At 43.8% G+C, this 129,546-nt stretch overlaps 3 protein-coding genes across 3 annotated transcripts; 2 read left to right on the forward strand and 1 right to left on the reverse strand.

The window, feature by feature from the left end:
• Positions 1-6,218: 6,218 nt before the first annotated feature.
• On the forward strand, positions 6,219-108,051 carry LOC127696778 (ankyrin repeat domain-containing protein 26-like). Its single transcript, XM_052199712.1, is given in 29 exon segments — positions 6,219-6,424; positions 7,372-7,486; positions 8,015-8,188; positions 11,038-11,144; positions 13,967-14,104; positions 17,039-17,108; positions 21,529-21,614; positions 37,070-37,136; positions 44,226-44,348; positions 44,443-44,546; positions 46,930-46,987; positions 52,190-52,296; positions 53,226-53,284; positions 56,438-56,474; positions 58,017-58,089; positions 66,611-67,705; positions 68,661-68,757; positions 71,948-72,018; positions 74,626-74,991; positions 78,326-78,373; positions 78,458-78,492; positions 82,817-82,987; positions 83,997-84,030; positions 86,009-86,081; positions 91,770-91,980; positions 93,260-93,434; positions 105,582-105,773; positions 107,778-107,909; positions 107,911-108,051. Coding segments are annotated over 29 exon segments (4,365 nt in total).
• A 12,785-nt stretch (positions 108,052-120,836) lies between these two features.
• Mrps24 (mitochondrial ribosomal protein S24) lies at positions 120,837-124,766 on the reverse strand. The gene is made up of 4 exons (XM_052198264.1): positions 124,675-124,766; positions 124,538-124,606; positions 124,350-124,461; positions 120,837-121,246 (listed from the first exon to the last, which is right to left on the reverse strand). The coding sequence occupies exons 1-4, from the start codon at positions 124,711-124,713 to the stop codon at positions 120,963-120,965; spliced, it is 504 nt and encodes a 167-aa protein (XP_052054224.1). The 5' UTR covers positions 124,714-124,766; the 3' UTR covers positions 120,837-120,962.
• Positions 122,206-122,542, forward strand: LOC127695942 (40S ribosomal protein S27-like). Its single transcript, XM_052198265.1, has one exon. It carries the CDS (start codon positions 122,233-122,235, stop codon positions 122,485-122,487), a length of 255 nt encoding a protein of 84 aa, XP_052054225.1. The 5' UTR covers positions 122,206-122,232; the 3' UTR covers positions 122,488-122,542.
• Positions 124,767-129,546: the final 4,780 nt, after the last annotated feature.

The following is a 129,546-nucleotide window of genomic DNA, read 5'->3' on the forward strand; positions in this document are numbered from 1 at the left end:
AAACCATGGCACAACATCAGACATGGAAATGCAAAATCCAGTGTTTGAAATATGTGTATGTATGTATGTATATGTGTGTGTGTGTAATGCAGATATAGACATTATATGGTGGAAATATGTGATTTTGATTTTATAAAAGTATGCAGTTAAGAAATTGCATAGTCTCAGTAAAGACTTTTTTTTTAAAGATTTATTTATTTATTATGTGAGTACACTGTAGCTGTCTTCAGACACTCCAAAAGAGGGAGTCAGATCTCATTACAGATGGTTGTGAGCCACCATGTGTTTGCTGGGATTTGAACTCAGGACTTTCAGGAGAGCAGTCAGTGCTCTTAACCACTGAGCCATCTCTCCAGCCCTAGACTTTTGATTTTTAAACAGTGTTGAGATTATTTAAGACTATGGAGACTTTTGAAGTCTGACTGAATGCTCTTGAACTGGGGGTCAGGGAGTGGAATGTGATGATTTGAATGAGAATGGTTCCTATTGGTTTCTCTATTTGAGTGCTTAGTTACCAATTAGTGGTACTTGGAATGCTTAGGAGGTGGGGTTTTTTGGGGGTAGTTGTGATCTTGTTGGAAGAGGTGCGTGTGTCACTGGGAATGGGCTTTGTGGTTTCAAGAGATCAACGTCAGACCTGGCGTCTCTTTCTCTGCCTGTTGCCTGTAGATCAGGATGTGAGCTCAGCACCACGCCTGTCTGCTGCCTGCCTTGATGATCATGGACTAACCCTTCTACCTGTAAGCAAGGCCCCAGTCAAATGCTCTCCGTGATAACTTTCCTTGGCCATGGTGTCTCTTCATAGCACTCATGTTGTACTCACTCAAATATTTGTCCTAATCACTTTGAAAGCAGTGCTGACTAGTTTTATGTCAACCTGATACAAGCTAGAGTCATCTGGAAAAGGGAACTTCAAATGAGAAAAATCTCCCCATAGGGTAGCCTCTCCATAGGCAAGTCTCTGCAATTTTTTTTTTATTAATGACTGATATGGAAGAGCCCACTGTGGGTATTGACACCCCTGGGCAAGAGGTCCTGGGTTTCATAAGAAAGAAAACTGCCAGATGTGGTGATGCATGCCTTTAATGTCATCACTGGAAAGGCAGAGGCAGGTGAATCTCTGAGTTTGAAGCCGGCTTGGTCTCTACTTAGCACGTTCTAAAACATTCAGGATTGCATAGAGAGACCCTGTTAAAGAAAACAACAAGAACAACAACAAAAAGAGGCGAACTAAGCAGGCCAGCTGGGAGCGTTTCATAGTCTTCAGTTTCTGTCTCCAGGTTCCTGTCTTGTTTGAGTTTCTGCCTTAACTTCTCTCAGTGACAGATTGTAATCAAGACATATAATCCAAAATAAACCCTCCCTCCCCAAGCTGCCCTGTTCATAGTATTTAGTACAACAGTAGGAAGCTAATTAGGACGATAACTCCAATACCTGGGTTGAACAGATCAATTATTACTACCTGAAGAATAGTACTTCACTGAAGCAAGTACTGCCTTCACATAGACAGAATGTTAAACTGCAGAACCCGCCTGCATGTTTGGCATGGATTTTCTTTTTCTTTTTCTTTTTCTTTTTTTTTTTTTCAAAGATTTATTTATTATATGTAAGTACACTGTAGCTGTCTTCAGACACCAGAAGAGGGAGTCAGGACTCATTACGGACTGTTGTGAGCCACCATGGGGTTGCTGGGAATTGAACTTATGACCTCTGGAAGAGCAGTCAGTGCTCTTAACCGCTGAGCCAGCTCTCCAGCCCCCTGCATGGATTTTCTTATGAGCTCCCGTTTCTGGCAGAGAGGGAACTTCCTTTGCCAGATAATAATTATGAGCAAAGAACAAGAGAGAGTTCCATGCACAATCTCAGTATGGACTTTCAGGGAACTCTGAATCTACCGGAAGGAGCTGCGCATGCGCCAAGGGAGCTCTTGGCTGGAAACTAGTGATCTGAGGGAAACAATTAGACGAAAAGGAGAACCTAGGCCTTGATGTGGTGGTGTGCAATTTAGCATGCTTTCTTCTTAATTTTTGTTTGTGTAGGTGCACGTTGGTGTGTTTTCGTGACATTGTCACTCTCTGAAACCTCAGGGTCTCTTTTCAGGCCAGGCTGCCTGGCCACTGAGGTCCAGGTATCTTTTTTTTTGGCGGGGGGGGGGGGGGGGGGGGGGGTGAAACAGGGTTTCTCTGTGTAGCCCTGGCTGTCCTGGAACTCATTCTGTAGACCAGGCTGGCCTCGAACTCAGAAATCCGCCTGCCTCTGCCTCCCAGAGTGCTGGGATTACAGGCATGTGTCACCATCACACGGCTGAGGTCCAGGTATCTTAGTGTCTCATTCCACAGCACCGAGATTAGAAGCACACATCACCATGGCTGACTTCCTTTGCGTGCGTTCCAGGGGTCAGACTCATGTTCTCATGCTTCTGGGGCAAGCTCCGTGCCCTGAGCCGTCTTTCCAGCCACCATCTGTTGCTTTCAGACCCATCTAAGAAGTTTAACCTCCTTTCCAAACTCCCTTCTCTTATGTATTTGTAGAATTTTAGAATATATTCTATTATCAGTGGTCCTCACCCTTCCTAATGCTGTGTTTCCTTAAGACATTTCCTCATGCTGTGGTGACCCCCAATTATAAAATTATTTTTGTTTCTACTATAACTATACAGTAGATATAGCTATATAATTATAACTATAATTTTACTCTAGTAAAATTATAATGTAAATTTCTGATATTCAGGGTGATCTTAGGTGCCCCCTATGAAGCAGTAGTTTGATGCCCCCTGTGATGGTTTGCATATACTTGGCCCAGGCAGTGGCACTATTAGAAGATGTGGCCCTGTGGGAGTAGGTGTGTTGTTGTGGGTGTGGGCTTTACGACCCTCCACCTAGCTGCCTGGAAGCCAGTCTTCTCTTAGTGACCTTCAGATGAAGTTGTAGAACTCCTAGCTCCTCATGCACCATGCCTGCCTGGATGCTGCCGTGCCCCCACCTTGATGATACTGGACTGAATCTCTGAACCTGTCAGCCAGCCCCAATTAAATGTGTTCGTATAAGAGTTGCCTTGGTCATGGTATCTGTTCATAGCAGTAAACCCTAAGATACCGCCCCCCAAAGGAGTTTCCACCCACAGTTTGAGAACCACTGTTCTAGAGGACATAGACTTCCTTCCTTGTGTGTTTATGATACGTGATATACATGTATCACGATATATGTTTTCACACTTAAAATGTATGAAATGGAAATAATCATTTTCTTGCTTTTAATGTTAAAAAATTAAAACATTTTCAACCTTCAGGGATGTTTATTTCATACATAACTACAACACAATACTTCTACAGTTGTACAGGATGAAGGGTGAGGCAGGGGGAGTCACAGAACATGCCCACTGTCCTGGGTGTAGAGGGTGCAGGGTCCACACTTTGGGATGAAGGAATAAAGGTGCTGTGGCCCACGTGACTCTCTGGCAAGGGGCTGGGCTTGGTGCTGGTCAGAGGAGTGCTGGTTAGAAACCTGTGCTCCTTTGTTCTTATCAGTTTTGCATAGTTACTATTGGAGTATAAGATTTTATTGTGGGCTTTGGTACATATATAACATTATAACATCTTTTGCCCCATTCCTGTTCCTAAATAATCATCCTTCTGGATTCATGTCACATCCATTGCCTTCTCTTGTTCCAAATGATCTCCCTATTCTGCCTAGCAACCTCATCCCAGTGTTTCCAGAGAAACTGACAGCATTTTACACAGTCCCACCAACTGAAACTGCTTGATGTAACATGAGACGACCACCATTGGTCGTCTGAAGGCCACCTTCCTCAGTCTGAAGGCAGACAGTGCTCTGGAGGTGTGATACTGAAGGCTTCTTGACCTGGGTGGGTTGGGGATTGACCTGAATGGGGTGACAGAGAATGAAGAGATGACACAATACCGAAAAGCTAGGATTGGGGAGTCTGCAGTCTCTGAGAGAGATGCACTAGCAACATGGAAATTCAGTGTGGTGGTTTGAATGGGAATGGCTCCCATAGGCTCATAAATTGAATGCTTAGTCAGCAGGGAGTGGAACTGTTTCAGAGGGATTAGGAGGTGTGGCCTTGTTGGAGGAGGTGTGGCCTTGTTGGAGGAGGTGTGGCCTTGTTGGAGGAGGTGTGGCCTTGGAGGAGGTGTGTCACTAGGAGTGAGCTTTAAGGTTTCATAAGTCCACACCAAGCCCAGTCTTCTCCTGCTCTTCTCTCTGCCTGTTGGCTGAGGATCAGGATGTAAAGCTCTCAGCTACTGCTCTAGCACCATGCCTGCCTGCTTCCTGCCACTGATACTCGTGGACTAACCCTCTAGAATTGTAAGCAAGCTCCCAATTAATTGCTTTAAATTAAAAGTTTCCTTGGTCATGGTGTCTCTTCACAGCAATATAATGGTGACTCAGACCCTCAACATATTTATTACATATAGCTGAACAAGGGTTAGTTAATCTAGGTTGGGGAGTCTTTGTTGGGGAGCCATCTCAGCTGCTGTCTTCTGGAAGGAGGAAGCTGTGGTTTATATTTCCTGTACACACTGTCAACATTCACTCTTGAACCAGGGGAAGGCCTGGACAGTCTCATGGATCGGAGGCCTTTGGCAGATTTGGCATGACCATGGTGCTCATGTTGAGAATGCTTGTTCATACAGGGGTACACCCTCTCCTCACATGGAGGGGGCTGATGGCGAGGTCTGGGTCTCTTCCTCTGAGATTCTTCCACAGTGTTAATGCAGGCCACCTCCCCATTGCTTATCTCTTGGCATTTCTTTGTGAAGCGGGGCAGATGCAGAGCATGGTGGCCGTTATCCTCTCTACCTTGACCCTCCCGGACACTGTTGATTTTTGGGTAACAGCATGGATGGTCATCAGCAAGGGCTGGAGCTAGGGGTAGCAGTGAATTTGCGTCCTGCTTCCGTAGTCAATGGCACCTAGGAAGTGTGAGACAGGACCCAGGCAGACGATGGGACATGGAAGGGAGATTGGAAAGGGAAGGCAAATTCAAAGTAAGGAATAAAGAACGTGGAGAAGACACTGGCCAAAAACTAGGGCAGAGAATTAGAGATTCAGTCAAATCCTGGCTGGAAACTGCTACTTACCAGTTGTTTACATGAGGAGTTGGTGTGTGGTGGCCAGAAAGATGGAGGAAATGTTGAACCAGGAGGGGGAGAGGGAGAGGGAAGAGGGAAGAGGAGGGGGGGAAGAGGGAGAGGAGGGGGAGAAGAGAGAGGGGAAGGAACAGGACAATGGAGCAAGGCTGTGATACCAGGATTCAGCTGCTTAAAATGGCATTCTAACATAAATCGAAAGAGATTTCTGAGACAACAGTCAATTAAAGGGCAAACTTTTAAACCAAATAAACCCTGAAGAATTAAAGAGGGGATAAAAAAAATGTGAGCAGAGACCATACTCCTGTGGACCAAATGAGTGGGGTGAGAGGCAGCAGAAGCGTGATCTCATTTTATCTGTGCATTTTCTTCCCCACCAGCTTGCACAACCCCACACATATTGCCACGGTCTGCTAAATCACTAATGCAGCGTTCTGTTACCGCAATTGCCAGTGTCTGGGATGGGGGCGGGGTCGGGGTCGGGGTCGGGGGTGTAAACAGTCCGTACAGAGATTCTGAGATGTCTTCGCTTGCTTGCTTGTTAGGAAAGGGTCTCATTATGGTCACCCAAGCTGGCTGGGCATGCATGCAAGATGATGCTGGCCTCAAGTTCGAATTCTGAGGAAGTTTTTCTTGGAGACTAGACTAGCGGCCTGAAGATCCGTCTTAAGGGAGTTATGTTCTAAGACTGTGAGTAGGACTTGGGCATCGGGACCACCCACCTAGTGATGCATGTATTTGATGCTTGAAGGCACAGTTGCTCACGAGTTTGGCATGCGCGCCCAGCACTATTGGTTGCGTGCTTTGATTGGTTGCCAGGGGTCTCTGGAGCACGTGCTCACGGTGTTGCTGGGCAACGACAGTCCTGCCAACTGCCTAAGAGGTGGAGGGATGCTAAACCTTGGGGCTCTTCTGTGGGCGCATCCTGGCGAGATTCCGAGACTTGGTTGGCTCTATTTTGGGACTGGCTGGCAGTGGCTAAGACTGGGGGACCTGAAAGAACTGGGTTACTGTGAGCACTGAGGTTGTTACTGGGAGGGAGTAAGGCACTATAAACACTGCGTTCTGGAGGGGTAGAGCTAGGTGAAGGGCTACAGTCTGAGCCATGAAGAAGATCTTCAAGGGCCATTCGCCCTGGGGCTTTCTGAGCTTTAGACAACATTCTGAGAACCAAGAACCTCCCTGGTATCTCACCGGGTACACGCCTGTGAAAAAGATCCACAAGGCCGCAAGCATTGGGGACATACCCCAAGTGCAGAAGATGCTCGAATTTGGGGATATTGACGTGAACATTACAGACCGGAAGAAAAGGTGAGAGGGTGCGGGGTGGGCATGGGAGGGGGCCCGGAGAGTGGTAGCAGGCCTTAAGGAGAGGAAACGGATGTGTGGGGAAGGGAGTCTAAGGCCTGCTTTAATGGGAGGTGCTAGCCTTTCTTCCTACCACAAGCTCCTCAGCACCTGAAACCCTGCATGGGCCCAGAGCCCAGGCATTCTTCATGAGAAGCAAATCAAAAGCTAAACTTGTTTAGTTGGCTTCCAAGCCCCATATAATTCTGTTTTCAGAGGACTCTAATGACAGTTTAAATGGGATTTCTCTTGCAAAGTTGAGAATACGTAGCATTTTCTATAAATGTGCACACGAAAGAAGTTAGTAATGCGATGGGTCCTAGGGCAAGAAGTTCATTCAATAAAATTCCATATTCATTTTATTTCACGGTAACAGAGGACTACATGGTATTTCCTGAAGGACTTTACACGGAGGCTGAAGTGTGCAGAGGGCTTTGCCTCCAGTTATTCAGGGTGGCCATCTTCATATACCAAAGTGCTGACTCAGCCATTAGTTCCCACCTGGAGTGGGATAGTTGGATTAGCATCCGTCTTCATTACATAGTATGCGAAGCTCCGAAGTTCCCACAGGTGCTTCAATGGTTTCCTTGATGCAGAAGCAACTGGTCCACTGGGGCCTTCACATCTTTGAGACCATCAAAGCCATGGCGCTTGTCAATGTGGTCCCTAGTTCAGGACGACCACAGTCAACAACACGTTCCCAACCTTCCTTTGCAAATTTGTCCGGTGTCTCCTGCAATGCCCTGCCCTTTGGGGTCCTCCATGTTTAACTGCTCTTTCTCAGCACTGCTAAATAGAAAAGGAATGTCAAAATAAGGCTGTTCTGCTTCAGAAAAGTGCGAGCCGTTCCCACCCAGCTATCTCCTCCTCACACTGCACAGTAGCCCTCAGGCGCATGCTCTCTCTCCCAGGACCGCTCTGCACTATGCCAGTGCTCACGGCCAGTCGGAAATGGTGAGCCTGTTGGTGTGGTACGACTGCAACATCGAAGCCCGGGACCGAGACGAAAGTACAGCTCTGATCAAGGTAAGCAACAAGCAGGGCAGAAGATGAACTAGTACTGAGGTGTGGGGGCGGCTGGACCACGTCACGTGGGAGGCAGATGCGGAGCCTGTATCCTGCCTTACTGGAGGCAGGGGCAGGCAGGAACACTGTGACTCCCCACAAGCCCTGAATGTGCGGGTCATGAAAACACATTCTCAAAACTTAAAAAAAGAGCTGGGCAGTGGTGGCGCATCCCAGCACTTGGGAGGTAGAGGCAGGCAGATTTCTGAGTTCGAGGCCAGCCTGGTCTACAGAGTGAGTTCCAGGACAGCCAGGGCTATACAGAGAAATCCTGTCTTGAAAAAAACCAAAAACTGAAAACAAAAACAAAAAAAAAAAAAAACAAACAAAAACAAAAACAACCAAAAAACCCAAATCCTTAAAAAATAAAATTTGAATAAAAACAAATTTCTGACACGTAAGTGTAACCATTCTGAGAAATCCATGGATGGATTATAATTCTCGACTTTCTTGAACTGAGAGTCTGTTTCCTTGGGACAATCCCCACAGGCCACACAGCGCCAGCATGAGGACTGTGTGAGGATCCTTCTGGAAAATGGCGCCGATTCCAATGCCATCGATGCTCATCAAAACACTGCCCTCCACTACGCTGTCTACAACAACGACACCGCCATAGCCACCAAGCTCCTGGCATTCAATACAGATACCGAAATTAAGACAAAGGTAACACACAGCTTTATATCCCAAATACTTAAAAAGGCATTTGCCTGAACAGTGTGGAGGACCATTTCCACATATAGAAGCTGAAAGCGAGGATTCTTTGGTTAAAAATGGTTTGGAATAAGTTAATTGACAAAGGAAGTTTCAGAGCACATGGTTTTATTTTATGTATCCATAAAAATATTTGAGAAACCAAAGATTTCTTTTCAAATATAGTTAAAAAGAATTTTTTACCAGTTTTTCCTAATGAGAGTAAAATGAGACATGAAAACAAAATTTCTCTCAGAGTTTGGCCAGGGGTGGTGGCTTACACCTTTAGTCCCGCCACTGGGAAGGCTGAGGCAGGGAGATCTCTGTGAGTTTGAGGCCAGCCTGTACTGGTGAGCCCCAGTCTCGGTCTAATATCAGACTTGACCCAAAAACTCAAACAAAAGCATTTCATGGTAAATGAAAAGTCCTATTGCTATTGACACTTGAAAGTGACTTCTCTCTGAGGTGAGGCTGTGTCAGAAAAATGGTCAGGTGATGATCTTAAATGTGCAGGACAAATTGGAATGGAGGATCCTCAGGCAAAGGCAAGGGCAGTCCTGTGGTTTATTTCTGCCCTGTTCCTATGTTTGGAAAACTGTGCCCTTCATTCTTACCCTAGAAGGTCATGGTTGAGCTCCACGAATGTTCAAATGGACTCAGAGTCAAATGCAAGGAGAGGGCATAGCTGTGGTTATGGGTCAAACCAGGGGGAAGACCATTTAATTTGGGGAATATTTTCCCTACTTCTGTCATTAAGTACCATTTAGTTAAGACTTTAGACTCTGCTCTCAAGTCTGCATGTCTTACTGACAGATGAACAATACATTACATTTTTTGTTTTTGTTATTGGTGTTTGTTTGTTTGTTTTTAGCATAGGCAGAGGGTCCAGGTTCAGGTCCCCCCACACACAGTGCCTCACAACGTCTGATAACTGCAGTTACCCAGAGAATTAGTCGCCCTCTTCTGACTTCCACAGGCACTGCATGCAGGCGGCACACATGTGCAAAACACCCATAGCTGGCGGTGGTGGCACACGCACGCCTGTAATCCCAGCACTCTGGGAGGCAGAGGCAGGCGGATTTCTGAGTTCGAGGCCAGCCTGGTCTACAGAGTGAGTTCCAGGACAGCCAGGGCTATACAGAGAAACCCTGTCTCAAAAAAACCAAATCCAAAAAACAAAACAAAACAAAACCCCCAAAAACAAAAAAACAAAGCAAAACACCCATGCACATAAAATAAACAAACAAAAGATCTTTAAAAGTATTAAAAATATCTCATTGAGCTTCTGAGTTGACAAAAAGTGGTTTTAAAGAAAGGAAAACATTGGCAAAAACTCCTTTTAGCCAATAATTGTTGTGGTGGCTTGAATAGGAATGACCCTCAGCGACTCCTGTATTTGAATGCTTGGCCCACAGGGAGTGACCCTATTAGGAGGAGTGTTCCTATTGGAGGAAGTGGGTCACTGTGGAGACAGGCTTTGAAGCTTCATGTGTTCAGTTCTGGCCAGTGACACACAGCCTCCTTGCTGCCTGTGGATCAAGATGTTGCACTCTGCTCCTTCTCTAGCACCACGTCTGCCTGCCTGCTGTCATGTTTGCCGCCATGACAATAATGGACTGAACCTCTGAACTGCAAGCCAGTCTCGGTTAAATGTTTTCCTTTATAAGAGTTGCTGTGGTCATGGTGTCTCTACTTTACAATGGAAACCCCAAGTACTTAGACTCAGCCACAGCAGAGAGTAACTCATGGGCTGGAGTCAAGGTGATCCAAAAACAGTTGTCTGCCTCTAAACTGTAGGAGGTGTCTGCAGAGGCTTCTTAAGTAACTGAATCCCCCTTCCTGTGAGCTTTACCTATAAACAAGTCACCACTTATACAAAAGGCTATAAACAGGTCACCACTTATACAAAAGGCTGGCGTCTTCTCCAGATTGCTAGAGATACACTTGGGCATTCCCTCAGTCACCAAATGTTCCTCTGTAGTTACTAACGTTCACATCTTCTATTTGTAATGTAGTGTTAACAAGATTTCATGACCTCTAACATTGTTTCTACAATGGGTAAAGATAATGTATATATCTATATTTCCTTTTTTTTTTTTTTTTTTTTTTGGATTTGGTTTTTTTGAAACAGGATTTCTCTGTATAGCCCTGGCTGTCCTGGAACTCACTCTGTAGACCAGGCTGGACTTGAACTCAGAAATCCGCCTGCCTCTGCCTCCCAAGTGCTAGGATTACAGGCATGTGCCACCAACGCCGCCTGGCTTAGCCTGTAAATTTTAATATAGATCTTTAGTGGCCCAATGTTGGAGCAGCATCACATGACTTTGGAATTATCAAATGTGTCTCTCTCATGACTTGATGGAAACGTGTTATTGGAACCCTCTAAACAATATGTTGGTTTCTTCAAAGCAAATGTCCCTACAGAAAGAGAGGAGACAATAGGAATTATTCAAAATGCGGGGGTCTCTTCCTCGACCGTCTGTAACACACACACAGCCTTGCAGCGGTCTCCAGACACAATCACCATGTTCTCTTCCAGGTCAGATAATCTTAACCCGGTCAGGAAAAGCGCTTCGATCCTTCACCGCTCCCGACTTGCTTGGCTCAGCCTTTTATGGCGGCGGCATCCAGAATGCTGGTGGGAGCTGAGTTCTTGGAATCAGAGCGTGCTGGGCTGAGTTTGGGGAACACTGGCCAGAGTCGTGTATGCCTGCCTGGTCAGCTCCGGAGAGGGGTGGTTCCCTTAGCAGGGTCTTAGTAGATTTGTAGCTGCCTGAGAAGCACTTCACTTGTGAGTTGGAAATTGCTTTTCGTTTCCACAGAACGGCTACACGCCGCTTATACTTGCGGTGCTAGAAAACAAACAGGACATGGTGGAGCTCTTACTGCAGGCTTCAGCAGACATAAACGCCCTGGACAACTGCAAGAGGTATCTGTGTGAACTCTTAAATCCTTGTAACCTTCTAGAGTGGCTACGGCCACGTAAAGCATCAATATGAAAGTCATAAGAATTTAACTTATGTTTATGGGAAACACGTTAAAACAAATTGAACAGGTAGATAGAAATTAACTGCTCAATGTAGTCTCTTAGCATATAGCACGGCTCACATCTCTTTTTAATATCAACTATTATTTCGAGTCAATTTCCTTTTAGTCTTAGGATTTTATATCAGATAAAATAGTTTCATATTTGTCTTATTGTTGGAAGTGAAGATTTCTAGTTTAAGATTCCAATGAATTTTTAAAAACCATTTTTCAGTATTTCCTATCTCTGTCTTTTATACATTTTTCTTGTTTCTCTTTTTATTTTTATTTTTTCTTCTTTTTTGGGTTTTTGTTTTTGAGACAGGACTTCTCTGTGTAGCCCTGGCTGTCCTGGAACTCACTTTGTAGACCAGGCTGGCCTTGAACTCAGAAATCAAGCTGCCTCTGCCTCCCAAGTGCTGGGATTAAAGGTGTGCGCCACTGTGCCAGCTCTACATTTCTTTTAAAAGGCTGTGCTTATGAGAAATATTTTTGAAAATCGCTTTGCATCTTTGATGACTCTTTGCTCTAGGTTGCTTTGTTTGAAGAATTTTGGGGTTAGTTTATCTCTAATGACTATGTATCATTACATGTTCCTCAGTCTCCCCCATCCTTCCACAGTTCATATTGATGTGTTCAGGTATTTATAAGTCTGAACAAAGGCATAAAAGAAACTATTTAGTGGAGGGAAGATCTATTTTGCTTCACAGTTTCACAGGCACCAGTCCACAGTGACAGGAGTCAGAGGCTGAGGAGGACCTCACCTCAAAGACATGGTGCAGAAAAACAAGGTTCCCAGGACAAGGGTGGCCCTTCAAAAGACCACCCCTGGTGACCCAGGTCCTCTCCTCAGGACACACATCCTAATAGACAAGTTATCCCTGATCTCACAAATGAGCTAATGCAGGGATGAAGTCTGAGCCCCCGTGATCCCGTCACCTCTGTGGCACAGCCAGCACAAGCCCAGACTCAGTGTTTGTCTTCAGCTCATATTAAAATCATAACAGGGCTGCCATGGACAGAGGAACTAATCTACCCTTATTTAGATAAACTTCCAGGATTGAAAATATGCTATAGGTGATTGATAAAGATGAGCCCCGCCTCCCTTCACACAAGGTTTAGCTGTGCCTCAGGAATATTATCGCCAAATATATTTCCTGATATTAAAACTATTTATCTTATTTATATGTATGAATATTTTGCTCGCATGTACGTATATGGTATATGCACCAATTAATCTGTCTGGTGCTCACAGAGATAAAAACAGGGCATCTGCTCCCCTGGAATTGGAGTCAGACAGCTGTGAGCCAGCTGACATGGGTGCCAGAAACTGAAACTGGGTCTTCTCTACAAAAGCATTACGTTTTTTAACCTCTGCATCAAGCTTTAAGCATTAAACTTTTAACCACCCAGCTGTCTCTCTAGTCTGCCACAGAAAGGATGATATTCTTGAAGAGTGGTTTTCAGAGTCCATATATAATATTTATATCAGCACCTAGCAAAGGTAGTCAGCCTCATTAACTAAAATTACTGTTACTGTTATCTTTAATTTTTAAAGATTTATTTATTTATTTCATCTTTTAAGATTATGTATACAGTGTTTTGTTTGCATATATGCCTGCACACCAGAAAAGGGCAGCAGATCTTATTACAGATGATTGTGAGCCACCATGTGGTTGCTGGGAATTGAACTTAGGTCCTCTGGAAGAGTAGCCAGTGCTCTTAACCTCTGAGCCATCTCTCCAGCCCTTTATTTTATTTTTTATGAATGTGAAAGTTTTATCTTCTTGTATGTCTGAGCACCACTTATGTCTGGTGTCTGAGGAAGTCAGAAGAGGGTGTCAGATCCTCTAGAGCTCGAGTTATAGATTATAAGCCATCACATGGGTGCTGAGAACTGGTCCCATATCCTCTGCAAGAACAAATACTCTTTTACTCTTTTTTTTTTTTTTTTTTTTTTTTTTGTTTTTTCAAGACAGGGTTTCTCTATGTAGCGCTGCCTTGGAACTCACTCTGTAGACCAGGCTGGCCTTGAACTTAGAAATCTGCCTGCCTCTGCCTCCCAAGTGCTGGGATTAAAGGTATGCACCACCATTGCCCAGCCCAGAACAAATACTCTTAACTGTTGAGTTATTTCTCCAACCTGCTATTATCTTCACTGCTAATTTTTTTACATTAATAGCTTATAAAAATACAAACATTTTTCCTCATTTGGCCTGTTGCTGATTATGAATTCTGGCATATCACATCAGGCTAGGGCAGCAATGGAAATTTCGTCATTTAATTTCACGCACTCCAGGTAAATTATCTAGGTATAGCAATGACCATCGGGAGGCATGGAACACTACTGGGAAGTACAGGGGCAGCTCAGGGAGTCTTGGTTCTTCCCTTTCAGCACTGGAGATGACAAAGGTCAGTGAACGACTTTCTCACAATATTTCTCTCTGCTCTTAATTACTAATGGCCAGCCTGAGACAGGCAAGATAGGAACTTGGAGAGACATAGCTGGATAGTTGTTTGTATGATTTCATTAGCATGTGTCTGGAAGCCTGGTGTGGTGGCACTTGCCTGGTCTTCAAGGTGATTCCCAGATCAGCCAGGGCTGCGTAGAGAGACCCTGTCTCAAAAACAAAACAAAACAAAACAAAACAAAAAACAAAAAACAAGCAATAACAACAAACAAAGTAAGGTAAGTGCGTCTGGGTGACATTCCCTTTGCTCTTTTAGGTCCGCCCTTATACATGCTGTGAGAACTCAGTCTAAAAACATGATTGGCCTTCTTCTCCAGCAAGGCGCCAATGCATCTTTGGTGGACATCTATGGAGCCACTGCGCAAAGTTATGCTGTTTTTGAAACCTTTCAAGTGTAAGTGTTTCTATTATAATACATGATAACTTCAAGGAAATATTTTTAATAGTTATAAACATCCATAGTTAAATATCTGATGAAACTTCACAGTTCATTCTGGGGAATTTTGGCATGGCTGAGTTAGTGGACTTTATCTATTAGAAACTAAGTAAAAAGCTAGACTCGGTTGGGGTGGCAAAGGGTGCAGAGCTCTCGGAGGATCTTGACTTTGGCAGGGCTGGGAACTGAACTGGGATTCACATATGCTAGGTCTGTTCTACCACCAAGCTGTATGCCCTGCTCCTCTCTCAGACTGGAACTCTTTCATTACAATTAAAAACTTACATGGGGATATAGTGTCCCATCTTTTAAAAAATTAAGATTTATTTATTTTATCTATATGAGTACACGGTAGCTGCTTTCAGACACACACCAGGAGAGGGCATCAGATCCCATTACAGATGGTTGTTAGCCACCATGTGGTTGCTGGGAATTGAACTCAGGACCTTTGGAAGAGCAGTCAGTGCTCTTAACCACTGAGCCATCTCTCCAGCCCTAGTGTCCCATCTTTAAATTGTCTAATTATCTGTTTGGTCTTTTAATATAAAATTTAGCAGAAAATGTGGTTATTTGCTCTTGTGAGTTGTCTCCCTCAATACCATCCCTTAACATTTTTTTAAAAATTATTTTTACTTTTTTTTTGCCTGCTGTGTTGACTGACTCCTGTAGAGGCCAGAAGAGGGTGTCTGATCTTCTGGAACTGGAGGTGCCATGCGAGTGTCAGGAAGGTGCTCTGCCAGAGACGTCAGTGCTCTTAGCCACTGGACCGGCTCTCTAGACCCTGGTCTCACAGTGTTTAATGTCTGAATCTTTCTTTCTGGGAAGAGATGCCTAATAACAATGTACAGATGTTTCTTTGGCTTTTCTACATCAAACTTCTTGTTAACTGACAAAAGCCATCTAAGAAAGGCTGGAGCTGGTGAGCAAGTTGTCTGGAGATGGCCCGTTGTTTTGCATGGCCATAGTGGGTGTCCTCTGAGATGCAAGGTCATCAGAGACTTCATCTCAGGATTGCTTCTTGCTGCCGATAAGCCTTTTCTGTCACTATTACATAGCCTAATGATTGCTGGGCCCCAGCCCACCCTATTAGATACATTTCCTGCAGCTCAATATGAAGATGTACTCTCATGTAGGAATGCTGAATAGATGAATTAATTATTTCACAATTCCTCATTATAATTTTATAGCACTCTTAAATTGATACGAGTAATCCTCAAACCCTTATAGAATGAAGATACAAATAGAGCTCTGTAAGCTTCCTGTGTCATGAGCCAATTGCAATAGGATAAGAATGCAGGCTCGAGACAACAATTTGTGATCAAGGAAAAACATTCATTTTAGGCTAAATCCAAGGATGAAGCCACAGGTTTGCACTGAAACTGTTGCTTTGAACTTATACTAAGCTTATGGAATGAAACACTGCTTTGAACTTACTATCCACATCCTTCTATAACTCCCCTCTTGTGTAACATTTCATCTATGAGGTATTTTAGAAAGAACTTTTGTTTTAAAAGGTATAAAAAGGCCAGAGAGAAGAAATAAAGTTAAACTCAGCCCCATCCAACAAATGTATATATGAATATGTCTGTCTATATGAATATACATACAGACATGTGTAGGTATCTGTGTGTGTGTACATATGCATGAACACCTGTGGAATTGTTGAAACAGGGTCCAGCCAGTCAAAATATGTGTCTGTGTGTCTCTGTGTCTGTGTGTCTCTGTGTGTCTATGTATGTGCTTGAAATCTCCATTTTTTATTTCTTTTCTCTCTGGCTCACAAAAAGTTAACAAACTCTAAGCCTATAACCTGGCCAGTGAGGGGGCCCTTGAGCCAGAGAGAAATTAAGCCTTTTTTCTAATTCTCCTGCTGCTATCAGCTTGAGTCAATTTACCAGAAGTAAGCAGCTTTTAGACATGGATTGGCAAGAGAGAGCTAAATTTCCAGAGGTCATCAGCTTCTGACCCCCAAACAGTGAGAGAGTCACAAGGGCAGAGATTGGCCTCAGTCTTCTTCCCACACTATGGCCACATCCCACTTCCCTAACTGATCTCGTCCAGGGCTGGTCCTCGGCAATTAACAGTTCCAAGGGGTTTCTCAACTGAGTCCCTTCAGGTAGCAAAAGGTACGAGAACCTGGCACCTCAGTTCATTGTTAGAGACGAAATCTGTGCACACAAATTTTCTCCAGGCCCTGACAGTGGCTGGTTGTCACCCTTGGCTGTAGGGCCTGGAGACACTGCTCCTTGAGTGCTTTCTTAGGTTGAGAGAAGTAGAAGCAGAAAGCAGAAACTGCAAACTTGATTGTTTCAGAAGTCAGCTTGAAGACAACTATAAAATGCCACATACCAAATGTGGTGGCACACGCCTTTACAGTCCCAGCACTGGGATTGGCAGAGGCAGGTGGATCTCTGTGAATCTGAGGCTAGTCTGGTCCACATGGTGAGTTCCAGGCCAGCCAGTGATATATAGTCAGACTCCATTTCAAAAAAGAAAGAAACAAACAAAACCCCAAAAAGCCAAAACAAAACAAAACCAAAAAAAAAAAAAAAAAAAAAAAAAGGAAAGAAAAAAAGAAAGGGAAAGAAAAAAAAGAAAAAGAAAAAGAATCTGAGGTGGTTTAGCAGTTGAGAGGAGAGCGTACTGCTCTCCAGGAGGAGCCATCTGTTCAGTTGAGGGCTGCACCCCAGGTAGCTCACAATTCCCTGTAACTCCAGCCCCAGGGGCTCCAATGCCCCTGTCTGGCCTCTGTGGGCACTTAACACTCATATATATATATATATTCCCCTGCAACGTAACTTGAAGATAAAATGTAAAAGTCTTTAAACCCCATGTACACCTGGACGGCTCGCCCTTCTTAGGGTCTCCTCTCATGTCGTCTTTCCTCTCCAGGCTCTCCCAAGCCCCCGGTCCCAGCTGTCCTGAGATTACTACAGAGGACAGACACAGCTTTGAAGCCAAGGTAAAAGCTCATTTGCGACACTGACATTTCTTGCCACGGGGGTTCAGGGACTTAGCTCAGTGGCTGAGTGCTTTCCTTACTATCACAAGTGCTGGGTTCAGGCCTCAGCTCTGAGTGGGGGAAATTTGCTGAAAATTTGATTTTGTTGTACTCTAACAAAGTTGGAGTTAAGCAAAGGCTTCAACACAGACTTTATGCTCAAGCACTAAGGCCAAGAGGGGCTCAGTGAGGAGGACGACAGTAATCTGAAAACAAGGCCAAGAGGGGCTCAGTGAGGAGGACGACAGTAATCTGAAAACATGGGGTGGGCTTCTCGATGAAGTCATGCTTGTTAGTGTCATAAACAGCCCTGGCGGGCTTCTGGGGTTACATTGCTCAGGGGTTTGTGGTCCTTGCTGGGTTTTGTTAAGTTGACGCAAACCTAGACACATCTGGGAAGAGGGAATTCTAACTAAGAAAATGCCTCCATAAGATGGCCTGAAGGCAGGGTGCTGGAGAGATGGCTCAGCTGTTAAGAGCACTGACTGCTCTTCCGAAGGTCCTGAGTTCAATTCCCAGCAACCACATGGTGGCTCACAACCATCCATAATGAGATCTGACGCCCTCTTCTGGGGTGTCTGAAGACAGCTACAGTGTTCTTATAAATTTATTATAAATAAATCTTAAAATAAAAAAAAAAGGTGGCCTGAAGGCAAGTCTGTGGGGCATTTTCTTGACTGACAACTGATTGGGACAATCCAGCCTATTGTGGGTAGTGCCGCACCCTCTGCCCCGCCCCCCCCCCCCCCCCCCAGCACCTGAGGTGTATAAGAAAGCAATTGGAGCAAGCTGGTAAGCAGCACTCAGTCCCCCATGGACTTGGCCTCAGTTCCTGCCTCTAGGTTCCTGCTCTGGCTTTCCTGGAAGCTGTTAAGATGAAATTGAACTTTTCTCTCCAAGTTGCTTTTGGTCTTGATGTTTTTTTTTATAGCAAAAGAAATCCTAAGACAGTTGGTAAGGAAACAGTTTCCATCTTTTGTAAATAAGATCTTACAGTGAATGGTTCCTGGGTGTGAACTGGGCAGAATTAGAGGCTGATGAGAAAACACCCTTAAGTCACAAGGTCAAAGAAATCCCTGCTGTACTAGGTCATAGGGAATGGAGAAATGTACTTTGACTGTAGATGAAGTTTATAAAACTAGGAGGTTTCCAGAGTTGCCTGTTAACAGCTGGGATCAGTAACTGGAAACTCACATGTGTTAAGGTCTAAGCTTGGTTCAGTGCTATTGTAAGACTGTTATTTGACTCTCTATAGAGTCTTCATACTGAATCTGACTGAGTTGTGTTGGGCGGCCTGGGTCCTCTGACTGCTCTCTCAGCAAATTCTAGATCAGGGCTCTCTTAGTCTTTGTATCCTGCCTTAATTACCCGTTCAGAGGCTTGCTATCTTAGGATTGTATATAGTGGCTGACAACCTGTTTTCTAAGGCTAGCTCACTGCTGAGTAGGGATGCGACCATGTCCACTCACAGACTGAAAAATCTTGATCTTGCTGATCTAGCAGAACAGCGGTTCTCAAATGACCTTTTCACAGGGTTCACATATCAAACATCAGCATATCACATATTTACAGTACGATTCATAAGAGTAGCAAACTTACAGTTCTGATGTATGGAAAATAATTTTGCGCTTGGGGGTCACCACAACATGAGGAACTGTGGTTGCAGCACTAGAGGGCTGAGAACCTCTGCTCTGGAGCCTCATGAAGGTTGAGGATCTGGAGGGAGGATGTTCTTATTCAGGACCTCAGAGGATGTCATGCCTGGTCCCAAGATCAACACTAAAGGCCTTTTAGTATGAGGTGCCTGGTTTCCATGAAGGTTTGATAGAAATTATTAGTATGTACACAGCAATCTAGATTTACTTTGGGTGTGTAGATCACAGAGGTCCAAGGATGTATTGCCCAGGTTGTCAGGAACATTAGTGCAGCCCACTTGCACACAGACAATCAAATAATGGCACAAGTTTTCTTCTGTACTTTTGTTAGACTCTCAAGGACCTTCTGGATTTGCAATGTGGCAATCTTTTTCATCTTAGGATTTTAAGAAAGAGATACTATGAGCTATGAAAATAAATATTAGTGTATAAATAAACTAATAAAAAGTTCAAGAAGTAATCTAGCATTAGAACAGATTAAAATGAAACTACGGTGAAGTTGTAATCACTGCGTCTGGTCATAGTCCAAGTGCCTAAAAGAAAACTATTGAACAATTTAAACCATAGTGAGGTCATAACTGCAGACGGAGTTAGAGCTGGAGATGGCTTTGGGCTTGAGGTCTTCTCTCGTTTTTAGAGAGCTTTGCAATCTCATTGCTCTTGATGGTAACTGGCTTTGCCCTTAAGCTGTTCTTGAGGCTCTGGGGTCTCATAGGTGACAGGCTTTATTCTAGAATAAGGCTACACTAAGTTCCTGAGTTCTTTCAGTCTGGGGAGAGTGGGCCACTGTGTACCCTAAAGGTGCCAGCTGCTATGTCTACTCTTGGCATGGATTCGGGTGAGTGTGGACGCTTGCTTCACACACCGGGCCCTGGCAGAGACGGAGCAGTGGGTTCACATAAGCTTTTTTCCTCTTGATGTCATGAATGAGAGGGATTGCTAAAGTTCTCAGGCAGTGTGAATCCTGGATGCCTTGCTTCTCCATTGGTCTTCGTGGGGCGGCAGGATCTCCTGTCTCTCTTGAGTCCCTCTGCCATGTGGGGTCAGATCACCTGTGTCTTTGGGTGGCCCATTCACTGTCTGCTTCTGCATTAGACATGATGACAGGTAATTGTAGCCAGAGGTATCAGAGCCATTTCTCTGTATCTTCATCTATGTGTCTAGGAGTGGCCCCTAACTTAGGAGAGATTCCAGATGTTGAGACTTACCATTCGGTCACATCTGTGCAATTCCCAAAGCTGAGGCTGACATCATTAATTCCATTAGTTTTTGGGATTCCCAACAACATAAGTTTCTACACAAGTAATAGCTGTGCAGTACATGTTTGATTTCTGAAATGTTTGGTATTGTAGACCTGTAGTGCCCACTCTGTGATGGCCAGAATTGAACCCTTGGATCATTGTCTGGCACTTGGAATGCTGGACGACTCCCTCCTTTGTCGCGCTGCCACTTTGCCTGCAGCTTCCCTGTGCTTCAGTGTGCTTGAGTTTAAGGTCCCCATGTTTGTGCGACCAAGAACCCGGAGGACACTTTTGTGTGTTAGAATCATTTGAATATTTTTAAATGTGAATCGATGAATTGCCAATTAGATTTCCATAATGTAGATTTGAAAGTAATATGCTGTGGATTATTCTAGTAATTATGCATCAAAATTTGAAAAATATTCTTAATGTTAAAGTTGTGATTTCAGATGATTTATTTTGAGGTCCTATGTGATAAATAAATAGGTGAGAAACTAAGGAAATACTATCAATAGGTAGGAAGGCTTGAACAGGACTCCTCGTGAGCGTCAACTCTCGTCTTAGGCTAGGAACTTAGATGAGCATTTCCTACATTTTCTAAGCCGTGCATTCTGCTCATTAAATGCCCCTTTTCACACTGCGTGTCACTTTCTAGAATTTTGATTGACATTTTTTTTGTCCAAGTGGAATTCGGAAGTCCTGTTCTTTTTCCAATTTATGTTCCTATCTATTAGAAATGTCACTGTTTTCTGATAATCATAGTTAGCTTTGACTGGGTAACAGAATTACTTCTTTATAGCACCAAAATGAATGTTTTTACTCTGTGTTAATTACAAAAAGATTAATTAAGGCATAAAGAAAAGTATTATTAGCTATATATTAACCAAGGTAAGATATCATTGAAAGACAAACTTCTAGATTTTTCTTGAAAAGAAACTCATGTAAATTTGAACCATGCAAACACATTAAAACATCTAATAAGCAGACACTTTAAATTTTCCAGTGTCGCACTGGGAGCATGAGTGCCAGGTGATGGCACCAGGGGCCCCAACACCTTAAATACAACTAAACTAAATGAATATTTTCCATAACCTCTAGAGAATGTTGGCACCATTGGATAGTTTTTCTCAGTGCGTATCTCTGAAACTTGACTTCCTTAATGCAAGACATTTGCCACAAAACACTGGGCAGAAGAGACAGGGAGTCTGGAGGTGTGAGCAGGGATGGTAGGTGCTTTGGACCCTTAGGAACTGCAGACGTCCTTGGAGCAGCTATTGGCTGGCTTCTTTGAAAGACAGCACATTGAGGCGCATGGGCCAACATGGGTCGGAATACAGCCCTTCACAGCAGGGGCAGCTTCTGGAGGGAAGAGAGACTGCTATTTGCCCTGTGTTCCACTGCAGTCACAAGTCCATTCATAAGATGCCAGTGCAATTGAGAAATGTGTAATTTAGTGAGTTCTTGGATTTGTTTCTTTTCTAACAGGATGGCTGCAGACCATGTTCACAGTCCACCATGGAAGACAACCGAAGGATGGAGGAAAACATGGATGCAGCTGACAAGCTGGGGAGGTACAGCTGCTTCTACATTCCTTTAGTTAAAGCGAGCTGCCGTGGGGTGTTATGGGATGGCTACGGTAGCTGAGGAATATGAAACCAGGAAGAAGAAACTCATTTGCAAATATTGGTAGTTACTGAAAGCCACACCTCCAAAGCATGAGTTAATCGTAACAGCAATTATTCAGAGTGGGAAAGATGACCACGTATGATGATTTATGTTCCCCTTTAAAACTGTCTGATATTTGCCGCCTGACTTTTGTCAGAAGAGCTTAGGCCAGTGAAAAGGGTTTCCAAGAGTTACGCTGATTGTTAAGAACAGCCTTGAACTAACGGATCCAGCTCTGTGTTCCAGTCCTCAGCCTTTCTCAGGCATGTCCACCTACAAACTGGAGATGCAATGATTTGGAATGTTTATGGGATGTCTATGCTTGAAGTTTTTGTTTTTAAGAATGTTGATGCTGTGTTGTTCATGAGTGGCTATTTATTGAGATCATTCAATTATGTCAGATTTTTCTTTACTTTTCCATCTGAGAAGTATATTTGTGGGAAGAAAGTTTTTTGATTGATATAAAAGTCATAGGTACCATAAAAGAAAGGATTTGAATTTAGTTCCTTCCTTTCCTATTTGCTGGACATGTGACTTGGTACCATCAATAACTTCCACTGTCTTCCTGACACAGGGCGGGTGGCGCATGCTCTCAGGAGGCTGCAGGAAGGCATTGCTTCCTTCAGCGCTGACTTCCGGCTTATCAGCATCATTCCTCCACTTAGCTACTCTGTCACTGTACTTAGTGGAAAATGCTTTCACTTCTCTGACCTTTACCTGAGCCCCAGAACATTCCATCACTCTCAGAGAGTAATGAGGAACTTTCCATCGCAGCACTGGTCCATATCCTCACACCCATGAACTGTGGGTAGAACTTGTCCATTATCATCAAGGCAGGAGCATGGCAGCGTTCGGGCAGGCACAGCACTGGAGGAGCTAGGAGCTCTACATCTTGCTCTAAAGTTGAAGACTGGCGTCCTCCTGCAGCGAGGAGGAAGCTCTCTAAGCCCAGTCTCACAGTGACACACTTTCTCCAACAAGGCCATGCTTACTCCAACAAGGCCACACCTCCTAATGGGTCCAAGCATATTCAAACCACCACAAATGCCTTTGGCAAAATCTAACACCCCTTCCTGATGAAAGTCTGGAGAGACTAAAGATGCAGGAGAAATAACTCAACATAATAAAGACAATTTACAGCAAGCTAAATAGAGAAACTCAAAGCATTTCCAGTAAAATCAGGAACAAAGCAAGATCCTTTTCTCTCTCCATACCTATTCAGTATAGTACTTGAAGTCTTAGCTACAATTTTAAGACAATTGACAGTCCCATAACCCCTAAAGAAATAGAAGGGGTCATAGAAAGCCTTCCAACCAAAAAAAGCCCAGGACCAGATGGCTTCAGTGCAGAATTCTACCAGACCTTCAAAGAAGAGTTAACACCAATACTCTTCAAACTATTCCACAAAATAGAAACAGAAGGAACACTACCCAATTCCTTCTATGAAGCCACAATTACGCTGATATCAAAACCACACAAAGATCCAACAAAGAAAGAGAACTTCAGACCAATTTTCCTTATGAACATCGATGCAAAAATACTCAATAAAATTCTTGCCAACCAAATCTAAGAACACATAAAAACGATCATCCACCATGATCAAGTAGGCTTTATCCCAGGGATGCAGGGTTGGTTCAATATATGGAAATCCATCAATGTAATCCACTACATAAACAAACTCAAAGAAAAAAACCACATGGTCATTTCATTGGATGCTGAAAAAGCATTTGACAAAATTCAGCATCCTTTCATGCTTAAAGTCTTGGAAAGAACAGGAATTCAAGGCCCATACCTAAACATAGTAAAAGCAATATACAGCAAACCGGTAGCCAACATCAAACTAAATGGAGAGAAACTTGAAGCAATCCCACTAAAATCAGGGACTAGACAGGGCTGCCCACTTTCTCCTTATCTTTTCAATATTGTACTTGAGGTACTAGCTCGGGCAATTAGACAACATAAGGAGGTCGAAGGGATACAAATTGGAAAGGAAGAAGTCAAACTATCATTATTTACAGATGATATGATAGTCTACCTAAGTGACCCAAAAAACTCCACTAGAGAACTCCTACAGCTGATAAACAACTTCAGCAAAGTGGCAGGTTATAAAATCAACTCAAGCAAATCAGTAGCCTTCCTATACTCAAAGGATAAGCAGGCTGAGAAAGAAATTAGGGAAATGACACCCTTCACAATAGCCACAAACAGTATAAAGTACCTTGGGGTGACTCTTACCAAACATGTGAAAGATCTATATGACAAGAACTTCAAGACTCTGAAGAAGGAAATAGAGGAAGACCTCAAAGAATGGAAAAACCTCCCATGCTCATGGATCGGCAGGATTAATATAGTTAAAATGGCCATTTTCGCCAAAAGCAATATACAGATTCAACGCAATACCCATCAAAATCCCAACTCAATTCTTCATAGAGTTAGAAAGAGCAATTCTCAAATTCATCTGGAATAACAAAAAAGCCAGGATAGCTAAAACTATTCTGAACAACAAAAGAAATTCTGGGGGAATCAGTATTCCTGACCTCAAGCAATATTACCGAGCAATAGTGTTAAAAACTGCATGGTATTGGTACAGTGACAGGCAGGCGGATCAATGGAACAGGATTGAAGATTCAGAAATGAACCCACACACCTATGGCCACTTGATCCTGGACAAAGGGGCTGAAAACATCCAATGGAAAAAAGATAGCCTTTTCAACAAATGGTGCTGGTTCAACTGGAGGTCAGCATGCAGAAGAATGCGAATTGATCCATCTCTGTCTCCTTGTACTAAGCTCAACTCCAAATGGATTAAGGACCTCCATATAAAGCCAGACACTCTGAAGCTAATAGAAAAGAAACTGGGGAAGACCCTTGAGGACATCAGTACAGGAGGAAAGTTCCTGAACAGAACACCAATAGCTTATGCTCTAAGATCAAGAATTGACAAATGGTACCTCATAAAATTACAAAGTTTCTGTAAAGCAAAGGACACCAGCAAAAGGACAAATCAGCAACCAACAAATTGGGAAAAGATCTTCACCAACCCTACATCAGATAGAGAGCTAATATCCAATATATACAAAGAACTCAAGAAGTTAGACCCCAGAAAACCAAATAACCCTATTAAAAATGGGGTACAGAGTTAAACAAAGAATTCTCACCTGAAGAACTTCGGATGGCGGAGAAACATCTTAAAAAATGCTCAACTTCACCAGTCATCAGGGAAATGCAAACCAAAACAACCCTGAGATTTTACCTTACACCAGATTTCACCTTACACCAGTCAGAATGGCTAAGATTAAAAACTCAGGAGACAGCAGATGTTGGTGAGGATGTGGAGAAAGAGGAACACTCCTCCACTGCTGGTGGGGTTGCAAATTAGTACAACCACTCTGGAAATCAGTCTGGCAGTCCCTCAGAAAACTGGGCATGTCACTTCCGAAAGATCCTGCTATACCACTCCTGGCCATATACCCAGAGGATTCCCCAGCATGTAATAAGGATACATGTTCCACTATGTTCATAGCAGCCCTATTTATAATAGCCAGAAGCTGGAAAGAACACATGTATCCCTCAACAGAAAAATGGATGCAAAAAATGTGGTATATCTACACAATGGAGTACTATTCAGCCATTAGAAACAATGAATTCATGAAATTCTTAGGCAAATGGATGGAGCTGGAGAACATCATACTAAGTGAGGTAACCCAGTCTCAAAAGATCAACCATGGTATGCACTCACTAATAAGTGGATATTAGCTTGGAAAACTGGAATATGCAAAACATAATCCACACTTCAAATGAGGTACAAGAAGAACAGAGGAGTGGCCCCTAGTTCTGGAAAGACCCAGTGTAGCAGTATAAAACAAAACCAGAACAGGGAAGTGGGAAGGGATGGGTGGGAAAACAGAGGGAGGGAAGGGGGCTTATGTGACTTTCGGGGAGTGGGGAACCAGAAAAGGGGAAATCATTTGAAATGTAAATAAAAATATATCGAATAAAATGTAAAAAAAAAGACAATTGACAGAGCTCAAGGGGATACAAATAGGAAATAAAGGAGTTAAAGTTGTTTGTAGGTAATGTGACTTTATAGGTAAAAGACCCTAAACATTCCACTAGGAAATTTCTACAGCTAACAAACACTTTCTATATAATAGGATACAAAACTAGCACACACACACACACAATCAGTAGCCTTTAGGGTTTCTATCACTGCGATAAAACACCATGACCAAAAAAGCAAATTAGAGAAGAAAAGGTTTATTTGGCTTACACTTCCATATTGCTGTGAGGGCAGGGACTCAAGCAGGGCTGGAGCCTGGAGGCGGAGCGGATGCAGAGGCTGTGGAGGGAGCTGCTTTATTCATCAAGGATGCTCAGTCTACTTTCTTAGAGAACCCAGGACCATCAGCTCAGGCATGGCCCCGCCCACAAAGGGCTGAGCCCTCCCACACTGATCACCAATTGAGAAAATGCCTTATAGCTAGATCTCATGGAGGCATTTTCTCAATTGAGGTTTCTTCCCTTGGGATAAGTTTGGTTTGTATCAAGTTGACACAAGAGCAGGCAGCACAACAAATGACAAATGGACTGAGAAAAAAAAAATCAGGGAAAAATACCTTGAATAGTAGCCTCAAAATTATCTTGAGGCAACTCTAACCAGACAAGTGAAAGACTTGTATAACAAAAATGTAAGACACTGAAGAAAGAAATTGAAAAAGACACCAGAAGATGGAAAGACCTCCCATGTTCATGGTTTGGTAAAAATTAATATAGTGAAAATGGTCACCCTACCAAAAGCGATTTTCAGATTCAACACAGTCTCCATCAAAATTCCAACACAGTTCTTCACAGAAACTTGAAAAAAAAAGGTTTATATGAAAACACACACATGTGTGAGCACACACACACACACACACACACACACCAAGATAACTAAAACAGTCTTCTATAATAAAGGAACTGCTGGAGGTGTCGCCATTCCAGATGTCAAGCTGTACTACAGAGATATAGTAAATAAAAACAGCATTACATTTGCATAAAACAGCCATGTTGACCAGTGAAGTGGAATCTAGGAATCAGACATAAAAAACTTAAAACTCACCTGAGTTTTAAGACAGCATCTTCAACAAATGATGCTGGTCAAACTGGGTGGCCACATGGAGAATAATGCAACTAGACACTTATCACCCTGCAGGAAATTCAACTTCAAATGAATCAAGGACCTCGACCTAAGACCTGATAGGAGGGAAATGGGAGAACTTTCCTGAACCCACTGGCCAGGAAAAGGCTTCCTGCAGAACACCGCGTGGACATTAAGAACAACAGTTGATGTGTGGGACCTCATGAGACAGAAGAGCTGCTGGGTGGCAAATAACAATGTCCAGGCAAAGTGGTAGGCTACAGAATGGGGATAATAATAATAATAATAAATTAAAATAATAAAAATAATCCAACTAAAAAAATGGGATACAGAACAAAGCAGAATTCTCAAAAGATGAAACCCAAAGAGCTGAGAAATATGTTCTAAAATGTTCAGCATCCATAGTTATCAGGGAAATACAAACTAAAACTATTTTGAGGTTTCATCTGGCATCCATCGGAATGGCTAAGATCAGTAAAACAAATGACAGCTCATGTTGGCAAGGGCGCAGGGGAAGGGGACACTCACTGCTGGTAGGGGTGCAAGCATGTACAGCCACTATGACAATTAGTGTGGCAGTTCCTAGGGAAGCTGGGAACAATCTGCCTCAAGATCCAGATACACCACCCAGCCTTGGGCATCTGCCCAGGGGACTCAACATGCTGCTCCCCAGATACTTGTTTAGCCATGGTCATTGCTGTTATGTTCACAATAGCTGGGAAATGGAAACCAACTAAATGTCCTTTAACCAACAGTGGACAATGAAAATGTGGACATACACAGTACAGAATATCATTTAGCTGTAAAGAAAAATGAAAGCATCAACTTGTCAGGTAAATGGATGGTACTAGGAAAGATCACATTGAGTGAAGTAGTCTAGCCTTAGAAAGATAAATGTCATGTTCTCTCTCATTGGAGGCTCCTGGCCCCAAGTCTTCAGATCTGAGTGTGTAGCCTGTAGCTAAAAGAGGATCATTGCCAGGAAGGGGGTTTGAGGAGCAGTAGGGGAGGAATAATAGGATTCAAGTGATCTGACAGGGGAAATGGAATGAAAGGAATGAGGGGAAGCAATACATAGAGAAGAAGAGAGAGCGTAAAATAGCAGTGAGTGTGTCTGAGAAGGCACCGGACCCATTCTACAACACACACAATTTGTTGTACAAGGATGCATCTGGAGTTTAATGAACTTTCTCATCTCAGTTGATGATGTGCCCTCTAAGAGCCAAAGTCTGCCAACCAAAAACTCCAATAGCAGACATGAGAAACCCTCTTTTGAGTCGTTGGCCAGGTCTGTCCCAAGAAATTCCCCAAGCATAGTCTATTGCTGTTGCCCTTCGCTGTTTCCCCAGGGGTGGAAGCTAAGTCTCTATCGCTGAAAACACCATGCACTTCAGAATCAGAACCAGAGACCCCTGAGCTAGAGCTGAAAGCTCTTCCCTGAGCCTTTACAGAACCAGAAGGCACCATGCAAGCTTCCAAAAGAGGAAGAAAACCACCAGTCCTACCCAGCTATGCAGCCAGTGAATCATCAGTTATCATGACGACCTTAGAGATGCAATAGTTGCTCTGTCTGGACTTAGTCTCTAATTAGACTTAAGAGCTACTCAACAAGAGTACTGGACTACTCAACAAACCATGCCTGGTACTGGAAACCTAGCCAACTACTTAGTGCTAGGGAAGTCGTAGATCCCGGAAGAGAATCTACAACCCCACTATCTTACTAAACCAGCACAACTCCTAACAACAATCTGTAAACATTTGTCCTTATGCAACAGATAAACATAGTCTTCATCCTTCATTAAGAAAATGTCCCCTTGCAATGGATGGAAATAACTACAGAAGAGTACAGTCAATCAAAATGCAGAGTTGTAGAGCTCAATCTTTATGGATGCATCTATAAACAAGCCCCACACAAGACTCTTAAAGCTTGATTAACCAATCGGATTTCTGTATAAATATTATAATTTTCAAGATGTCAGTACAATAATTTTAGAGCCAATTGATAATGATAAAAGCTTTATCCCAACATTTCTAACCTTTTGAAAACATAGCTATTTGTTGCTAGTAAATGCCACGCAGGGACACGTCTGAAGCCATCTTGGTTCTCGTCCCTTCTCCTCAGACCTCTGTCTCGAACTCCTAGTTCCGCCTCCCTTTTCCTGTTCAATCACAGTCCTGTCCTTCCATAGTGATTGGACAGGAGAAATCCTGCAACATAATCTCAAAAACTAAAAAAATAAGAAAAGAAAAATTGTGAGCGCTAAGTTGCTCCTGCTACCATTCCTCCACTCCAGCTGTCATGAACTCTAACCCTCTGAATCCATAAATCCCATTAGACACTTTTTTAAAAAATAAGTTGCCTTCACCATGGTGTTTATCACAGCAACAGAAAAGACCAGGAGCCGCACTCTGAGCAGCTGACTCGGTCTCGCAGATGTAGCCACACACAGCACACAGATTCATTGTTCTCTTTACCCTAAACTTTATGCCCCTTATCCTGTGCATCCATGCTGACAGTCTGAGGGGTTCCATTGCCTTCCCATTGTCTGTGAGGTCTCAGTGGGATGCCCCACTGTGCTCTTCTCCTGAGTGGTTGCCATATCTGGTCCCTCAAGTGATCTGTGGGCGATGGTAACGCATCTCTCCCAGGGAACTTGCTGTTCTTCCCCAGTTGTCATGGAGACTAAGTATCATTCTGTGGGTGATATGCCATGTGTTCATATGTGTGTGTCAAGAATTTGCTCAAAGGCCTGGAATGGCAGTGTATGCCTGTAATCCCAGCACTCAGAAGGCCAAGGTAGGCAGGTGTGAGCGCCAGGGCACCCAGACTACAAAGTGAGACTCTCTCAAAATAACTGAGCAGCCAATAAACAAGCAGTGTGGCCAAGTATGAAGAACGGTGGCAATCTGTTGCTGCCAGCAGCTACCGCGAACTGGGTCCCTGGAAGAGAAGCTGGGAATAGATGAGGGAAGGGGGCGGCGAGAAAGAAATGACATCAGGACAACATTGCTATTCCAGATGTAATGTTTTATCGGGTATCACAATATATATGGCTTTTAAAGGCAAGTCTCTTCCCCAAAACTCTGTGGGTGTTGGCTTCAATGTTTCACACTGCTCAATTCAGCCTGCTTAATTCAGGAAACAGTAGGTCTGGCAGATCAAAAAGACTTCTACACTCTGCCATGGGCTACCTCAGGTGTAGCTAGCTCAGGTAAAATAAACCCAAGGCTGTGTGTGTGTGTTGTTCTAAAAAGAACAAAGGGTCAGGAACTTCAAAGGCTGAGAACTAGTGGTTAGTGCTGAGGTTGGAAAGCCCAACTCAAACACTGAGGGGGAAGCAGTCATCCCTCTAACCCGGTCATTGCTTTTACTATTTTTCCATGCACAGTTGTGGTTCATTAGTGGTATAATCACTGCCAATCATGTTAAGGTAATGAGAATTTATAGTTACAAATAATTATCTCTTCTGAATCACACATCATAAAAATAAAACAGGTAATAATCTAATTTAAGACATTTCTGGTAAGTGCAGACATTGATTTTTTTGTTTTTTTGCTTTTGTTTTTAGATTTATTTACTTATGTACATGAGTACACCATAGCTGTCTTCAGACACATCAGGAGAGAGCATCAGATCCCATTACAGATGGTTGTGAGCCATCTGGAAATTGGGTTGTGAGCCAATGGGTGCTGGGAATTGAACTCAGGATCTCTGGTAGAGCAGTCAGTGCTCTTAACTGCTGAGCCATCTCTCCAGCTCCAGAGCTTGTTGTTTGAACATGTGATATGACACATTTTTGGGATTCTAAAGAAGTTCAGTCTTAGAGAACAAAGTATACTGTTAAACTATTATTTCTCTGTTCATATTTTTTAACATCTCGAGTCTTGAACATCCCATGATAATGGAAGCCAATAAAATATTTATCTTTTAGAAGAACTTGCATATAAGAACAGAAACTTGTCTGTTTGGGAAACAGTCTTGGGCACTTTCTAAGATGTCACACTGGTCCAGTTTCTGTATTACTTCTGATTCATGTCCATTTCATCTACATTTTTACATTTTATTCTTTGATTGAAAACGTAGTAAGGAACTTTTGTTGCTTGACCTTATAATATTCATTCTCATAATTTATAAAATAAGTCTTCAATTGTTTAATATCATTGTTTAATACTTTTCATATAACTACTAAAATATTAATCTTGCTCATTACTTTTTACTCATTGTAAAAGCCAAACTGCTTCAAAACACAAAGAGAAGGAACTTGGAATTTGTGAAGATTGCAATTCAGGTATGTCCTCCGATTAACTTAAATCCACCTGCCCTTGATGAAGTGGGAGTCAGAAAGACTGATCAGGAAAATAACATTTATGACATCAATGTACAGATTGAGTTTGTGTTTGTGTGCAAGTGTTCATGTGTGTGTGTGTGTGTGTGCCTGTGTCTCTGTGTTACTCTACTGTTGTTCTGAATCTGTAACCTTATTTTTATAAGTATATTTTCTGTTGTGGGGAAATACTAGATTCCCACCATTTGTTTTCTCGGAAGTAAAGTTATGGGGAAAGGTCTCTGATCATAGTGATCTCACTTCATTTCCTGTTGTTATGATTAAAAATACCCTGGAAAAACTCCTTAGAGGAGAAGGGCATTATCTTTGTTTACCAGTCCAGAGCTGGTGGCAGCCAGGGCTTGAGGTAACTGGTTACATACGTCTGGCCAGAAGAAGAGAGGAGTAGATGCACACATGCTTGTGTGTAGCTTTTCTCTCCACTGTTCAGGATCTGTTGCACAGGGAATTGTGCCGCCCACAGTAGTAGGGTCTTCTCACCTTAGTTAACAAAGCAAAGGTTATCCCCACAGATTGGCCATAGGGCGACATATCTAGACAAGCCCTCACTGAGATACCCTGGTGTCAAATAGACTGCATCAAGTTGACAATTAAAAGCTACCATCACAGCTGGGCGTGGTGGCACACGCCTGTAATCTCAGCACTTGGGAGGCAGAGGCAGGCGGATTTCTGCGTTCAAGGCCTGCCTGGTCTACAGAGTGAGTTCCAGGACAGCCAGGGCTATACAGAGAAACCCTTGTCTCGAAAAAACCAAATCCAAAAAAAAAAAAAAAAAAAGCTACCATCACTCGATTATTGCCCCATTCTGGAAGCTTGAGCAAGTTAATAGGTATTTTTTATTCAAACTTATTTTAATTTAATGTGTTTGGGTGCCTTGTCCATGCCTGTGCACCATGTGTGCACCATGTGCCCTCAGAGGCTAGAAGGGGGATCAGATTCCTTGGAATTGGAGTTACAGATGGTTGTAAGCTGCTATGTGGGTTCTGGGAATTGAACTCAGGTCCTCTGGAGGAGCAGTCAATGCTCTCAACTGCCGAGCTGTCCTTCCACCTCCAATAATTTTATTTCTATATTTTTCTTATCAGATACTAAATTTCTTGTATCTTTTTAGGCTGCTGTCTGTTGATTATCATTAAGAGTGGATAAACATATAAAAGGTGTTCTTCCCATGAGATCTTTCCATTGGAAGCAAAATGGAAGCAGCTATTAGCATCTATTAGCCACAGACTCGAAAGCAAGCCTCCCTAGCCACGCTGCACAGTGACCACAGACTGATCTTACACAGCACAGTTTTGAATGAAAACCTAGAAAAGTAGTGTTTTGTAATAACAAAGTAAGAACAGAATTGTCCCTAGTGTCATTGGTCCAGAAAACCAGAGCCATTTGGCAGTTTCAGCACTGCCTTTGCTGACAGCACAGTTTGCTGCCAGTCTGACAGGCTTCCATCGTGACTGTGAGGCCGTCCAGAGGCATTTAACTGTCATGGATTACATTTCAAAACATTTTGTTTTCCCACCTTGTATTTGAAATACATAAAAAGTTAAATTAAGTTAAAAGTTAAATTAAGACTTCCAGTGTACTAACCGCCACCAATGCTGGTCTAATTGGTCTTCCTGGTGGAACACTCGCCAGCTACAGTTCTAAGGAGAATCACGCTATAAAGGATGCCCGGGCCATGTAATGTAAAGATTATACTTCCCTGTTTTCTTCATTTTCTATTCATTTTGTTGATTTAAAATGTAGTCTTTCTTTATCTTTAGAAGCAGATACAGGTCCTGAATACTACTCTAAAACAAGGTAAGATTTGATTAATTGCTTAAGGCCTTCTTTAGTGAATGTAGAGAAAAGAAACTAGTTTTTGTTGTGTTTGCTCTGGGCTAGTTCCACACGATGTACATAGCACTTGCCATCTCAGAGCAATCACAGAAGGTACGTGAAGTGCTCGGATAAAGCTTACTTCTCATGCTAGGTGGCAAAGGCGCAGGCCTTAATCCCAGCACTCCAGAGGCAGAGGCAGGCAGATCTGTGAGTTTGAGGCCAGCCTGGTCTACAGAGTGAGTTCCAGGACAGCCAGGGCTACACATTGAAACCCTGTCTCACACATCAACAACAACAACAACAACAACAAAAAAGCCAAATAAGGACCAACCAACCAAAAACAACCTATACCACCAACAAGGAAAGATCACACTTGTCCCCATGATTGGCCACTGTCATCTGAAGGAAGCTCGATTGGCTCACCATCCTGTCAGTGACAAGTGTCTGACCTACGATCTGACTGTCTGCCAGCAGAACTCAATGACACTGTCTCTTCTTCCTCTGTGACAGCGCCCACGCCAGCACAGTACCGAGTATTGGGCATAGGCCTGGCCTGGAGATTGACAGAAAACACAGACATGCGTCATTCTGTAAGGAGAATGCCAAAGCTCTACTGAGGGACCCGCAATATATACTAGAGGCTGGGTGAAAAACAACAGGAAAAAACAATTATAGCCATAGGTCAGACACCTGGGAGGTCTCTACCACACCGGGCGGGCGGGAAGGCAGGAATCAAGCAGAGCCGCGGGATGTTTTGCACTCAGGAAACCTGTGCAAACAGCTCAGCGGTGGGTGTTGAGCCAAGCTCGCTGCTTCCCAACACCTCTGCATGGATTAAAAGGACATAAATACAGGTCTATGTAATACCAATTCAGAAAGTCAAATTTAGACTCCGTGTTGAATTTTTTCTTCCTTGCGTCAGCATAATCTAGTAATTTATCATAACACTGTATTGGCTTGTTTTAGGGAAGTTCTCACAAACATGTGGTCAGACTACATAACATTGATATATAATTATTCTACTAGAAGTGAAGAACATTTTCATGTGTAAATAATAACTGAAAATCTCATTGGGGGATATTTTCATTGACTATTCTGCTTATCGACATGAGCTCCCATATCTGTCTGTCTTCTAGTCTATCTTCCTTTCCAATGACTATACTTATTTTAAGAATGATTATTCCTTCAGCTTCTCTCTCATTATTTTTAAAATCTGAGTGCTTAAATGTTCCTTTGCATGTTCAGTTTCATGACTTTGGGGGACGCGGGAGACTGAATGTGTGTTTAGAATTCTTCCCCACTTGGCTGTTCTGTCAGAGAGCTTGGGACTAAAAAAAAACTCTGAAATGTCTCTCTTGGCCACACCAAGAGGTGGTAATGAGACTCATGACCCTTACGTTTATAACCACTGGTGACACACACACACCATTAGATTAGTGTTTTAGTAACATCATGGTGGGTGGATATAGAGCAGCCTAGGGGAGAGGATAAAGATGGGACGAGTAAATGCAACTCATTCCAGAATCAACAGCCAGGGTCTGCACAGGGACAACAACAGCCAGGGTCTGCCCAGGGACAACAACAGCCAGGGTCTGCCCAGGGACAACAACAGCCAGGGTCTGCGCAGGGACAACAGCCAGGGTCTGCACAGGGACAACAACAGCCAGGGTCTGCCCAGGGACAACAACAGCCAGGGTCTGCCCAGGGACAACAACAGCCAGGGTCTGCACGGGGACAACAACAGCCAGGGTCTGCACAGGGACAACAACAGCCAAGGTCTGCACAGGGACAACAACAGCCAGGGTCTGCCCAGGGACAACAACAGCCAGGGTCTGCACGGGGACAACAACAGCCAGGGTCTGCACAGGGACAACAACAGCCAGGGTCTGCCCGGGGACAACAACAGCCAGGGTCTGTGCAGGGACAACAACAGCCAGGGTCTGCGCAGGGACAACAACAGCCAGGGTCTGCCCAGGGACAACAACAGCCAGGGTCTGCGCAGGGACAACAACAGCCAGGGTCTGCGCAGGGACAACAACAGCCAGGGTCTGCGCAGGGACAACAACAGCCAGGGTCTGCGCAGGGACAACAACAGCCAGGGTCTGCGCAGGGACAACAACAGCCAGGGTCTGCGCAGGGACAACAACAGCCAGGGTCTGCGCAGGGACAACAACAGCCAGGGTCTGCGCAGGGACAACAACAGCCAGGATCTGTGCAGGGACAACAACAGCAGCCAGGGTCTGCGCAGGGACAACAGCCAGGGTCTGCGCAGGGACAACAATAGCCAGGGTCTGCGCAGGGACAACAACAGCCAGGGTCTGTGCAGGGACAACAACAGCCAGGGTCTGCGCAGGGACAACAACAGCCAGGGTCTGCCCGGGGACAACAACTGCTGGTGCTCACAAATTTAGAAAGGGGATGAGCACTTTGAGGATTGCAGCATATGTGATAAAGGTAATTTGGAAATCCTTAGCACAGAATCTAGAAGAGCATATAGAATAAAGAAGTCAGTGTGAGCGGGGGAGGGGCTGGGAGGAGAGGAGGAGGAGAATCTTCGATAAGGATGTAACATGTGAGAGAAGAATAAATAACAAATGAAAAAGAAATAAAAAAGTTCTGGACAAAATTCAAGACTTCTGTTCAACGGGCTAAAATAACTTGAGCTAGTTAAAGCAGATGTCTCATCCACTCCAGTGTTAATTCATACACGGTCACCTAGGAGAGCGCCAGCTGAATCTGTGGCCTAGAAAAGTCCTCCTAAGCCCAGCTGAGGCCAGGGTGCTGACTGCACACAGGTGTTCCCGGCTGGAGAAACAGGGCTGTAATGCTAATCGTTTGAGTTTATCTGATTTTTCCTCGGGAATCCATGCTTTCACGGGATCGAGGTTTATGGTCAGAGAAAGTGTGGATTAAATGCATTAGGGAATGGCTCCAAGTTGTCAGTCATGCATTAATATCTCACTGAGGAAAGAAATAAAAGCATTTCCCTTAGGAGTCATTTAACCAAGAACAAGTCCAGGTTTGAATTCTTTACATCTGGGCCAGGGCAGGGGTGTGTCTATAACTTGAGATTATAACTATGCATCAGCATAGGTTATAAAAGTTGATTACATGGGAAATCTAAGCCAAGGAATGGTGATTGTCATGTGGCTCTCTTAAAATCAGGTGAAACAGGCTGAGGACATAGCAGGATTGCAGTCTTAAGTGACCAAAAAGTGTATTATTAACTCTGGCCATGAGGTCCAGCAAATCAGTCTTTCAGAATGTGAGAGATATTTTTATGGTACCTCATTGCCACAGGAGAACATGGTTGAACCCCGAAGGAGGGGGATGGGGGAGTGGAGTGCATAGGAGGGAAGATATTCCTGGGGCATTAGATGCTCCACCACCAGGCCCACATTCCCTCTCTGGGGTGTGGATGAGCCCAGGAGGGATTTTTATTATTTGCTGATTTGTGAAGATCTGAAAATGAAGGATATTTGAAAAAAATAGGTTTATTTAAAAATCATTTTTAATGTTTTAATCTCTCTTAAGAGAATATGGTCAGTAATAATGTAGACATGTGATTGTACTGTCCCCCACTTCTGGGGGAGATGCTGTGCTGTTTATAGGCAACACAACATCCCAGCATCTTTCGGTCTGTGGTTTGAAATATGACAAATGAAGCTGTCTAATCCTGAATGAACTGCAGTTGTTAACCAGGGCGAGACAGCAAAGAGGGAACACTAAGTATTTGAGCCTTGTTTTGTATTTTTTTTTACAATTCAGGCAGAAAAACTATGTGTGAGCCAATAGCTGGGTTTTCATTTCATCCTGCAAGAAAGGAGATTTGTGAAGATAGTTATTTGGGCTGTGCCAGTGTATGGAGTACCATTCTTTGTCATGGATATGTGAAGGATCCACCTCGAAGTAAGGGGTAGAGAGTTGAGACAGAAAGGGGTGGGAATTGCTTGTTTCTTTGTTTTAAACAGAGATCAACTTTAAATATCTCATAAAGAAATGGCACAGATAATTGATAACCAAATCTCCCCTCCTCTTGTCTATTTTTATTCTTAAGCTTTGCCCACAGACCTAGTAACTCCGAGCCCACAGAAGTAGAAGATGAACCTAACTTGAGTACCAAGGTAAGATGCCCCTCTATGAAATTAGTTTTCTCTTTCTGAAATTTTTTTACTATATATTTTTACACCCAGCAATGGTCTGTTGTCATTGCATCTGAAAAGCCAACCAGAAAGAAGCGTTTATGTAACTAAGAGCAGCCGGGCTTCTTGTTGCCCGGTTTCACTGTGAGTCGTGGCAGATGCGGTGGCTGCGCTGTGTCATGAGGTGTGGTTTTCACAATAGAGAAAATCTGAAATTTGAGCCAGGAACTTTGGGATAAATATACATTATTGTGGTTTAATTTTTTAACTGGGGGCTGGAGAGCTGGCTCAGTGTGAAGAGCACCTGTTGCCCTTGCAGAGGACCCAGATTCGGTTCCCAACATGGTGGTTCGCAACCATCTGTAACTCCAGTACTCCAGAATCTGAGGACTTCTTCTGACCTCCACAGGCATCGTGCACGCACGGTGTGCACATACGTACATGCAGGCAAACACTCATACATACAAAATAAATAATGGAAAAAGATTTAAAAAAACAGTTTACTTGTGTGACTTTCATTATATTCATGTTTCAAAGTTGTAAGGAAACTGAAAATTTATGTCACAGCTGATGGATCTGCCTTTGGTTTCAACATGTCCACCAGTGGTGGTTCTATGGGACTCCTCACAGCGGGAGCAGGTGTGTCTCTGGCGTGTTTGCCTGCTCCTAGAACTCTTCTTCTCCTGTTGGATTGCCTTGTCCAGCCTCACTGTAAGGATTTTTTCCCAATCTTAATATTCCTTGTTTTGTCCTGCTTGGCTGTTGTCTCTGGGAGGCCTGCTGAAGGGGAGTGGAGGGAGAGTGGATCTGGAAGAGGGGAGGGTGGGGTGCTGGGGTAAGTGAGGGAGGGGAAACTGTGGCCAGGATGTAGTGTACGAAGAAGAATCTATTTTCAATTTAAAAAATAATAAAAAAAAATCAATACAACCAAATAATTCAATTTTTGCCCAAATAGTTACAAACTAGTACAAGCAGAAGTTCAAAAACCATGATATAAAAATTTAATTCCTGAAGTTTTGTTCTTGGTTTTTAATATCAGCTCACATTCTTAGTTTCATATTCCAATGGTTTAGATTTTAGAAGGCTTTTACTTACTCATTTAAATTCTCATCGTAAGTCTTCTGCACATTACAAGCTAGGGGAGGCCCAGAAACCTGTGAGCAGGTCACCTTTAGTTTCTAGAATAGAGTTTCACGTGAAAATAGAATTTTAATATATTTCAGTGTGAAGAAACAAACAGAAAAATACTAGCAAGCAACAATATTGAACATGTTAAATGTGCCCTAATTTCATTCTCCTTTCTGATGTTTGGGGGGCACCCTCTGGGGGATTTGCTCTAAGGAGCTGTGTCACAGTGAGAAGGGAGAACTTAGGAAGGGCCATGAGAGCAAAGACTTAGAGTATCCTCAGAGTCCTTGGACCCTCGGCTGGGGGCTTCGATGGGCGGTTCTCGTGCTTTTCAGCTGTTGTGTTTTGACTAAATGTGTGTTTTCATATTGCACGCGACTGTCTCTTACTCTAAGAGCTGTTCATTTCTCCCAATTAAAAGACAAAGCAAGACATCTTTTTCCAGCTTGTCTTGCTCTGTGTTAGAAATGGTTTGGTTTCTTTCTGGAGTAGATGACATGCTCTTATGTTGGTGTCTGTCAACCCAGTACAGCATGTTTGTCACAAGTCACCTCCACCTCAGTAGCAGCCCTTAGCCCTTAGTGAGAAGATTTTTAATCTGTGTTACAAAACCAAGAAAATAGATCATGAGACACGGCGTTATTTAAAATGTTCCCCGTGGCAGCTCTGAGTTAGTCTCTGACATCCATGCCAGTGTGAGATGGACGCACAGAGGGAAACATCAGTGCCAACTCAGCTTTGGCTGTTTTCTGGGAGCCGTGACCCTGCTACGCAACAGCAGGATTTCCTGCTGATTCGTCCCTCTAGTGAAGCCACTTTGAATGACTCTGGGAATTTTTAAATTGTAAAAAGCCATTTGAATCCAGGGCCAAGTGATGTAAGGCGGGGCCTGAACACTCTGTGGCTGACCTCCCACCCCCGGAGCTGGAAAACTCAGTCCCCTTGATGAGATCCCCTGCACCCCCAACACACACACTCACACACACACACACACACACACACACACACAGACCTACCTATTCCCTCTCAGGATGGCTACTGAATCCAAATTGCTAAGGATTTGGAAAGTATGTGAAAACTAACAATCATGCTATTTCAATGGTGGCAAATATGTGCTATGTGCTAGATCATTTGTCCAGGTTTTACCCACATTTACACATCGTGGCCCGATTAGGAAATAAGATCCATTGGTATCTGAGGCTTCGACATAGGAAAGCCAGGTTGGCTGATTTTAAAATAAGGTTTTGTTTTTCCTTATGATGTCATAATGGCACTTAAAAAGTTTGATTGAACCAACACACACGTTTATATTTTAAAAGTGTCTTGAGGTCAATTCTCAATGTGTTGCTTATATTTCCTGAGACTGTGCAGCTCAGGGCTGGAGAGTTGGCCCAGTGGTCCCTTCTCAACACCAGGTGGCAGCTCCCACTGTAACTCCAGTTTCAAGGGATCCAGTGCCCTGTTCTGGCCTCTACTGGCATCAGACACGATGCAATGTGCATATATATACACGCAGGCAAAACGTTCATTCACATAAATAACTTTTTTTTTTAAATTAAAAAACACATTTGGCTCAGGTGACCTTCTTTCCTGGCCTGAAGGCTAGAAGAACATTGACAGTCCTGCCTCACTGTGCAAACACTTAGAAATCGTTTTCAAAGGAGCCGCCTTGTAATATTTTCTTTTAAAAGAAATTCTGTGGTTCTGTAATATTTTCAATTCTTGTTTTATAGTGAGATATTTTCATTACGTATAACGGTGCACATTCATATGAGAGAAATTACTTGTGTATGTTATTGTAAGTATACATTTTCTGTCCTCAATGCTAAGATATGTTGTAAAATATATAATCAGATGACTGAAAACCTTGTCTTTTCCTACCTCCTCATTTTCATTTTTAAAGTTAGTTTTATGCAGGTCTGTGTTATTTAATTTTTTCAGTTTAGTGTATTTTACAAGCTAGGGTTCTTATACCCATATGCTTTTCAAGTAATTTCATTTCCTCTTCCTAGTAGAAGTATTCACACTTGTGGACATTCTGAGTTGTCTGGGTGCTTCAAATGTTATACCACACAGAAATGGAAACCCTGAGCTTAGCATTTCCTGGCCCTCCGCAACTTTGTGTCATTTTCCTTTGCTGTCCTGTTCCCCCATCCCAATAAGAACAAAAGCATCCAGTAAACAACATGGAAAAAAGCCAAAGCTAGGAAAACCCTGGGCTCCTCTACCCCTCCTCTACAAAAGACCTGGCCTCTCCTGCCTGTCTCCTTTGAGAACAGATAGATTCCGGTGATCCAAAGGGCTAAGAGAATGAGGCTCTAGAGTATGAGACCTGTGTGGTTAGGAGTGAGCAAAAGCGTTCTCAGTTATTTCAGCTCAGGAACATTAATAGATATCAACCACCTGTTAGTGCCAAGTGCTACGCATTAGAGCTTCATTACAGCGGGCCACGCGCCCAAGACGTCAGGCATGGTTGATTTTTTTTCTTTCTTCCCCTTCCCTTAGAAAATGATTTGCCACTGGTCTCATTTTCTTTTTCTTATAAAAATGATTTTAGTATCTTTTGGTCCATCTTTGTGTCAAATCTTTGCTTATTTAGTTACAACGTTTTGTTCGATAACTTTTATGTAACTTTGTTCATTGACTTTTGTCCCAGTGGTATTGTTGCCTTCTGTCTCTTTGAGAAAGAGAGGAACTCCTGTAACTTTAATACACCGAGAAGCAACATCCTCTGTACATCACATGTTTATAGGCACAATAAGATTTTTGTTTTTTTATATTAATATATAATCCAATGCATTTTTATTTAATTAGTATATAAGTCAATGAATTTTCTTAAAGGATTGTCATGTGTTCTTTTGTATTAGTTTTTGTTGGCTATGGTAAGACACCATGGCCAAGGCAACTGAAGGAACATTAATAGATATCAACCACCTGTTAGTGCCAATTGCTACGCATTAGAGCTTCATTACAGCGGGCCACGCGCCCAAGACGTCAGGGATGGTTGATTTTTTTTCTTTCTTCCCCTTCCCTGGTCTCAAAGCTCAGCTCGGTGATACTCTTCCTCCAGCAAGAGTGTTTTGTGTGGGTGTGGACAGGCCAGTCAGTGTCATCAGAAACTGGAGAAGGCTGAACTACAGCAGGAGGTGTAATCCAAATGGCTTATGAACCAATTAAAATGAAGAGACTATCCCATTACCTACCTATCAGGTTATCCCATGGTTTCAATGGCTGGGCAGTGGTAATATGTCTTTGGGGTCCTAGAGAGCAGTGAGCCTTTTGCTGTCAGACCTGGTCTGAAAGATTTCTTGGAAGAGGACATGGAGAAATTGACCTTCCTTTGACTAGGCAGAGTAGGGCAATCAATCCAAAAGCATTTAGTTTTGGGTAGAACCCTGGCTGCGGCGAGGCATGGGGCTGGTTTTCCCAGTGGTTAGCCTTACCATAATTCGGGAGGGGTTGTGTCCTATCTATTTTGAAGATCATATGGTTTTCATCAAGAGATGGCGTGTGTCTATAATGGGAAGTTTAAATATTTTAAATGCCACGCTTGGCAGACCTCTGAAGAGTTTGAGGGTCATCTCTGTAGTGTGTCTGATTTTAGCCTTAACCCTAACAGTTTATAAGTTAGAGGATTTTTAAGAATTGAAATTGGAGATGAGAGACCTTTGGAAGTGTAGAACAGGGCAAGCTATGGAAGATTTGGGAATTACTTGTCTGTGTAAGCTGCAGGAGGAGGAGCTCCACCAGAGGAAAAGACAGCAGGCAGCTCCACGGAGGGAGAGAGAACCTTTGGAGTAAGCTGAGGTCAGAAGCAGGCTGGGTAGACTGCAGGCGAGATCAGAGAGAGAGAGCATAGTTCACCGGCAAGGCGGGGCTGCAGGACCTAGGGAGATGGGAAAGGGTTAAATTAGGAAATGGATATTAGCTATATTCTTTATTTACATTTCAAATGTTATCCCCCTTTTCTGGTACCCCCAACTCAAAAATCCCATAAGCCATCTCCCCAGTCAAGGGAGGTGGAAGATGGGGTTTGAAAAGGCCAAGATTGAGATCAGCTGGGGATGTAAGGCAGGGCTAATCAAAGGTGGAGAGTCTGGCTTCAGGTCTGGAAGAGGAGAGAGGGAGATGCATGCAGAACAGGCTAAGGCAGCAGGCTTTGGCACTGGGCAGCAGGGACAGAAGTGACAGGTGGTGGTGGTGATGGTGGTAGTGGTGGTGGTGGTGGTGGTGGTGGTGGTGTGTGTGTCTGTCTGTCTGTGTCTGTCTGTGTCTATCTGTGTCTGTGTCTGTGCAGTGTGTTGAAGTGCTATAGCTACCACAGCTGTAGCAGGCTCCTAGAGCTGTGTGGCCAAGGCAGCAGGAGCTGTGGTATTGCATGGGGAGACATTGGAGCAACCATGACTGGCCAAGGCGGTGGAGCCTGAGCACTGGTCCATCGGGTGGTTATGGAGGTTTGGGTGGCCAAAAATTGTACACAAGAAGGGAAACAGAGGGTGGAAGGGAAAGCTTGGAGCAGGATAGAAGCTGTCAGAGAAGCACATGGAGTCAGACAATTTTTAGAGGGGATGGAGGGGCGTCCTATCTGTCTGAGAGCTCACAAAACTGCAAGGCTGCCATTTTGTTCAGTATCTAGGAAGCATAGAGACCTTGAATGCTAAGATGCACCAGTAATGTTGGCTGTGAGTTCGAGTCTTTAGGAGACATCTCCTGATGCCCTGGGAATGCTTAGGTGACTGGTAAGGAGAACCTCACTAACTGGCTGCTGCGGGATGAGGGGAGCAGAAATGGGAAGTGTGAGAACTGGACTGGGGGTCACGTAGGCCCTCCGAGTCATGGCAGCAATGTAGGCGGCCGTGGAGTTGGCACAGAGCACACCCAGACACCAAGTTCTCAGCACAGAGGAGAGTAATTACCCCAGAGGGACAAGCAGGGGTTTGGGGGTGTTGAGGGGGAGGGGTACTGCCAATGAACTGGAGAAAGGCTACTGCAGGTGTCTCTGCAGGAGTGGGTTTTAAGGAGAAAAGGGGGAGTCTGTGTGAGGAGGAGTTGGTAAGTCCTGATTGGACAGGTTAACCAGTGTAGCCAAATAATGAGTTTTGAGTGACGGACCTTGGTGTTTAATCTCAGGAATGAGTTGGTGGCCAGATAAAGGAATGGACCTTCAGCGCTAGCATTACAAATGTAATCTAATGCTGTAGCAAGGGAGTGGAAATGGAAAGGCAGAACCTGCTGGCACCATGTTTGCCGCGTCAGACCTGTTAGCGAGCCCTTTGTTTCTTTTGCAGAGGACCTCGATTCCGTTCCCAGGGCCTGTATGGTACCCTGCAACCATCCATACCGCCAGTCCCCGGGGATGCAATGCCCGCTTGTGACCTCTATGGATACCAGATATGCACCGAGTATACAGACATATATATACAAGCAAAACACTCATAAACATAAATAAATCATTAAAACACCGCGTGAAACAAAGTCCAAATGTATAAATTCTGAAATATTAAAGTAGAAAAGAGTGAAATAAAAATACGCAATCACATTTAAATGTGCTGTTATGCCTACATCAGCGTTTGTCCCAGGGAAGGCCGTCTTCCTCCTTCCTCTGCGTTTGTTTCCAGATGCCACAGGTGGGGGTGTGGCCTGATCACAAGTGTGTGTGCCCTCCCAGTTGAGAAAGAGTTCCGGGACCAACGTGTTCCTCCTTCTGGATGTCCCAGGTCTAATGCAGGCCTGCACACCAGACATTTGTCTTTGTTGTCTTTCTGCCTGATGCTCTCTGAGACTGTGGTTCTAGGTGGCGTGGAAGGCTCGTTCTCAGGTGCCCAGCGCCGCCAGTTGTGGAGTGCACTTCCCGTGTTGCTCCTCCAAGCAGTGATGTGGATGACAAGCGGACATGAGGGTGTGGATTCTCTGACACTCAGCCTCTTCTGCTTCTCTGTGCAGCCTCCTGTGGCCCAGTCTCCCATGCTCACCGAGTCCAGCCTCTGGGCTGGCTATCCGGCAGATTGGCCTGAACCAATCAAGTTCTCCAGGCAGCCAGCAGTCTACAACCCAACCGAATGGAGGGTAATGCTGGCTTTAACAAGATTCTAAACTTAGCCGGAAAGTATGTAATGTTGTGTTTTTTAAATAATTTACACTTTTTTTTTTTTTAATGCAGGAAGACATGGAATCCCGGGCAGTTCCTCTAGAGGAGAGTGACCAGCAGGAGGCAGTCTTGCCAGGAGAGGAGGCAAACAGAGAGACACTGGAGCTGCAGACCAGGTACAGGCTTTCTTTTCTCTGAGCAAAACCAGCTTAGTGCCATCAGACGGGATGAGAGCCTCGTGTACCAGACATATTAGATTTAGAGGAAAAATTTAACCCAGTGACCAGATAGTGGGCATTTTATATTCAAGTCCACATTGGCCTATGGGCATTCCTTTTAGTTTGTGAGTGTTTGCACCATCTAACAAGTATGTAAGGCCTGCACACTTGTTTGGTTCCTTTTCCCCAATCCCAGAAAACTACAGGCATGGTGCTGCAACCCAGCACTCCGGAGGTGGGGACAATCATGAACTTAAGGCCAGCCTACCTACATAGTCAGATCTTGTCTCAAAAATCTGAGGACTGGAGCGTGGATCATTGGTAGTGCATTGGCCTTGTATTAAAAAGTACTTATAGCCTACCCCCAGCACTGCAGGAAGGCAGGAAAGAAGGAAGGAAGGTGGGAGAAAAGCAAGAAAGGAAGAAAGGAAAGAAGGAAGGGAGGGAGGGAGGGAGGGAGAGGGATGAAAGACTCCCGAATCCTGGGAGACCCTCATTCAAGTCTCAGGATAAGACAACACCCCAAAAATTCACGAGAGACCGTTCTTAATGCAAACACACGAGGTTTATTTATCCAGTGCACTGGGGTTGAGCTCGTGTCCCATGCAGGGGCAGAGGTGTTCGACCACACGCAGCTGCAGTTGGGGGTTTTTTTCAGAAGAAAACTACAAAGAAAAGGGAGGTTTAGGCAGTGATCTATGTCATAAGGAAAGGGGAGATCAAGTGGCAATTCATGGCTCAGCAGAAAGTTACAGGTTATCTTGGGCAAATATAGTTACTTTGAGCAAGGTGCCAGATGTCTCAGGAATGTGGGGGCTAGTCCTTGGAGCCGGGAGTTGCTGGATCAGGGAGGGAGTGCTATCTTAAGGTTAACGGTTTCCCAGGCTGAGAGCAGAAAAAACAAGTTGCTCTGTGTTTAGGCTAATTGCTAGGGGTCTAAAAATCTCGAGTTGGGGTCTCTCAGGGAAAGAGAGAGAAAAGCAAGAAAAAGAAGAGGAAAGGAGGGAAGGAGGAAAAAAATCAGAAGAAAGCTGCAGTTCCCAAACCAAACACTTCACACTAACCCAGAGCCTGCACAGCCTGGCAGACATCTTTGTTTGTCCATCTTTCTTTAGAAACTGGTGTACTATCATCATGGACCAGGCAAAAATGCTTCACACCTCGTTATTTTTCTCACCTTTCCCTTCTTGCCCTAGCGAGGGGGTCCTGTTTTACCTGGAGCGACACACAGAAAGCACTCCCAGTGGTTTTCTCTCATATTTTGGCACTTTTTGTCTGAAAACTCTATGTACCTGTGAGTAATGAGCTCATCTTCTCTGCCCTGCCCCGTGGCCTCCCAGGACACCCGTGGCCCCTCAGACCATGGCTGTTTCTGGTCATATAATCAAGCTGTATATAAATTGCTATTTGGGCCTCAAATGTATATTTTCTGCATTTGATCTTAGCCAAAAGGCCGAGAAGCGATAAATGTATATTTTCTGAAGTGTCTGAAGCCCAGAGATGGCTCATCTGTAGTTGCAGCTCTGATCAAACATTTAAACATTTCTAAAGACTAACATGGATCCATATATAATTGCAGCTCAACATTACTAGAAAGAGAATTCCAAGAAAGCTAGCTCAGGATGTAAAGGGAAGCCAAGTTTATGCTCTGTATGTGACCTCAAATTAAAGGGCCCATTTCCTTTCCAAGCCAATGCAAACTATATTCTGATACAGAAATCAGTGTATCACACGCTTGGTGGGATCGTTTCAGGCAATTGTGAGAACCTAATGAAGGGAAGCTGAAGTTACAGCTGCAGATGCGGCTGACTTAGGGTGGTTTACACTTCCACACCTCTGGTCATCACTGAAGGAAGTCAGGACAGGAACTCACACAGAGCAGGAACCTGGAGGCAGAGCTGAAGCAGAGGCCGTGGAGCCTGCTGCTTACTGGCTTGCTCCTCATGACTCGCTCAGCCGACTTCCTTACAGAACCAGGGCCACTGCCTAGGGATGGCTCCGCCCACGGTGGGCAGGGCCCTTTCTCATCAGTCGCCATTTTAAAAAAAGCCCCTAGCTTGTTTTGTATTATCATTTTAGTTATCATGCATGGAATGTAGCAAAAATCTTCTTGAGAGGAAGTTTGTATACCCAGGATCTAATCATTTTAAGCGCAGAGAATATTTTGGCTGTTATTCTTTGATGAGAAAAATGGAGGCAGAGGAGGTAACTAAAAGGCTTTCTATTTGTTTCTAAACAAAAACGAACTTTTAAATATACAAATAAAAAAACATTTAATGTCCATGCTCCAGAATATTTTAAAGAACAGAACTCATGCCCTGTCATGTGTTTCACCCTGAAGGGTTTTCAAGGAATCTGGTGCCAATGACCCTGACCTTCCAGCAAGAGAGAATGCCAAGGTAAAATACTGTTTGATTAGATTCATTTTCTTGTTCTGAAGACAGCTTTTGTTAGTATTTGTCCTAAGTTAGATGGTGCCTTCTCTATTATCATTTTTATGTGGAAAGTTTATCAGAGAAAACCTTCCTAGACAATTTTGTGTAGTTGATTTGTTTGGGTTTTGGTTTTGAGACATGGGCTCTCTGTGTGTCAGCAGTTCTCAACCTGTGGGTCACAACCCCTTTGGGGAAGAATTACCCTTTTCATGGGTCACATATCAAATATCCTATATATTAGATATTTACATTATGATTCAAACAGTAGCAAAATTCCAGTTATGAAGTAGCAACAAAACTAACATGAGGAATTGTATTAAAGGGTCACAGCATTAGGAAGGTTGAGAAACTCTGTTCTATATAGCCCTGACTATCACTATAAGGTTGGCCTCAAATTCACAGAGATCCTCCTGCCTCTGTTTCCTGAGTGCTGGAATTAAAGGTATGTGGTACCACAACTGGCTTGCAGTTATTATTTTTTTTTTTTGAATTTTGATGAAAGCTAAAGAGACAATAAATACTTGGAGGCCATGAAAGTTGAAGTAATGGCCCAGAAATTCATAATTACAGGAAGTAGGTAACCAGCATGTCTTAGTTAAATTTGAATTGCTGTGACAAAACACCATGACCAATGTAACTTAAAAAAGAAAGTGTTTAATTCGGAGCTCATGGTTCCAGAGAGTTAGAGTCCATGAAGATCATGGTGGGAAACATGGCAGCAGGCAGCTGGCAGGCAGCAGGCAGCAGGCAGGCAGGCAGCAGGCAGGCAGGCAGCAGGCAACAGGCAGCAGGCAGCAGGAAGCAGACAGGCAGCAGGCAGGCAGCAGACAGGCAGGCAGCAGGCAGCAGGCAGGCAGGCAGCAGGCAGCAGACAGGCAGCAGGCAGGCAGCAGGCAGCAGACAGCAGACAGGCAGCAGGCAGGCAGCAGACAGGCAGGCAGCAGGCAGCAGGCAGGCAGGCAGCAGGCAGCAGACAGGCAGCAGGCAGGCAGCAGGCAGCAGACAGCAGACAGGCAGCAGGCAGGCAGCAGACAGCAGGCAGGCAGGCAGCAGGCAGCAGACAGCAGGCAGGCAGGCAGCAGGCAGCAGACAGGCAGCAGGCAGGCAGCAGGCAGCAGACAGCAGACAGGCAGCAGGCAGGCAGCAGGCAGGCAGGCAGCAGGCAGGCAGGCAGCAGGCAGGCAGCAGACAGGCAGGCAGCAGGCAGCAGGCAGCAGACAGCAGGCAGGCAGGCAGCAGGCAGCAGACAGCAGGCAGCAGGCAGCAGGTAGGCAGCAGGCAGGCAGCAGACAGGCAGGCAGCAGGCAGCAGGCAGCAGACAGCAGGCAGGCAGGCAGCAGACAGCAGGCAGCAGGCAGCAGGCAGCAGGCGGCAGGCAGCAGGCAGCAGGCAGGCAGCAGGCAGCAGACAGCAGGCAGGCAGCAGGCAGGCAGCAGGCAGCAGGCGGCAGGCAGCAGGCAGGCAGGCAGGCAGCAGGCAGGCAGCAGGCAGGCAGGCAGGCAGCAGGCAGCAGGCAGCAGGCAGCAGGCAGCAGGCAACAGGCAGGCAGCAGACAGCAGGCAGGCAGGCAGCAGGCAGCAGGCAGGCAGCAGACAGCAGGAAGGCAGCAGGCAGCAGGCAGGCAGGCAGCAGGCAGCAGGCAGGCAGGCAGGCAGGCAGCAGGCAGGCAGGCAGACAGCAGGCAGGCAGGCAGGCGGCAGGCGGCAGACAGCAGGCAGCAGGCAGGCAGGCAGCAGACAGCAGGCAGCTGGCAGGCAGCAGGCAGGCAGGCAGGCAGACAGCAGGTAGGCAGGCAGGCAGGCAGCAGGCAGGCAGGCAGCAGGCGGCAGGCAACAGGTAGCAGGCAGCAGGCAGCAGGGCATGGCACTGGAGCAGTAACTGAGAGCTCACATATTGGTCCACAAGCAGAAGGCAGAGAGAGCTAACTGGATATGGCCTGGGCTTTAGAAATCTCAGAGCCCACTCCCAGTGATGCACCTCCTCCAACAAGGCCACATCACTGAATCCTTCCCAAACAGTTCTACCAATCATTTAAATATGTGAGTTTATAGGGGATGTTCTTTTAACCGCCATGATATAGTAATTAAAAGTGAAAATTGAGCAAAGATGATTGAGATAAGTAAGCATTACTGTGATTTTTTTAATTATATTATTGTGACTTATTCAATATTCGTGTCTAAAATCTGTATTAAATTAGTTATCACAATAATCAAGGAATATGCCTTTGTCTGCAAAGAAGAGCTATGCAGCAGAAAGTCTGTGGGTGTATTTCCCTCTAGCACTTTTTATTTTAGTTTGCAGAGAGTTTATTCCCTATTTTGATGCCATTTCAGACTAGTAGGGACATTGTGGGCATGAATACACAGCTTATCAATATTTTCATTACAAATGAAATATACTGTGTTTTCTAAGTTGTTAAATTAAAATTATGTTTGATGTCTTACCCAGCTGTGAACCCTGTGAACTATACTAGTGGCCAGTATGGCAAGCAGGCCCATGGGTGCAGCAGTGGTAGGGATGTTAAGGGGGTAACAATTCCTTCCAAATTGGATGTAAAGCATGCTCCACATGAGAAAACACATGCCTACTACTGTAAATGTGGCTAAGATTCTATGGGTAGGAGCTCATAGGTCCTGGGGGGTGCGGTGGGGGGGAGACCTACTATTATCGTTATACATGAACATAGTATTAAATTGCCCTCTAGATCTACATCCCTACCCATAGGTGAGCGGGGCTCTCAGACTCCATCAGAGAACTTTCTTTGTGTAGTGATGAAGTGCAGAAAATAAGTGTCTGGGGAGTGCTGAACTGGGGCATGTATACCACACCCTCGCTCCAAGGCTTAGGGCAGGTGCCTTCTGCTTGCAGAAGACAGGTGGTTAAGAGCCACATGTCTGAGGGGACGAGAGTAAAACAGTGACATGTGGACATGATAGGACTGTTGCACACGCATGAACGCGAACAGTGGTGGCTGTCTGCATAAGACTTGCTCAAGATGTAGCCAGATCAACCATTCATGGTTGTCCTGGTAGGTCAATCTTGCTCCATTGGATTACCTCATACCCAGCACTGTTCGTGTTCCTAAAGGCAGTCAGGTTGACAATGAAAACCCAGCCATCTCAGCTAAGAATATTAAGCATGTTTTCAAGAGTCTAATGATCTTTTGTGTGTCTTCTTCTGAGAACTATCTGTTCAGATCATCAGCCTATTGGGAGATTGTGTGATTGTTTTTGTTCATGTTTAATCTTTGCAGTTCTTTAATACATACCTTAGATATTAAGTAGATATCTGGCAAAGACTTTTTACCCTCTGTAGGCTGCCTCTTCTCTCTGGCAACTGCCTTCTTCACTGCTCAGTATTCTAATAGCATCCAGTCCCAACATCTATTCATCTGCTGTTTTCTACAGTACTGGAGTCCTTCGTGAGAAAAATCCCCATACTAATTCTCACATGGCTTTGAAGCATTCTCCTCCAATAGTTACAGTTTTCATTGGGTCTTTAGTCTGTTTGACTTGATGACTGTGTCGAGTGAATTGTGTGGATCTTTGTTCCTGCTTCTAACTGTGTGGATCCAGCACTCTAAGCACCATTGGCCAGAGGCCATCTTTTCTCCAGTGGGTGTTTTTAACAATTTCATAAAAAAAAAAATAGTGGCCTTTTGTGCCTGGGTTTATATGTGCTTCCTGTATTCTATTCCAGTGTTTCACATGTTTGTCTTTATTTTATTTATTTCTATGTATATGGGTATTGTACATGTAGGGGCACCGCATGTATGTAGTATCCCTCAGGGTCCAGAGAAGGACAGTGGATTATAGGAAACTGGCACTGTAGATGGTTGTGAGCTGCCATGTGGCTGCTGGGACCCCTGTAAGGGCAGCGAGTGCTCCTAGCTGTCGAGGCATCTCTCCAGATCACTCACGTCTGTTGTGATGCTAGAATAATGCTGGTTTTATTGATATGATATTGTAATATAAATCGAGATCAGTCATTGTGATGCCCTTAGGATTTCTCTTTCTAAGGATTGCTTTGTTTATCGGGAACCTGTATGAATGTTAGCAGTTTATTCCAATACTGATACATGTTGTTGGGGTTTTGACGCGGATTGTATTGAATCTGTAGATCACTTTTGGCAAAATATCAGTTTTCACAATGCTAAATCTGCCAATTATGATCATGGCAGGTCTTTCCATGGTCTTTGCTCTTCTTCACACACTTTCTTCTGTGTCTCCTTTTCCTTATAGAAGTCTTAACTTCCTTTGTGGGGTTTACTTTTTGGTGTTTTTGTCTTTTAAGCTGTTGAGAATGGATTTTTTTTTAACTTCTTTCTTGGCTAATTTGCTATTGTCATGTAGGAAAGCTACTGGTTTTTATCTGTTGGTTTTGTATTCCAATAATTTGCTGGAAGTGTTTATTAAGCCTAAGTGTTTTCTGGTGAAAAAAAAAAAACCCAAACCTCAATTTCCGTGCTGAGTTGTGCTTCCACGTTGTTGTGCATCCACACTTCTGCTTTGCTCAGGCTGCTTCCTCTGTGCTGCCAGCCAGGGCCTCCCGGGCCTGAAGAGAGCTCACATGCTCCCTTCATTCTTCTTCAGGTCCCTGACCATCTTATCAGAAACCTGTTACGATCGGCTGCCGATCGTCTGCCCCTCTGAGTATCTTTGATTTCAGTCTGAAGAGCTATGATGGGAGCTGAAGGAGCCATGCTGTAGCGACAATACATAAGATTGTCCCTATGCAGAGTTACTGCTCCACCCACATCCTCCACTGGGCCTGAGCTAGTGAGGGCTGGTTCCTGTCTGGTTCCTGTCTGGTTCCTGTCTTTTGGGTGTGGCTTCCCTTCCCCGACAGGGAACAGTGTTCAGCGTCTCCATCAGTCTTTGTTTTTCTCTCCTTTCACTTGGTGACTTGTGACACTCTGTGTTTGAGATACAGCCCATTTCTTCTCATTCCGACTTTCCTTCCTGAACTGAGTTTTGAGGGTAGCTGGTGTGATGGCCTTGACAGCATTTCCCAGGGGAGGAGCAGCACGTGTGAAGGCACAGTGGAGGGAAGCCACACCATATATTTCTTGTCTGCCTGACACCATCACATCTACAGAGTATGTTAGGAGATTTTTAATTATGTTACTATGTTGTGAGTTATTAAGTTACTGTTTTGCTTGTACAGGATGAACTGGTATCACTTTTAGCCCCTCTGGAAGAAAACAAACCACAGATGAGAGAATTTCCAGTAACTGAAGCTGCCAAGTTCCAGACAGAGGTCAAGCTGGAGAGGTGCCCGTGTCTCCTCCTTTCTCTACGTAACAGCCTCTCAGGCACTCTGGAGTGATTGCACTCAGCCCTGGGATCTGAAGAACTAAATAGACAGGGACACATTTCACTTCTTGTTTATGAGATAAAATTATCAGAGCAAAGCATGAGTAATTCATACACGAATTATTCAGTGCAGGCTCAAGGAGATGTGTAAAGAAGATTGATATTCTGCTTACGGATACACAGTCTCCTAATGCACAGTCTAGTCTCATGTCCCATGGGGCTAAAGCATTCCGCATTAGTTTTACTAATTTTGTAAAATACAGGCTCATGTATATTTATTCAACGCTGAGTTCATGTCTTATTTTCATTTTCATCACTGCGTTCTGATGCCCACATCTTGTGAAAGTATGTTGTTAAACACAATGGGAATTGAAAATCACTCTCTCTCTTGGGTGGCCGTCACCTGATGGCCTCTCTGAGTGATCATTGAATGTGATTACCAGAATCCTTTTAGGTCCTTTTACATTGTTTATAGTATCTTAGATTTTATGTGTAGTGAACACTGCAAGTTGGGGTACACTGTTTTTATTTGCATTAACAATCCTTCAGTGAACATAGGTAATATGTGGATGGTAACAAGAACACAGTAGGTTTGAGCTTCACACAAGAGTACACTTCGTTCCTAGATTTCACACTTGTTAGATGCATGACCTTGAGACATCGATTAGTGGCCATATCAGTTTTAATCTTGTTTTAATCTTGTCTCTATATGTTTAATTGCAAATGCCATAAAAACTTGAAGAGCTTGCACACTTAGAATATAGGTTCCAACTTCTCTTGTATTTAATGAAAAATTCTTTAAAGAATTTAAAGTCTTTTTAAAATGTTTTTATACTTCGACTAAAACAGTAGTAATGCTTCTCATTTTTCTCATTTGTGAAAAAAAGACAAGGTGTTTTAGAATGTGAAGAAAAGGGACTTGAAATTTGCCAAGACTGCAATCTAGGTAAGACCTGGATTAGGATTATTCTAGATAATCCTTTCTTTTATTAAAAAAAAAAAAAGAGCAAGAATTAAGTAAGTTAAATCATGAAAGTAGTGTTTACAAAGTGAACATATAAAATGATTTTGTATTTTTAAATTACTTATTTTTCTAGAATCCGAGTTGTTTAATGAGTTCATCATTAAGTATATCCTGCTTTCTGAAACAGTGTGACTTGAAAAAAATTAAATTTCCTTGTGGTCTTAGGATTGAACCTAGAGCTTCCCAGATTCTGGATAAGTTCTATCTCACCAAAATGCATCTCTGTCTTCTATAGTTTCTTTTATTACTATTTATGGGTATAAGTTCTGATTGGATGCTCTTCTTATGTGCAAAAAAGCTTTATTTCTTTGGGGGTTTCAGTGGAGTAGGAATGGCAGAGGAGAATGGTATTATGCTGTAATACCCAGGAGAAACATGGCTGTCTTGCTCAATTACATTCAGACACACCCTTGCAAAAATGGGAGAATGCATTCTTAAGAATTTATACTTTATAAAATGGCCATCACAATGGCTTTTATACTTATCTTGCCATTGGAAATAAGAGTAGAGTCTTGTTTCAGTTTGCTTGTCTGTTGCTGTGATAAAGCAAGTCTGACCAAAGACAACTTAGAGGAAAAAATGGGCTGATTTGGATTACACTTCTAGAGCTGAGGCCATCGCTGAGGAGGTCACAGCAGGAACTGAAGTAGAGCTATGGAGGAACACTGCTCACTGGCTCGCTCACTGGCTCACGCTCAGCCAGTAGTCTCACACAGCCCAGGCCCACTGGCCTAGGGATGGAGCCACCCACCGTGGGCTGGGCCCTCCCATGTCAATCATCAGTCAAGACAGCCTCTCACAGACATGGCCACAGGCCAATCTGATATAGGCAATTCCTCAATTGAGACTCCTTTAGAAGACTCAAGGTTGTGTCAGGTTGACAGCTGACACTCACTAGAACAAGTCTGAATAAGAGACACACTGATACACCTGAAAGAATACAAGGGATGAACATGAGCACAGTCTGTAAGTTTATAACCTAGTGAAGTTTCTTTTGGAAATCTTTACATTTTAACATATTTGTTTTATTTCCTACTGACGGGCCTTGGACCTAACACTTCTGTCTTAGTTTTTTTATTGATGTGAAGAGACAATATGACGAAGCAACTTATAGAAGAAAAGTTATTTTGGGTTTATGGTTTCAGAGAGTTAGAGTCTCTAACCACCATAGCAGAGAACAGGGGCACAAGTAGGGAGGCATGGTGTGGGAACATGAGCTGAGAGCTGACACCTGTATTCACAAGCGTGAGGCAGAAAGAACTCACTAGGGATGGCATGGGCTTTTGTAACCTCAAATCCTGCCCCAAGTGACACACCTCCTCCAACAAGGCCATGCCCCTAATCCTTCCCATACAGTTCCACCAACTGGGGAACAAGTATTCAAACATATAAGCCTATGTTGTGTGTATGTATGTGTGTGTGTGTGTGTGTATGTAAAACACTCTGCTACATCTATTACCTTACATTTCTATGAGTATAGTATTATCTTGGGAAATACCTGAAAGTTCCAATACTTACTTTTCATGCTTTAGATGATTTAAAGAAAGTTTTCTTAATAGTGAGAGAGCCCCTCCTGGCCCATTCTGAAATTTGAATGAGATAAGGATTTTATTTATGTAGTTGTCATATCAGATAGCAACTTTTCTTCCCCAATGGTGCATTTCAAGCTTATCTCTGCTATGAAGATGGTGAGGAGTAGGTAAATCATCACGGAATGGTCTTCCTATGAAATAGTTCCATGGGAGACAAAGTGAGCTATTTGCATCACACACAAGATAGAGAACATAGCTAGAACTGAGAGTCGTTATTAGCTTTTCCTAGTAAGAGCAAGTATATTGATGTCTCTTTTCTTCTGCTGGAATCTGGAAGCTGAAAAGGAGCCTTGCTCCTTGTCTTAGTCAGAGTTTCAATTGCTGCAATGAAACACCGTATCTTTAAAGCAAGTTGGGGAGGAGAGGGCTTCTTCAACTTACCCTTCCACATCTGTGTGCATCATCAAAGGAAGTCAGGACAGGAACTGACACAGGGCAGGAACCTGGGGGCAGGAACCTGGGGGCAGGAGCTGATGCAGGGGCCACAGAGGGATGCTGCTTACTGGCTTGCTTCCCATGGCTTGCTCAACCTACTTGTTTACAGAACCCAGACCTCCATTCCAGGGATGGAACCACCCACAATGGGCTTGATTGTCTCCCATCAATCACTAAAGAGAAAATGCCTTACAGCTGGATCTTGTGGAGGCATTTTCTCACTCAAGGTTCCTTCCTTTCAGATAACTCTAGTTTGCATGTAAAGTTACCGTAAGAACAGCCAGCATATTCCTCCTCTGCCTGTTATGTTTTGCAAAGCTTCAAAGGACCACTGCTATTCATTGATGCTACTTTTGGCAGGATTTATCTGAAGCTGAGCAGTTTCCATGGAAACTCCCCAGCAGTTGTGTTGTGTCCTAACAAAACAAGTTCACAGAGAGGAGAGGTGACTCAGTCATGTCTCTGACTGCTCTTCCAAAGACCTGGGTTCAACTCTCACCATTCAGGTGATGGTTCAGAATCATCTGTAATTCAAGTTCCTGGGCATCCAGTGCCCTCTTCTGGCCTCTACAAGGACCAGACATACAGTTGGAATGCAGACTTGCACAGGAGCAAAGCACTTACCTACTTAAAATAAAATTGAAAACTAGTTTAAAATAAAAAAAAAAAATACATGCCCTTAGCTCTGCTTCTCCTGCCACTAGCCCTGATGGGTCACACTGCCTGTTTTTGTTTGGCATCAATAGCCTCTCATGCTGACTCTGCTAATAATGTCATTTTCTGCCAGCCTGAGGGTATTCAGTTACAGTCTAGCTATTGAGCATGGTAGTTTACATTTAGGTATATTAAATTTTGACAGGTTTCTTTCTCTTTTGATTTGGCTGCCCTGGAACTCCATCTGTAGAGCAGGTCGGCCTCAGCATTCACAGAGATCCACCTTCCTCTGCCTCCCGAGTGCTGGGGTTAGGGGTGTGTGCCGCCGCTCCAGGTTTTCCTTGCTATTACTTTATATTGCTGATTAACAATATATTTTTTCCTTTACCTTTAGAAGCAGCTGAAAGTACTGAGTCCTATTCAACACTAAGGTATGATTTAAAGATTAACTTAAGTACAGACTAAAGAAAACTGGTGTGCGTTGGTGTTCTCTGGCTCGCAGCTGGTGGCGTGCTTGTCACCGGCTGTTTTGTAGCCATCGCAGCTTGTTTACGGAGTGTGCACACTGTCCATCACAGCCCACGTTCCTCAGCTAGGTGGCTCCCACGGAGGGGCTCAGAGCCCCACCCTTGCCGGGAGGCTGACCCCGGGAAGCAGACTGCACGCTCTCTCAGTGCCTGTTCCTGTTCTCTGCATACGCGATAGAACCAAGAAACTGCTTCATTTAATGTCAAGTCACAGAGCGCAGCCGCGTAAGCTCCCGTGCAGTGTTCCCAACAGGTCTGGTAGCGCTCTAACCATGGTCTTAAAAGTCGCACAGCTGCAGTCATAACCAAGGCCTGTTTTAACCAGTGACAGATTCAGGGCAGATCTCAAGCCTGTGGCCATCAGACCTTCAATTTGATACAGGACAAAATCATGCAAGTTCTGTAGAGGAGGTAAAGCAGGTGTGCAGGTAGCCATTGTTCAGTATTTAAATATGTCTTCTAGAATAGCCGGATCATCATTTCAGTTACTGACTCCCCACTCACTTCCCCCCAGCTACTGCTGTTACTTCCTTACATTCTTTTTCTCATCTGCTCTCCTCCTCAGTGAACACGTTTGTTCTTGCAGTTGTCTTCCTGCATGCCCTTACCTTCAGTCCTTTGCTTGTGCAGACCCCTGTGGAAAGCCCGCACAGTATCAGGACTTTAGGGACTTACTGAAAGCAGCAGGAGTGAACTCTGACCTCATGTTCTTTACACCTAAGGCCTGTGGCCTTAATTTATCATTTCTTCATCAGTGCTTAAAGATGAAGTTTGTGAGAATTTGAAATCCAAAGAAGATGAGAATGGAATTTAAAGGCAGATCAGTGGTAGTTCCTAAGAATGGAGTTACAGAGAAAGGGAATTTTCGAGGCTCAGATGTGCTTTTGGTAGCATTGATGCTTTTAGAATATTTGGAGTCCAAATCAACATGATGATGATAATGCAGGAGTTCCAGAGACGTATTTATTAAGTCTGATGTAGTCTCCTGTATTTGCAACACTTTTCCCATTTCTAAATATGTCATTTTTGTCTTTTACATTTCATAAAAAAGCACATTTGACTTTAATTGAATAATATACTCATGATTATTTGACTATAATATTAGTACAGCATTAGAACTACAAATGGATGGTTTTTAACCTGTGCATTTATTAAAGAGAAAGAAATAGTATATGTGTTTAGCTTAAAATGTATTAGAAGAGTGTTGTATTTTATAAACATTCAAGTTACAGATGCTCTTCATAAAACCAGTACAAAGACATTACTAGGTTCTCTTTGAAAATAAACAAAATATTTACAGTGAAAAATGAATTTGTTGAGCCTCAATATAGAGAAATAGATTTTCTACATAAGACAGTTTCAGTGTGCCCAACACAATTCCAGATGATGTGAGAGAGGTTTTAAAGGACAGAACTCACCCGTTTTTATACATTTTTGTTCTCAAAGGTTCTCCACCAAACCTGATGTCAGTGACCTTGAGCCCACAACAGGAAAGGATGAATATAAGATTGATACAAAGGTAAAATTCTTTGAGAAGTTGATCTTTTTGTTCTTAGTATGGCTTGTTTTAGCATTTATTCTTAAATTCAACAATAATCTACTTCTTATCCCTTTATACTGAACGCTGACAGAGAAAGCATCCTTCATATTAGAATTAGTCAGTAGGGCTGTGCTTGGGACCCTCACAAAGGGATAGTAAGTACTCTTGGACAGCAAGGCTTGAATGAAGAAGTGATAAGAGAAAAACAAAGTGATGTGAATCTTAAATTCAGCAAACTTTCCTCATGAGAAAGTAAAATTAAAATTTGGGTTAGGATTTGTGGAACAAATTCACCTTTGTGTCATTTTTTTAAATGATACTAATACAACTTTTATTAAACTCATGACTACAAAAAAAATCTAGTCACAGGCTAGAGTTTACTCAGTAGTTAAGTGTACACTCTGCTTTTACAGAGGACACAGGTTTGATTCTTAGCACCACATGGTGGCTCACAACCATCTGTAACCCCAGTTCCAGGGCATCAGGTGCATTTGACTGACTTCTACGGGCATCAGGCAGGTATATGGTGCCCAGGCATGCATGCAGTGAAATATTTATACACATGAAATGAATTTAAATATTTAATATAGTCACTTATCATAGTAATCAAGGAATTTTCTGGTGTCTCATGGTTCTAACTAGCTAGCAGAAAAGTGTAAGTTTTTATTCCTTAAATGCTTTTTATTTATTAGCATACAGAGTTTAAAAATATTTGTCATTATTGTGTGTGTGTGTGTGTGTGTGTGTGTGTGCGCTCTTGCCCATGGAGGTGAGAGAAGTGGATCCTCTGGAGCTGTAGTTAAGCAGTTGTGTGTGGGTTGTGTGACCTGCCTGGTGTGGGTGCTCAGAAGCCATGCACAGAAGCACCTTTAGAAGAACAACCAGCGCTCTTTACTGGTGAGCCATCTCTCCAGCCCTTACTAGAAAAGTAAGTGTATCATAAAAATATAAGTATTATTGGCGGCCTAGTGATGAAGGTGTCAGCTGGATTCATGCATTCCACCATGGGCTGTTGGTTAATGAGTCCCGAGTGCCATACGTGTGGTAGGAAGTCCTGCTACTGAGCCAGCCACACTGTCAGCACTGGAGACGACTCTTCACCTGTGACGCTTCGGAAACAGAGATGTTGTGTATTTGTGTGTGCAGTTTGAATTTGTCTTCTCATAAAGATGTCACCATGTTATAGCAACACATGCAGCCATGTCCAATGAGCAACTTAGCAGTTGTGGTGTGTTCTGAGAGTCAGTACTTTTCACCAAAGAATGAAATGCAAGATGAGCAGCAGGATCTACGGTACTCCCTCTGGAAAATACCAGTCAGCATTTTCAGGTATCCCTTCCAATCAAGCCACTTGGTAGCACTCTCAGAAAGTTTGACTGGCATTAACATTTACTGCTTCCCCCCTCTCCCCTGGGCCCTTTTATTGTGCTGCTTGAGCCTAGATCCAAATGAGTGTGATTAGTGCTCTACCACATACTGAAAGTCCCTCCATACTGAAAGTCAGATGTTAACAGAACACTTCCAACTTTGAAACTCAGGAACCCTCAGGATTATATTCCTCCTAACATCCCAAAAGAATCTATATGTAAAGATTTAGCAGCTGTGAATACCATGGTTGGCATGGAACTGATTAATGCATGTCAGGACTGAGTCCAATTTTCCAAAATTTGAACAGTATCTGAAAAGTATTTGAGGGCTTATAAATCCGATGTCTGAATAGTGATAGATTTATGATTTTATTAGCTTTTCCATACATTTTATATGTTATGCTAAGAAAAAGCTAGGCAGCAAGCGCTCTATCTGATGATACAGAATTAGGAAAATCGGGATGATTCTAAAATAAGGTTTTACATTTCTAAAATCATACTGGTATTTTAAAATACATAAATTGGCAGACCCCGATTCCCCCTATCTCTTTCATTCTCTTCTCTCCAGACTTAATCATAGACCTGCTGGAGCAGGTCCCCTCCTTCTATCCTATCTCCATTCCCTGGGGGCTCTACCTCTTGGTACAGACCCAAGGTCCCTCTAACTCAGCCCCATCTCCATGCCTTTATATCACCCACTAACAGAGCAACACTCTGCTGGAGATCCCATGGCCATCACACTTGCCTAGGATCCAGGGTGAGCAACAGCAACCAGTGACCCAAACGTCCAACCACAAAAATGAGACCAGATATCTACACCAAGACACACCTCAAATATCAAAGCTCCAGATGCCTAGATCTCAGAACAAAGCCACACCGTGAGCAATCAAGATAATATGCCTCCTCCACCACCAGGCAGTGACACAGACAGATATACTAAAGAAAGGCACACATAAAGGCAGGCCCATTAGATTGACATCTGACTTCGCAGTGGAGACTCTGAAAGCCAGAAGAGCCTGGATAGATGTTTTACAAACTCAGAGAGACCACAGATGCACAGAATAATCAAAAGGAATGACTAGTTCTAAACCAGTAAATCAAAGGAGAAGGAAAAAAAAAACTCACATACAAAAATAAGCAGGAATCAATAAATAATGTTCATTAATAACTTTTGATATTAGTGGTCTCAGTGCCCCCCTCCCAAATGAACACGGACTAACAGATTAAATTTAGAAATCAGGATTCACATTTCTGCTGCATCTAAGAAACATACCTCACCAACAAGGATAGATATCAACACAGGGTAAAAGACAGCAAAAGGTCTTTCAAGCAAATGGACCCAAGAAGCAAGCAGATGTCATCATTTTAATATGTGACATGCTAGACTTCAAATCAAGACCAGTCTCAAGAAGGAAACTTGCATACTCATCAAAGAAAAAATTCACCAAGAGAATGTTACAATTACAAATGTTTATAATCCAAACACATGGCCACCTGAGTTTGTAAAAGAAGCACTACTATAACTAAAATCACACAGTGATAGTTGGTGACTTCAGTACACAATGGACAGGTCATTCAGACAAAAGCCAAGCTGAACTAAATGACATCATAAACCAAATGTCCTAGTGGATCTTCTCAGAACATTTACCCAAACACAAAAGACAAACTTACTCCAAAATTTACCACATACTCAGACACAAAGTAAGTCTTAATAGATAGAAGAATATTGAAATAACAGCCTGCATCCTGTCTGACCACCATGGGTTAGAGCTAGACATCAACAGCAATGGGAAACTTGCAAACTCAGAGAAACTGATTAACTCTCTTCTGAATGAAAAACAGGTCAAGATAGAAATAAATAAGGAAATTAAAAAACCTTTTATAACTTAATGAAATGAAGGCAGTTCTGAGAGTCAAGTTTATAACAGTAAGTATGTATACATACATACATACACACACACACACACACACACACACATACACACATATATGGAAAGATCTCATGCTAGTAATTTCATGGCACACCTGAAAACTCTAGAACAGTAAGAAGAAATAACACCCAAAAAAGAAGATTGGAAGAAATAACAAAACTTGATCTGAAATCAATTAAAAAATATAAAATGAAGTAAAAAAAAAAGTGCAAAGAACAAATCAAAGAAAAAATTGCTTCTTTGAGAAAATCAACAAGATTGACAGACCCTTTGCCAAATTAATCAAAAAGACATAGGGCCCAGAAAGAAGATCTAGATGTAAAGGGTACATTATAACAGTGAGGAAATTCAGATCATCAATAAGGGTATACTTTTAAAATGTATATTTTCTTCACCATACTAGAAAAAAACAAATGGATTAATTTCTTCATATATAGAACCTATTGCCTTAGTTACTTTTCTTTTACTGTGAAAGTCACCATAACCAAGACAACTTATAAAAGAAAGCTAGCTAGAAAGAAAGAAAAAAAAGAAAGAAAGAAAGAAAACTATGGTTAGAGTTTCATAGGGCTAGTCTATCATTACCACATTGGGGAGCACAGCAGCAGGCAGGCAGGCATGGTGCTAGAGTAGTCACTGAGCGCTTACATCCTGACCCACAAGTTGGAGGCAGAGAGAGAGAGAGAGAGACTAGGCCTCACATGGTCTTTTGAAGCCTCAAAAGGCCGCCCCTAGAGACACATCCCCTCCAACAAGACCATACCTCCTAATCCTTCCCAAAAACAATCGCACAACTTAGGGACCAAATATTTAAATGTATGAGCCTATTGAGTCCAAAAGTTAAGTCAAAGTAACTTAAACAGATCCATAACCTGCAGTGAAAATCTCCTAGTCAAAAAGGCCCATGGATGGATTCAATGCAGAATTCTCCCAAACCTTTAAATAAAAAAGAATTACAACCAATACTCCTCAAATTATTCTGAAAAATAGAAACTAAAAGAATATTTCCTAATTCTTTTTGTGAAGCTACTATGATCTTAATATCAAAACCATACAAGCACGTAACAAAAAAAATTACAGAACAGTTTTCCTCATGAACATAAATGCAGAATTTCTCAATAAAATCTGCACCAAGATCAACAATAACTGGGATCTCATGAAACTGAAAATCTTCTATATGGCAAAGGACGCCATCATTCAAGGAACAGGCTACATAGAATGAGAAGAATTTTTACCAATTAGTCCACCGGAAATCACAGATACTTATATCATAACAGTAGCAAAATTACAGTTATGAAGTAGCAATGAAAATAAATTTATGGTTTTGGGGGGTCACCTTAACATAAGGAACTGTATTAAAGGGTCATATCTTTAGGATGGATGGTTGAGAATCACTGATGTAAAATATATAAAGAACTCAAAAAACTGGATGCCAAGAAAACAATCCACTTTCACGGGGAGTATAGATAGAAACAGAACTCTCAAATGGCTGAGCAACACTTAAATGTTCAACATCCTTAGCCATCAGGGAAATGCAAATCAAAATTACTTTGAAATTTTATTTTATGCCTGTCAAAATGGCCAGGATCAATAAAACAAAAGACAGTGCATACTGGTGAGAATGTGGGGTAAAGGGAATTGTTTCTCCATGCTGGTGGGAGTGTAAACTTGTACAACCACTGTGGAAAGCAATGTAGCAGTTCCTCAGAGAACTAGAAATCAATCTATCTTAAGATCCAGCTATGCCTCTCCTGGGTATATGCCCAAAGGGCTCTACATCCTGCTACAGAGACACTGCTCAATCACCATAGCTAGGAAATAGAAACGCCTAGATCTCCCTTAACCAATAATGAATGGATAATAAAAAATGTGGTACATTATTCAGCTCTTAAAAATAGGATCATGAAATTTTCAGGTGAATGGATGGAACTAGAAAAAAATCATTTTGAGTGAAGTAACCCAGATACAAAAAGACAAATATTGCGTGTTTTCGCTTATATGTAGATGTTAGCTCTTAATCTTTTGATATGTGTGCTATAATCCAAATAACCACAGAGACTAGTAAAGGGCTGGGAGAGAAGAGATCCTCCCTTGGAAGGAAGTGTTATGGAGAGAGAAAAGTGAAACTCGAATAGGAGAATTAAATAGGGAGAGGAAAGGGAAGGGAAGCAGATGAGGGAATGTTAGGAAGAACAACTTACACTAATGGCCTTTTGAAAACTCATACGGAGACGTGCTGCTGTAGAAGCTCCTGAAATATATACATACATGAGAGGAATATAAATGGGATCACCAAGTGATAGGGGAAGACAATGCCCCAACTAAACATTTTATGCTACCATAAAAGTCTACAATGCCAGGACTGGTTATATCTTGTTGAATCACTGACCAAGGTGGCCCCATAGATTCCTCCAAATATCACAGGCTATTGCCAAGGCTGTCGTTTGTGTTCTATGAGCTGGCAGTAAGGCTCTGTTGCTTAAGACAACGCTTATGTCATCAGATGCAGAGAGATCACGCTGGTGAGGCTTTGCCCCTACTGACAAGCGTTCATAGCACTGGAAGGCACTCTGTACATAACCAGAGAAGAGAAGTGGCATCACTGCCACCCAGCAACAAACCCTGAAACCTACGGCAGCAGCCTGCCTGCAAGGCAGCACTACAATACTGACCAACCACGATGAAATTGAATTTAAGACACACTATAAGATGGGACCCTTGTCTGTCATTGCTTCGGTGGCCAAAAACCTTAGTTAGACTGGATAGGCCATGGGCCTAGGGGAAAAAAACAAATACAATGGTTCTTCTAAAGGAACATAGTAAAACAACAATACCCATAGATCAGTGCCTTGTTTAATTAACCCATATCAGAAATGTTTTCTCTTGCAGTAGATGGGAATTAACACAGAGACCCACAACTAAACAAATGTGCAAAGTGAGAGAGACTTCAGAGTACTCTGTCCTAAACGGGATGTTTTCATCAAACCCCTCCCTTCGAGGCTCAGGGATCGATGAGAAAGAGGAGGCAGAAAGACTGTAAGACCCAGCACTGATGGATGAGTCCAAGGAAACAGTGTCTTCCATACGCAACAGCAGTGATGCACAGTGAACTCACAGAGACTAAGGCAGCACACCCAGGGCCTGCACAGGTCCAAGCCAGACGGGGCTCCAGTGCTGGGAGAGAGGAGGAGACACGGGTCCCACTCCAACCAAGAAGATACTTGCAGTTGATACACAATTGCAAAAGAAAAATTAGTTTTCTCCAATGAAGTGTCACTGGGTTAAGTCAGTCACACTCCAGGGAAGGCCCCAGGCCCAGGGGGTTGTTGGCCAACACAAGATGAACTCAGTATTTTGTGAGTTTTTTGGTGTGGCATCTTTTATCTTATTGGTCTTTTGCCTGTTTATTTTGGTGTGTGTGTGTGTGTGTGTGTGTGTGTGTGTCTTTTGAGTTTGGGGTTTTTTTTGAGAGAGAGAGAGAGAAAATATAAAGTTGGATAGGTAGGAAAGATCTGGGAGGAGTTGGAGAAGGGTAAAATAGGATCAAGATAGATTGTATAAGATTTTTAATTAAAAAACAATGAAGCCGGGCGGTGGTGCCGCACACCTGTAATCCCAGCACTCTGGGAGGCAGAGGCAGGCGGATTTCTAAGTTCGAGGCCAGCCTGGTCTACAGAGTGAGTTCCAGGACAGCCAGGGCTACACAGAGAAACCCTGTCTCCAAAAAACCAAAAACCAAAATCCAAAAAAATCCAAAAAAACAAAAAAACAAAACAAAACAAAAAACAAACAAACAAAAAAAAAACAATGAAATGCCTAAATCTACAATTCACAAAAATAAAAATTATTTCATTTGAACCTTTCATTAAAGGTTTGTTTGCAGACCCAGGTTTGTACTTTCTGCTTCTGCCTTTTTATCTGTTCCCTCCTAACCTTTCTCCTCTTCTTTCTATGTTGGGAGAATCAAACTCAGGGTCTTGAATTTGCCTAACAAGACCCTCCCATTGCCTCACAAGATAGACCCAGTGAGAATTCTTTATTTCTATACATTAAATGAGAAAATAAAATTTAAGTTTCTATGTTCTTTTAAAAATATACATTTTCATTGAATTCTTTTAATTTACCTTTTGCTGATAATTATGTGCCTGTGATGGATACAATCCAATTAAGAAAATCACAATGTGGGTGTTTTTCTAAAATGAGTTACCTGTTACCAAAGAATCATATGGAAAGATGGATTTGTAAGTAGTGGATACAAAATTACCTCTGGGAAATGACTACTTAGTTTTTACAATACCCCCAGAAGTGGGGCAATCGGAAACCTCTGTTGACTTTACCACCAATGCTATTTGTACATAAAGAACCTGATCCAAACCCAGCCCAGGTCCTGGGCCACTCAGCTGTGTGCCTGCGGCTGTGACTCTCAGGGTTGTTAGGACTCCTGTGATCTCTACAACCACCTCCAAAGTAGTTTTCTTCTCTACTGAGAAGGATCTGGCATGTTTCAGATACTCGATAAGTCAGGGTTCTTGGGCCTGTGTTCTCAGTGAGACTGGTCATACTTCTTGAAGCCGCATCAGCTGGGAACACTTAGAAACCATCACACTTGCAGGCTCTTGAAACATCAGGATTCTCTTCTAACATTAATTTGGTTTTGTACACAAGGCTTCATCATTTTGGAAGTAAACAATCTTAGTTCACCTACTACTCAATTACTAATTTTCAGAGGCTAAATGTCAGTGAACATCGGTATTTAAAGAATGGTGAGATAAATGTTCTTGTAGTATTTATTTAAAGTTACCTAACGCACACCAAGTGAGGATCAGTCTAGTAAGAGATAGTGTTACGTCTTCTGGGTCATGGATTCTTCTGGAAGGACTAAGATAAATGAGGGATTTTTTTACATTTATTTATTGTATGTGTGAGAGCATTCCCATGCCTCAGCATCCCGTGAAGATCGGATCAGAGACCATCCTGGGGGAGTTGTTCGTCTCTTTCCACCATGCGGATCCTCGCGGACCCTGGGGCTGGACCCGGCTTCGGTGGAATCCCCTTCACTCACCCAGAGGCGTCCCACCAGCCCTAGTTTTACTTGTTAATTTTGCTTGTATGATTCTTGTGTAACGAAATGTATATTATGAAAAACCAAATGGTATACATTAAATCTTTTCGTTTGCTTGTTCCTGCCCTATGATTTCTAAGGACAAGAATGGGTTAGAGAAACATCTCCTGGCATCCAGAGCATGCCTGCATCAAGCCAAGAAGACGAGCCCTCCACCTTCACAACTCCAAGAATCACAACTCCAAGAAAGAGCTCAGGAACCAGAGATGGTCACGGCTTCTGATGAGGAAAATACGTCTGGACTTTCAAAATCTGCTCTGGGGCACATGCTTGGGGGAAAGTTAACGGAACGAGAAAAACCCAAGGGTAAAGAAACTGTACAATGTGTCATAAACAAGCCAACCCAGAAGGGTGGTGAGATCTATGAAGGTGTCAACACTACTGTTTACCACAAGGAAGAGCGACCACCTGATGTCTCAGGAAAAACTCGCCTGGCATCAGCCCCCGCTAACCTGGCCTACAATCTGCTTGATTGTGGTGACACAGATGTGAGTGCTGCGCTGGTCTCTGTAGCACTGCGGACCTCTCCCAAACAGGAGGAAAGTGGCCTTGGAAATGCCTTCTCATCTCCCTCTTCCTCTCAGGTCCTGGAATACAGTGCCCAGTCACCTACTAAGTTTCCCTTAATGAGAAATAAATTAGAGTGTGAGAGTAACACGTCTGAATTGGAAGAATCTTTTCACAAAAGAAAGGAGAAATCTTCTAAAACTATTGACAGTAGAAAGGTAAAAGGTAAATGCCCAGAAGTACGCGTGGGCGAAAAGCAGGAAGGCCTCGAGCTCAAGGGCCAGCTGCAAAAACCGACGAAACCAAAACGCGCCGACTGGCAGCTGGATATGGGACACATGCTGAAGTCCAGCGATGCGAGCAGGCCAAGGAACGCCAAGGAAAGGAGTCACGTGAGCGAAATCAAAAGTTGGGGTGATTCTACCCATCTTGTAAGCGACGTGTACAAGAAAAGTAAAGGCACACAGGACTTGTCCCTGAAGCCACTGCCCTGCAAAGGTCATTGTGAAGCCCCGGCACGCACCGTGGGAACCGCCAGTGATGCGCCCCCTGGTGGCCGGACAAGAGCTTTCGAGGATGAAGAACTGCAAGACAGGCTGTCCGACAGTGAGTTCCGGATATTGGAGGAAGAGATCCTGGCCTGGGAGAAAGTCCACCTTGAAAACGAGGTAGTTACTCTTTTGCTGACATGAGTTATGTGCTTGTTGTCTGTTAGTGTTGCCTTTCCACTAATCAAATTGAGTTATGTATGCATGAGATTGTGTAGCCGTGTAGACTACTCTATTTCCTAAGCAAAGGAACTTCATGCAGCGGCATCCGCTGCTGAAACCACCCTGGATATGTCATCTGAGATCCTAGGAGAAAGGACTGAAGTCAGCACCTGGCATTTTGTAGACATTTAGGAAGTAACTGCTCTTAACATGCCTTCTTCTCCAGACTTGAGACACTGTGTGGTCTTTATGTAGTGAAGAGATAATCCCATTGCAGGTCTAATACTTGCATGCTGGTCTTTTCTGCTTTTTTAGATTTATTTTTATTCTAAGTGTGTGTTTTTCCTGCATGCATGTCTGTAACTGGAGTCAGAGAAGGTTGTGAGCCAACACACGGGCACCAGGAATCGAACCCGGGTCCTCTGGAAGAACAGCCATTGTTCTAAACCACGGAACCATCCCTCCAGGCCCTCTCAGTGTTTTTCTTATACTTTCACAGTAGTCAACCACGTCCCATCAGTAATTTCCCACTATATATCTAGACTGTCGAAACTCCTGTTTACCAAAACGAAGGCCCTACCATCCCATGCCTGGGTTCACCAAGATGTGATCATGGCAAGTATGGAGTATTACGGCCAAAGCAGGGTCATGGGAAGCATTCTGGGTATTTTCTGGGTGTGGCTGCACAGGATAGTAACCCCAGCATTTGGTAGGGATGAGGCCGGTGTGCACGTGATGCTGACACCAACCCTGTAAGTCGTGTTGGAAGTCAGCCTGAGTGACACAGGAACTATACACATAAATTCTTATTTAAAGTATTTTTATAGACATTTAATTTCAGTGCAAATACAAATCAAAGGCAGACATCCTAAAGTGGTTTGCAGACTAATTATGGGTATCGATTTTTTTGCAGAGTATCTCTGAGAATCTGCTAAACAAGTGCGAGGGGCTTATATCTGACGCCGCAGATCGACAGGGGCCGTATCTAGAAATGGAACAGGTAGCAGCAGGTAAGGGCAAGCCTTCCTGAAAGGCACTGGGACTCAGTCACCGACTGAGTGGTAGACATGTGCCCTACAGCCAAAGAAAGGAGCCAACTAAATGCAAGGCAAAGGAACGGACAAGAAAAGTGGAGCCTGGCTGTCTGTCCTCCCAGGACAAGAGGGGAGCGCCTCTGAATGTTCCATGTCAAGATATTCTGAGACCTGAGGAAGGACAGGACTTGGAAATGGGGGGGGGGAGGAGAGGAGGAGGAAAGGAGGGGCCAGTAGGGCGGTGTGGATGAAGAGCATGCTCTCCCCAGCAAAGGGCGGGGAATGGAACACTTCTTCAAAGTCAAAGACAAGGGCTTAGAAACGTGGGGGAAGAGGGAAACCGCTTCTGGTTTCATGAAGGCTCACGGTTTCTCATTCCTCCTTCCTCGCCAGTGAGACCCCCCCCTAGAGACGCACAGTGCCAGCTACAGGTGTGTTACATTTTGAATCATAAATACATTTAAATGTGTCTGGTCAGCCACCTGGGTATAGAGTTTAGCGTTGTGGAAAGTATTATTTTTCCATTATTTAAAAGGAAAAGTAAGCCACTGAGCCATTATTTAAAAGTTTTAAAGTAGGGAAAGTTGAAATCATCATGGAGAAATCAGAAAATAAAAAACAAACCACAGACTTTTCAAAATCTTATCTCAGAGTCCATAACACCTTTGGCAATCATAATGCGAATTGTCTGACACGGGGCAACTAGAGGCCAGAGTCCAAAATGGAAAGGTGAACTCTTTGTTAGACTCTGGGAGAACAAGGCGGGAGCCAGCCAGAGCGCACACTTGCTGACCAGCAAGGTGGGGTTGTGTGTCAGTCTGCCCGGTTCTTCTCTGACACCCAGTCTTAACTGTAGCTACTGCATACACTCCATGGAATAGCCACTTCAGCGTCCTTCATGGGTGCTGGGAAGCCTGGGTGTGCGAGTCCTGGGAAGCCACACAAAGTGCACTCTCCACTTACGCTTGGGACTCGCTTTGTACATTGCCGTCAGCCTTCTCTAAAAGCGGGGCAAGCAAGCTGTGCATCTAAAATGCTTTGAATATAAAGATATCGGGTTGGGTTTTGTTGTTGTTTATGCGTGTGTGTGTGTGTGTGTGTGTGTGTGTGTGTGTGTGTGTGTACTGAACACCACTATTCCAGGTGTCTAGATTTTTATATTTGTTTCATAAAAATTGGTCCTCTACTGTACACTGCTGATGTCTTAACTTCTGGGAGTTCAGGCCTGCACCACTCGGCATGCACTGTTGTCTTCTGAGACTTAACCTCCTGTCCTCTACCCACTGGTCCCTCACCTTCACCTCACAGCAGATTTGCCATGACTTATCTCTGTGAAATGGCCACCTAGCACTCTAAAACATGAGTTTTACACCAGTGGCAAACACATGTAAGGATTTCAAAATCAGACTTCTCCCTGACTGTGTGTAGCCTTCCTGGCCCTTCCCTGTTGCCCGGGATTTCTGACCAGCTGCGCTGTCCACCTAGACCCTGTCCTCAGACAAGCACGTGTCTGCTGCTCTTAGGCCTGCCTCGCCCTTGGCTGCTGTCTGCACAGTTTATTTATCAGGTAAATTCTAGCTCAAGCAACGCGGTAAAGCTGTGTCTGTCCTGAGAACTCAGTGCCTGTAGATCATGTGGGTCTGCAGAAGAAGCCAGGCACAGTGGCACACACCTTTAATCCCAGCACTCGGGAGGCAGAGACACACTGATCTCTGTGAGTTTGAGGCCAGCCTGGTCCACATAGTAAATTCCAGGACAGCCAGGGCTACCCAGAGAAACCCTGTCCCAAAAATTAAAAAAGAAAGAAAGAATCCATGGAACAGAAAGTAAAACAAATGCATGTGTGTGCACTTGCATGTGGTGTGTGCGTGGCCATATGCACATGTGTGTGGAGGCCATGCCTCATTCCCCACCTCATCTTCTTTTTGTCTCTAATGAGCTACATATCTTGTATGCACATGTATGTATGTGCATGTGCTGGCCACACAGGAATGTGCCCTAACACATATGTGGAGGTCAGAGGACTTATGTCAGTTGACTCTCTGTGTCATATGAGTCTCGGGATCACCTGACCAGGGTGCCTTGACCACTGAGCCATCTCCCTGCCCCCACCTAACCCCCCATTGATCTATCGAGACCTTGTCCCGCACTGAGCCTGCAGTTGGTCAGTTACCTCCCCTGGCTGGCCAGCGGGCTCCCCCAGGGACCTGTGCCTTTCTCCACTCACTGTGCTACACTTGCAGATGTGTGCAGTTACACTCAGCTTTTAAGTGGGTGCCAGGATTTGAACTCAGGTCCTTATGCTTGCTTGTCAGGAACCTTACTGAGCTATCTTCTCTGGACTTGAATGTTAGTAAATAACTTGACTTCTCTTGTTGGAGAGAGAGTAGACTTGCTGATAAAATATAAGGGGGCGAGTAGGAAGGACATCAGGTTATCAGTGTAGTCGTCACCACTGAGGACCTGGCTGCAGCAAAGAAAGGAATTTGTCACAAAATGAATAAAAATGCTTCTAGTAAGAGGAAGAGGGTATTACATATAAATTCACAAACAAATCCTATTAATTCTGGGCTCAGTGATTAATAACAAGGGTTGTGTAAAATATAATAATATGAGTCCAAAAAAAATGATGTGTTTGTGTGTATCTCCTTCTTTCCTGTCTTAACTTTTTGCTTCTAGGGATCTTGCCAACAGAGTCAAGTCTGGGTTTGTAGAATCATCCCAACACCGAGGTGTCTGGAGACCACTTTTCATCCACTGTCTGAATGACTGTCCTTAGGTTTGGGCTATTCAGGGTTCCTCAGGGAAGGATTTATCAAACCCAATAATGTGAAAAGTGTGTGTGTGTGTGTGTGTGTGTGTGTGTGTGTGTGTATGTGTCTGTGTGCATGTACATGTGTGTGAGTGTGTGTTTGTGTGTGTGCATGTGTATGTGTATATATGTGTCTCTCTCCCTTTGCATGTGTAGAGCAGCTTGTTTATAACCATATGTTTTTTTAATGAAGGAGCCACCTGCATATAAACCTTGATTTAAAATTTTAATTTGGAAATTGAAAAGAACCATTATCCCTTTAGAGTTTTATTCTTTTCATCTACTTTAAAGTGCTGTTCTTTATAACCTCTAAGAGTGTAGTTATTTAAGAGAACTATATGTGCGTTTCAGCAGATGTGGACTCTGAGGGGACATCACAGCTGGACCAAAAGACTCTTGACAGCAGTGAAAATACTCAGCTGTCGGTATGTCAATTTTAATGCACAACCCTGTGCTGTATTTGCTTTGTGTTAATAATGTTCCATACTCCCAAACAGTGCTTGCATAATAAGCTTTTCAGCAGAAATTTTATATTGTGTTTGACGTGTAATGTCTTAAACATCTTAACTAGCAATAAAACAGTGTGTTCTTGGAAGCTCTAGTCAGTCAGTTTGTTGCTTGGGAGCAGACATTTTTCTGCGTCTTCTTCCTGCTTCCGTGTGGCACTTCCTGTCAGGATGAGGGGAGGTCTGAGCCATACACTGGTGTACTGAGCTTGTGTGTGCCGGGCAGGCATGACCACTGCTGGAGAATCATTTCCTGTGGCCTGAGATTGTTGTGCCACACCTGCAATGGCTAGTGGGAAATTCTAAGAAGTGATGCTGTCTCTTGGTGTCTAATTGCCTTCAGCTTCTGTGCTGAAAGAGTTAACAGGCTTAAGAATAAGCTCATCCCTGCGGAGACAGCCCTTAGCTGTAGTTAGAGAAGCAGTCACTTTCTGTGTTGCTCAGTGTCAGTGTCGTGATTTGATATGTGCTACTTGTAGCCCTACCTGTCTTAACTCACTCTGCAGACCAGGCTAGAAGGGCTCACAAAGACCCGCCCACCTCGGGAGCTGGGGTGAAAGGGATGTGACACCATGGCTGGCGAATAACTAAGCCTGTCCTTAGACAGTTTCACCCATGGTCACTGTTGGGGTCTGAGACTCACCACACAAACTATTCAGACACTGATCTCAGTCAAACAGGGATAGTTTATTGAATGTCTCATCCTAGGACTGATCTATCAGAAACACAAACCAGACTCGGGAGCTGGCTGCAACACTGAGCTAAGATCCTATAGGGCTTTTAAGGCTAAAATGCACAAACATGCAGGTTATTCTACCAATCATGATTTAGGGATAGCGGACTTCCTTAAAAACTTGTCTTTGTTGTATACTTATCCTGCTCCCATTAATTCGGGTATTCAGCTAGGGCAGGGGGCTTGCCTTGTCTAACATTCATTGTTTTAACTTGCCAACCAGGATGTCAGTTTCCTACATACATGTCTCTTTTTGACAAGCAGATTCCCAGTGAGGTCTTGGGAACTTAAACTTTGCTCCCCACTACTCAAAATGGAAGTCTTATTCTAAATAGTTTCGTGTATTGGTTGGTGCAGGTCTCTCTCATGTGGAAGTCTATCCCAGGGGCAGCTTACAGAAGCAAAAACCATAAAAGCTCATCACACCTGCAGAAAGTGCTGCCTGGTGGTTGATTGTGTCGAACCTATTGTGGCTAACTATGCAAAGGAGTTCTAATCGACTTCTACTGTAATTGGTTTCCAAGGACCCCAAAGCACAGAACATGCTAGTAACAGCATATGAGAAAGGTTCCTTAGTAGTACACGAAATGGCAGGCTAGACAGGTAACAGTTAGCTAGGCCTTCACAGTCACAATGCATACTGACCCCTCTCACCCCAGCCCTCTCCCATCTCCCTAGCACCCACCCACCTCCAGTCCCACAATCTCTCTATTCCTTTTGTTTTGTTTTTTACCAGCAGTGTCTGTGTAGTCAGGTTTTCAGAGCATATGTAGGATCCCAGTGGTTTCAGCTGTGGGCACACAACTGAAGACAACCATTTCCCTTTCCTCAGGATCTCTCAACAGCCGATAGTTAGCAGTAAATGTAGGAACTCGAGCCCCTCCCCTTCCTGATTGATTATTGCCAGGCCAGTCCTGCATGAACCCAATGCAGGTGGCTGCATCTGTTAACGGTTGCCTTGGCTGTGTTGAGTCGAGGATGGCTTTTCTCAGCTCTTCGCCCTGTCTTTCTGTCTTACACCTTCCATCCCTTCTTTCTCAGTGTTCCCCGAGACTTAGCGGGGGCGGTAGTGGTGCTATGAATGCCTTGTTTACGGCTGTGCAGTCAACAGTCACTTTCAGCATCTTGGGAAACCTTGAGTAAACTTTGCTTTTGCCACTGTTTGTTGTGAGGGGAGGTTCTTCTGGCTAAGACTGAGAGTGGCTTTTGTGTATGAGTATGAGCTGAGGTATTTAGAAAGTGGCTAATGCTGTCACTATTGTCTTTTGTGAGTGCTCGCATATATTCAGCCTTAACGCTCAAAGCCCATATAGATGTCACAGTGTGTTGCTATGTAATTTAAATTAAAACTTAGCAATTAGTTTTTGTGATTGCTGTTAGTGCTTTGACTCTTGGCAGTGTAAAGCTTTGGGTTTTGCTCTAATAATTTCACTCTGCTCAATTATTTACCAGATTCACTAGCATGGCTTGCTTTTTGAGGCCTAAGAGATCAAATATTTTTATGTAAGGACAAATTTGTAATATTAAAAATAAACAATTCAACTTTGGTAAATTAACACACAGCAAATTTAATAATAATTTAATACATAATTGTTTTGCTTAAACAACAGTGACTAACATAACTTTTCCGGTTCATGGTTTTATTCTTGTGTTGGTTAAGTACATTATTTTTCTTTTTTAAAAATTTACTGCCCAGTGATTTCTGACATCTAAACGTATATTAAGAAATTTAAATGTAAAATATATATTTACGTTTTACTATTTTTCTCATCTATATCCTGTGATCCCTGAAGGATGCAGACCTCTCAAAGATGTGCCCCCAAACACAGAACACACCTGCAGACCGAACCTCGCCGATCCATCCCCTGTCTGAGGAGGAGAGTGAGCAGATCCACCCCCCATCTCTACATCTGAAAAAAATGTCTGACGACCTCGAAATACACAAGAAACATGACAAAGAATGTGCACCCGGACATCCAGAAGTTCCTTCAGTGAAAGTACATGGAAGACAGTCTCTCACTGGAGATGCTACAGGGAACGTCAGAGAGCCAAACAAGAGCAGCTCTGGGCTGCAGCACACAGCTGGGGATGTGCTGGAAAACATTCGTCCTGGGGAAGAAGCACTTCCGGATAACCTTAGGAGAAGAACTCACCTCAAGGTAATTACCTGTAACTTAACAGAGACCCTGTCTGCTGTGAGTTCAAGGTGTGTCTGGTTTGCCTGTCTGAAGTGATGTGGATATCTCCCAAACTTGATAAAAATGATACAGGGAAAATGTCTGCCCCTCTCCTTCATGCTCTTGGTCTGGGCATGAGCTTAGCAGCCATATGCATTTGCCAAGTAATGAAATCAAACACTGAACACATTTTGCACACAAATACGAGGATTCTTGTGTTTCAGAAAACCGAGACTAGCAAGTCCCTGTAAATGTCAGAACTGATGTGTAAGGAAGTAACTAGCGTGCTTGATATTGGCGTGCTAAACGTAGGAACTGGAAATTAGGCGTTGGACAGAGCCCAAGACTGATAAACCAAAAGGGCTGTCTTACAGACTTCAAAGAAATGAATCATATGGCTGAAATTATCCATTACACTGCACAGAGCCTGCGGAGCTGGCTCAGCAGTTAGGAGAACTTGCTGCTCTTTCTGATTTGATCACAGGTTTGATCCCCAGCTCCCACATAACAGCTCCTAACCATCTGTAACTGCAGTTCCTGGGGATCTGAGGCCTCCCTCTGGTCTGCTTCAGTGCCAGGCATGTGGTGCACAGACACACGTGCAACCAATTAATACATTTAATAATAATGTGTGATCACAGTATTTCTGCAACTAAAGACATTGATACAATAATGTAAGCAATTCAGGGCTTGCCCGACTGTTGCAGTGACCACAAGTATAAAACCTGGAGCCTGAATCCTAAAATGTCAGGAGTTTCCCGCCCCGTGACAGGATATCAGTCTGTGTAAACTAAGAAAGACAGCAAGACAAGCTGAAATTAGTAACAAGATAGGCATTTTTAAAGTAGATTCTAGGCTGGGCTTGGTGATGCACGCTTTTAACCCCAGCACTGTAGAACTGTGTGTATCTCTGTGAGTTCAAGGCCAGCCAGGGCTGCACAGTGAGCCCCCGTCTCAATGAAACCGAAAGAAAACAGAAAGAAAGAAGTTTCACACTCAAAAAGAGGTCCTGATAATCTGGCTTTCAAAATCGATTTTATTCTTATTTTTACTGACTAAAAGCCTTCATATAGGTACATGCCTCTAATTCCAGCACATGGGAGGCAGAGGTAGACAGATCTGTCCAAGTTCAAGGCTAGCCTGATCTATATTTCAACTTCCAAGGTAGCCAGGACTACCTAGAAAGACCCTGTCTCAGACAACCCAAACAAAAGGCTTCTCTGTACAGTGGGATTATCTACAGTTAAAACTGTGTCAGGGTAGAGGAGGTTTCTACTGTGTAAATAAAAGCTGAGAAAAATGTTTTCAGAATGACTTTTCAGTAATGAACTCCAGTCTTTCTTTCCAGTAGCATATGGCCTAGAAAGTCAGAGTACGGTATGGACTGTCAGCCTTCGATAGATGTGCTTTCATTGACTTAAGGGGAAATTACTCAATAGGAACAAGCAATAAACGAGAAGAAATGAAAATGTCTCTAAGTTTGACAAAGAACTCCCGTTCAAATCAGCACAGTCACTGTGCTTTGGTGTGTGCAAGCTTGGCATTCCCAGTCAGACCTCTGGAAGACGCAATTCCCTCGCAGTAAGATTTGGCAGTGGGTATATGTGCTTCCACAGAGTTTAACATTGATTGACAAACTATCCTCGTTAAAACATCCCATACAGTATGTTCTTTGGTAAAGCTAGTTTCAGAGCAAATGATTTTATATCATTCAAGAACATTCATCATCTGTCAAAAGGTATATTTAATCCAGATTCCCAAAAATCTAGAGAAATATTGAAAAAAAAATAAGTGTAGATTGAGACCTCCCATTTCCTAAGAAAACATGAAATTATTTTGCAAATTCACTGTATGCTTATGGCTCCAGGGATTGTCCTGCCTGCCCCAGAGAGGGGGGAGGGAAAACAGACAGAGACAAGATGGGGCCGGGCAGACACCAGACGCCTGTGTGCTTACTCTGTGCAGCCGAGCGAGGAAGCAGTCTCCCGAGTAAGCGGGGGTCACTGCCATTGCACTCAGATTAGCAGGAAGGCGCGCTGGTGGTGTGCAGCTGAATCAGAGGCAGGCACAGGCTGTAGGGGAGCAGTCTGCAGTCCGTCAGATGGGGTGACAGCTGTGGTGACATTTTATGCGCAGTGTGCACATTCATACTCAGATTCCTTCAGAGCCTGTCCCAGGAAGCTTTGCCACTCCCATGGGGCTAAGGCATGGAAGTCCTGGATATGGCTGTGCCGGTGTCCATAGTACACAGTGTCAACAACATGCATCCACTGAGATTTCATTAGCTCAGGACTTCCTCCACCCCTCACACAGATTCACACGTCTTTAATTCAGCTGACTATCTTCGTGGAGTTGTTGGGTCATTTACCTGACAGAGCATTGTGGGATTGCATCCTGTCTTGCGGCATTGTGAAATATGTGCAATGGCCCCCTAATGAGTCCTGGAAGCCAGAGTCGGAACGGCTTAGCTACCATCCCTCTGCGGAATATCACAGGTAGTGCCTGTCCTGTTTGGGAGGCATCTTGTTCCCAGAGTTTGAAACCAGCTCAGCAGCCTCACCTACCACTCAGCAGCTGCACTGGGCACATCTGGGCCCCTTCACAGTTTTTGATATCTCAGTATCAAAGTGATTTTAAAAGTTGTGAAAGGGGGAAGAGTTCCGCTCTGTGGGGAAGAGATGCTACATTTCCCTCCTAACACCTATGACGGCACAGGCTGGGAACCTGACTGGTGCATGTGTGATCCTGGCAGGAAATCCTGCAGGAGACGAGCTTTCTCTTGCTCTTCAGAGTTCTCCCATCGAGTAGACAGTGGGAATGCCAGATGGCCAAGACTGAATGCAGAAAGACTCAGATCTAAGACAGCTCATCTTTAAGTTGTATAAAACTCTATCGTTTTTTTTCTTCTTAAGAAATAAAACAAAGCAGAATTTTTAAAAAAAAAAAGTCTATAATGCTAAAATTAAACAAAGCAAAACCTTTTAAAATGCATCTATTTTTTACTTTATGAATATTTTACCTGTGTGTATGTATGTGCATGTGTGAGGCACCCTCGTAGGACAGAAGAGAGTATTGGATCCCCCTGGGATTAGAGTTGTAGACGTGAGCTTCCCTGTGGATGGGTGGATGGTTCTGGGAACTGAACCCAGGACCTCTACAAGAGCAGCAACTGCGATTCACCCCTGTGCCACACACACACACACAGCCCTACACAAATCACACTAAATCACATAGTGGAAATAAGCGTCAAGTGATGAAAACAGTAACAGTTTTCTTGAACAGAAACATTCACCCTTGACTCGAACTTTCATCAAAGGTTGAAGAAATAAGCAAGAAGCAGTGGAGTTCGGAATCGGAATCAGAAGTCTCAGAGAACCTGCACCTTATGGTTGCTGAGTGTAATGACAACCAGTTGATTTTCAGAAGGAAAGACGAAAGGACTGGGAAGCTATCTCCTGCTGAAGAGAAAGATGAGCTTGCTGCGTAAGGCTGTAGAAATAGTTTAAAGTCAGTCGTCCTGCACCAAACACTAATAATAGTTTGGGCAAATAAACTGTAGGCGTCTGCTAGGACTATTCAGGTGTCTGCAAGGTTATTGGAAGAACATAAATAATTTAGTATCAATCCAATTGAATTGATAAATATTTTCTTTAAAAATAATGAGTTGATGAGTGTAAAGTGATGGTCCCTCTGGCACACTCTTGTTTATGGACATGGCTGGGCAAGGTAATTATGGGTAATTGAGGAGCGTGTATCGATATTTGCTTTGGTGTCATCCTTTGAAGCTAAAGTCTTAATTTCTAGAGCTGGGTCCCTCTGGGACAGGAAAACATAAAAACACCTATTTATTACATATTACATATAATAGGTGAACACATAATCAATATGAAATGTGAACAGAAAAAACATATATTAAAATGTCTGTGTAAGCATTTTATATATCCATATAGCATGTATGGGTACTTATGCTAGAATCGTGATAAGTTCAGAGACAGTGTGCTTATCAGTAAGAATTTATAGTGTTTTGCCCATTAAATATCACATTGTGTAGCCATTTAACAAATGAGCTCTGGGCTAGAGAGATGGATCAGCAACTAAGGGCACTGGCTACACTTGCAGTGGACCCAGATTCAATTCCCAGCACCTACACAGCGGTTCCCAACCGTCTGTAACTTCAACCCAACACCCTGGCCTCTGCAGTCATCAGGCATGCAAGTGGTGTGCAGACAAACATGCAGGCAAAACACTTACATACAAAATGAGACACGCATAAAATACACACTGAGAGGAGATGTGCATCTTCTGAGGCAATTGAGAATGGGGTCATTTTTCTGATTTCTTTATCAGTTCTGATTTCTTTATCAACATGTTCAGTTATTGGTATATTGGAAAGCTACTGATTTTTATATGTTAATTTTGTATCCTGACATTTTCTGAAAGTATTCTCATATCAAAAAGGTTTCTGGTTGAATAAGAAGAATCTTTTCCCTCTATCGGATGCTGGGCTAGTGGAGATTTTTTTCCCAATCTGTGGGTTTCCAATTTGTCTTATTGACTATGTCCTTTGCCTTACGGAAGCTTTCAGTTTTATGAGATCCCATATATCAATTCTTGATCGTAGAGCATGAGTCATTGGAGTTCTGTTTAGGAAGTTTCCCCCTGTGCCAATGAGTTTAAGACTTTCCCACTTTCTCTTCCATTAGATTCAGGGAGTTTAGAGGTCAGGTGGGGGTGGGGGGTTAGCATCATCCACATGGAGGCAGAGAGGTATGGGATGTGGAACAGTAGGAGGGTGGACAGGGCTTGGCAGGGTGGGAAATAAAATATGGAAGGTATAAAAATAATTAATAAAAAAAGAATGTTTTTAGTGGACAACTTCTTAGTCTACAACCTGAAATGATTTGACCCCTGCCTCCCTGTCGTTAGCCCTGTATGTTTTTGGCTTGCTACCATATTCTGTCTAAAATTCAAGCATAATGTTAAATATAATGGTTGCCAGTTAGGGGGAAATGCACTCAGATTTCCCCCATTTTGTATAATGTTCGCTATAGATTCAAATGCAGGCTTATTAAATCAAGGCGTGCTCCTTCGAGGCTTTATCATGAGAGATGCTGAACTTGGACAAGCAGCTGCAAAGATTGAGATGATGAGATGATTTCTGTCTCTGGGGATCGTGGGATGTATGCCAAGATACATATTTATTTTTTTATTTTGTGTATGTGATTGGAATAGGAATGCCTCCCCCTGAGGCTCATGTGTTTGAATGCTTGGCCCATAGGGAGAGGCACTATTAAGAGGCGTGGCCTTGCTACAGTAGGTGCGGCCTTGTTGGAGGAAGTGTGTCACTGTTGGGGCAGGCTCTGAGGTCTCCAGTGCTCAAACTACACCAGGTGTGGCACATAATCTGTTGCTGCCTGCAGATCAAGACGTAGACCTCCCAACTCCTTCACCAGTGCCATGTCTGCCTGCACGCTGCCATGCTCCTGACCATGGTGACAATGGACTGAACCCTTGAAACTGTAAGCCAGCTCCAATTAACTGTTTCCCTTTAAAAGAGTTGCCTTGGTCACGGCATCTCTTCACAGTGATAAAATTCAAACTAAGACATGTATGTTGAACCATCCTTGTGTAGCTGAAATTAAACTAACTTGATAGCTGGGTATGATATTTCAATATGTTGTTAATTTTGTTTTTCAAGGATTTTATTGAAAATTTTTATATCTATGTTCAGCAGCAAAACTGACAATTTTGATTATTTATTCATTTACCTATTTAAATTTTTTTCTCTAATTTTGATGTCAGAATAATAAGACCAAACACATTATATGTCATCACTAGTTTCCTCTCCACTTTATCTTTATGGGGCAGTATGAGGCCACTGTACTAGTCTAGTCCTTATTTGAATTTGGTAGATTATGCATGGATTCAGCCCAGCCCTGTCCTTCCCAAAGCTGAGAGATTCTGTTTTCTTTTTTGGTTTTGTTTTTGAGTATTTTGCTCAGTATTTAAATGCAATTTTTATAGAGTACTTGCGGAACTGTTACTAAAATTCACATGCACACACACACACACACACACACGCAGCATCCATCACTGAAACACAGTTGCAGACATCCTTAGACTTGTGTTCTGCCTTGCTTATTTCAGCTTTGACATGAGGCCCAAGATCTGAGCCTGGAGCCCACCCTCCAGACTCCTGGGGTCAGCCTGAGATCCACTACTTCCCCAGAAGTCAAGACTGACCTCTGGGCACACCCCACATATCCCCAGACCTCAGCACGGACTTACTGGAGTCTACCCTGGTCTGGCCCCCGCGACCACCTCATGAGCCCGCTAGCCTCTTTCCTCACGGTCAGCCTGTCCTTGCCCTTGACTTAACGTTGGTAGGCCAGGTGGGTCCAGGGATTTGCATCTCATCTCGATTTTCAGCAATGTAGATTTCCAAAGAATTTGCTGATCAAACTGTATTTTAGTGTTGAAATTTTGAGGCTTGAATTGGTTTTGTGCATGCTTAGTAAGTACTCTCTAGCAACTGTGCTCCAGCACCTCCTGCTCAGGCTCCCAGCCACGCTGACACCGCTGCTGGTGCACCGCCATCTTGTTCATAACACTCATCTTCCTGCTTGAGTTTTGCTCCTTTGGCATCTTTCTACTTGGGCTGTTGGCTTTTTGATTAGCATTACAGATTTTATCCCCTTTAGTATCATTTTGTGCAGCCTCTAACACAGTCAGTATAGATGGGGTAGTGTGCAGAAAAATGACTCCTCAGTAAGCACTTATTGATTAGTAAATAGCAAATGCTATGTGACATATTACTGGTGTTCTAAACATTTGACTAGTAATATTTTTTAAAATGCTTCATTCTGGTCAGTTCTTATAATCTAAATTTGCACCTATGTGAGTTTTGAATAACTTGTTCCGGCATTTAGCAGTCCGTATTCTCTATATTTAACCATTTTTTCTCATAGAAAAATCCAACATTGTAGCCATGACTCATTATTCTTCGGTGAGTGCTTATGATAGTTTCAATTATGGCAAGCCATGTTGAATAAAATCCAAAGTTTATTTACATTTTACTAAAATCAAAGGCCAACAAGAGGGACCAGTGGGTTAAGATGTCTCCCGGGCAACCTGACGACCAAGGTTCAATCCTGAAGCCTGCGTAAAGATGGAGAGTGAAAACCAGTGCTGTGAATTTGCCCTCTGACCTGCACACTCATGGTCCATGCACACACACACACACATGCATGTCTCAGACACACATTAGTAATAACATTATAAATTCTTAAAATTAAATATAGGATAGCAAAATCACTTAGAATTTGTTTTTAAAATCTGTTTATTTAAAATCTGTTTATTTTATCTTATGTGTTTGGGTGTTCTCCCTGCATGTATGTGTGTGCCATGCGTGTGCAGTGCCTATGGGAACCAGAAGAGGGAGCTGGAGTTACAGGTGCTTGTGAGCCACCATGTGGGTGCTGGGAATCCAGCTTGGATCCTATGCAAAAGCAACAGGCAGTCTCACCTGTTGAGCCACGTCTGATATGAGCAGTCCTCGTAACCACTACTCCCCAGTTTTTGCCTGATGAGCTGTTTTGTTTTCCTGGATCTCATCTGTAACGCTTTGCACATGCTCAGACTCAACTCTTGGTCCACAAACTCATAGTCTTATATTTGCCCAGTTGAAGAATGAATCTGGCCTTCCCTTGCTTACCTGGTACTTTAGAATGTTTTACAGCTAGTAAGTAGATGCAGATGGGATTTATCCGCTGATGAATGAGTGTTGGTATCTGTGAATTTTTCAAAGGAGTGTTCCTGACTCATGTATAAAAGAAGCAAAGGACGGTGAAAAGGAAGCTTGGGGCCCCCGGGAGCCTGTGGTCACACCGGCATTTGAGAAGTCCCCTCCAGAAGCTGCTGGTCTGCTGCTAATGAAGGATGGTCACCTTCCCATGAAAATGGACCAGGTCGGAAGAAGGTAAAAGCTGCGAAGTTGTCACTCTGGGCCCTGCCCATGCAGCCCATGCTGCCGGCGCCCTGCCGGTGCTGCCGGTGCCTTGCCGGTGCTGCCGGTGCCTTGCCGGTGCTGCCGGTGCCTTGCCGGTGCTGCCGGTGCCCTGCCCGTGCTGCCGGTGCCCTGCCGGTGGAGATGCAGGCACACGGCAACAACAGCAACAAGCAACGTTTTCATCAGTGGCCATCACAGAAACCAGACCATGCGCAGGATAAACTGGTCCTTGGAGAGTCTTTTTCTCAGAAAAGCAACATAAAAATGGGTGACAACTAGTAAAAGATGTGAAATTTAAGAGCATTTCTTTTTTCCTTTTAAAATGAAGCTTTTTTTTAGAAGAGGATAAGGATGAAAATAATCCAGTATAGGAGGCAGTGTGCACAACTGAGAGCTTGATACATTATATCAGGCTAACCTGAAACTGTCACTCTAGCTTGTGTAAGCACAGAGAGACAGGCACATGCACAGACACACACACAGGAAGAGGGAGGAAAGAGAGGGGGGGAGGGAGAAAGAGAGGAGTTTGTACTAACATGGATCAGAAATCCAATGCTACTATTTTACATATATATATAATACACAGAGTCCAGGCCCCACTGCACAGGGAGTGGTGCCGCCCACCACAGGCTGAGTCTTCCCACATTATTTAATGTATAATCAAGACTGAATGCTGTGAACATTATCTCAGGCCAACCTGATCTAGAAATCCCTCACTGAGATTTTCCTCTCGGGTGATTCTTGGTTGGATCAAGTTGGTAATTAGAATTAACTACCACCAGTACTGTTAACTCTTTGTCCATTAAGTTTAACTTCCGTTTATAGTTGAATCCACTTTACAGGAAATGATTGCACTTTAAATTAGATAGCCTGGGCCTGTGAGGGAACTTACAACTATAGAGATGTTATATGACAAGACACCATTTGTGTTTTGTATGCTTAACATTTGCCTGAAAAGATTTTATTTTTTTTTTTTAAGGCTGACAAAGAGAGAAGCTAAAGAAAAGCACAAGGTACCGTAAATGAGTAGTCAGAAACAGAGTTTGATTGGTTGTAGGAGTGACACTGAGCCCGGGGAACCTGGGCTACAGGCCGAGTGACACCTCGAGGGGAGGAGCCACAGCTGCCACAGCTGCCACCAGCATCACCATCGCCCTGCAACCAGGATGTGAACCTGCCACTTCCGCTGCCCATCCCTGGTACTGCCCAACCCAAGCCTGGCACTGTGGGTATCGGGTATGGGGTCCGGCCTGTGAGTCCTCCCATGAGTAGTGTCTGCCCTACAAACATAGTTATGGCAAGACAGGTTTTGGAAACAGCACTGGTTTGTTATGAGAAAACATGAGTCTCATCCAGAAGAATGACAAAGGACAATGTATTCATGTGCCAGGCTGCCCAAAAGCCCAGCAGTCACTTCTCCCCAAAGGCGATGGAGTCTGATGCTGAGGCAGGAGGGGTCGACAGTGAATCCATAGCAGGTCTTACCCAAGCTAGAAACAGCCATGCCCCCGGAGCAGGAGGTGGGGGAGTGGATACGAGGAGGTGAAGAATACCCAAAGTCAGATGAACAAATGTCTGGTGACCCTGGGCATCCACGACAGTACCTCAGCGGGCTGTGCGGAATTAGTGATGAATCGGGGACAGAGCCACAGGGGCTGACCAGCGAGACCAGGTCTGCCGCTGGGCTGTAGGCATGGCGCTGCAGGGGCCTCCTCCTCCTGAGAAGGCGAGGAAGAGGAAACTCAAATGAGACCTGAAGTTAGTAACCCCGCCCACCCCACCCCCCATGCCAAAGTCCTTTCTGTCAGAACTTAAATTACCAACACTGATGCCCAGAGATCCACAAGCCAGGGGTGGCCAGGAGTCAGAACACTTGCTTCCCAGCTCTGTGGGCACAGCTGATAGGCTAGGCAAAGGTGGGAGGCTTAGGCTTTCCTCTGACCTTGCTGGTTCTGGGTCTGTCTAACTCTAACAGGACAGGAACTGAAACCCCAGTGACAGCAAAGGGACGCCTCAGATGCAGGGTGGCCAGAGCTTGCCCTTTGCCCATTACCCAGATGACGAGAAATACTTGCCCTGTACACTGTCGGGTGTCAGTTATTCATTCCTACTCCTAACTTGTAATAAATACTTAAGTCAGCCAGCATGGTGGTGCACGCCTTTAGTCCCAGCTTCGGGAGGCAGAGGCAGCAGGATTTTTTTGTGAGTTTAAGGGCAGCCTGGTCTACATAGATAATTCTAGGACAGCCAGGGCTACACAGAGAAACCCTGTCTCCAAAAGCCAAAGTAAAATGAGTGTGTAAGTTGCCTTTTTTTTTTTTTTAAGTAACTCTCCGGGGCTGGTGAGGCGGCCCAGTGAGTAGGCACATTCACCACAAAGCCAGGCGACCACAGTAGATCCCTAGACTTACGCAAAGGGGTCAGGAGAGACCGCACTCCACATGCGCAGTGTGGCAGCCTCACTGTCACATACAATACTAAATATATTTAATTTAAACATAACTGTAATAACTAATATTCATAGTTAAATTAGTATTAGTCTTTGTAATCAATAAAAATTATTGAAACATTTTATTAAGATATTTTTGTCAAACACAATATGATGTATCCACTGAAATATGTTACAGAGGTAAGGTTAAAAAGACTTATAAAAAGAGTAGTTTTGAAAAAGAAATTAAGAAACAGGAGACATATGGAGTAGGTGTGGGCAGCACACACCAATCCTAGAGGCAGGCAGATCTTTATGAGTTCAAGGCCAGCGTGATCTCATAGCAAGTTCTAGGCCAGCTGAGGCTACATAATGAAACCTTGTCTCAAAGTAAATTAATTATTAATAAATAGGAAATGTTAACCAGGGTACCATTTGACATAGTTTTATGTAGAATTCTACACATTTCTACTTACACGTCTAAGTTTTAAACCACCACTTCTGTGCATTTACTACATGTTAAATAAATTTGGGGGATGGTTTGAAATAGTGCTATTTTGCAGACGGAAACCCAAGTAAATGAAATGGAAGAAGCTAGCCATGGAAGCGAGCCTTGCGTGCCAGCCTCCAGCTGGGGTGAGTAACCCCATCTTTGCCGTGCGTGAGCTCATCCGCTCACTGCCAGTGAAGCACCTTGGAAGGGCATGCCCGCGGGGTCTGTGTGGCGGGGCCTCTGCTGCAGGGGGGCTGTGTTTGTATCCCTCAGCCCCGAGTCACAGAATGCAGAAGTGTTCAGGTCCTGGGGCCACCCGAGACGCCCTCGACACCATACTAGACAGAGAACAGCTTCAAACTCCCAGCCAGCAAGCTCAGCGGACTCCTGCTGCGCCCAACGTGAGAGGCATCCGAGGTGCGGTCCATCTTGCTGTCTAACCTTAGAACTCTACCTCCTCAAACCTTGATCCACTCTGTCACCTGAACGGTCTGTTTTCAGAATTCCCCCAGGTGTCACTTCCGGCTCGCTCTCCCTGGCTCTGGCTTCTCAAGGGTCTCACTACCCCTTCGACATGTGTTATTGTAACAGAACCTTGTGTTTTCAGTAACTCCGCTGAGGCCTTCTTAACCAAAATAAATTAGACATATGTAAAGTGTGCCCTACGCCTAGGTGTCTGCATGTTTAAGCACATATTTACCACCATTGTCAACATGGGTTTCAATAAATCTTTCCTTCACAGACGTTTCCTCAGTTGTCGTAAAGTTCCCTACTAAGAAGCTACCAGTTCATTTTGCAAAGTACTTGAATCCTTCCCTCTCCCATCACCGTTACATGACAGCTACAATGCCCAGTGTCTCCGTGTATTTACATAGTAGTATCACGGGCCCTTTTCATTTCTACCATATTCTAGTAAGTGCCTATTGCATTTATCAGTGTCATTTTTTAAAAAACTATTTTTCATAATCTTTGAGAATTTCATATGACATATTTTGGTCCTATTACCCACCTTTCCCCAGCTCCTCCCATAACCAGCCTCCCTTCATGCCCGCCCAGCTTGGCAGGTTTCCTCCCTTCTTCATGGAGTCCAGTGCATTGCCCCATTACTCTTGGGAGTAGGGCCTGCCCTGGCGTGTGGACAACCTACCAGGGGCCCCATCGTTTAAGAAAACTGACTCTGTCTCCACTGCTATCAAATGCCAGTAGCTCCTGTGCAAGTAGTGGGATTGTGAGCCCACCTCCCCTTCGGATGCTGGGACTTTTTTTTTTTTTTTTGCCCTGAACTTATATGGATCTGTAGCAACCACTATGACTTTATATGTGCTACTGCCCTGCTGCATCTGGAAAAGGCTGTTGCCTCGATGTTACCCACAATGTCTGCCTCTTAGAATTTTCCCAACCCCTCTTCGTCAAAGATGATGAGCCTTGGGGGAGGGGTGTGATTATGTGCCCACCTGGATCTTGGCATTCCACAGTCTATTCTCTACATTTCGGCTGTTTGAGAGTCTGTCTGAATCCCATCTACTGCGGGAATCTTCTCTGATGAGGGCTGAGAGATGTTCTGGTGTATGTGTACACTAGGAAGTCATCAGTAGTCATTTTAAATCTATGTCCATTTAGCAGGATGATAGTCTTAGGTTCTTCCCTAAGGCCTATGACCCATCCAACCACAGGTTCTTGGCCCCTTTAACAGTGCCAGGTATGGATTCCATCTCTTGACGCGGACCTTAGATCCAATCAGAAAGTGGTTGACTAACCTTATGACATTCACGGTACTGTCTCGCCAGTGGGCATGTCTTGTCAGGCACTGGCCTGTCTGCCGCTCACAGAGTTCACAGCTGGGCAGAGCCAATGACCACTTCTCTCCTCCAGTAGCATACATAGCACCTTCTAGCAGCATGGAAGCTAGCCAGTAGGAAGAGGCTTCCAGGTGAGTACAAGCTTCAGTTTTTCCATGTTCTGTTACTCAGGTTTGTGTTGTCTTCAGCAGTAGGGTCTTACTGCCAAGCTCCGGGGATAACCAAGAATAGTGACAATAGAGTGTAACATGACCCATTGGCCATCAACTCAAAAAGAGGTAAAAGGTAACCTGTTCCTCAAACTGAAGGGTTTTTTTTTAACACACTATTAAGCTTCTTTCTGTGTTTATTTTCTATTTGTATGATGTGTGTGTGTGTGTGTGTGCATGGACGCGTACATGAGTGCATTTCTGGGTATTTAGTACAGGCCCCTGTGAGCCAGGTGCAGGAGGCACCACTGAGTTGTATCTCCAGCTCTCTGGTAGATTTGTTAAAGAGTCTTGGTTAGTTCCACTGCTGACCTTGAACTCCCAGGGTGGCTCAGGAATGAAATGGCTTTTGATTCTCCTGCCTCAGCATCTTGGGTAGCTGGGATTAGAGACCCGTGTCACTGGGCGTTCTAGTTTCCTATAACTGTGATAATCCATGCAAATGAAATAACCTGGTGTATTTTGTTGTGAGGTCCTCTTAACTCCAACATAACTCAAAACACCAGGTCAATGAAAACGACAACAATGTATTACAACAAAGCTGCCACTGATCGATCAATGCCACCGAACAGACTCGGGAGCTGAACGACGATGAGCGTGAAGAGAAATTGCACAGCATATTTAAAGGATGAGACCACAGAGTGAGGGGTGGGCTGTTGCATTGTCCAATCATATTTTGACACAAGGGGTCAAGCAAAGGAGTTTTCACCAATCAGAATAAGTCATTGGAGCTTACTTTTTTATTCAGGCAGACAATCTGTCATTCACCTGGTTCTCACTCGTGTTCATTCCATATATGACTGAGAGGCTATCGACTCTCCAATAACCTTTTACTGGGCATGGGAGTGACAGCCCCTGACAACCCAAGATTTAGAAGCATCGACTTCTACAATAGAACCACTAGGGAACTGTTGTTGAATGGAATTCTTAGTGAAAACACAAATGCCCAGAGACGTGCTGCTCTCCTAGAGATGGCTGGCATCCCATCCACGGTGTGTCCAAACAAATACCCTCTCACTGGGGCTTCTAGCAGGAGAAGAGGTAATCTTGAGGTTGCTGCAGCAACACAACTATAGAACATGGCTTCTTTACCCTAGTATATATGACTTCAGGTCATACCGTGTAGGGACAGAAATGTGTTCATAGCTCTGGTATGCTTGTTATGACCTTCTATGTTCTCTTGTTAACATAAAAGATTATTTTATAAGTATGTTTTACACACTCGTGACATCCATCGTATATTTTTAATAATCCTATAGCATGTGGTTCTATAAATTTTTCAGACTTTGAAAGGTCAAAACAATTTAAAAAGAAAAACACAATGTCTAGAGTTTCCATTGCTGTGAAGAGATACCATGGCCAAGGCAACTCTAATTAAGGAAAACTTTTCATTGGGGCTGACTTAGTTTCAGAGGTTCAGTCCATTATCATCATGGCAGGAAACAGGCAGCAGGCAGGCAGGCCTGGTGCTGGAAAAGCTGACAGTTTTACATTTTGATCCAAAGGAATCCAGGAGGAGACTCTGTCTTCCACAGGCAGCCAGGAGGAAGCTCTCTCCCCACCCTGGGTGGGGCTTGAGCATAGAACCTCAAAGGCCACCCCAACAGTAATGAACTTCCTCCAACAAAGCCACGAGTGTCACTTCCCATGAGCCAAACACATCCAAACCACCACAGGCCAACCCGTTTAAACATGCCTGGTTCAAGGGTTAGCCGTAGTTAAATCTGTCCACCATTGTGCTATTGATGTGGATTACTACTAATTCAGATGCGTTAAAGCAAAATTTAATTTTTAAAAAGTTATCTCTGGTGAGTCTACTTCTCTTTGAATTGCAATATGAGATATGTTTACGTCACACTAAACAGCTTGACCCTTCCTCCCTGTTCTCTGACAGCCTCCAGTTCTCCCCAGTGTTAGGTACCTCCTTTTCCTAACCCAATGATTCTCAACCTTCCTAAAATGGTGACCCTTAAATACAGTTCCTCATGTTGAGGTGACCCCCAAAACCATAAAATTATTTTCATTGCTACTTTATTACTGTAATTTTGCTACTGCTATAAATTGTAATGTAAATATCTGATATGAGGCCTTTGTAAGGGGGTTGTGACCCACGGGCTGAGAACTACTGTCCTAACCTATTATGACTGACTTACGGGTTATCCGGACAGTCTGCTGGGAATGGACTCTTCCTGGCATTCTGTGAGCCTGTTCCAGTGTTCCAGGGCTCTGGAAGCTTTACAGGTGTTCTTCCCGTCAGCCACCAAAGCCTTCGTGGCACAGCGTTGGGTCACACTCTGCTAATGTTGAAGGGGCCTCAGCAGGTCTGCGGCGTTCTGCTACAGTGCTCTCTCCTCTCCCCTTCCCTCCCGTGTTCTGTCCTCTGCAAGCCTCAGCTCACCAGAATCACGTTCCTCACCAGAGAATCCAGATGGTTCCACATGAGCGCCTCCTTGTTGTTTGATGGCCTGGACCCTCTCTTCACAGGAAGCTATCTTGCTGGGAAAACCTTTCACCTGTTCTCTTTCCATCATAGGCCATTATCTTCATAAAGCCATTATCTTAATAATTGTAAATATATTTTCCAATACAATATATATATGTATATATATATATATATATATTAGTATACAATATATACACTACAGTACAACTATAAATATATTTTGTGGGCTGGAGAGATGGCTCAGTGGTTAAAAGCACTAACTGTTCTTCCGGAGGTCCTGAATTCAATTCCCAGCAACCACATGGTGGCTCACAACCATCTGTAATGGGATCCAGTGCCCTCTTCTGGTGTGTCTGAAGACAACTGCAGTGTACTCATCATATATATAAAGTAAAGAAATAAAATCTAAAAATAAAAAGTAAATATATGTTGTATATATTATATATACAATATATACAATATTGTATGTTCAGTATATTGTATGTATAATAATACAATGATAGCTATATTTTCTAATAATTATAATAATATTTTGGCATTTAGTTCATCCTCCATTTCTCAGTGTAGTTTTTTCCTCCATGGGAAAATCTACTTTGATCTCATTTTAGATCAGTTCTCATAGAACTGTTTCCCTGCAGCATCTATCTGAATATATAATGCTCATTTTGTGTCTTTTCTCCCTTAGCTTTGCAACTAGATAAAAGCAAGTATATTTTTCAGGGTTCTCTGGGGTAACAGAACTTATAGAATGAATATGTTTGTATAAGGGGGATGTATTAGAATGGCTTAGAGGCTGTGGCCCAGCTAATCCAACAGTGGTTGTCTACTAATTAAAGGTTCAAGAACCCAGTGGTTGTTCAACCCATGAGGATGGATGTATCAGCTGGTTTTCCATATATGCCAGATCTCAAGGAAGTAGCCTCTAACATCCCTGAAGGAATGGACTTGTCAGAGGGCAACCAGGTAGAGAGCTTCCTTCTGCCATGCCCTTTATATAAGATTTCAGCAGAAGGTGTGGCCCAGATTAAAAGTGGATCTTCCCACCACAAAACTGGATTAGAGGTGGATCTTTCTGCCTTTTGATCTAGATTAGAAATTGGGTCTTCCAACTTCAAATGCTTTAATTAAAAAAAAAATTCCCCACAGGTGTGCCTAGCCAATTGGGTTTTAGTTAATTCTAGATATAATCAAGTTGGCAAGCAATAATATCCATCACACAAGGACTCATTTGTTCTAGCTGCAGAATTTAACACTGTGTTCATTACAGGTATATAGTGCTTACTGTTCTGCATAAGAATGGTTGACTGTGAAAACGTGGTCCCTGTGTACAAAATATGCTCACGTATGATCTTGTCTCATGCTATCTTCTCTCTTCTAAAGGTTCTAGTGGCCCCCTGAAGATCTGGGATACGGCTCACTCAGATGAAAGACTAATAGAGCTGAAGAATAGTCGCTATGAACTGCTTTCAAGAAAACCTGGAGAAATGGAAAATAAGGCTAGTGAAGTGCAGAGAGAACAGACAGAAATTAAAAAAATTAAATCCTGGTCACAGCATGAAGAGGTGGCACGGGACAAGCTCTGCGCTCTGAGGCATGGTATCTTAGTTGGTTTTTAAATCTTTTATATGTGTATGTGTCTGCTTACATGTGTGTGTGTGTCACATGCATGGAACACCCCTGAGGCCAGAAGAGGGCATCGGATTGCCTGGAACCAGAGTCACAGATAAGTGTGAGTCCCTGTGAGTGCTTGCAATCCAACCCAGGTCCTCTCAAGGGCGGCCGATGCTTGCAACCTCTGAGCCTTTTCTCCAGCCCCATGACATCTTAGCTCTAGAGGAACGCTTGAACCATCACATTGTACTACCGATAGGCAATGGCTGGCTTACGGGCTAGTGCGCTAGAACATTTTCAGTCCTGTGGAATGTGGAATTATTAGGGAAAGTGTAACTGCCTCATTTGAATATGAGCATTTGAAACAAATAAATTCATAATCTTCAAAACAGGAAATTGAGTGGCTATGCTGAGTCCTATTGTTCCTTATTCATTTAGGACTGAGAATTGTGTTCACTTTCGTATTTTCCTATTACAGTTAATGCAAGAAACGCCATTTGGACTTTGTTTTCTGAATTTCTGAATATTTCGAAAAAATTCATATACATGACTTGTACAAAGTATAGGAATTTTTTTAAAGCCTGAATCAACACATCTTACCTGTTTTTTTAAAAAAGCTTAATATGCATCTACAGCTTTATCTGAAGAGCATGAAGGAGTCGTTATTTCTCAGCTCAACTACTTTCAAATTTATACAGCTGTTCTCTTTAATTACCCAGTTACTTTGCTATGAACCCAACAAAGGCCATCATGAATGACAAGTCTGGGGATGGGCTAGACCCCCATCTGTATATTAACAAAAATGAAAAACAAAAGAAAGAGGCCACTGTTCATTTATTCCACATATTTCATACATCCATAATTGATTCAGATTTCTATGTTAAAGAACTACTCACTGTTACTAAATGATAGGATCATGTATTTTTCACAAAAGTCTATCAAGTCTCCTATGTGATAAATAATATTGGGATATGGTTGGAATGTTAGGAACAGCAGGGTGAGAGATAGCAAATACTAGATTCATTCTTCAGGTCTTCGGTCATGGCTACCCTACTGTGTGAACACCTGGAGATGCTCCTTTGCAATGCCAATCATTTTGGGGCACATCTGGCACATTTTATGGTGGTGAAATTTTATTTCAAGTCAATTTATTCAATTATTTGGAAGGGTGATCCATCAAGAAGATTATTTGTTAGTATAATGAAATCACAATGACCATTTTTCCTCAAAATGAGTTGCAGTGTGTTTCAATACTCCAGGTTCCCCTTAAAGCAAAAGGAGAAACAAGAAAATGCTGAGTTTGTGTTTCAACAGAAGAAACCACAATTACGAAGGGAAAAAGAGCAGTGTGGTGAGAGTGTGGAGCGGACTCGACACCCTGAAATCAGGACAGTGATCACGGAACTAAAGGCCCTAGAAAAAGATTTGAGACAGGTAAACTAGTTGTGTAAAAGTTCATGTTTCTGAGAGTTTGGTAAGTATTATTTAGATCATTCCAATTTTGTATATGTCTTCAGATAAATACATGTGACTAACAGAAAATGGTCAGAAAGAAAAGGTATTGCAAGACAATTCAGCACTATGAGAATGGGAAAGCATGCATTACACTAACTCAGCCTTGCACATCACTTGACTGTGTCCTCCCCGGGACACCAGGCGTCGCCCTCCTGTGTTGACCTAAATATTGCCACGCCATCCACTTTTGAATTACTGAGAACAAAAATGTTAAATGGAGGCATTAGTAGCTAAGTTAATGAATTATAAACCCAGCATCTAATAGTGTTCACCACGTACGTGTTCCTGGCTGGAGAACCAGAGGGACGCTGGAGTTGAGTCAGCTGCCACCAGGGTGACCATTTAGTGTTTTATGTTAAAACGAGGACTATTCATGTTTGCATCTGTAATGAATCTGTTAGGTCTTTTGTAAACAGCAGTGTTACCCAGGCCTGTCTCTGCAGCTGCTTTTGCACTTTGACGAGTTTGCTTATTGATGCAGCTTCAGTGGTTACTGTAAGGTGATCATCCTTACAGAACAAAACACCAAAGTCTCGTAAGATAGGGCTGGGGAAAGTCATCTTAGCAACAAGATTTAATAGCAACCACGCAAAGCACAGAGGAGGTCGGAGATGCTTGAGGCATTTCCCAGTATGTACCTGTATCATGAAAAAGGAAGGAAATTGGGGCCCTAAGTTTATGTGTATAATGGAGGGATTTGGGAGAGGCCATGGCAATGTGGAATTGAGTCATCTTTGCTCCTGATGCATAACCAAGGCTGGTCTTGAATTCCTGACATCACACTTCCATTTCCCAAGTTACAGTAATGTTCTTAATTTAACCCCATTTGTCTGTCTGAATCATGGCATCCATAATAAGCTAATTCAAAGAGAAGGCTTTCCATGTTTTCCTTTAAAACCTACAATCAGAGGGGATTCTGGGTGTGTTTAAGCCGTTGACTTAGGCCGTTCTCTCCACCGAAAGTCCCCTCAGCAATGGCTAGTCGGTCCCTGGGCATCCAGCAGCTACCTCAGGCTGATGCCCGAGGCCCACATGCGAAAGGACCCGAGGCTGAAGCAGGCCAAAGAAGCAGCCCAGGCTGAAACTGAACAGCACTGCCTGTGGAGGGAGGAGGTCACAGCCAAGGAAGCTGAGGCACTGGGGTCCCGCGGCGGCAGCTGAGGTAGCAAGGCGGGGAAGATGACCATCCTCCGGATGAAGTCCTGGAGAACCTCTTGGCCTTTGTGTGTGACATCCAGCCAGAAATCTATGAAAACCACGCATAAACGGATAGGGCAGAGTGCCTGCACTGTGGTTGGCATTGGTCTGCCCCATAGAATAGGAAATCTCACAGAGCTCGAGTTCTGGAAGGCATTAAATTATTTCTCTATGCTGTTGTAGGACCCTTCTCTTTTTGAGAGTATCAAATCTAGCTGTTTGTACAGAATTATTACGTACCTGAAGTTTCATCTTATCCTGTATGTCTTTTGTTTTGGTTTGGTTTGTTTTGGTTTGGTTTGTTTTGTTTTTTTCGAGACAGGGTTTCTCTGTATAGCCCTGGCTGTCCTGGAACTCACTCTGTAGACCAGGCTGGCCTCAAACTCAGAAATCCACCTGCCTCTGCCTCCCAAGTGCTGGGATTACAGACATGCTCCACCACCGCCCGGCATCTTGTGTGTCTTTAAGGAGTATATGTCACCTGTTTTCCTGTGTCTTCATGCAAGTAATGGGTATCAATGTTGCCTTTTTTAAATTAGTCTAGTAGAAAAAAACATTTTAAGAAAGAAAGGAAGTACTTCCGGAGGACCCTGCTATACCTCTCCTGGGCATATACCCAGAGGATTCCCCAGCATGCGTTAAGGACACATGCTCCACTATGTTCATAGCAGCCTTATTTATAATAGCCAGAAGCTGGAAAAGAACCCAGATGTCCCTCAATGGAGGAATGGATACAGAAAATGTGGTATATGTACACAATGGAATACTACTCAGCAATTAAAAACAATGAATTCATGCAATTCTTAGGCGAATGGTTGGAACTGGAAAATATCATCCTAAGTGAGGTAACCCAGTCACAAAAGAACACACATGGAATGCAATCACTGATAAGTGAATATTAATCCAGAAGCTCTGAATACCCAAAGCACAATTCACATATCAAATTATGCCCAAGAAGAAGGAAGGAGAGGGCCCTGGTCCTGGAAAGGCTTGAGGCGGCAATGTAGGGGATTACCAGGACAGAGGAGTGGGAGGGGCTTGATTGGGGAAGGGGCAGAGGGACAAGGGCAGAGGGACAAGGGCTTATGGGACTTATGGGGAGGGGGGAACCAGGAAAGGGGAAATCATTTGGAATGTAAACAAAGAATATAGAAAATAAAAAAAATAATAAATTTAAAAAGAAAGTAAATTTTTTGCTTTTGGAGACAGGGTGGCGTACGCCTTTAATCCCAGCACTCTGGGAGGCAGAGACAGGCAGATTTCTGAGTTTGAGACCAGCCTGGTCTACAGAGTGAGTTCCAGGACAGCCAGGGCTACACAGAGAAACCCTGTCTCGAAAAAAACCAAATCCAAAAAACAAAACAAAACAAACAAACAAACAAAAAAACAAAAAGAAGAAGAAGAAGAAGAAGAAGAAGAAGAAGAAGAAGAAGAAGAAGACGAAGAAGAAGAAGAAGAAGAAGAAGAAGAAGAAGAAGAAGAAGAAGAAAATGTTTTTTAACTTCAAGAAAAATTGAATACCTAGAAACAGGCCACAAAGTAGCAAGATTAAATAGTTGCCTTGTCTTATTTTGACTTTTATTGCTATGAAAAGACAACAAAACCAAGGCAACTCTTACAAAGGACAGCATTTAATTCAAGTTGGCTTATAGTTTCAGAGGTTTTGTCCATTATCATGACAGGAAACATGGCAGCATCCAGGCAAACATGGTACTGGAGAAGGAGCTGAGAGTTCTGCATCTTGAACTCAGGGCAGCCACTAGCAGACTCTTCCAGGCAGCTAGGAGGAGGTTTTCAAAGCCCACCCCACAGGGACACACTTCCTCCCCCAAGGCCACACTTACTTCTACAAGGCCATACCTCCTGATAGTAGCACTCTCTGGTCTCTCAAATCATTTCTTAAAACATCTAATTTTCACATAAAACATCATGTTTGTATCATCACTGGCATATCCCCATGATCATTCATATATGTATATATAAAACCAGTTTGAGGTGATCCTGAAAATTCAGACCCACAAATTTACACATTTTACATATCCTATCAATTTGTGTATCCAAAAAGTTGTCCTTCTGTGCATAGTGAACGTCAGTTAACTTTTCTGTAGGCAGCAGATAGATAACATTCATTCCCTTAGGTATGATAGAGCTAAAAGTCCTGCTGCGACAGCTTAGTTAATTCTACAGTTACAGTATAAAAGTTTCCATAGACAATATCCAGGGGAAGGGGCACGGACACGCTCTCACGAATCCCGGTAGGAAAATGGGTAAAGGGCAGACTTAACGGTATTTTATTTATTTGTTTGTTTGGTTGGTTGGTTGGTTGGTTGGTTGGTTTGGTTTTTTTGAGGCAGGATTTCTCTGTGTTAGGCTGTCCTGGAACTCACTCTGTAGACCAGGCTGGCCTCAAACTCAGAAATCTGCCTGCCTCTGCCTCCCAAGTGCTGGGATTAAAGGCGTGCACCACCACCACCCAGCTAGACTTAATGGTATTAACAACTTTGTTTTGTTTTTTATTTTTTTTTATTTTTTTTTATTTATGTATGTGAGTACACTGCAGCTGTCTCAGACACACCAGAAGAGGGCATCAGATCTCATCACAGATGGTTGTGAGCCACCATGTGGTTGCTGGGATTTGAACTCAGGACCTCTGGAAGAGCAGTCAATGCTCTTAACCGCTGAGCCATCTCTCCAGCCCCCAACAACTTTGTTTTTTATTGCTCATTTTATTTATTTTTTCATTGCTCATTTTAGTTACAGGGAGCACAAGATCAACTCACACAGACAGTACAAAGTTCTAAGAAGATTCGAGCCATCTTGCAAAGGTATGAAATAGAGCAGCCACAAAGTACCATGAGTTTTACAAAACGAATAGTGTAGCACAGAAATTCTATTAGTTGTGATAATGAATACCCCTCCATGGAGCCAGGAAACTCTCTCAGCATTATAGTAGTTGAGATGCATTGTTTACATCCTAGACTTAGTTCAGTTGGGACAGGACATGATCTGTGTGTGCAAGATAAGGGTTTGATCCCAAACCCTGCCAAAAAGTAAGTGTATGACTCTCACACCGTTATGTGCATTGTCCATGAAACATGGCGGGGGCAGGGGGTGGGGGAAGCGAAGCTTTCAAACCACCTGTTTTCAATTGTTAAAATTGAAATTATTTTTTCAGATGTTAGTTCAGAAATTGTGATGCTTTTCAGAATTATTTATGCAAATCATTATCAAATACATTTTAGGCTTGAAGTTCGACTTTCCAAATTAAAACTTACACTAAAAGAGCAATCAGCAAAAATTGAACAAATTCAGAATCATCTGCGGCACGAGGGTTTGGTGAGTCTGGTTTTCTCTGCCATACTGAAAATCCTTTCTCCCTTTTGTGGGATTGTATAGGAATATTTTAGGATAAGTGAAAAGTGCCAGTGATAGAAATATCTGCCTTTGCCAGGTCTGGGCATGGCGGCACACACCTTAATCCCAGTATCCAGGAGGTCAAGCAAGATGGATCTCTGATTTCCAAACCAGCCAGGGCTACATCATAGAAATAGTGTTGTATACATGGTGGGAGAGTGTGTGTGTGTGTGTGTGTGTGAGTGTGTGTGTGTGTGTGTGTGAGTGTGTGTGTGTGAGTGTGAGTGTGTGTGTGTGTGTGTGTGTGTGTGTGTGTGTGTGTGTGTCTTTGCTGCTGCTGCTGCTGCTCATAATGCTCCAATAGTGGACATCCTCTAAAGTCCAACTTTTATAGAAGTTCATTGAAATAACATTAGGGACTTTGGCAGCAAAATTTGCTGAACAAAAAGCTACGGAGATGGCTTGAGGGTTGAGAGCATCCACTGTTCTTGAAGAGCACCAGAATTTGGTTCTCAGCACCCACGTCAGGTAGCTCATGACTTCCAGCTCCAGAAGATTTGATGGCCTCTTCTCACATGTACACCTGTGCACACATGGCACATATATACATACATATACATAAGTGAGAAGAAAAACAATTTCTAAATTAAGAATTCACTGGGCATGGTTGTGAATTCCTTTAATCCAAGTACTCAGGAGGCAGAGGCATATGGATCTCTGGGTTTAAGGCTAGCCTGGTCTACACAGCAACTTCTAAGACAGCCAGAACTATACAGAAAACCCTTGTCTTGGAAAAAATATTTTACTGAACAAGATTCTTATAAAATGAATGTTTTATAATATTATAATTAGTAATATATACTATATTATATATACTATATACGATATTATAGTATATACTATATACTATACTATATACTATATTATGTACTATAATATATAATATATACTATAATATATACTATGATATATAATGCTTTGTAAGACAACACTTTGTTTCCCCATTAGATGATTAATAGACAGGTTGATTGACTGGATATTGTGAGTAGGGTTGCTGCGTACACAGCTTGTAGTTGCCTATGCTACTGGGAAAGTCTTAGTATTCTAAGAATATTCCACAGTTATTTGGCCTCAAGTTCTAAATCTGTTCCCAGAAGCCTTCAGTGAAGGTCTGGGAATGGATGACTTGTTACTTCCATTTCTAATGAAGACCAGATACTTGGGGCTAGAAAGAGGTCTCAGAGAGTACTTGCTGCTATTGCAGAGGATACAAGTTTAGTTCCCAGTACCCACATAGTGGCTCACAACCATCCATAACTCCAAGGGATCTCTGATGTCCTCCTGGCCTCCACAGACACCAGGTGTGCATGCAGACAAAACACTCATACACATAAAATAAATAAATCTTGAAAAGTGTTTTTGAAAAATGGCTATCTTGTCATTATATAAACACTTCCAGCAAGGAACATTTTCTCTGTAATTTTCATAAGGAAAGGTGATGCTATCGGATGCTACATTTCATGGGACCTTACAGAACTGAGGATGCAGAAACTGTTTGACCATTCATGGTGTCCACCAGTTTTCCAAGAGTGCAGCTCTCTCCTTTGCCGCTGTAAGGCTATGCTGGAGAGCTGCTGTCCAGTGGCCACCGTGCTCCCCAGTGACAGGCTGGCTGCTCTGAGAAGCTCACCCATAGAAAGTCACTGTGCAGCTGCTACAGGAGGTGGATCACAGGCAAGGGAGCTCAAAGACAGAGAGGAAGGGAAAGCGAAGCGTTGGGTGGAGGACAGAGGTCAAAGCAGAACCCACTTCCAAATCCACAAAGAGGAGACAACAATACCTGTAACACAAGTAGGGCTCAAGCTGCCTCTGGAAAAGGATGAACATCTTTAAAATTTGCTCACAAGACCCAAAACATGATAAAGACTACAAAATGTTCTTGTTAGCCTATATTTATTGAACTTGTAAGATTAGAAACTCAGATTTCAAGAGGTTGAAGAGATGGTTCAGGCCGTGTTGCTCGGGCAGCCGACCTGGGTTCAAGTCCCATATGGCTCACAACCAGCTGAAGCTCCAGTTCCAGGGGAACCGATGCCCCTTCTGGCCTCCAGGGCACCGGGTACACACACATACATTTAGGCATTTGTATACATACACAGACAGACATGCACATCAAAAAATAAATAAATAAATAAATAAATAAATAAATCCTTTTTAAAATCACATTTTTAAGTTACTAGAAGTTGCTGAGTGATGACAATAGATGTTTAGAGGTACTGTGTATTAAGGGTACTGGAAGGGCCTGATTGGGAAGGTAGAGAATCCAGAAGAATCAGACAGGCGCCATGATTTGTGGTGTTAGCACAAAGATATTGTTAAAGGAAAATAGTAAATAGAGAAGAAAATTTCAAACTCCTGGGAGAATTCTTACTAAGAATGAATATTTTTCTCATCCTAAAGTCAGGTGAGGATAAAAAGGACTCATTTTAACAAATTACAGGAATGTAAATTTTATAAAAATTAATGATGAGGGGAACCAGAGACATAGCTCAACAGGTAAGAGCACTGGCTGCTCTTCCAGAGGAAGATCCAAGAACAGTTCCCAGCACCCACAGCCATCTGAGACCGCAGCTCTGGTAGACCCGGCCGTCTCCTGGCCTCTGCAGGCACCTGCTCATATGTGCCACGTATGTACACATGTACATGTGTGGAAGGGAGATAAAAAATAAGTTTCTTCAAAAATAAATGATATTCCAGGCAGTAGTGGCGCACACCTGTAATCGCACACTTGGGAGGCAGAGGCAGGCAGATTTCTGAGTTCAAGGCCAGCCTGGTCTACAGAGTGAGTCCAGGACAGCCATGGCTACACAGAGATGAGAAAAATCTTCATTCTCAGTGAGAATTCTCCCAGGAGTTTGAAATTTTCGTCTCTATTTACTATTTTCCTGTCTCAAAAAAAAACCAAATCCAAAAAACCTAAATAAATAAATAAATAAATAAATAAATAAATAAGATAAATATATAAGTAAATAGGAGCTAGCTTTAAGGAGTTATTTTCCAGTTTGATCCTAAGTGGACTGTTACAAACTTGGACAAATGCATATTACTCATACACTTATAAGAAGTGATTTTATAAAAGAAGAATAAGAGTCTGGATACTTTTAACTTTTTATAATATTTTAAAGCTTGGAGATGAAATAAAAAAACTCACCCTTCAAACACAGTCTTTAGAATGTACTTTGGAAAAACAGATGAATAAAAATGAGGAATTACTGACAGAGCTAATGAGGTAAGACTTTTAACATTCAAATCCTTTCAACCTTTAGTTTTTAGCTTCATTAACTTTTTTATTTCATTTTTTTGAGAATTTCATATGTGAAATATTTTATTCCTCTTCCTCTAGCTCCTCCCATGTCCCCCAAGTTCCTCTCAAATTCATAGCTTCCTTTTCTTTAATGGTTATTATTACATATAATGTGTGTATGAAATTTTCAATACAATCTACTGAGTTCACCTAACATCTCTCCTATGCATGTATTTTAGGGATGACTACTTGGCATTGTATAAGTTCATTGTAATTTCTTTAGTTTATGTGTTCGAGTGTTGGGCCTGCGTATATATCTGCACACCACACACATGCCTGGTGCCCACTGGAAGATGGTGTTGGATCCCCTGGAACTAGAGTTGTCGGTGGTTGTCAAGTGGGTGTTGGGAACCTAACTCAGGTGCTGTGCAAGAGCAGGGCGAGCCCCTAAGCTCAGTCATTTCTTCAGCCTGTACAGCATGAAGGTTGATGCTATTCAACAAGCAGCTTGTGGGTTCTTTGTCAAGGCTTTTCCTGGGGGAGCAACAACTGTAAAAGACAGAGTGGGGGAAATCCTGCCATGGTAGGCCAGTGACAATCTGCAATAAAGGCCAGGTTGAAGAGCCTCGAAGCTGAAGTGACCCTTCTATTTGACCTTAGTAAGGGTAGCATAGTCCTCCATCTGTGGGAAACACAACACAGTCAAACTATGGGAAAAACCCCAGCAAGCAAATGGAAGCTGAAAACCGGGGGCACCTAAGTGTGCATCTGATTGAGTGGCATTTAAGACAAAGTCTGAAGAGATGTCTTTAAAGGCCCCCGTGGATTAACAACTGGAAAATTCATCCATGAATGTGCTATACTTATAAAGAGATATGCACATGTGTCCAGTCTTGTGTTTTCAATAACCCAAAAAAACATAGTGCTAAACTGAAGGATAGGTGATAAGGGACCTCAGAATAAGTCCAAGTCCTCCTGAATGCCCCACCTGACATCTACAGGATACACTTTCTAGAAGTACGCATCACATTCCCAAAGAGAAATAACATTTTAGGCCAAAAAAAAATCCCAAATCTTAATAAATACAAGAAAATCAAAATGATTCTTTGATTCTTGATTCTTTTTAGATAATAATGGAATGAAACTTGAAATCAATAGGAAGGAAACTTACAATTCATGTTAGGCTGAGACAGACGAGATGCACAGCACACAGCTTTGTTCCTTTTGTATGATATTGAGTATTACCTACATAAATTATTAAATATTGACTCTGAAAACATTCATTGGCCAATTCTATGCATTTTTACAGATTTAAGAAACTCTTTGAGGAGACAAAAAAGAAGTTAAATAAGCATGAATGCAGAGAGCTTGGTGGTCCTGGAGATTTAAGAAACAGCCAATTTGATATGCATATTCCAATTAATATGCTGAGGCATGAGGTAATTTCAGTATTCTATAGGTTCAATATCTCTTGCTTTAGGGAAATATAGCTATATATCCATTGGCCAACAAAGCACAAATTTAAAAAAGCAACTCTGCTGACTGGATATCAATGAAAAAGTATATTTTTTTCTACTAAAAATGCATTATGCTGATTCTCTTATTTTTTAAATTGATTTTATTTTAAGTGTGTGGGTGTTTTACCTGCATGTGTCTGTGCACCTCTGAGGACATGTCTAATGTCCTCAGAGGCCAGAAAAGGTCATGGGACCCCCGGACTTAAGAGTTACGGATGGGTGTGACCCACCATGTGGATGCTTGGTACCAAACTCCTGTCCTCTGGAAGAGCGACAAGGGCTCTTAGCCCCTGAGCCGTCTCTCCAGCTCTCAATGCTGGCAGATTACTTAACAGCAAACAGTATACTGTACCATTACAACAGCACTTGGGAGGCAGGGGCAGGCCGATTTCTGAGTTCGAGGCCAGCATGGTCTACAGAGTGAGTTCCAGGACAGCCAGGGCTATACAGAGAAACCCTGTCTCAGAAAAAAAAAAAAATCATGCTACCAGCGCTATCAAGATGTAGGTGACCGACCAGTCAGTTGAAGTATATGGTAAAATTTCAGTAACTTTGAGTATATTCACAGATATTCAAATATCTCAATTTTTTTTTAGTATCTTTACATTCTGAACATGTTCTAAACATCTCAGTGATTGCTCTTTCATGCTGAGACTTTAGGAACCAAGTACACTTAACTGCCGTCAGGATGTTTGTCACACAGTCTCGCTCTAGCTGCCTGTGTCTGGCTACTGAACACCACCCTTCCCTTGTTCAGCCTAAGTTCTAAGGCAGGCCTGTAAGTACTCCATCCCTCCCGTCTCCGGCTAGTGCCCTGCTATATGGATACGCCGTGCATTTTATTTATATGCTCACCAATCAATGGGCCTCTGGCCTGTCCCCGCTTTGCACTTTGGTTACAGATGCTGCTCAGACAGTGCAGGTCAGAGTTCTGCACAAAACGGCTTCATCTCCCCTGCCTGGCTTCTGACCAGTGGCACTACCTTTAATCTCAACACTCAGGAAGCAAAAACAGGCAGATCTCTGAGTTAGAGACTAGCCTGGTCTATACAGTAAGTTCCAGGAGAGACATAGCTACGTAACAGAAAGACCCGATCTCAAAGAGAAGAAGAACAAAGAAGAGAAAACTGTGTCACCCAAGACTGATGAGTTTGCTGTGGCGATAGGCAGGGCAGAGCTGATGGAAGGCAGCTGTGCCACCCTCCAGGTCTTCCTCAGCATGATCTGGAGAGCTGAACCCCAAGAGTTCTTGTCCGCTTGAAGGCAGCCCCACTGGTGGGTACCCTCTCCCCGGCAATCATTGCCTTCAAAACCCCAGGAAAGGCCTTGCCAACCACATAATCTGTTTCCTGAGCCTGTGGGTGTCCAGTCTGCCTTCCTGGGCCCTAAGAGCCTCCTCCTCCCTCTAGCACGGAGTGTCAGCTTGGAGGAAGGAGTCACACAGTTCCCGTGCTAGAACCAAAGCTGACCCTCCTCCCAGCGCAAACCCCATCCTCAGACAGTGAAGTTCTTTTTAGTCACCTCCCTGCAGCTAAACCACTAGAGACAAACAGCTCAACCCAAGAGTCACAGGACAAAAGGGCAGTCCAGTAGAAGAAATCCATGCCCTGAGTTCAGCCTGTGTCCAAGCAACATATCAATGAAAGTTATGATCATAGCAACAATCTGCAAAGTGTTGCTCCCCTAGAGAAATTGATGTGCAAGCTGCCTCAGCCTGGTAAACTTCCGTCCTAATCCCAGCGCTCAGGAAGCAGAGGCAAACGGATCTCTCTGAGTTCAAGGTCAGACTGGTCTACATATTGAGTTCCAGGCTAGTAAGGATTAGTGAGACCTTGTCTTAAAAAAAAAAAACAAAAAACAAAAAACAAAAAACAAACCTAGAAACTGGTTGCCAAATATAGATTCAGGAGAGCGACTTCATGAAGGAATGTTTAGGTCAGGTTTATAACCACCACCATCCCATAGGGCATCATTATATGAAGCCATTCTAACTCAGGTGACAGAGTTATCATTGTTGATGCTTAACATGCATCTGTGTTTTGTGGAACAAGTAAAAAAAAAGAAATCATTCAAGGCAACGCTCTTGAATCAGAACATTTTTGTTTTACAAATAAAATTTTAAAAATGTCACTACACCAACCTCCATATTCCGTTACTTGTTGCCCTGAATTATTTTTTAGAATACAATTCAAATTAAAATAAAATATTTGCAATTCAGAGAAAAACACTACTTGAGAATCTATGCTTCTGACACCTGTTCATGAGAGTCTCATTTTTTGAGGTCTTCCATGGGGAAAGGCACCCATCCGTCCAGATCCAAGCAACTGAAAACCCGCCTCAAAGCTTGCTTAGAAAGTCCATGTGCCGAACGTGGGAAGGAAACACTAGAGACTTCTGTCAGTATGTGACTTAGGGTTGTGTTATTAAGGAAAGAATAACCAGGCGTGGGAAGGGACAGCTGCGGCTCAGGTGTAAGCGTCCAGCAAAGATGCTGTGTGCAAAGCATGAAGAGCAGAACTGTGTCGTTCCTGCTGGGTGTGATCCATTTTCTGGATAATTCTAATAGTCTAAGAGGCTGCTGTAGAGTATAGCGGAATTATCACCACTGAACTGGCACAGAGCTGTATGGGTTTTATGCCTGACTAGTCTCCGCGCATATTCTTCACCTTAAAGCCATAGTATTTTTTCCTACAGTTTCACAATCTGAAAGAAAGTTGGGAGACTACATACTACAAATACCTACACATGGTTGTAAAACTTCAGTTTATCGAGCAGGAGCTAATAGCGATAAAAACAGAACAGAAGAAGTGTGGACACCTGCTCAGTAACCAGAAGAACTTGGAAAAAGAAGTTCTCCACTTGAAAAGCTGGCTGCGGGAGAGCGAGGTGAGGCGGTGACAGGAGCAGTGGCAGAGGGGAGGGGTGCGGGGTGGGGTGGGGAGGGACGGGGAGGGCGCGAGAGCGCGCGCAAGGGCAATGAACCGAGCAGGAGGGGTTGGGGGGGCAGTGAACGGAGCAGGAGGGGTTGGGGGGGCAGTGAACAGAGCAGGAGCCGCAGGATGCGGGGGTGGGGGGTGGGGGTGGGGGGACAGGCAGTTTGCAGAAAGTTGGTTTGTTTGCTTGTCTTTTGGATCCGTGGCGGGTTTAAAATCATTTCAGCACACTGGTAATGTGGATTACACCCGCTGCATCTCCTCTGCTAACAGCAGTTGACTTGGTAGATAGATCTCTGAGCGCTTTAAAGTTTTCAGTGAATGTCGTTCTGGTTGTATTGCTGAAATAAACCACTGACTAGAAACAAATGGGAGGTGCGCTGCATGGCTTTAAACTTGACGGGAGCTAAAGTGATCTGAGGGAACGTCAATTAAGAAGATGCCTTCATAAGATCTGGCTCTCTTAATTAGTGATTGATGGGGGAAGGGCCCAACCTGTGGTGGGTGGGGCCATCCCTGGGCTGGTGGTCCTGGGTTCTAGAAGAAAACAGGTGGAACAAGCCAATAAACAGCAACCCCACGGCCTCTGCATTAGCTCCTACCTCCAGGTTCCTGTCATGACTTCAGTGATGGACTAGGGTGTGCCCAGTAAGTCCTTCCCTCCACACTTATTTTTGTTCATGGTATTTCATCCTAGCAATAGCAGCCCTAAGACGGGAGGGAAGTTTTTATAATAGGCTTACACGTCCTTCTGCCAGACCATCACTGAGAGGAGCCAAAGCAGGGACTCAAATCAAGCAGGGCAGAAACTGCAGAAGCAGAAACAGACTGCTGGATCGCGCGTGCGCATTCAGCCTGCGTTCTTATACAACCCAGGAACATCTGCCTGGGTGGAACCGCCCACAGTGGGCTGGGCTGGGCCCTCCCACACCAATCAAAACCAAGGAAATGCCTTCTACTCTTGCCCACAGGCCAGTCTGATGGAGGTACTTAGTTCCTTCTTCCCAAGTATAATGTCTAGATTAGCATCATACTAAAGGTCGCTCTTCCACAATATTAGTTAGACAACATTTGCATTTTAAGACAATTGAGAAGAAAAACTTCTATAAACATAGAAGTTGGAACATACTCTTAAATATTTCTTCAGTTATAGTTAAATGTCTTTACTTTCTTTTTTTTCTTTTCTTTTCTTTCTTTCTTTTTTTTTTTGATTTGGTTTTTCCGAGACAGGGTTTCCTCTATATAGCCCTGGCTGTCCTGGAACTCACTCTGTAGACCAGGCTGGCCTCCAACTCAGAAATCCACCTACCTCTGCCTCCCAGAGTGCTGGGATTACAGGCACCACCGCCCGGAGTCTTTCCTTTTTTTAATTGATTGATGTGTTCTGTGAGTTAAGGAGCGACCCGCGGGCTAGTCTGAGGGTGACTCCCAGCTGAGGCAGCACCCAGGGCTGGGTTTCAACCCCAGCACCACCCTCAAAGGAAAGTAATACACTGCTTTATGGTTTAAATGGTTTTTTGTTTTGGGGGTTTGTTGTTGTTGTTGGGTTTTTTTCAAGACGGTTTCTCGGTGTAGCCCTAGCTGCCTGGAACTCTCTCTGTAGACCAGGCTGGCCTCGAACTCAGAAATCTGCCTGCCTCTGCCTCCCAAGTGCAGGGATTAAAGGTGTGTACCACCACCACCTGGGCGGTTTAAATGTTTTTAATCAGATTGTGGTGGTTTGTTTGTTTTGTTTGAAACAGAGGTTCATTACGTAGACCAGACTTGCCTCAAATTCAGAGAGTCACCTGCTCCTGCCTCCCACGTTCCACCATGCCTGGCTTTATGTTTTAAATGTAATTGACATTAGTAATAAATTGAAATCCCAGCATTTTATTACAATAGCCCATGATTAACTAAAGGAACAAGGGTAAAGCAATCATCTGACTGTTAATTATTTTGGACTTTTTTGCTTTAGACCCAAGCAAGAGATCAAACCAACGTGGAAAATCTAAGAGACGCCAGTGATGCAGCAATGATAAGCCAGATGGATCTGAGAATTAAAAACATGGAATCTCAGCTAGCCACGAGGGGCGCTCAGCAGAGCCTCCATGGAGGAGGGATGCTGAGACACAGGCACCACCATGAAGAAGAGGGTAGCCCCGCCCAGCCAGCGAGGGCAGAGCTGGGCAGGCAAGCCAAGCAGAGCGCAGGGGACTAGCGAAGCTACAGGGCACAGACCGCACTGCTGACACTGACCGAGCTGGGAAACAACGCATGCGCACTTGAACTGCCTTTCAGGGAGGCCTTGGCTTCTCCCCTTTTCCAGTTTGGATTTCTATGGCCTTTTGCCCTAGTGCTCTCATGCAGCTAACCTGATCCATTAGTCTTTTAGATTAGTATTCTATAGCTTTCTAAATATGGCCTTTATATTCTTACTAAATTACTTCTCCATTTTATTAAATAGAAATTTGGAGGCCGGGCGGTGGTGGCGCACGCCTGTAATCCCAGCACTTGGGAGGCAGAGGTAGGCGGATTTCTGAGTTCGAGGCCAGCCTGGTCTACAGAGTGAGTTCCAGGACAGCCAGGGCTACACAGAGAAACCCTGTCTCAAAAAAAAAAAAAAGAAAAGAAAAGAAAAGAAAAAGAAAAAGAAAAAGAAAAAAGAAAAAAAAGTAAAAAAAAGAAATTTTGGACACGTGTTACTATTTGGGGACTATTACTTGAACAACAATGGACAGGGAATGACCAACTTCCCCTGGCATGCTCTGACACAGACAGACTTTCCAGGATTGGGAGCTTTGGTGTCACCTATTGGAGGCTCGCTGTCATTGACAAGTTTTCTAGCTTGTATAAAAAATGCTTATGACACAGGAAAGAAACACACAAAGGAAGGGAAAAGCAATTCACAAAACCATCAAAATAACTCCATGGTCAGCATATAGATATCAGCACATAGGTGCCGGTGTGTTGTGCCCTTTTCACATTCGCAAACCCCAAAAGACCACCAAGGAGCAGATTCCCACGCAATCACACTAATGTCTCTCTTCCAAGGTACAGATTCCCACGCAATCACACTAATGTCTCTATTCCAAGCCAGAGCTTAAGCCACACCATCTCTGACTCCAGACCAGGAGGGTGAAGCCCCGAGCTCAGCAGGACAAGTCTTATAGAAAATGGTAAAAAAGCAAGGGGGTTTCTATCCTGGCACATATCTGATTGGGGAAACCATTACAGAATTTTATTGTCCTTTAATGTAACTAGTTTGGCTAGTGCTGGGAGCCAAACCATAAACTTAGCTTCTGCTTTCTTCCTGATTGGTAGTGGTTAGAGTGAAATGCCAGGTACAGGCTTGTAACCTAGGAACTAGTGCCAGGCACTGGCTTGTTGGGGAGTAGACTGGAAACTGGTACTAGACACTAGTTTGTAAGTTAACTCCAGTTCAATCTTAAGTCAGGTTCTTTAAGATGGAGTCTCAGCTGTACAGGTGTCAGTGTATAGGTGTCAGCATATGCTTTTCACAACCTACTTTAATAAGGGTTCAACCTCTAGCCCACCATCCACCAGAGGAAGTGGAAAAGAAAGGTTATTAGGTTACAGAGGAAGTAGACCTGTTTAGAAATAGTTCTTTGGGGTGATTCCATCTTCATTGTTCTCAGTCCAGTCCACTAGCAAACACCAAACATGAATCAGCAGCTGCAGTCCAGCCACACATGAATCAGCAAGAGCAGTTCAATCCAGAAGAAACCTCAAGACTGGCCAATCGGCCTGAGTCCTCAGAAGCAGCAAGAAGCCACAGGAACCTCACAAGATTCTTTGACGAATTTGTCTTTATGACATCACCACAAGCTAAGCAACAATGTAAGGCGAACCAATACAAGCCTATACTCAGGGAAGACTATCGAGGTGAAGCAAAGCGAACCAATGCTCCAGCTCCCACTGTCTGTGGGGTCATATTTATATTCTTTCTAAATATCTGGCATCCTTTCACATGTCTGACTTAGCAAAACATCCTTTCACCTGTGTGCACCAGCAAAACATTTGACACAACTGACTTTCCAAAAAAACTAGAAGTTTCCACTTCAGGTTGGTGTGAAGGGGTGTGTAGACCTACAGAAAAAGTGTGCATGCCCCACCCTCGATGGCTTTAGTACTGTCACATAATGGACTCAGGAACTACTCTCCTTCTCTCTGATCACCAAATCAGCTCACTTCTTCCTCCCCTAGAGGCTGCCATTCTAAATCAAATGCTCACTCAGAGTCAAACTCCGACTTTATCCTGGTTTCAGGTGGAGTATGCAGATACCAGAAGGGTTTAAGTTCCAAGACGATTTACAACATACAAATTTTTTCTAGATTGGGTTTCAGTTTTATTTTTAATTAAATACATTAAGAGCACAATAATTATGAATAAATATAGATATAGCATGAAAGTCTTTGGGATCAGCCTTGTGTGAAGGAGAGGGTGGTTCGGTTCTTGCCAGAACAAATTCTCAAAATCTTGAACATGGTCCACATGGGATTTCTGGAATGGTTTGGCATCTGTGCACATGACTGAAGCATGACACCTGCACACCTGACTGATGTGCACACATAGAACATCTGTGCACCTGGCTGACAGTGCAGGTTGTTAAGTTGGTTCTCAGGCTCAGAGTTACAGGATTCCCCTTAATGGCTGAAGTTTCTCTGTGGCTCATTTGTCTCACCAGTTTGCATTGACACAGCCTTCTGGAAACCTCAGTATGGAGATTGGCAAACAGTTTCCAGTAAATTCCGACCAGATACAGAGAGAAGGGAACTGCTGATGCTCCAACTCGGCTCTTGTCTCCCTCTCTGCTCTTGTCAGGGAATTGAGACCTGCAAGGTGTGGGTGTGGGGAGCTCCCCACGGACCAAGGCTCCATTAGGAGGCCTGGGGAGGCCCTGACCTGCATAAGGAGCGCATCTCCATCTCTCCAGGCTTTGCCCCTCAGGAACTGTGTCAGTCTGTAGGTGGCTCATTCTTGTGATATGGCCCTAGTACTTAGCAGGAGGCAGCAGGATCAGGAGTTAGTCAGCATAGCTAAATAAAGGCTTTATGACTAACCTGAACTACTTGAGACTCTCAACACCTCCTTCCCCCCCCCAAAAAAAAACCAGTGAGAGAAGAAACAATAAAAATAGTGTTAATTATCTTAATTGAACCTTTCCATAAAGTGCTCACGAATCCATGTCTCACAAGGAGTGTGTACAATGGTTATTTTTCAATTAAAAACAAAATCTTAGTGGAATGGGATTTCCCAGGTTTCTTGTTGATCTCACAAATGAGAGAAGAAAGACACCAACCCAAATTAAAGCAAGCCTTATTTACGTCTCAAGAGATCAGACCCAAACACAGGAGGTGTAAGGTTTTTAAAGCTCAAAACAATAAGGCTTTTCCACAAGGAACTTAGCAAGTGAAATCCAGCAGCAGAGAGCAGTGTGAGATCACTTGGCAGAACATCTCATTCCATAAGGGTAGGTCGAGTCACAGTCAGGGTACAGATTAAGTCAAATCCAGGAAACAGAAGTTTAAGTTTTACAGCATTCATAACTTATTCTGACCTTGTAACAAGATGGCTTCTTAAAATGGAGTCAGACTGCTCTCAGTTCATTTCCCATCAGCCATGATTAAAAATGACTTGGAATCAGCAATTAAAAAATACACAATTCTACCTTAATATAATAGAGTTGCTTTAAAACAATGTAGTCCTTGATTACACAAAAAAGAGTTCGTCTGAACCAGGCACATCTCAAGAACACCCACTCACCGGAAGCTCCAGGTGACTGAAACTTATCAGTGCTGAACTTTTGTAGGTTCAGATGTTTCCAACTTTTTGACATTGCAACAAAGTTCATGCTCTAGAGCTATAATCAACTTCCAAAACAAACAAGCAAGCAAACCAACAAACCACAGTGTTTTTGAGCAAATTTGCCATGTGGGTTGAGCTGTATTCATATCTTTCCCTGATGTGGCTGTGAGCCACAGGGTGGACACAATTGAACCCGCTCACTGGTTTACACCTTAGTTATGAATCTGTGTGATTGTATCCACGTGTGTCCAGGTGCCCCAGAAAGCTAGAAAAAGGTACTGGATCCCTGAAGCTGGCGCTCCAGGCAGTTGATGAGTCTGTGAGCAGCTTCTGTGCTCACAGAAGATGAGAGCATCTGTGCCCACAACTGACTAATGAATGCATGATGTAAGAGGAAGTGTTTATCTCGCAAGTGTGAGGATCCAAGTTTGAGTCCCCAGAACTCACCTGAAGGCAGGCACAGTAGCCCCTGTCTGTAACTCAGTACTGATGGGAATTAGAGACCAGAGAATCCAGTTGACCTGGCACATTCAGCAGGAAACAGCAAAGACCCTGTGGATGTATCTCACACAAGGGAAAGGGAAAGGCCAACAATTGTCATCTAACACATGGAACACCTACACTCATTCAAGAGACTATTCCAGGTTGTCACCTTGACTACATCTGGAATGAACTACAATTCAGAAATGGAGGGCACACCTGTGACCCAGATCTTGAGGCTGGAAGATGCAGGCTTCTGACCTGGCTCTTGACATGGGATGATATGCTTTGGATCTAGATCTTGAGGCATAGTGGCCATGCACAGTTTAGGCCCAGGCAAGGTAGTGCACACCTTTAATCCCAGGAGACTGAGCCAGGCAGATCCCTGAGTTCAAGGTCAGCCTGGGACAGAACAAGTTCCAAATCCAGATGTGGTGACGTTTACTTTTAATTTGGGCCACAGAGGCCTATATAAGGACCATGGAAGAAGGAAGATTCACTCTTCTCTTGCTTGCACTTACTTGCCAACACATCTGTTGGAACCTACTTCTCAGGATTCCAGCTTCTACAGAAGGCCAGTTGAAACTCTTGAGACTCTAGCCTCTTGAGACTGAGCTACTACTAGATTCTTGAACTTCCTCTTCACAGCTGCCCATTGGTGGGTTAGCTGGATACAGACTGTAAGTCATCACATTAAATTCCCTTGATACATAGAGACATTGTATAAGTTCTGTGACTCTAAAGAACCCTGCCTAATACAAGAACACACACATAATTAAAGTAAAAATCCTTCTTATAAAGGAAAAGGAAATCTCAGGTGGTGGTGGTGTTTAATCCCAGCACTGGGGAGGCAGAGACAGGTGGATCTCTAAATTCAAGGTCACCTGGTCTATATAGCAAGTTCTAAGCCAAGGCTACACAGAAAAACTATCTCAAAAAATGAAAAAGGAGGAGAAGGAAGGGGGAAGAGGAGGAAGGAGAAAGGAAGGAGGAGGAGGAGGAAGGAGAAAGGAAGGAGGAGGAGGAGGAGAGCAGAAAGAAGTGAGCCCAGCCAGCCAGTACAAAGTTGAACAGTCCTATGAGCAGGGAGTGAGGCTGATTATAGGAAAGATAGAAAAAAGATGCAAGAGACAGACATGGGAGGGCTGCTGGTCATCACCACACCAGTAGCGAATGTATTTCTCATCGCCTTTTTATACTGCAGTACCATGGAAAGCAACGCCACAAGCTAACAAACAATTTACTGAAATATGCACAAGACATCTGTTCCCATCACCCCCCCCCATTCCTTCCACCCAGGTCAATAGCGTCTTCAGCCCCTCGCCTTGAGCCTCAAGTGTATCATCTCTTATCATCCCGTGCCTCAGCAGGCTGGCGAATCTGCCAACAGGCCCTGACCCGCCTAGACTCTGCCTGGCAGGCAGGCGTTTCTCTCTTTTTATTTCTCTGCTTCAGAGAAGCAGACTAATGGCTCCTGACAAAGAAGAAGAAAAGGACAAAAGGAGATGGAGGAAGAGGAGGAGGAGGAGGAAGAGAAGAGGGAGAGAGAAAAAGGAAGGAAGGAAAGACAGACAGACAGAGAAAGAAAAAGAAAGAAAGAAAGAAAGAAAGAAAGAAAGAGAGAGAGAGAGAGAGAGAGAGAAAGAAAGAAAGAAAGAAAGAAAGAAAGAAAGAAAGAAAGAAAGAAAGAAAGAAAGAAAGAAAGGAAGGAAGGAAGGAAGGAAAGGAAGGAAGGAAGGAAGGAAAGGAAGGAAGGAAGGAAGGAAGAAGGAGGGAGGGAGGAAGAAGGAAAAGAATGGAGGAAGGAAGGAGAAAAGAAAAAAGATGACTGCATTCTCCTCTTGAGACCAATCTGATAGAGATCCCTCACACATATACATACATACATACTTACATCAAGATATACACACATATGTAACACATAGATGCATATATACCATACATATGTACACATATACAGACATATACATGTATACATGCTATACACACATACATACATATACACACAGCATACATAAACACATAGATACATGCACATACCCATATACACACATATACATAAAGACACATACATATCACACACACATGTACATACTGCACACAGACATGCTTATGCCACAGACACACTGAATACACGTGCATACTCCAAAATAGATATTTAATATGCATCATATAATTACCTCTTCTTAAGGAGCACTGAAATATTTCAGAGTCAATAAGCACATAAATGCAGTACAATGAATCAAAAGTCTCATCAAACAGTTACAGTCTGTTATCACACTGTAACCACTACATGAGGGAAATTGTGGTTGCAGGGTCTGCACCCCAGCATTACATGCAAAGCAATGGAACCAGGGAACAGAGGATGAGATGGCATTCGTGCAGAGTTGTGAATGGACGAATGGATGGAAGATGAATTGCAATGGTTTTCCTTGTACAAATCAGGACTCATTTGTTCCTTATATGGTCAAAGAGTTAGCCAAGCCATTTCTCCACCCCATATGTAGGTCTTGTCCATTTCTCTCCTTAGCTTTTAATTTTAATGTTTGTTACCTTGGAAACATCCCATATGTAACCTTCTCCCTTCTGGAGGGCTTTGAATACAGGGAAAATCTATAGTCATTGTCTGTGTCTCTGATTAACTATAACTTGGATACTTTAGCTTTTATATTTTCTGTTAGCATAGCTACCTCTGTCTTAGTTAGGGTTTTACTGCTGTGAACAGACACCATGGCCAAGTCTTATAAAGGGTGACCTTTAACTGGGGCTGACTTACAGGTTCAGAGGCTCAGTCCAGCATCATCAAGAGGGAAGCAGGGCAGGTCCAGGCAGAGGAGGAGGAGCTGAGAGGGCTGCATCTGCGTCTGAAGGACACCAGTGGAAGACTGGCTTCCTTTTCTTGATGAGGTCTTCAAGTCCAAGCCCACAGTGACACACTTACTCCAGCAACGCCTATTCCAACAAGGCCCCACCTCCAAATAGTGCCACTCCCTGGGCTAAGCATCTACAAAGCATCACAAGCTCCTCCTTGTATGGTCATTGGTTCTGAATGGTCCTTCTGATGCCCAGATGTGCATGTGACCCTGAGGCTGAGTTTGGGTGAGGCTTCTTATAATTTGTAAAAGATTCCTGGAACTCCCAGAAAGAAGCTGTGACTACAAAGATTGAGAAGTCTGAATGTTTCAAATCCATAGCCAGATTATCATAGCCATCATTAGCTCCCTTAGGAGCAATGTATTTTACACCTCAGTACTCACCCTAATACCCTTGTGACTATTAAGATGACATTTAGAATAATGAGTAGACACTAGGTGTCCAACAACCCAAGACTACGAGCACAGACAGCATCTGAGGTCCACATCAGAAATTTTCCCACTTTGCTGCGGGCCTCCTACCTGGTACCTCGGATTATGATTTTCTCTGTTGCGATATGAACCTCACACAACTGTTACCACTTGGGAACATGGACTTTGCAATGACCTGAAACTGTGGTCCTGGGTCACGCCACTCATACTGAGCTTCAGAACAAATTCTCTCTATCCCCTTTGACATGAGAATATTGTGTCCATTAACAGATTTTCAATACTGGCCTTTGTCATTTATTTTAGAATCATTTTTGTCCATATGTGGGACCACAGGACATGCTGTTAGTACCTGTCCATGTATCTGCAAATATACAATTTTTGTTTTTGTTTTTGGTTTTTTTTTCAGATGCTGGTTGTCTGTCAGGTCCGTGTGAGCTCCTGTGCGTTGTCCAGACATGGAATTCACGTGCTCAGTGAGGACCATGTTGTCAGGGTCTCTGCTGTTTTCCATTCTCTCAGAAGTAGAGGCAGGTCCACCTGCGAGCGGGGCACTTGGAGACATTCTCTGCCATCAGACCTCCTTTCTCAGCAGTAGCATGACTGTGCTTTGCCCGTAGAACAAATTCCAGCACCTCTATCCCTCTCTTGTGTCCCTTCTCCGTGAGGACCTCCAGTGGTCTCCTGAAACCCGAGTCTCTGTGTGTGGCATTTCCAGGAAACAAATTTCTGATTAATTTGAATTCTCCGGGACTCAGCTCCAGGCTCTAAAGGAAGCAAACGACCTACCTGAGTGCCTGTCGCCGGGGCTGCGTCGCCGGGGCGTGTGTACTGAGCAGCTGAGCTCAGAAGTCTTGGTTGTCCAGGAAGCCAGCGCTGAAGAGGGCAGAGAAGGCTGTGAGTCTGTCCTCGCACTGCTGATTACTCTCCTCCCCTGGCAGCTCAGGGAAGTCTGGTAACAACCTGCTTTCCGGGTGGCTCCTGGGGCAGGAAGCTGGCCAAAGGCAGAAACCTCTAGGGAACCAGCAAAGGTGACCTCTCATTCCAGAGCCTAGAGCGCCGGTCCTGCAGGACCGCTGGAATGTCACTGGGATGTGGGGCCTGCTGTTGCTGTTGTCTTTCCTGTTTCCTTCTCTTTTTATTTAGACTATGAGTGTTTTACCCACAGAGATAATCTGTGCACTGTCTGTGTGTCTGGTGCCTGTGAAGGCCAGGACAGGGTTCCTGGTCCCCTGAACCTGGAACTGGAGTTGCAGATAGTGGCGAGCCTCCATGTGGGTGCTGGAAATTGCTTTTAACCCTTCAAGCCACCTCTCCAGCTCCAAGAGACACAGTTTTAACTCAGAATACAGCCATGTCCTTTAGTCTCCAGTAGCTCTCTATTATTAATGCTGTAGTTTGTTTGCTTCTGGAAGAGCAATAGCGCCACCTATAGGGTACTCAGAACCGTCCTGACAGCTCATTTGGAAACGGAATAGAGGCTTTCTGGGCAGAGCCTGATGAAAATCTATAGAGGGTAAAAATCCTGTGGTGTAAGCATCTAGGGAGAATGAGAGGGTCAAAGGGTCTCCCCAGGAAAGGACGTGACTAGAACCCAAAACAGGAAGGCCCTAGACAGGTCTACTGATTCTGGTGATGCAGAAATGCTTCAAAGCGTGAAGACGGCTTGGCAGTTAGGAGCACCTACTGCTGTGGCAGAGGACCCGAGTTCAGGTCCCAGCACACATGTGGGGTGGGGGGCTGACTAGTGCCTGTGACCCCAGCTCCAGGGAACCCGATACCTCTGGTCTCCTCAGGCACCTGCACAAAAATAGACTATCCACATACAAACATATTCATAATTTAAAATAGACTTTTTAAAGCATGAACTAAGCCCTGCCAGTACTTTTGTTTTGTTTGGTTTGGTTTGGTTTTTGAATTTGGTTTTTTTGAGACAGGGTTTCTCTGTACAGCCCTGGCTGTCCTGGAACTCACTCTGTAGACCAGGCTGGCCTCAAACTCAGAAATCCACCTGCCTCTGCCTCCCAGAGTGCTGGGATTACAGGCGTGCACCACCACCTCCTGGCTTGCCAGTACTTTTGTAATAGCTCGTATTAGTGGAGAAAAGTCCTGGCTTGAGGGGAAATGGTTTGGATAAGTCCTGTGAGCAACTAATGGCTTCCATGGAGACCCAAGTCTGTCAGGACTGCATTGTGGGGAGCTGAAGACCCCTAAGTGCTTACCAATGGGAGTGAGGGCAAATGGTAAACAGCCAAGTTTCCTTCTTCTGTCTCCTGTCTGGTTTGCCACAGAAAGGTGCCACCCACATTTGGGGGTGGGGGTCTTCCCACTTCAAGTAATATGGTCAAGGAAATCCCCCACAGGTGTGCCTTTTAGTTCATTCCAGACCCAGTCATGTTGACAGCCCAAATAGATCACTGCAATCCTTTTGGACCCCAGGACATGCAAGGACAAATACAGGGGATTGGTTCCCTGGGGTTTAGAATCAGCTGAAAAGCAATTAAACAGTGTGAGCTACCTTGCTGTGGTCTGTGTACTTACAAAGTACTCCAAGAAAACATTCACAGATTATAGTGTTTTGTAGATATTTGTTCAACATCTTATCACAGAAGCTGCCTGGTTTTAGCCAGAAAGGATTCAAGATAAACACTGTATATTCTGAATTATATGATTATTCATAATTACTATACTTGTTACCAGAGGTAGTTCTATAAATGCTACTGAAAATATGTAAATCCATAACATCCTACATATTAATAATAAAGTTTTGAGATTGTGTCTTCAGGTTTCATTGCTGTGAAAAGACACCAAACATCTCCTTGGAGCTGGCTTAGTTTCAGAGGGTCAGTCCATCATTGTGATGGCCGGGAGCATGGCAGCATCCAGACATACAGGCTGCTGGAAAAGGACCTGAGAGTTCTACATCTTCACTGGCTCTGCTGCAGGCAGCCAAGAGGAAGATCTCTTCCACACTGGATGGAGCTGGAGCACAGGACCCCAAAGCCAACTCCCGCAGTGACACACCTCCTAATAGTGTCACTCTTGGAAAGCACATCTCCTCTGTTGCATTCCTTCACTGATATCAGACCCCATTTCTTCAGGCTTCCAAGGTTGCCTGAAGAGCAGCAGCTCCCAGAAACCATCTCAGAAAGCCTCCACTTGGGGCCTAATAATGTCATTCCTCCAACAAGAACACACCTATTTCAACAAGGACACACCAAATAGTGTCACTACCAAGCATTCAAACACATGAGTCTACGAGGGCCGTACTTAGTCAAACCACAGCAGATGGGATGTCATGTATTTCATGCATGCCACAAACTCACTATATAACTGAAAGTCCTAATCCTCCTGCCTCCACTTCCCAAGTGCTAGGATTCAGTTGTGGCTGCCACATCTGGTTTTGTAGTATTGGGGCTCAAGCCCAGGACTCTGAGCCTGTCAGGCAAGCCCTCTATGAACTAAAGTACCCAGTCCCCTAACAGTGCCTGTGTGATACATCGGTGCACAGGTATGCATTCAGGTGTGTATGTGAAATGGTAGCCAGAGGCCAATGTCAATCATCTTCAGTTGCCCCTCCTCATTTTTTGAGACAGAATCTCTCACCTGGAACTCAATTCAGCTGGGCTGGCTGAATAATTCTTTCCAGAGATCCAGAGATCTCTGCCGCCCCACCATACCTAGCTTTTTACTTACGCGCTGGAGATCCAGTCATATTATGATTATGTACCAGGCACTTTACTGACTGGGTGGTCCCTCTCTTCCAGACCCAGCCCCCACCCATCCTAAAACAGTCCTTAACATGTATGTACGTAATATTAGAATTTTTTTGAATTTTTTTAAGACTTCATATCTTTTTTTAAGATTTATTTATTTTGGGCTAGAGAGATGGCTCAGAGGTTAAGAGCACTGTCTGCTCTTCCAAAGGCCTTGAATTTAATTCCCAGTCACCACAGGGTGGCTTACAACCTTCTGTAATGGGATCTGATGTCTCCTTCTGGAGTGTCTGATGATGGCTACAGTGTACTCATGTACATAAAATAATTTTTTAAAAATAGAAAAGAAAAACAAAAGCAGGAAGCAACCATACTCTTTCCAAACCAATGTATCAGTCTTTATTTTTTAGGTAAGTTCTACCATATGTAGACCAAGCTGGTCATGGACTACAGAAATCTGCCTCTGATTCCTGAATGCTGGAATTAAAGAACTTTTCTACCTCCCTAATAATATAGAATGTGAAGTAAAAAATCATTAGAACTACAAAAAAAGAGAGCTCTATCGCCATGACTAGAGATGTTAGCAACCCTCCCCTGCCAGAAACGACGAAGTGGGGCCTTAAGAGACGGCTCAGTGGTTAGGCACGCTGGCTGCTCCTGCAAAGTTCAGTTCCCAGCACTCACATGACCTCTCACATTAACTCCAGTTCCAGGGTGTCTGACACCATCATCTGGCCTCTGTGGGCTCTTTACGAATGTAGTGCATAGATATGCACACAGGCAAAACATATGTGTAAAATAAAAATGTCGTGAAATACCTTAAAATTCCTATCATGTTTAGCTTTGAGTCTCTATTTTATATTTGGATATTCTGTCTTTTAGGGAATTATCCCATTTTATCTGTGCTGAGAAATGCATTGATAGAGATTATTCATAGTATCCTGTCTTATCCTCAAACTGTTAAAGCTTTGTGTTTGTGTTTTGCCTGTGTCTATGTCTATTCACCATGTGCAAAGTGCCCGGCGGAGGTCAGAGAGGGCGCTGGATTCCCTGGAACTGGAGTTACAGATGGTTGTGAGTGGTGGAACTGAACCCCAATCCTTTACAAAGAGCAACAAGTGCTCTTAATGGCAAGCCATCATTTCAGCCCTTGTGTAGTAAGTACTGCCCAATATTTTGTTGATTTTTCTGAGAGAGCCTTGCTGTATAGCCTGGAACTTGCTACTTAACCTAGGCCAGCCTCCAAGTACAGCAGCAGTCCTCCCACTGCCTGAAAGTCCTCCCACTGCCAGCACAGCACTGGGCAGAGCATCCAGCCAGGCTCAGCATGTTTTTTTTAAGATTTATTTATTTATTTTATATAAGTACACTCTAAGTGTCTTTAGACACACCAGAAGAGGGCATTGAATCCCATTACAGATGGTTGTGAGCCACCATGTGGTTGCTAGGAATTGAACTCAGGACCTCTGAAAGAGCAGTCAGTGCTCTTAACCACTGAGCCATCTCTCCAGCACCCATTTCCTGTTTTCTTAAGGCACTTCCCTTCCACTGTTGATTTCCTGTTAAGCGTTTAATTTACAAAAGCCACCTGAAATTCCAGCTCCAGGAATATCCAATGCCTTCTACTCACATGCACATACACATACACATAGACATATCCACCCAATCATGATTAAAAATAAAATCTTTAACAGAGACAGAGAGGGACAAAGCATTATCAAGGTTTTATTCGACGGCAGCTAGGAGCTGATGCCCCTCTACCCCGTGAGAGCCGGTGTTTGATCCACTTCTGCGGGCCTTTGCAGGTTACAGCTCAACGAAAGAAAGAGCGCTCTTTAAATGTACTTGTACACGACCTTGGAAGGCACAGTTTGAAGGTGGAGTCGTACAGGACACTTGTAAAAGTGTGACAGCAGAGTCTCACTGTAGCCCACGAGAAAGTAGAACTTGTGTGCTGGCAGCTGCCTGAGGACCAGGGCACAGATGTCCACTTGGTTGGCCCGGCGCTTCAGGACAATCTGGTCAGCCAGGCAGCCTGGAAAGGTGCCCAGCATAAACTTGCGAAGGAAAACATCCTCCAGGGTTCTCTCTGCAGCATGGTCTTCTCCATCCAGGTTACCTGAAGAGGATACCACAGAAGAGTCATCTGCGGGAGCTGGGCAGACCCAGACCTGACATGGAACAGGACTGGGCACTGAGCTCTACCCTTTGCCCATAGCCATTTCTCACTTCTTCTAATGGAGTAGGAAAACATTTTCAAATCCAAAGCACAGGGATAGCAAGATGGCTCAGCAGGTAAAGGCGCTTTGGTGGAAAAGTCTGCCGACCCAGGTTCAATCCTAAAGCACACCTTAAGAAGCCGGACGTACTGTCCGTGTTGTAGCTGCCTTTGAGTTCTCGCCCATGAAGTAATCCCATTAAACCCATCAGTCCATAGCTCCTCACACAAAAGCCAGAAGCAGTGGCACACACGGGTCAGCCCAGCACGCTTACAGCAAGATGACAGGCGGAGACAGAGAACTGCTCAGGAAGTTCTAGAGATGCCTGGAGTCCAAGCTATAGCGACACCTTGTCTCAACAAGGTTCAGAGACAACTAGCTCGGAAAGTTGCCCTCTGACCTCCACATACATGCGTACCATGCATACACGTGTACCATGCATACTTGTGCATGCACTTGAGCACAGTAGTAATTTAAATAAAATCCAAAGTGCCACATATATTCAATCCTTTGAAGCCAGCACTACTATCCTCCTCATTTTACAAAAGGCTAGAGGTCAGCGTTGGCTACAACCTCCAAGCTGTATCTTACATCTTTGGGAGGATGGAAGGGGCTGGGCACTGAATCCAAGATCATGTATTTTCAATGTTTTCCATGTGCATCCTATTGAATGTTAACTCAAGGTAAGGACCTACATGCTGAACAAAATACAGATTGTCCTTAGTTCACAACAGTTACATTCTCCATCATTACACACTAGTGCATTCTGAGCAACTGCTCCTAGTGGTAATTCACAACAAGCTTTGTATATGCCTCCAATCACAGTATCCTTTATCAAAAGATCAATAAATGGCCTTTCCGGCGGTGATGACCTTCCTACAAGAACATGCCTCTCGCAAAGGATCTCCTTCATCCCTCCCCAGAAGAGGAGAAGAGGAAACACAAGAAAAAGCGCCTGGTGCAGAGTCCCAATTCCTACTTTATGGATGTGAAATGCCCAGGATGTTATAAAATCACCACGGTCTTTAGCCATGCACAAACGATAGTCTTGTGTGTTGGCTGCTCCACTGTCCTCTGTCAGCCTACAGGTGGAAAAGCAAGGCTGACAGAAGGATGCTCCTTCAGGAGGAAGCAGCACTGAAAGCCCCTGATTCAAGATGAGTGGGAACCTTCCCAATAAACACATTTTGGATATATGGAAAAAAAAAAATCAATAAATGACTAACTGTGCCTGTCCTATTTAAAGGTACTATAATGTATAAGGCTGACTCATTAATATTGAGCCCCCATAACTCAGGCCTAAGTAAAAGTTTATCTAACAAAATTTTCTCTGTAAGGCACATCAGTCTTCTTGAGCTCACAGAAACACTAGACAGCACCTCAGGGCCACACAAAGTGCCACATCCCCAACACAGGCACAGCACTGTTTGAAATACAGCTCTAAACTTCCAAAAGGGCACAGTTTACAATATAAGCTTGTCCTACCTCAGCTGGGGACCGCATGCGAGCCTTGCTCTGCCCACCTCCCTGAACGACCTTGCATGAAGGTTACAGATAAATTTTAACCAGTGTAAGAATATGCGTGGCCTGAGGGGCTGAGCAGATAGCTCAGGGGTGCACCATCTGTGGTACCAACATGAGAAGGGCCTGAGCTTGCATGCCCACAACTCGGGCAAAAGTCATCATGACTGCGTATAGCATCTGTAATCCCCATGTTTCTACTATGAGATGGGGTCAGAGGCAGGAGGATCTCTACAAGTTTGTATGCCAACTAGATGTTCATCTTCTCAAACAAGATGAAGGCAAGGACTGGCCTGAGGATGTCCTGACTTTCACATACATGCAGTGTCATACATGAACACCTGCACTTACACATGAACATGCATATACACACGTGTACAGACAATTTATAGATTGGGAATTGAAATTCCAATATTACTCTAACCCTAACCCTAATTTATTACCATTTCAATAAATGGGCGGGTGATACGGTGCATACCTGTACTCCCAGCACTGAGAACAATGAGGTGGAAGTATAAGAAGAGTTCAGGGCAGCCTGATGTGCACTGCCAGACTCTTAAGATGGGTTGGCAGGTAAGTGTACTTGCTTGATCCCTGGGACCCATATGGTAGGAGAGAAGTGACTCAAGACAAACCGTACACACATGTATGTACACACACACACACACACACACACACACCATGCATACTGAAACATAAATGAACACGAAAAATAAGAAATAGGGAAGAGAGGAAGAAAAAATAGTCTGCAATTATGGGGTCTGTGAGCCTTTAAGACTGGGGCCCATTCCTGCAAAGAGTTTTGTACTTTGGTGACTACTGCATTATTTAGAGCACTCTTCCAGGTCCAGGATTCTATGTAGATTTCACTACCTCATCGCCTCTGGGCTATTACGAATCTGTAAAATCTGTAAGTGGCTGACCACTGTCAAACCTTATTTGTAGACATGTAAATACTGTTATATAGAGGCTCAAATGGGAGTTTTTAGCAAGGAATATTCAGATTTCTCTCAACATTCTATGAGTCACACATCTGTACAGGCATACAGTGTGTGTGCAGGCGGGCTCCCTTGACAGGCACACGGAGAAGACCAGGGGTTAACAGCCAATGTTTTTCTCTATCTCCGTTTATTTGTTGCTCGTTTATTTTTTGGCAAAACTGCTGCTCTTACAAGACTGGCTGGCCAGTGACCCCAAGGACCAAATGTCTCCTTCATCCTCACACCCCTGGAGCTGTGGTTAGAGCCCCACCAAGTTTACATTTAGGAGCTAGGGCGCAATCCCAATGCTTTCCAGTCCCAAGACTAAATGTGACAGGGTCTCACTGCGGAACTTACCTGTCATTAAACTCAAGATCGGCCTTCCGAGTGCGTTCGCCATCACGCCCGGCCTCCTACCCAAAAGTTCGGACCTTTGCCTTAAAGAGCACGTTAAAGAGTCACCCGTGCCACCTGGGTGGTGGTCCTTCCCAGGCGTCCTCACCTGTGTGCAGCGACAGCCAGCCCTTTCGGTGTGCGATGTAGTGCGGAGCGTGCGCCTCCTCGTAGCTCACCGGCTTGTCCCCTTTGGCCACGCGGACTCGCGCCGCCCGGTTCTAGGAGCGAAGGTGCGGTCACGCGGCGGCCGAGCCCAGCCTCCCTCGCCGCCCCAGACCCGCCCGCTGCACTCACCTTGGCGCAGACCGCGGAAGTGTGCAGGGCGCGCAAGGCGCAAGGCAGCGCCCGGCTGCAGGCCAGCACCTGCGGAGAGACCGGGAGTGAGCGGACACCGGGCGGCGCCCCAGCCCTGCCGCCCGCAGCCTACTCACCCGCAGCCCCAGCCCGCGGACGGGCGCGGACGACGCCATTTTGGGCAACGCAGGACGCGTCAGTGCGCAGCCGCAGGAAGGCAGCGCCTCAGAGCAGGAACTAACGGGAACCCGGGCGTGGGGGCGGAGCGAGGCAAGGCTTGAGTAAGGAGAGGGCGTGGCGTGGGTGGGAGAGGGCGTGGCGTGGGTAGGAGAGGGCGTGGTGTGGGTAGGAGAGGGCGTGGTGTGGGTAGGAAAGGGCGTGGCATAGGCCGGTGAGTGGGATACCCTGCAATTTTTCCCGTACAGTCAGCTAGTCGTTCGTCCGACCTGGTGTTGAGTTTTAAATGTGAAAATTTGGTGATATAAAACTGAGGTTTAGCTGGACATAGTGGCGCATGCCTTTAATCCCCGCACTCGGGTGGCCGAGGCAGGTGGGCCTCTACATAATGTACTCCCTTTACATAATTTGAAGCTAGCCTTGTCTACAAAGCAAATTCCCGGAGAGTCAGAGTCACAGAGAGAAACCCTATCTGGAAAAACAAACCAAACAAACAAACACCTTGAGGTGTTCCAGGACAGCCAGGGCTACACAGAGAAACCCTATCTCTTAAAAAAACAAAACAAAACAAAAAAAAAACAGTGAGGCAACCCAGTCTCAAAAGATCAATCATGGTATGCACTCACTGATAAGTAGATATTAGCCTAGAAACTTGGAATACCCAAGACATAATCCACATATTAAATGATGTCTAAGAAAAACGGAGGAGTGGCCCCTGGTTCTGGAAAGACTCAGTGCAGTAGTGTAGGGGAATACCAGAACAGGGAAGTGGGAAGGGGTGGATGGGGGAACCGGGGGAGGGAAGAGGGCTTATGGGACTTTCGGAGAGTGGGGAGCCAGAAAAGGGAAATCATTTGAAATGTAAATAAAGAATACATCAAATAAATAAAAAGAAAGAAAGGAAGGAAGGGAGAGAAAGAGAGAGAGAGAAAGAAAGAAAGGAAGGAAGGAAGGAAGGAAGGAAGGAAGGAAGAAAGGAAGGAAGGAAGGAAGGAAGGAAGGAAGGAAGGAAGGAAGGAAGGAAGGAAGAAAGGAAGGAAGAAAGAAAGCACATGGACTCTAGAGTCTGACTCTCATCATAACAAAATGTTGAATGACGGGTGCCTTCTGAAGGGATTTTTGTTTTGTTTTGTTGTTGTTGTTGTTTTATTGTTTTGTTGTTTTTATCCTCATAGATGGTAGAAGCAGCGTCAGTGTCCTGTAGAGAAGAGAAAACGTGCCAGCCCTCAGGTCCCGCCATTCTGTGCTTGTGCCCCGTGTACTTGCCAGGAATATTCAATATGACCAAGTCAGCTTCCTTTGGGCTGGGAATACAGTCATTTGCCTTCGTGCTGAGCAGAACCCAGAAAAGAGTTGCTGGGTTGGCTCCTATTCATTTAAAATACAGGGAAAGAGGCAGTGTGTTGATGGTAGATCTCAGCGGTGGAGCCACCCAAGAAAATTTTAAATAGCAAGGAAATTTATGAGACTAAAGCAAGGTCAATGTAATTTGTATCGAGGAATTATTAATGTCAGGGGGGAAATTGTGAAGAACTCACTCTACTAAAGAAAGCACACCTTTAATCCCAGCACTTGGGAGGCAGAGGCAGGCAGATTTCTGAGTTCGAGGCCAGCCTGGTCTACAGAGTGAGTTCCAGGACAGCTAGGGCTATACAGAGAAACCCTGTCTCTAAAACAAACAAACAAACAAACAAACAAACAAACAAAAAAACACAAAAGAAAGAAAGCACATGGACTCTAGAGTCTGACTCTCATCATAACAAAATGTTGAATGACGGGTGCCTTCAGAAGGAATTTTTGTTTTGCTTTGTTGTTTTGTTTTTTGAGACAAGGGTTCTCTATATAACAAGGTAACAAACCCTAGCTGTCCTGGATTCCATTAGTAGAGCAGGCTGGCCTCAAACTCACAAAGATCCACCTTTTCTGCCTCTGGACTGCTGAGATTAGGTATGTACCACCACCCCCGGCCAGCAACTCCCTTTACATAGCACCTTCAAAGCATCATGGGAGTAGGCACTCACACTCTTAATTTCAGTGCTTGGAAGGCAGAGGCAGTTGGATCTGTTACCAGTTCAAGGCCAGCCTGGTCTACATATGGAGCTCCAGGCTCCATGGCTATAGAGGAAGACCCTGTCTCAAAATAAAAGAACATGATCAGGAACTGGTCATTCTTAGAAATAAGTCAACTCCTATACAAATGCATATGCACAGGTTCTCTGGATAAAATCCTCATTCTTTCCTTGTTCAAGGAGGGGGGCATTGCTTTGGAAATAACCCCAGTGCTTCCTTGCCTGCAGCAGGCAATACTCTGTTTTCGAGACAAGATCTCATGGGGGCCTGAACTGGACTGGAGGAAGTGTACTAGAAACTCACCTTGAACTCCTGATCGTCTGATCTGCTGAGGTATGTGCCTCCTTGTGTGGCCCATAGGTCATAAGTCTTTCTCCACTCTATGTCTTGGCTGCGCTTGTTTTGATCTTGCATTTACCAGGAGGCAAACCTGTCACATTTGTACAGTTGAGCACTGGTTCCATTATCCACTATGTAGAAATGAAGCATCTCACCTGTGACAGGGCTAACGAGAGGGCTCAGCTGATAAAGCACTTGCTGCCCAAGCCTGTTGGGAGTTCTATTCCCGAAGCCCTTGTAGAGGTGGAAGGAGAGGATGACCCTATGGTGGTTTAAATAAAAATGACCTCATTTGGCTCTGGGTTAGAAAGTGTGGCCTTGTTGGAGGTGTGTCACTGGGGTGGGCTTAGGAGGTTTCAAACGACTCTCTCTCTCACACAAACACACACACACACACACACACACACACTACCTAAGGAAAGTAACCACTTCTTATAGCTGTTAGGAAGAAGGCAATTAATATTCAGGCATGGTGGCTCACTCCTATAATCCTATAAGCACTTGGGAGGCTGAGGCAGGAGGACTGCTTTGAGTTCAAGGCCAGGCAGAGCTACATAGTTCCAGGCTATCCTGACTTATTAAGAGACCCTGTCTCAAAAACAAACAGAAGACAGCATTTAAGGAATGACAGTGGTTCCATCAGCCTGAATGGTGGGAAGCTGCGGTCTTTGGCTGTTTGGGATACTTGTGGGTCAGCTAATGGTATCTGCACCCCATGTTCCCTAGGGAGAAACATTAGACCTACAGAGGGAAATGGAAACATGGAAGCAAGCTGGTTGGTGCCTACAGTGAGATCAAGGCAGAGGCCAGTGCCCAATCTACTGGCTTCGATCCATGCTTCTAAGGTCAAATTCCTTTGGTCACTCGAATCTGGGTCCTTCCTCTGGACCTCACTGGGAACGTGTTCTTAATTTTTTAGACTACTGTTCCAAATAGTAGATAAGGAAACTAACTTATAGAGAGATGTGACCTTTTTCAAAACCCATAGTTTTTTGCAAATGTAAAGTCTTTTAATTTTTCTCAAATAATCCTTTTAAGCTTTTTAAATTTTTCTCATAAAATATTTTATAGTTTGACAAATTACATAAATTTGCCCTAATGTGGAAAGAGATGCGGTTTGCAGCATCTGAACTATCCAGGTCCAAACTTGAACCCACTTCCTAGCTGTGTAACAAAAGCAAAGTCAGCTTCCCTGTGTCCAGGCTCCCTCATCTGGAAAATGGAGGCAGTAATGGCTATTGTGGAGATGGGGGTGTTGTTTGGTGTTAGGGCACCATCCATGAAAACTCACACCATATTACCACGGAGAAGTTACATGCCTTCTGTTTGGTTGGCTGCTTGGTGGAGTCTTACTGTTTCTTTTGCTAGTTTTTGTTTTATTGGTCCTCTGAAGCAGAGAGAAAGGGAAGAACAGATCCGTGGGCTGCTCTTGAACCTCATAAAAGTGAAGTGACAAAGTCATACTCTCCTCAGATGGTAGGGCCAGCTACATGAGCGGGCACGAAGCCTGCACTTGGAGTTCGTTCCCCCTCTGTGCATCAGGCATTAGCACAATCAAATGTGTTCTATTTAAGCCATGATGCTGGGGTGGGGGGGCTTCCTCAGGTCACCCCGCCACCATATTCACGTACGCATGGTCTCTCTGAACCTCTACAGAGCTCAGCAGTTCAGCATATCTCCACTAGCTGGCCAGTTTGCTGCAGGGGTCCTGTCTTCCTCTTTTGTTTTTTGTTTGTTTGTTTTGTATGTTTTTTGGTTTGGTTTTGTTTTCAGACTGTGCAGCTCTGATTGGCCTGGCATGTGATAAAAAAAAAAAATCTGCTTCTGCCTCCCATGCTGAAATTCAAGGCATTCATCACCAAGCCCCTCAGATCTCAGTTTGCAGTAGAGGGGTGTGAGAGAGAGGTCGCCTGAATTTGTGTATTCATACTAAATCTGTGCCTGGTGCTGGGTGGGAGGACAGAAGAGGACCTGAGTTATGAGCAGGCACACGAGGGCTGAGACAGAGCCCAGGGCCTTCCAGCAGTTAAGTGCTGCTAATCACTGAGCCATCCATCCCTCCAGCCCATGAACTACTCTTAACTCACTCTGGGAGGCTGCCATGAACCTCTGTCTGCAGACCTTCCTGGAGGAAGATTAGCACTTTCCCATGCCTGTTGACCCTTGGTCTACCGGGTGGCAGAAGGCCCTAGTTTCTAGATGTCTTTTTGTTTGATTTTTTTGAATTTGGTTTTTCTCGAGACAGGGTTTCTCTGTGTAGCCCTGGCTGTCCTGGAACTCACTCTATAGACCAGGCTGGCCTCGAACTCAGAAATCCACCTGCCTCTGCCTCCCAAGTGCTGGGATTACAGGCGTGTGCCACCACCACCAGCTTCTAGATGTCTTAAAGATCTGTGTCCCAGCACAGCCAACAGTCTCACCTC

Source organism: Apodemus sylvaticus, chromosome 11, assembly GCF_947179515.1.
Source record: "Apodemus sylvaticus chromosome 11, mApoSyl1.1, whole genome shotgun sequence".
Classification (NCBI taxonomy): Eukaryota; Metazoa; Chordata; class Mammalia; order Rodentia; family Muridae; genus Apodemus; species Apodemus sylvaticus.

Coding starts and splice junctions, on each gene's coding strand:
- LOC127695942 (XM_052198265.1), top strand. CDS start 122,233: ATGCCTCTCGCAAAGGATCTCCTTCATCCCTCCCCAGAAGAGGAGAAG.
- Mrps24 (XM_052198264.1), bottom strand. CDS start 124,713: ATGGCGTCGTCCGCGCCCGTCCGCGGGCTGGGGCTGCGG. Junction 124,607..124,674: donor TCCGCGGGCTGGGGCTGCGG/GTGAGTAGGCTG, acceptor GTCTCTCCGCAG/GTGCTGGCCTGCAGCCGGGC. Junction 121,247..124,349: donor CTGGCTGTCGCTGCACACAG/GTGAGGACGCCT, acceptor TATCCTCTTCAG/GTAACCTGGATGGAGAAGAC.